The sequence below is a fragment of the Antechinus flavipes genome, chromosome 4, assembly GCF_016432865.1.
Source record: "Antechinus flavipes isolate AdamAnt ecotype Samford, QLD, Australia chromosome 4, AdamAnt_v2, whole genome shotgun sequence".
Classification (NCBI taxonomy): domain Eukaryota; kingdom Metazoa; phylum Chordata; class Mammalia; order Dasyuromorphia; family Dasyuridae; genus Antechinus; species Antechinus flavipes.
The window spans coordinates 391,766,633-391,910,811 of NC_067401.1; the positions used below are offsets into that span (position 1 = coordinate 391,766,633).

Below are 144,179 nucleotides of genomic sequence, written 5' to 3' on the forward strand. Positions count from 1 at the left end.
GGGGAAAAGAGAGTAGAAGTGAAACTAAAGATGATAAAGAATCCAGGAGCAAAATTTGACTTCAGATGTGACTTTGAAAATTGATGGGATAGGACCAGTGAGTAAATTTGGTTATGGAAAGATAGACCTCATTAAAAAAAATGGGAAAGAAGAATATGGATTAGCCTTGGATATTTAAAAAAATTCTCAGGTAAGAAATCGAGATTAAAATATATATTGTGGGAAGCATTTGCATGAAGATTGAACAATTGAATAATTTTGTAAGTACACTTTACAAAAGATACAAATCATCTAGATGGAAGGAGAAATTGAGGAATTTGTGGAAAATATTATATTCCTGTCAGGAGAGCTGCCAATATATTGACAAGAAATTTGAACTCTGTAAATTTACTGCATCTGTCTCTCTTTGTCTCTGTCTGTATGTCTGTCTGGTTCTGCCTCTGTCTCTGTCTTGGTTTCTGTCTCTTTGTCTCTTAGTTTCTGTCCCTGTTTCTGTCTGTCTCTGCTACTCTCTGTCTTTTTCTCTGATTCTCTTTGTCTCTTTCTAGAAAGAACTGATTGCTGATATAGATATGATACCAGATATTTTCTAGTTAAATAAATATTCCTTAAGAGAGTTCATTGAGGAGAGAATTGAGGAGAGATTTCAAAGGGTTCAGAGGAAAAATAGGTAGGATGTCATAGTCTGACATTCTACAGAAAACTTAGAGAGATGAAATTCAGAAGACATGAAAATAAATCTTTCTTAAAAGGGGAAAAAAAGGAATTGCCTAAATATACCTTTGTGATTCTTATAGCAAGATGGCTCAGTAAGGAAAAAAACTATCTTATGAATACAAACATAGGAGATAGGTGCTATTGTTTTCCATTATTCTCCTCATTTTACAGATGAGGAAACTGAAGCAAGGCAAAGGTTAAGTGTCTTACCTAGGGCCACACAATTGGTTAGTATCCGAGATTATTTGAATTCAGGTTTTCCTGATTCCAGGTCCAGTTCTCTATCCATTCTACTACCTAACTACCTTTCATAATGTCAAAATGGCAAGATATGTGCCAAATAAAGTAAAAGAACAACAAAAATAAAAAGAGAAGGAAAAATTTTCACAAGGAAACCCTTACTCAAAATACATAGTGAAATGGCTCATGAAATGAGTAAGCAAAAAGAGACCCTACAACAATCATGTGGACCTAATAGCAATCAAGATTAATCTTTAGAACTGGCATGGTTCCAAAAAGCAATGTTGTTCTTATTCTTATTCAATCCTTATGGTATATTGGTATTATATCTAAATAGAAATATGTGAAATGGAAGGGAAAAAAGAATAATCAGAAGAAAGAATACTATAATAACAACAAAGGACAATTTAGAAATTAGAATGGAATGAACACAAGAATATCCAGTGATATAGCAAAAAAATTACAGTATTGGCTGTGCAGTCACAAAATGAGAGGTTGCTTTTAAGTCTAGCTTTTCTTAGAATGACTAAAAATATATGAGATAAATGAAAACAAAATTAAAAGAAAAAAAAAGGAAATAAATCTCCAGCAGAGAGATTGAAGCAATTAAGACAAATTTAAAATATATACGTACTTTGTTATTATTGTTGTTCAGTTGTTTTTCCATCATGTCCAATTCTCCATGATCCCATTTGGTTTTCTTGTGAGATTTTTTGCATTTTTGTTTGTTTATTTGTTTGTTTAGCAAAGACAACAGAATGGTTTACCATTAACTTCTCCAGTTCATTTTACAAATGAAGAAAATGATCCAGGCCAGATAAACCCATATGAAGTGCAAACACCTCTAGGCTAGTTCCACAGAAACACCAAGTGGGGACCTGTGGGCTTATCTCAGTGTTGTTGGAGTCTTGGCTAGAACCACAGAAATTTCACCTCCTGCACTGTTCATGGAGTCAGGGTCTGAGTCCAAGTAGACTGAGGAAACCTCAGCTGATTAGAAACACCAGGCCCAGCTATGCTACTGAGACTCTGCCTTGGGAAATGGAATCAGCACCTGTGAGGGCAGAGGCAGGGGGGGCAGGGACACTGCTGGCTATGGGCACCTGCAGGAGATGGAAGTTTTTGGTTGGGGATTCCTGGTCAAAGTGGAGAATTGAAGTGAAGCCAGAGGCACCATTCTCCTACCTCATGATTAGAGGTGCTTATATTAATATCTCTTATTTAAAAAAAAAATGAGCAAGCAAAGATGAAAGAACCCCACAATAGAAACATACTATGGGAAGAGAGAAAAGCAGGGTTCATCTTCAGAGGAGGACAATGAAGTTAAAAAAAAAAAAAGCTTCCATCCCAAAGAGTAATGTGAAATGGCTCCCCGCCCAAATAGAATTTATCGAAGAACTCCAAAAAGAATTTAGAACTCAAATAAGAGACACTGAGGAAAGACTAATAAATAAATAAATAAAATCCATCTAAAAAAAACAAGAAGATTATGAAAAAAAGTTAATGAACTAGAAAAGGAGATAGAGTCTCAAAAACAAAAATAACTCTTTGAAAATTAGAATTGGACAAGGGGAAGCCAATAAAGCTATGAGAGACCAAGAAATAACAAAACAGATTATAAAGAATGAAGAAATAGAACAGAATGTGCAACACATGAAAAATGACATCTGGAGAAGAGACTAAGAGAAAATATAAAAATAACTGGACTGCCTGAAAGTTGTTACCAACAAAAGGATTTTGACACAGTAATGCAAGAAATAATACAAGAAAATTGTCCTGGAGTGATAGAATATGAGAGGAAAGTAGAAATAGAAAAAATCCACTGATCACCATCTCAACAAGATGCTTTGTGAAAAATACATAGGAACATTATTGCCAAATTTCAAAGCCACCAGATCAGAGAACATTTTGCAAGAAACAAGAAAAAAAATTCAAATAATGCTGGAACTACAATTAGATTTATATAGGATTTAGCAGCAGCCACAATGAAAGACCACAGATCCTAGAATCGTATCTACTGACAATCAAAAGAACTAGGCCTGCATTAAAAATATTATATCCAGCAAAATTATCTAAAATATTAAATGAGAAAAAAAATGGACATTCAATGAACTTGCAAATTTTCAGGACTTTTTATCAAACCTGAACTTAATAGAAAATTTAACATATAAGAGAAAATTCAAGGAACTAAACGTGGATAATTTTTTTTTAACATGGGAAATTTATAGCATGTGTTTAAGACTGACATCAATAATACAACAGCTCAAAAGAAAGATTGGGGCAGAATTAAGGTATAAATAGTAATTATGTCATACAAATGAGGTACAGAAGAAGAATAGACACAAAGGCATTAGAAGGGGGAGGAGGGATTGTAGTTCTGAAAACCTACTCACATTAGGACTGGGTTAAATAGGCAACACTACATATATACTATGAATGGTATAGCACTTTACAAAAGAAATAAGGGAATGAGGAATGGGCAGACAGGAAAACAAAGTAGGAGGGAAGAAAACAAGGGAGGGATCCATAAGTTGGGGAAGGTTAAGTAATAGCAAGGCAAGTTAGGAGCAAATTAAAGCAAAGGCTCAGCAGGGATAGAAAGGATATACATATATATCTGTGTGTGTATGTCTATGTCTATGTGTGTGTATTTATGTGCATGAATATATCTAGATATATATGTATATATAAATAAATCATTTCTTAACTATGGCTTGCTTGGGGATGATGAGAAAGATGAAAGGGGAAAAACGAATAAAATAAAAAAGATGCATAGCAGAGAACAAAAGAGAACAATTTATAAGAAAAGATGGACCCCAATTTCTTCTACTGATATATATGCATATATGTGTGTATGTATACACACACTCACACTCTTTCTCAAACTGATATTTGTTCTTATATATTTTGAATCCTCCCTAATGTTCTGCTGGGCACAGGACAATATTCTCTTTTGTTTCATTTTGTTTTGTATTCCTTTTCTATTTTTCATTTCTTTTTCTGTTTTTTAAAATAAATTTAGAAAAAATAAATTAAAAAACAAAATAAAATAAAACAAAACACTAGAGTTTTCCATAATATTAGAAAAGCAAAATCAGTGAATAAAAGAAACTAAAGGAAGGTAAGCAGATTTTAAAAGCTTAAAGAACAAGATCATGATATAATATATACCAAAAAGGGAACATAAGACATTATCCGGTAAGGACCCTACTTGGTCTAAAAGTCATTGAGAGATAAAAGAAAGACAAGCTCTGGGCTTGTGTATTCAAAAAGAAATACCTAGAGAAGATAGAAAGGTGGGGATGAAGGGACTCAGTATTTATTAAAAGTTAGGTATCAAGGTAATGTTAAAAACACATAATTATTCAATGGGGATAAGATGGACTCATGTAGCTCATTTACATAGATTGGCCAAAGGAAGATTTTAAAAATGCTAGCAATAGAAGCAGAATAAAATAAGTAGAGAATTGAACTGAAGTGGGAAGGGGAGAAAGGGTTTTCTGAGTCAGAGAAGGAACTGTTTTCTGTACCTCTCTCCCTTATTTATGTTCTCAATAACTTCGTAACTATTCCAGCCTCCTTCCTTGACGTGGATCTATGCTTTCCAAAAGTGCCTGATGCTTCAGAATTATCTATCCCTTGTCTATCCCTTGTATTCATCAAGAGTCCCACTGTGGCCTATGTGCTCAACATGAAGGCATTGAATAAATGTTGGCTGAATTGAATTGAATTCCCTCAGTATGGATGGATCTCACTTAGAAGGAAAACAATTGGGCAAAGTGAAAAGATACCTCTGTTTGGAGATCTGATAACTATTTGTTGTCTCAGAAGCTAGAATGCTGGGCCTGAAGTCAGGAAGGCTCATCTTCCTGAGTTCAAATCTAACCTCAGATATACACTAGCTATATGACCTTGAGTAAATCACTTAAAATCAATTAAGTCACTTAACCCCGATGGTTAATTGTCACAATTCATTCTAATTCATTCAAAAACGAACATATTGTATTAGGACAGCAACCACAGTACTTTATGGTCTTAACTGACACATGATGTTGAAATAACAAATATTAGTTGAGAGAATTAATTTCGAGTTTGTGAAAAATAATGAAGATTGAGTTGTAAAAACTCTAGTAACAGTACTAGTACATGCAATGGGATAATCCCACTGAAAACCTTCCACACAGTTGTTTAAAAATATGAAATGTTTAATACATGAAAAAGTGTCAATCAAAAGACTTTGTGCATGGTTAATTCAAACTCAATCATTTCTTTATATAAAGCATATATACAAGAGCTTCAATATTATAATTTAATTTGAAACATCAGGAAAATTAATACAAAGGTTATGTTTGTCTTCATTTTATTAATATTTGCAGATTTGACTATATTCACAGAAATTTTAAGTCCTCTCAGCCCACCTGCACCCCTACAAAAGATGATCTTCTTATTCTACAAATAAGATTCAAATTATCCTGTTTGAACATTCCTATAGCTTCATCTTTAAATCAATGTTATTGTCCCCATTTCTATCTAGAGCAGCTAGGTAGTGTAATGGGAAACATCACAGGTGTAAAGTCACAAAGACCTGAAGTCAGATCCAACCTCAGATACTAGCTAAGTGATCCTGGGAAAGTCACTTAACCTTGAAGCATCAATTTCCTCATCTGTAAAATGATATGGAGAAGGAAATGATAAAACCACTGCAGTATCTTTGCCAAAGAAAGCCCAAATGGGGGTCTCAAAGAATTGGATATGTCTGAAATAACAACAAATTTCTATTTTATAGACTGACAATGTGTTCACACAACAGCTCTCTCTCAGCTCCATTGATAGTCTTCTCTACTCCACTTTGCCAACAAACCAGAATGGCCACGTCAGCCATTGCCATCTCTGAATTGAATGAACTACCAAACATATAATGTTGAAATAAGTTCTTTAAACTGTTTCTAATGCTACAACTTTTTATTTTCTCTTCCTGTGATTCCTAGTCTCTTTGTTGATCCTTAGTCTCTCAATTAACCAATAAACCTTAAGTTCACTCGCCTTTAAACTTAATCTCGATTTCTCCATATGCTATATTGAATCATTCTTATTGGCCTAGAATCAATTATCTCCTTGTTTATGCAGATAGGATTCTCTACAACAATTTCAGATTAAGTTGAATATTATTTTTAAAAAGTCATAGAATCAAACTTTTGCTACTCAGTACACATTTATGTTACAGAAGCTCAGATGGACTCTTCTTGTTTCTCAATAATTCTTAAGTTCCAATCCTTTGGTCTTCTTATCATATCCCCCAAAATAATTCTTCCAAACCTTTTCTTTAAGTAGCATCAGGACATAGTGTAATGAGCATGAGATTTGGAATCCTGACTTTGCCCTGTTATGTAGCTTAGGCCAAGTTTCTTCTTCTGTCCTCAGTTTACTTATAAATGAGGACATGGGGTGAACGAGATAATTTGTAAGGTTCCTTCCAACTTTAAATCTTATGAGGTTATTTCTTGTCCCCTCTCCTGTAACCAGTTTTTTGCCTTCAAAAGTAAAGTTGATGACCATCTATGCCGTATTCCATAAAGCAACATCTCCACAGAATCATAAAAACTCTCTTCCTTCCCTCTGATCACTTAAAAAAAGATAACCTTACTACTCATACTTTTGTATAAGCTCTTGATTCATTTAAACATTTATTATATACCCATGACAGTAATGAACAGTGAATTGGCCAGTTTCTGGAGAACACCTGAGTTCACTTCACCTCTGACATGGACTAGATGTAAAATCCTGGCAAATCCTTTAATTCTTCAATGTTATAGAGCTTCAGACAACAGCTGACCTACAGTGGTAGACTATTTTCTCATTTAAGAATTCTATATCAATGAAAATACAATCCCAGTCCCTATTTTTATCTCAATCCCTATGTACAGAATACTGTCCTTGGTGTTGGGGAAGATCCAAGGTCTAGCTAAGATTTAGTCCTTTGTCCTCATATATAGGGATAATATACTAATTATAGCTATGTTACATAATGTTACACAAGTGCTATGGGCAGCATAAGGGAACCAAGGAAAGCTTCATAAAAGAGGCAGCATTTGAAATACATAGGAACTCTTAGGTTAGGAATGAGATAAAACTAGAATATTTTAGAAACAGGCTAAAGCATGAGCAAAAGTAAGAAAGCAGGAGATTATAGTGTGTATTTGGGGACAGAAATCTTTCCAGTTTGCCTGGATTTACGAGCTGAATATAAGGCTGAAAAGATAAATTAGTGGTAGATCGAATGGTTGAGAAATTTGACTTTTACTGAAAATGCTTGTTTTTTAATAAAAAGAATGGAATAATCAGATTTCTGCATAAGAAAGATTATTTTGAAAGTAAAATGAATAATGAATTGAAAGAGCATGGACACAGGAAGATATTTCAGGAGGCTAACATAGAAGCTTAATTGAATGGTACAAGGTTGATGAGCATGGGGCTATTTGGTAATTAACTGTGAGAAGCAAGAGTCAAAGATAATATTAAGTTTATGAACACAAGGTGAGTGAATGGTTGTGCTACAGACAGTAATTGAAAATCAGAAAGAGAAATAAGTTTATGAAGAAAAGTAGTAATCTCTATATTGGATGTATTGAGTTTAACATACCAGAGGGGAACTAAGATGGAAATATCCTGTAGGTAGCTAATGTTATGAGTCTGGAGCTAAGAAGAGAGATCAGACCTAGAGATAAATGCAGTATTGGAGAACAAGTTCAATTGGAAAATGGTTCTTCAACATAGATATGTAAAACAAGCATACAATTCAAACATTTACTGATAAACATAACATCTCAGCTTTTTAAATTGTGGTTTGCAACCTCCTATGGAGTCTCATAACATTAAAGCAAAAATGACTTGTTTCCCCCTTCCCTCAAGAAGCTTACATTCCAATGAGGGAAGACAGCACACAAAAACAGAGCAAGGAGAATGAAGGATGCCTGGGCTGGATGTGGGGCTACAGTGGGCTCCTCACATAAATGGAGGCTCCAGGAGAAATTCACTAATGGGAAGGTACTACCATGACAGAGGGATGTTCCAGGGTGAGAAGGTTCCAGGTATTAAGGGAATTTCCTAGTTTTAGGTACATTTTGGGAGACAGAAGCTCAACTGTAAGAAGCCTGAGCAGTGAGAAAGAACATATGTATGTACATGTATGTATATGTGTAAATTAACAGTATAGAGAAGTAATGAGACAATAGCTAAATGAAGTAAAACAATCAAGAAATTTTTTAACAATAACTTTTTATTTTCAAAATATATGAAAAGATAATTTTCAGCATTCACCCTTACAAAACCTCATGTTCCAAATTTTTCTCTCTCCCTCTCCCTCCATCCCCCTCCCCATAGACAGCAAGTAATCCAATATATGTTAAACATGTGTAACTCTTCTATACATATTTCTACATTTATCATATTGCACAAGAAAAATCAGATCAAAAAAGAGGGAGGAGGAGATGAGAAAAAAAAAAAAAACAAGCAAAAAAAGTAACCAAATAAGGTAAAAATACTATGTTGTGATCCATATTCAATCCCCATAGTTCGCTCTCTGGATGTAGATGGCTCTCTCCATCAAATGTCTATTGGAACTGGCCTTTGTTGAAAAGAACCAAATCCATCACACTTGATCATCAAATTATCTTCTTGTTACTGTGGACAAATGATCTCCTGATTCTACTCACTTCACTCAGCATCAGTTCATGTAAGTGTCTCCAAGCATCTCTGAAATCATTGTTGATCATTTCTTCTAGAACAATAATATTTCATAATATTCATATACCATAACTTATCCAGTTCTTATCCAGTCATTTCCCAACTGATGGATATCTACTGTTTTCAGTTCCTTGCCACTACAAAAATACACATATGGATCCTTTTCCCTTTGTTATGATCTCTTTGGAATACAGACCTAATAATGACACTGCTGGATCAAAGGGTGTGCACAGTTTGATAGTCTTTTGGGCATAGTTCCAAATTTCTCTCTAGAATGGTTGGATCAGTTCACAACTTCACCAACATTGTATTAGTGACCCAGTTTAAGGAAATAATTTTTAAGGACAAGGGAGACCTATGTTTGCTGGCAGACAGAAAAGGAAGAAAGGAAGGTAAGATTTAAGTGATGGAGGAAAAGATGAATGCTACAGGGAGATCCTGACGAAACTGTAAGAGAATGAAATGAAGGGCTTGTATCAAGGATTAAATGTAATAAGTGGCAGGATCTCTTCAATGATTGAAAGAGGAGAGGAAACAGAAATTGATAATAGTGTCAACTTTGAAACTAATTGATTAGATGACCTCAATCTTTGCAGTGAACTATGATATACTAGTTGCTGCAAATAGAGGGGGAAGGGGAGGAGGAGGTTTTGAGAAGTGAGGTTGGGAGTCAGTAAGGTAGAGTAGAATTACTGAGCAGTAACATGAGCACCTATGAGGATATATGACAGATTTATAGTGGGTAAAGCATAATAAAAGTACAATCTTTGTGCCTCTCTGGTACTTAATATACAGAGACCACAAACAGAAAAATGTTGTAGGGCAGGACATGAATAAGATTTGTACACAAAAAAGGCTGTGGTCTGTACTGCTGGAAAGAATACTGACATAACTGAGATTTCAGATCTATGGAGTATCAAAGGATCAAAGTTGACTCAATTTCATGATTGTCTCCAGCAAAGTTCAGCAGATCATCCAGTCTCTTGGCTTGAAATGCCATGTTATGGTGATGATCCTCAAATACACATTTCTGCTTTTGATTTTTTATCTTTGTTCTAATCCAGTATTTTAATTGGGTAAAGGGACATTTCCACCTTTCTCTTCCTGTATACATATATAAAGAGAGAGAAAGAGAGAGAGAGAGAGAGAGAGAGAGAGAGAGAGAGAGAGAGAGAGAGAGAGAGAGAGAGAGAAGAGAGAGAGAGAGAGATCTAGATACATATATGTATCGATATTATCTAGATTTATATCTAAATATGTATCTAGATATATCTAGATAGCTATAGATAGATAGATTGTCTTCCCCTGAGGACAGAGACTCTCTTGATACCCTGACTACTTTTATTTGTACCTCTGACACATAGTGTTTAATAAATAAATTCTCCCCTTTTTTCTTTTTCCCCTTCTGTTCCTCCTTCCCTCCATTCCTTCTTCTCTACCTCTCTGTAGGTAAACCAAATACATGATTTAGACAGTTTAGCAAACTGATCAGCAGAAGATTCTATGCAGAAAACATATATCTTTTTGAAGTCTATTCTTTCAGATGGGCTAATTTACTGTTTAGGTAGTGAAGGCATTGTGGTATAATCATAAAAAACTGGCCTTAACACTTTCAACTTAAAAGATTGGCTTTCTATTTAGTTCATAGTGTAGTGGTGTTTAACATGGAAAATTCTGTGTCCAAAATATATTTTTCTCTGTGAAAAATGAAAGAAAAACAAAAAAAAAGTAAAAATAATTGCCAGTAAATTGTATCCTATGAATACCATCAAAGGAAATTTACTAAAAAATCATTATTTCTCCTTATGTTTGGATACATTCTTATGAGATTTTTAATTACTCTGAATCGTCACTGTACTAAATTATCTAACAAATCTTGGTATGATCATATTCCCAACAAAATGAAAGAAAGTTGAACCATGAACTCTGCAGCATAAAGAAACTTTCACTTGATAGGGTAGAAATAAGAAAATGAGTCATTAGGCAGAAATTGCTACTTATTTTCTTCTGTATTCTGTATCCATTATTGTTTCAGTGCATTTTCATTTCCTACAATTATTTGGAAGATTGGCTATAAATGTTTTTAAACAAAAAATAAATATTTCTTTCATGTTTAAAGGGTAAACAGTGAGACTGAAAAGACAAAAAGTTCTTGTTTCCCTTAGTCATGTTTTATAAAGTCACACTGAAAGACAATGTGATATAATGGAAAGCATTCAGGACTTGGCATGAGGAGATCTGAATTACAATCAAGGCTTTGTGGTTGTGTGAATATCAAAGAAAATCACAAAACCACTGACTTTTATCTCACCTATAAAATGGAAATAATACTTGCACTACCAACCTCATAAAACTTGTTAAGATTAATTATTGCTATAAGAAAACCATATAATGACTAAGGTTCTCTTCCACATGCTGATTTTCAGTACACAGGAGTTAGGATTGGTATATAATATAGCTGAACACCATACAATAATACTGAAATTGCTATATATTTTCCCTCATTACTTCCCACTTTCTTTCATTTTATACAAATAACTTTATGTAGGCCTAGAAAAAAGGTTTTGCTTTAAACTACTGTCCAAGTAAATTTTCTACTTGTTGAAAATCTCTAACAATCTGTTAGCTCCAATTAAAATATAATTTTTGAGATCACTAAAATGAAATTGAATTCTGGGCAACTGAAGAACCAATAATGGTTCAGGGAATATCCCATCCTGGCTTTTTTCTCATACAAGTTGAGCAACAAAAAGACAGAATATTGTATACATTATCAGATTAGTCAGTGTATAAGTTGACTTATGTCCACATTCAAATCAATAATAGGGGAATGCTGGTGTTAGTGTCTATCTACTGTACCTATCATTTTGTATGCTTTTTAAATTTTATATTGAACTTTAAGCAAAATGAACTTTTAAGCTAATATTTGGAATTTAATGGATCCATTATTTTATCCCTTTGGTACTCTATTTCCTGCCCATCCATGCTTATAAATCTTCCAAAGAGGGTCTTTGTAAAATTCTCAAGGTTTTTTTTTTTTTTTTTTTAAACTCTCTAGAGTCCAACTTCTTAAACTGTGGTTTGCATTCCATTCTCGGTCAAAAAAGGGAAACTGAATCCACCAAAAAATTGAAAATGGAATGGAAATGGATCCACTAAAAAGTTTTTCTACTTGTAACTCCTTTGAGCCCAAGAAATTTTCACATGACCCTGGGAACATAGATATGTAAAACCAGCATACAATTCAAACATTTACTGATAAATCATAATTTTATGACCCCCACATTCAGTTATGAGACTCCATATGGGGTCACAAACCACAATTTAAGAAGCTGGGAGTACAAGTGTATTACTTGGGGTATCTATTTTTCATCTTGAGTGACCTATTTCCTTTTCTAGTTATCATATACATATATTTCATTGAATTTTGTACTACTTCTCCTGCATGTTTATTATTGATAATTTAGTTACAGGAGAAAGTAATTTAAAAATAAAAATAACCATAAAGTAAATGTTAAAAATATGTAATTAAAATGTAAAAATATCAAAATAGATCTGAAAAGGTTACTTTATTTTCTTCATATAACTAAACTATATTTGATTTTTAAAAATGTTTTATGGATTCTTATTGTTTTGCCATCAGCCATTTTTACATAAACCATTCCTCCAAAGATTTCTTCAGTGGTTACTTGCCATTCCTCTTAAATTTTTTCCCCCATATCTACTAAAGCTAGAAAGAATGACTCAAGTCTTTAATATGGTATTTACCATAAGCTATGAATTCCCATCTGCAGAAAAGAGTTGAATATCTGGGATGCTAAGATAACATACTGTGTATTACTATGCCATTGTCATGGCAGCTATCTTTCCCCTCTCCTTCTATATAGAAAATAAGAAGCAGATTGTGCTATTAAGCTCTCTAGCCTCACAGCTTAGTCCCAGAACTCACTTATCATTTGAGAGAGAAAATGCAAAAGAGCAACTAGAAAAAGACAGAGTACAGTCAATAAACCATTTCCATATGATCAGGATCAGATAAGTGGAATAATGTCTTAACATCTAACAAAGTCTAGGCATTTTTCTAACAAACTGTGGCTCTTCTGCACTTAAATAGGCAAGGATGTGGTGACAAAGTATAATTTGGGAATAAAAACGAATCCTGAAGTTGGTCCCACTTAGTTATCCAATACAAGTACATTACTGAATTTTGGGTTTCAACAATGTACCAAAGTAAATGTGAAAAATCAAAATGTGAAAAATGTATTAAACACTAGAAGAAAAAAAAAAGATGAAAGACTCTTGGAAAAGTAATCAGTACACAATCTTACTATATTACTCTTAATTTTTTGTAGTTTATTTATATTAGAATATTGTATATTTTTCAAGCCACTAAGAATCATTTTAGCATGTGTATTTAAAGCATTAACAAAATAAAAGTATTTCACAAGAAGTCAATGTTACAGTACTACTGAAATGAGGCAAAGAATAATTATACATTTGAAGGTTATAAACATAATACATTCATTTTAAAGAATAAACACTTAATGCAAATAACATTTTGGTTAAAATAAATATCATGGTAAATGTTAACAGCAACACCTACAGTATATGGGTACTAGAAAGGTGTTTTGTAATAGATAATATTTAGAATGTAAGGCATTCATGAAATGGCTTTTAATAATTTTTACTAAATTGACAATCATTACATTCTATTAAGCACTTTATTTAAATAGGGGCATGCTTCATTCACCCTTTATAAACGTTTGTATGTGAAAAAAGTTACACCAAATTTTTTATTCTCTGGGTAACTATTACCACATCTAAGTGTTAGAATCAGATGTACCTTTCATTTTATTGCTTCTGAAATCAATTTAATGGCTTAGTTTAGTCAATATGACAGTTTAATCATGAACTGAAATAAAGAGAACAGTTTGTAGGTGTGTTTAGAAAGTCAACCAATGCATAATCATCTATCTTCATAATTTCTTTGAAATGATCCCTTTAAAAATTAAAATTAGACTTTTAACACAGTGGTTTCTTCAGAAAAATAATATGCACATTTAAAGTTAAAATAATGATACAATCTATGAAACACAGCTTCAACAAAAGTGTGGTGAGGGTCTTCCTCAAGCATTATTTTCTTCCCCCATATGGTCTTCTAGCGTGTATATGTGTGTGTATGTGTGTGCGTGTGTCTGTGCGCGCGAAAGAGAGAGAGACACACACACACATATCTATCACATAGACAAACAGCATATTCTAGTGGCCAAATATTTCTGAACAAGGCACAGTAGATAGTCAAGCTAATGAATTTTAGGCCCATGTGTTTTTAAAAGACTGCAGGAAAGGAAGCGCATCCTTCATCTCAATCACTTTTACTGCAACATTAAAATGAATATGACATCAATGGTCAACTAAAATGATTCAGTTCATAATTCTGCAGATAAATTTCTATGGATGCTTAAAAGTGTAGTCAGGGCAAAAGAAATAAATTACATTTAGTTTCAGGGTAAAGGACAAATAGTTTTTTCACATTAAAATTAATATATCAGAACCCCCAAATGTCAGACTAATTTTTAGAAAGATAAAATCATTTTATATCATGAATACTTTATGAATTTTGAAGTTTAAAAATTGATTGAAAACCTGTCTGTATATTCAAGCTACAGATTTTCACATACTTGTATGGCAAAGCATATTAAAAATGATGGGTAAGATTGTCCTCTAGTGTAGATCTTCACTGCACGGGAAGCTTCTGTGTTAACAATACAACCTACTCCAATGTTTTACAGTAGCACTGTGTCTCTGTAATTATTAAACTTAGCATTCTCTTTTGGCTCAAAATTTCTATTCAAGGCACTGGGTACAACTGTCAAACACACATTAGATCAAAGACATACCAAAAACAGTATTAAACTACAGGGGTTTTATACTCTGGATTTTTTTTAACCTAAAAGAAGCTTTAAATTGTGTTATATTCATATATGAAGGACAGAACACTGGACTTCTCTTGAATCTTCTGAACAAAAATGATGATCTCATAAAAATTTGGGCTGAAGTAATGACCTACTTTTATAGCTTTAAATATATGCTAAAACATTATCTCGATATTCAAATAATTGAAGCTGTTTGTATCAACATCCACAGGTGCATTACAAAACATGTCCTTTCTTCCTCTCCATCAAAAGAAAATAATCATCTATGCATATACAGTGACCAAACTCTTATAAAATCAAAGAATATATACTGAACTTGCTATTCAATTCAAGAAAATTACTGGTAAACTGAATGTACTTAAAAAGGGTATCATCAGCATGTACTCTGCACAATTGAGACATTTATGAATAAAATGAACTTTTTAAAAATATAAATAAGAAAGCAACTGTTGCAGAATATAAAAATATTTCTGAAAGGGATAGATCTTACACATCAGGAAATATAGGAATAAAAACATATGCTTACATTATAGTGCACAGTTATAACTTGTCACTGAGTTTATAGATTAAATGTATTTAAATTGATAAAGGAATTCAAATATAGTACTGCAAAGTCATTCAAAGAAAAATGTTTTAAAATGTACAAACAACAATAAAAACACACAGAAAGCCTTAGGCAACGTGCAAATTTTAAAATGAATATCACACCAGCCAAACAAATCCTTAACCATTTTTTATGGATTCATTTATACCATTTAACGAAAGGAAAAGATAAAATATACATAAACTCATCAGTGTCCAACACATTTTCCCAAAAACCTTTCACACTTTAAAGCTATATTTTAATACATAAGCTGAGAAATTACAAATGTTTAGTTTTGTCTACACTCAGAGAAGTTATTTTTAAAACTGCAATACATTAAAAACTAAATGCACCTCCAACTTTTAAAAATTTGCAATTATTTAAAAGTTCACAATCGTGCTTTTCCATGAATGATGAAACAATAGATGAAATACATGCTTAGAAATTTTTGCCTCAAGTAATAAGTCTAATATGACATGTGCCAAACTCCACCATCAGTATTTTGGCACTTGATATGTATTTGAACACAATTTTATCAGCAAGAAAAATCAAAACTTTTAAAAAGATTTAACCATTCCAAATTGTAAAGTTCTATTGCTTTCCAATTTCTAACATAAAAATCTCCTTATTCCCAAAATGATTTTTGTATAGGCAAGGGAAATTTGAATTGGTACAAAATGAAGCTGATATGAAAACTGGTTAAGGATTCAAAGCACATCAGTCAGCTCTGAAAAACTATACTTAGCACATAGACAACAGAAGGGAGGTATGATCTGCACAAAAATACTTGAACATTTTCTGGTTCTATTCTTCATGATCTGTCATGTGCTTAGCTGCTTGCAGTACATGCATGCATCCGTTTAGCTACATCATAAACATAGGTTATATCTGGTCGCTTCTCTGGATCTGGATTGATGCACATATTTACTAATTGTCGTAGCTGGAAAAAAAAAAAACAAATAAACAATCTTAAAACCATATTAAACACCAATACTATAGTAGTAACATGCTTATTGTGAGAAACTATGTATACTTATGGTTTTATTCTAAAACTGCCTAAGGACAGACATTTGATTAGGTATATAAAAATCTAATGTTTCATTTCATAGCATTTTACATATATACAATAATAAACTTGTAAATACGTAAAGTACATTTTTTCCCCTAAATGTAGGCTAGATACCTCTATTCAAACAGATATTTCTCAATGAAGTTTGATCCTTATGGTATCATCCTTACAAACTTAAGATGTTCAAGTACCATGTTCTTCATAAAACCCTTGCAAACATTTATTCAGCTTAAAAGCTATACAAGATTTATTAGAACATATTACTAAATAGGTGTATAAGATGAGCATGAATAAGCTCAGAGCAAAGAAACCAAATACAATGATTTCAACTATGTAAAAGAAGGTACTATCAAACATTAACAAACCTCAGAAATTCAGTTGACAACTTTGGAATGGCCTTGTTAAATTAATCAAAGATTTTATAATTGGGAGGAACCCCAGAAGCTTGAAGAATACACAAGCCAACAAAGTGGTCATCTGGGCTTTGCCAGAAGTTATCCATTGAGGTCTTAGCCCATATTCCACTTCTGGATAGGCTCCATTGTTAAAAAGTTTTCATGATAAAAAATCTAAATTTGTCTCTTTCTGACTTCTGCACATTAAAAATGACAAATAGTTTCTAATGGTTTTCTTATGGCACTAACTAAAGATCCTTCACTATATAGATTACTCTCCTCTGAATGTTCTTCTTCATATCAATTCTTTTTTTAGAACCCAATGTAATACTGCACATGTGGTCAGATCAAGTCACAGAGTACCACTGAATGAATATCACCTGCTTATTCCTATAAGTAATGAGTCTCTCCATGTAGACCCACTTCAATTTTTTTTTTTTGGCCATCATGGTACAGTGTTGACTCATATTAAGTTTTGAGTCTACTATAATCCTTAGCATTTTTAAATAGTTCTTTAACTGTGAAAAGCTTATTTCTGAACCCAAATATTAAGTGTTATATTCATTCCATTGAAATTTCATAAGAATAGCTTAGTTTATCAAATGCCTTACTAAAATCTTGGTTAAAACTGTAGCTCGTCATTCCCCTGGCTTGCTTGCTTAGGAATTTTTTTTTGTTTGTTTTTTAAGAAATATGATTTGATTGGCATGACCTGCTCTTGATCACCAGTTCCTTTTCTAGATGTTCATTAATCATCTCTTTAATAACCATTCTAGAATTCTATCAAAAATCAAGATCAAGGAAATCAGCATTTGTTTGTAGATTCTAGTTTCTGTCTCTTTCTGGAAGCGCAGCTAGGTGGTGCAGTGGGCAGAATATTGGGGCTGGAGTCGGAAGATCTAAATTGAAATCCAGCCTCAGATATCTGATAGCTATGTGACCCTGGGCAAATCAACTTTTGTTTGCCTCTGTTTCCTCATCTGTAAAACCTATACCTCGCAGAGTTTTTGTGAGGATCAAATTAGATAGTTGGAAAGCACTCTGTAAAAGTTAGCTATTATTATTATCGTTATTATTGTTATTATTACATCAGAGTATTATTTGCCCACCTCTAATCGTCCAACACCATTTTTTTATCATCCATAGATTTTCAAACACAACTTATAGCAGCTCAGCACTCATATCCAATCAATTCTAAGAGTTTATGAGGACAAAGTTCACCTGAACTAGAGGACTTGAATTCACAAGGATCACTAGATATTCTTTTAATTAATTATTTTACATTTACTATTAATTTTCAATTTGCCATTTTTATTCTGCTCTTTTCAGGGCAAATGTTATTTGGTAAAATCTTTGTTTGATAAAGAACAAAAAACATAGGCTAAGCATTGAAAAACAAAGCCATCTTTCTGTTAGTTATAAATAATCCAACCAACACTTTCTTTGACCCTCCTCTTTTTCCTAATATAGCTCAACTCCCCCAACCACCCTTTTTCATTTTTTAACCTTTATATATTCCATGCTAAGCTTTAGCATTTTAGATACCATTTACCTTAAATTATTACATTTTGTATTCATTCTCTCATTTCCAACATTTTGTAAAACTTGAAAAATTTTTTAAAAAACCAGCAACAACAATAAAGTAGTTAAGTAGTTGAGAGATGAGCTCTTTGGTTCTTCATTATCAGAATTATTTATCTTTCTATCATCATAAATTCGTCCTTTTTCACATCTAGGCTGAATGTCAGTGGCCACTCTTCCTCAAGGTAGATAACACTGATACCTAGTTACAACTTCTTAGTGAGAATCAGATTCAGAATTCCCCTTGTTGGTTTCCCACCTTTCAAAAATGAAATTAAAGTCATTAGGGCAGATCAAGAATTTACTAGTTGCTATTCTTTTGGAAGAGTGGGAGCCATAAAGTTGAGTTTTGCTTAGAAGGGAGAAGGATAATTTGGAACATTTTAAACTTGTATATTTATAAATGAGTTTAAAAATGGACTCTGACACTCATTTCCTCTGTGACCCTTGGTAAGTCATTCAATTTGTTTGCCTCAGAAGTAGCGAGGTGATTCAGTGGAAAGGGTACTGGACCTGAAATTAGGAAGATGTAAATTTAAATGTGGCCTCAGAAATTCACTTGCTGTGGGACTTTGGGCAAGCCACTTAACCTCTCTTTGCCTTAATCTACTGCAGAAGGAAATAGTGAGCCATTCCAGTATCTTTACCAAGAACATCCCACAGGGGTGTAATGAAAAATCAGACACTACTGAACAACAAATTGATAACTTTTATAATATTCTAAGGAATAAATATGGGATTTTGGCTGATTTTCAATTTTTATTAACTACAAGATCTGGTGAGTTAGTTAAATCTACAAGTTTCCTAAATTGATATAGGTGTTATGTGAAGTAGGGTATTTTCTTTGGCTATCTCTTATTTCTGGAATTTTCTCCTCCTTGTATTCCTACTGCTGACTTCCTCGGTTTCCTACTGAAATTCCTACCTTCCACAAGAAACCTTTTCTAACATCTCTTCATTCTAGTAGATTGCCCTCTTTTTCCTATTTATGATTTCCTATTTATCTTGTATATGCAGCTTACTTAATATATTTTTGTTTGCATGTTATCTCCAACATTAGATTTTTAAGTTCCTTGAGGGCAAAGACTATATTTTCTCTCTCTCTCCTTCTCTCCCTTCTTCCCTTTATCTCTTTGTCTCTCCCTCTGTCTGTCTCTGTAACTCCAGAGCTTAAGGCATTATTTGGAATATAGTAGGCACATAATAAAATGTTTATTCATTGACTGATATTTGTTAGTTATATTGAAGAAAAAAATAGAAATTATTTAAAAATACTCTTCAGTATCAATTTTAAGATTTCTGTATGCTTCATTGTATCCATATAAAACAAGTATTTTGTTTCAAACATTCAATTTAAACTAATATAAATGAGCATCTCAAAGTACAAGGAACATAAATGTATTCACAAATTTAGTGCAAAACTGATTTTTGTAAATTGAGTTTTATGTTTAAAGAAATACTACAATTTTTTGTAATAAAGTTATTTTTAATTAAATTCCATTTAGCAAACATTAATGATGTGGTGAGGAAGAGAGGGAAAGTATTTATTTATTACTCCCCTCCTAAGATGTAATCACTGAAAGTAAGGGAAGATGATAAAATGTTACTTTTTAATAAAATAAATGGCAAAGTGTCTACATCACCCATTCCTTAAGAAGAATGAGAAAGTTTCCTTGATTGAAATGGAAGGGAGAGGAGCCAATTTGCCAATATTGCCAAAAAATGGCCTCATTCTTAGGAATTCTTTAAAAAATTAGTTTGCCAACTTTGCCATGAATTGAAGTGGGAATTAATAGTCCAGGCAGGAATTAATTTTGTGGAATGGAATCCCTGAACCTGCACCAGACAGTATCAGGAAGAGGTAGGGGAAATCTTCCTCTACTTCTTCCCTACCAACAGTTATAGCACTTTTCAGTAAAGCTAGTCGACCAAAAGGAGAAATTCCTATCCAGTAGGGAGCAGAGGGAAACTGCTGATGCTGTCAGAGCAGAAAAAGTTTCTGGGGGCCTGAACAATGGAAAAAGAGAGCTAAATGCAAATTTAAGAGAAAACTAGCTCTCCTAGAAAACTAGTCAAAAACTGAAATGAGAAAAAGAACTCAGGGATACCAGCTAGGCAATATTACACACATCAGAGATGCTATATACCTACAGAGGGAAAAAGCACAGGTATCACATGTGAAGAGCACAGCCAAAAATAAAAATGCATTTCAGGTCTAATTTTCTTAAAACACTGAAATGAAGTGGGGAAAAAAACCCTAAAAGTATCTGTGATCTGTGGAAGACTGGGCAAAAATGACTTCATAAAAGACTATTTTCCTCTTCAATACAAATTTACTGCTTTTAAGATGTCAATGTGCTTCTTCAAAATAAATGTGCTACAATATCAAATCTGCCAAAAGCAAGTAAAAAAAAAATCACTAGTGTTTTAATGTATCCCTCTTCCAAATATTGTCATATAATGTATACATAATATTTATGTATGTTTTAAAGTTCATTTGTTAAATACAGGGTGACAATGAACTGCATAATACCATTGTATAAACAAATAATCACTGAAATAATCATTATTTGAAGTCTGATAAACTATTTTTCTTTTTCTTTTCTTTTTTTTTCTTTTTTTTTTTTTTTTAAGAGACCAATTGAATAGTTTATTAAATAGAGAGAGATACTGGGACCAGGTGGATCGTTGTCCACAATCCACCTGGTCCAGGGCTGGACGAGACTATCATCTCAAAGAATCCAGCCTAAACTATTTTTCAGTATATTAAATCTGAACAAAAAAGACAGTCAATAAATTCAGAAGAAATTTGGAAATCCAGAAAGGAAACTTTTTTAAAGAGTTTCAAAGGTATGACAAAATAAAACTTTCAATGCTCAGTGTATGGGTTTATTTACATTTAAATTATAAAAGAGTAAGAAAATTTTCTAAGAATTTATCTTTTCAAAGTAGAAGGAAATGTTCACATATTTTTGTTAGGAGACCTCAGCTCTAATAATAATATAACAGTAAATGAAACTGTATTAACTAGACTAAAAGAATGAGAACTCCAGTAAGTCCTTGATAAGGCAATATACCATTATCTAGCAATTTCAGTCTTGTCCAGATAGTGATAACAGAGTTTTTGTGTAATAATGACTTCGGGTCACTATATATTTCTCAATAGAATTCTAAAAAGTAGTGTTATTGGTACTCCCACCTAATCCCTCTGAGACCAATTATGATATGTCGGCCTCTCAGATATTCCCAATTTCCATTTATCCAAGGACAAATAATTTAGTGCTCCAAAGTGAGTATTAACACCCCTTTAGCTTTGTACACACACACACACACACACACACACACACACACAGAAAATAAATAGATATCGCCAACTTATATTGGCAACATACTGAGTGACCAGTAGGAAAATAATTATTATTACAAAAATATAATATTAATATTTCATAAGAATCAGATAATTCCATGTCACCTGAAAACTCTGGAAGACCTGCAGGACAAGTTAGAAGGTTCTGCATGATCCCATATGATATCTAAAACAGGGCACCAATTTGGATTCATTTCTTCAAGAAAAAAAGTCTCCAGGGCCACTTCAGAAGGATATGTGAACAGAGACCCTACTTAACTATGCTTTTTAAAGCAAAAACAGGCCTTTCAGAGATCTTTAGAGATTTAATTCAACATGGCAGATTTCAATAATGCGGTCAATCTATGTTACAAAGGATGAGTTCATATACATAAAAAACAACATTTAAGGAAAATTTTAGAAAATTTTAAATTTATTAAAAAATATAAAATGTTAAAAATGACAATAGGTGAATAAGCACTTGTATAGCAGCTGTAACATTATTATGTATTTTTACTATTCAAGCACTCTAAAAATTCTCATTTTCGGCTAATACTTCCATGTCTAAGCTTAATTATGATAAATATTATAGATATATAGATCTACCTTTAAAAGATGCATAGGCCACAGAATATAATTAACATGCATATTTAAATATTCTACAGAGAATAGCTAGAGAAGAAGTCATAAATGGCAATTAACATGATAGGGTTTAACTGCAATTACTCTTGTGAATACATGCAAATACATGTTGTTAAGCTGTTATTCAGATAAGTGTAATAAAAGGAATACAGAGTCTCCAGATAAAATACAATTTTGTAAATATAGTTTAATTTCATTAAAAATATACAAAACAATATATGTGATTTTTCTTTTCTTTTTTTTCTTCCCTTTCCATAACATAATTCTTTGATATGAGATAAAACAAAGGTCAGGTGGCTTTTTCAATTCTTCAATTTTTCCTGAAAAAACAACAACAAAAACAAAACCCAAACCTATTCACAGCTTGGGAATAGGGGACATACATGCATATCTATATCTCTCTGTCTGTATGTACATACAGCTATATATGTATACAAACACATGTACACTTTGTATAATTAGTCTTGCTTATAAAAACTGGATTGATAAGCATTCTTCATTTTTAAAAACGAATCTGAAGCATATCATACTTTAAGATCTATATATTTTTTTATTACAGTCATTTGGACATGAGTATTAAAAAAATTTTACCTTTAAACACAGTTAATAGGTCTATATTCAAAAGTAACTAGAGATTATTCAGTCCAAATAACTCATTTTATAGATGAGGATCAGAAACCCAGAGAAGTTAAATGAGTTGTCCAGTTTCATTCAGCAAATTAGGGTAAAGAAATAGCCTGATGAAGCAAACAGAGCTGGGCTCAGTGCAGGGTTCATTCCTGCCTTTGATATTTACTCACTTTGTGCTCTAGATAACATTCTATACACTAAATTACAGAGTAGTTGCTAATTTGCATTGAAAAAGAGAAGCTTTCTAGATGGAAGAAATCACAGCCTAAGATTAAAAAATTATTAATGGCCAAGAAACCAAATGCCTAAAGCTATTTTTTTATCTGAAAGGAGGTTTTTAATATTATTCCACAGTGAGAACCAGAAATTTTTGTTATTGTTGTTGTTGTTTAATCATGTCTGATTCTTCATGACCACATTTGAGGTTTTCCTGACAAAGATAGTGGAAATGAGCAAATTGAGGCAAACAGGGTGAAGTGACTTGCCCAGAGTAACACATGTGTGTAATGCCAGATTTAAACTCAGGAAGATGAGTCTTTGAGACTCTAAGGCCAGCACTCAAGCAACTCAATTCAACAAACTTATAGGCATTGCCCTAGATGCTAGGGATACAAAATCAAAACTCACTCCCTGATCTCAAATAGTTTACATCCTATTTCCCTTTCTCTACCATGCTTATTACAATGAAGAAATGTCTTCTATTAAAGAAAACAACACATCATTGTGTATGGATAGTCAGTTGCCTAATTACTTTAATAGGCAATTTCCTTATTCTTTTATTTACTGAAATTCTTGAAAAAAACAAAAACAAAAATTCTTTATGGTAAATTATTCTTTCCCACTTTGAGACTGTGACTATTTTTTCCTTTTGTGATGTACTTGAGGTGAAGTGATCATAAGATCATAGATTTGACTTTGAAACCTTAGAAGTATTCTAATCCAGTCTTTAAATTGTATAAAAGAACTGAGGACCAAGAAAAGTTAAGTAATTTTCCCCAGTTCACACTATGGCAGAGGTAGAATCTGAATTCAGGTGTGACTGTATAACCAGTAGTTCCTTCTTTGTGTAACATTATGTCCCAAAATTATGGCAGCTACTACTTCCCCTATTAAGGTCTATTTAGGTCCACACCAAACAAATTATAAAGGAGCTACTTAAATAAATTTATTACAAAATACAAAATAGTGTATAGAATCTCAAAGGAAATGAAGGAGACCTATCAGATCTTAAATGAGATAAAAACTGATGGACAGTCTTTCTTAAAGATAATTTCAATAAAAGAGATGAGAAAAATAAAAACCTGAAAGCAATTAAACATGGCAACCCAGTGTTTCATAAACTATTACCAGGAAAGGACTTGTTATCTGACAAGAATTTCTGTGAAAAACTAAATGTGGTATGGCAATATATGTATGTGTGTGTGTATATATATCTATCTAAATCTATATCTATATCTATCTATCTAAACAGCATCTGATACATACCACAGTAAACTCCAAATGGATATACAAGCTAAGTTTTTAAAAAAGAAAGAAAAGAAAGAGAACAGCAACTAATAGAGAATTCTTAAACAAGAGAGGAAAAGTATCACAAAATGATAAACTACAGAACTTTGATAGAGGCAGAATAGTGGACACACTTGGTCCTGAAGCCAGAGCTATACTGGTTTAGTGATCTTAAATAAGTCATATAAACAATTCATGCTCCAGTTAACTTTCTAGACCTCTAAGTTACAGAAAAGTTAACCTATTTTGGGAGAGGGAGTACCCTTGTCACTAAAATCACAGATTCAATCTGTATCACTATTCTAAAGAATTTTAATCATATATTTTGCATGAACAAATCAGTGAAGCCAGTTACTAAACTGTTTAAATCTTTTGCTCCACATTGCAATGGCTAAGTATATAGCTCCCAAAAGACAAAAACAAAAGGAAAAAAATCCCACAAACATGAAAACATGCACAGCAGCACTTTTTTATTAGTAGCAAAATCCTGGAAATGAAGTTAAGTACCCAGAAAGAAATGGCTAAAAACCTCCAGCAATATGAACACAGTGAATTTTATTATACCATAAAAATGATGAATGAGAGATTCAGAGATACATAATTTTTTAAAAAGACTTGTATGAACTGATACAGAGCAAAGAAAGCAAAACAAGATAATTTGAGATGTATTTTTTGGTGATTTTTGCTAATATACAGAGTGAGCAGGAACTAAGAAAAGGAAAACTGAGAAATAACAAGGGAGCAAAAGAAGTTTATTTGAAAAATAAGTCTAAGAAATAACTATGGAATATTTGCACTGGTGGAAAGATCACTTGATAGAGACAACTGTATAATCTCTGCAATGACAGAAAAGTTGTCACTATAGGCAATTTGCTTACATATATCCTTCCCAGGATCACATTCTTCATTTGCCAAAAGAGGTTAATACTAACTGCATTTTCATTCAAGTACTGACAGCATGAGATAAGACAAATGCTATGAATAAATAAACAGATAAATGAAAATAAAAAATAAGAGATTTGAAAAGTAAAATGTATTAAATAAATACAAGGTTTAATCATAAGGTAGTTATGAAAAATATTTTTGTTGGCCATGATAAATTGTATCTAGTTATTTCATCAATTTAATTCAGTAATAAAAGTCAGGCCAAAGTTGGCCTGCATTACTACTGCATTTTAAAAAATTGCTGTCAGAAGATTAAAAAAAAACATTTCTTTTGAATGCAAATTAAGTTGTTTTACTTATAATTACTGCTCTTTTATTTTCATTATCTTTAAAGAACATGTTTATTGAAGGCCGCTCTCAGAATTTGTACATACTAATACTTTGCATAAAATTTAGGAAATATGGCCTATATAATCGGAATGTTTTACTCTCTACAATTGAACCATAGAACAGGCGGCTGTTTTACATAATTTGCATTAGGCTAAACATTAGGGGAGTCCAAAGATTTTCACTACATAGCATAAAACTAAAAAGGCTGCTGATTTTACGTACTCACATGGAATTGACTAATCAGGAAAGGCACTATATAAACAAGTCATTTCAACAAAAATATAACACAAATTTTCATTCTTCTAAATCGACTCAAGAAAATACTTAGTTTTGAAGCACTTAGTATGTGCAAAGCCTTTAATATGTCTTCAGGATGCCAAAAAAAAAATGATAAATAGCTCTTGACCCTTAAGGTACTTATAATATGATATGCATAACTTTTAGATTTCCATCTTCCCAAAGATATTTATTGTCACAGAAAACTATTTAATTACTAGAAGGTAGAAGTATATGAAGGCATATCCTTACTAAAAGAAATTTAGTGTGATCACAAAAATATGTTAGATGAAGTATTAGTTATGACACTCTCCATATAAACAATAATGTAAATAGTATAAGTATAATGGAAAGACAGTATGAATTTGCTTAGTTGGGTGCTGGTCTTGAACACAGACAGGGCTGGTAATTATTAATGATATAACTATAGGTAAGTCAATCAATCTCTCTTAGTTTCAATTTACTCATTTACAAAATGGATATAATAAAAACCAGAGTATGTACTTTAAAGGATTTTTGTGAGGTTCAAACAAGGTAATATATGCTTTAGTAACTTTAAAGCATTCTATAAAAATCAGCCATTGTGATGACACTATTGTTATAATAGAATACTAGTATTATTACTTATTCAATATATAGAGAGATGATTAAAATGGTAATAATGTAATTGCAAACAACACTGATCAAAAGAAAAACACTTCCCTAAATTATTGAATATTTATTTTAAGATTAAACTTTTTGAACCCTTATATATTAGCTATTAGAAATAAAATAGAAATAGCCTTTTTATATGTTAATTTATTTGGGGGAAATGAGTATATCTAAATAATTAGAGAATTAATATTATTTTCTTTGTGATTGTGGGACTATGTGGAGTATAAAGCCCAAATGTCTATAGATGACATATTGTGACTGAATACCAAATTCTCAAAGTCTAATCTAAGTAATAATGCTTTGATCTAACTATTAAGTTAAATCACTAAGTTTTACTTTTTTATGAAAAAATAGGACAAATAATTCTGTGCAAATTAGAAGTAATTTTGTAAAGATAAATAATTATAGGAAAAGTATATTATAAATATAAAATTCTACATAAGATGCTTATCTCTGTTTTAATCAATTTAAAGTTACTACAAAAATATAAAACTTCCTCTCAATTAATTTTAATTGTTGAATAATTAATCAATTATTTATTAAGTACTAGACACTGAGTTTGGTGCTAGGATGTAAAGATAAAAAATACTGTTCCTGACATCTTTAGGTACTTACAATTCAATGAATAGAGGAGGAAAATGGATATATTTATGTAAATAAGTATAATAAAGAGCAGAATGAGACGGGGTGAGGGAGAGCCAAATAAAGTACAATAAGAAATTTCGCAGAAGGCAAAAAATGCTTTTGAGTAGTTCAATGAGAAAAGGATTCATGGAGGTGATATCTGAATGGAGATGTAAGACATTTCAAAACAGTCAAATATGAAGAAAGACTATATTCCTCTCATATTACAATATAATCTACTTCTTCAAAAAAGAATGCACTGAAAAATGTTTTGCCAATACTTTCTGAAACAAATTTTAACCTTCCATTAAGTTCTATGGTTTGTTATCATTCCTTTCCATTTACTTTCTTCCAGTTCTCAAACTTTAACCATTCTATTTACTCATACCAAGTTCACCTCCTGATGGGCCCTTTAATTCCAATTTTCCACTTCTTTCCACTTTCACTGGCAACCTCCATACTCTTGAACATATTTCTTCATGCCCCAAGGCTGAAACAGAATTATTAAAGGCAACTAAAGAAAGAAACATATTTGCTTAACCTTTCTTGTATCTTCTCAACAAACCTGATATTAATGAATGCTGAAAAATCAATTCACAAGTATTTACTGAAGCTGTGAATTGTACAGCCTGCACAATGCTTAATATTAAAATGTTAAGATATTAAATTATGCATTTTATATTTGTGAAGTAAAATTAATACATTAGAGGGTCATGCTTTGTTTTTAAATTTGTTGCCAATCTAATTATTCATGTTTTTTAAAAGAGCTATTAATTTAATCAGTCATTTTTTTTGGGGGGGGGAGGACTTGAGAGTAGTTTGCATAATTTTAGTGTTTAAAATAACTTCTAAAAATTTAAAATGTTATTGAGAGAAAAATCAGTTTTTATTTTTTCAATATGTGGACATCAGATGTTTCATGTATGAAGATGCTTCTTAAATGGAGGAGTTAAGAAAATAACTTTATTCCTGTTACCTCTTTACCTTTATTTTCTGCTCTTCATCATTCCTCTCTAGTAATGTCAATTTCAAGATCTTTTGCATAACCAAATTCAAATTAAATTAGGAGATAGCTGAAGTAAAAAAACATTCTCCCTGACCTATCAATAGAATAATTTTTTTAAAAAAGTAGAGCAATTTTCAGTTTCACAAATTAGTTCACCATTCTTAGGAAAAGAAAATTTTATTCTTTAAGAATGAAATTTTAAAGGCATTTATAAAAACTGTAAAGTGTAACTTTTCTAACTTTTTAAATGAGGAATTATAATTTAAAATAATTATATGAGGCTTGTCATCTACATACAACATGAAGAATGTCAGTATTTTTACAACTAAAGATCAGACATATCAGTTAATTATCGATAAAAATGTTCTTTTGTACAACTACATATTTTAAAATGTAATATGGCTAGAAAAAAACCCTAGGGAAACAAACAGGAATTTTATATTTGAGTCTTCAAAACAATGACAAATATGTAAAGTATTTTGGAGCTTCTAACTTTTAAAACTATCTTTCATTAGGCTATTAGTTTAAAATATCCACATTTAATTATTTCCAATTCATATTTAATAAAATATACTTTAATATTTGTTGCTATTTCCTGCCATACTTCAAATATAGATAGCCTACTTTAAATGCAATTTGGGTGGCAGATCTATATTAAAGTCAAGTTTGTAAGCACACGTTATACTACAACTATATTAACTAAGGGGGAAAACATTTATAGAAAATTATTTTGCTCATAAACTATATACTTTTTAATACTACACACTTTTGTTGAGCTTTGGGACCACTTATTTATATAGATTTGTGGTACACAATGCATTTGTTCTTTGAATTCAATATTAAAGATTTGGCCCACTATTAAGTGATGCCTAACTTTGCCATTTACCAACTTAATAGTGCCAAACTACTGCAAACAAAATGCTTAGGATATTACTCTAAAAACTCAGCAGTACTTCTATTTAGATTCTTGTAATCCTGAATGGTTTAAAAAAAAGTTAAAAATTATAACTTCATATTTCAAGAAAGAAAAAAAATTTTCTTTTTATACGAAATACATACATATATAGATATAAATATGTATGTATGTTTTTCAAAGTGCTTCTTCATCTTGGAGATTGATTTACAAATCTAAATGAATTCAAGGAACATAATTAGCCCACAATATTCTATGTATGTCAGTTCTTATATATACTATTTTATATATGTAGCTAGAAATGTTGTAAGTTTTCTTTTAACTAGTTATAAAACTGATTTATCCAATATGGGTGATCACACTGTCATTCTGGAAGAACAAAATATAACATGTTTTGCTTTATATCTTTTTCCCCCCAAACTGGAAAGTATATAGAGTGAAGTAAAAAGTGGAATCTATTTCCCTTTCCTAACTCTAAGACCTTCTATCTGGGCCAGACTTTGATATTTGCCCCTTGGCTGAGAATCCGCATATCCAACTTCACACTTAGCTCCAGTGAAGTAGCCCTGCAGGCAGGCCGACTTCAACGAACCACTAGTGGTATCATCATTAAAATCCTGCTGAAGGTCACCATGGTAACCGCCTGCTGAGGCTTCACTGCTGCACTCGGCATCTCCTAATCAGCTACCATGTGAAATGCAAATTCAGACAGTCTGAAAATTAGTCAAGAAGAATAGGGGATGAGGATGCAGATATGTGAAATATTCATGGGCTTCATGGAAAAAAGAAGACAGCATGAATGACACAACAAAGAACGGCCCCTGACATTCTCGCTATCATTCTGCATTATTGTTCACACTCTACTGTATTTCTAGGCCTACAGTTCTAAAGTTGGTTATGTGAAATGCCATGTTTGTATTCTCCCCCCCCCCAAAAAAAAATAATAATTAAAAGTGGCTAAAATAACATTAGCTGAAAGAAAATTACATATAGATATATTACTTCTAAGCTATTTTTAGATTCATCTGTAAAATTATTAAAACAATCCCTTTTCAATTTTTAAGTATAGGGGAAATTATCACTAATATAATAATAATAGGGGAAACTGAACAACCTTTAAGATAAAATCAAGTGAAGGGGTAGTTAGTGCATAGAAACACAAGGTATATTTCAAGAGCACAAAACTTTAATGACAGTAAAAATATTCTGTAGTTTCTGATGTCTGAGGATACAGACACAATTTCAATTTTTCTGTATCAAAAAAGTACAATAGGCAGCTATTCATTTCTTAATGGAAAAATTATAAGATTATATCATCAATGAGCATTATTATAACTTCAAATTTAAACTTTGCTTTTTTTTAAAAACTATCTTTTGTCAAAGATCTATATTACTAATTGGAATATGCAATAAAACTGTACTGAGTTTTCTAAATGCATCCCATGTACCTATTATTTTGACTGATTCCTCAAAGAATTATTAGCAAACTATACTTTCATCTCTACTCAGAACAATGTTGCTGTTTATTTTGAATAGTGATGCTTAATTGTGTTAAAACATGATGTTGGATAATACCTAAGATAAGTTATTTTGAGGTCTCTACAACAAGAATACTAACATAAGATTTAGCATGAGAGAAATGACTACATGTTTTGATTCTATTCCAACAATCATATGGAGTTAAAATAACATCACTTTTCACAAAAGAAATTTGACTAAGGAGACAGGACAGTGGTAGAACAGTCATCAAAGGAGAATGTAAGAATGTATGGGTGGACCACAATCTTTTTAAAAGGTGGGAAAGAGTACAAGGGGGGAAAAGTATCTTTTTGTTGTTGTTGTTGCAATCTTATACTACTTATTACTATGTCTGAGACAGAGAAGAGGGGTAATAAACCCCTCTTAAAAGGGATTGGTGGACAGCTGTCTATTAAAATATAACAAGGATCTAATATTAATTTTACCTTTGCTACGCATGATGTGATGTAAAGAAAGCTACTGTTCTTGCCATATCTAAAAAGAAGCCAATATATACTATACCACATGCTGAGTTGTACATCACTTTATGAATTGCAGAGTCAACTCTTTAACCAGTGAGTCTGAGAAAGAATGAAAGCAGTGAAAAGTGCTGTTTCTGCCACTTATGCCATTCATTTGTATCTCTAGAGAAAGCATAACTTCTTAATAAAATGTAAAAGTTAGCAAAAGGAACAGCAGGAGAACACGTGGATTTGAAAATGACTTACTTCCTCTGAATAGTGATCTGAAGGAAGAGGTGGGTAGTCACACTGTTCTATCTTCTTACATAGAGAATACAAATTCATTTTGTCTCCATAGAAGGGACTCTGCAATGCAGCCATCTGTGAAATGCCCCCAAAACACTCATATGGTAAGATGGTAATTTAAAGGTATGACAGATTAAAAATAGTGATGGAAAAGTATAACATAGACTCTTAATATATTGACTGTCCCGAGAATTGCTTAAGTACTAAATCTTAATATTTCAAATTTAGGTAATGCAGATATAATTCTCATTTTCCCAACAACTAAATTTATCAGGCATTTTTTCATCTCACAAAAAGTAAATTTTGTAGTTATCAATTAGCAATATTTAGAAAAGTCAAATTACTAACATCATAAAGTACCTCTCTGTGAATATAGTAACACTATAAAATCAATTCATAATTGGAATACTGTAGTATATTTGAGGCATATGTTCAAATTATAAAGTTACAGTAAAAATTAATTACAGACTAAGAAGAAATTAATTTTTATATAAGATAAGAAAGGTCACCCTGCATGAAAAATGAGTTCACATACATCTGGTCTTAAAAATATGTGGTTTAGGAAAGCAAAACAAGAAATGCAGTTGGAAATAATTTCAAAATCTCTCCCATCTCCCCCTTGATAATATCTCCAAAAATACTACACAGAATATGGAAACTCAATTTAGAGGCACAGTGGCAATCTCAGTGACCACCACAGAAAATACAAGTATTCTTTTCAGAAGAAATCTACTCAAAGAATGCCAAATTTAAAGAAGACACTATTGAATATAACATTTATTTTAAAACCATGTTCTAACGTGACATTTAAAGTGCAAACAAGTACTCAAGTAAGTAGGATTACAAACTAAAATTCAATTTAAAATGTTCTTATCCTGTTCAAAACCTTCTAAATCTTTGAACCACAGCAGCATGAATGCAACACAGAGTGCCATGCTGCCCCAAAGTCAGTCACCCTTTTCTACATGTGCTAATAAGTTTGATTTTGGAAGGACAATGTGTACATTCCCCAGACAGGCAGAGTGTGTGTGAAACACGCTAGTCCACGCTGTGCTACTCAGTGAGCTTCAGCAGGGACAGGACAAGCTGAAAATGGCTCTCATCTGTCTTGTGGTCCTCCAGAATCAGTTTTAACTCCTTCAGAACCTCAGTATGAAAGGCTAGGTTGGTCATAAAACATGAAATAAATTAAGAAATATTTCCTGTAACAGGTGTTCCCAGACCTTAATTCATAATGTAATGATGAATAGTTTCATATTAATTTAAGAAAATAGGAAGCCATTGACATGTCCTACAACATACAACATTGAACTCATGAAGAAATTTCTCAAAGCTAATCTATACCAACAGTTATAATTTTTGGTTTATGTGATAGCATGCCTTTCTGTAAAAATAAATTCTAAAAATGACTTCTTAAAGTAAAAGAAAGGTAAAAATTAAAGAATCTATATGAATGTAAAAATTTTAAAGAAAATGTATATATAGTCATTATAATATGCTAGGAGTTCATTATGGAATTTTTGTCTGAATACAGCAGTGTTAAAAAAAAAAAAAAAACACTCTGAATGTCCCCTAAGGAGTTAAAACAGGAATACTATATTTTCATGCATCTCCTGCTTTGACAGATGAAAAATGTCAACTGTCCTGTTTTTATTTTCAAGCTTTTGCACTATTCATCTGGTTCATTAGTGCATCTCGATGCTGCCCCTGACAGCTGCTCGCCCTCTCCTCCCAGCAGCTGAATTTTTCAGGCTAATTTGATCCTCCACACTGAGACGATCGCTAGAATGATTGACTTGCTCCCTGACCTCCAGGGTCTGACTTTCCTGATTAGTATTCTGGGGGTGTCTGAGGGACGAAAGCCCACTGTCTGTCTTCGGGGCTGGTGGCAGCTCTCTTTTTTTTTGAACTGTAAGCCACCAACCTACAACCCTGTAAGGATGCAATTGCTGCGCTGAACAATAAAGGAAATGTGTAAAACCTACTTTTCCATGTAAAGGTCCGTGTAGCAAAAGCACAGCATCTTGATTTTAATTAGTAAAGTCTACTTTGTTGCATATCAATTAAAACTGCACAGCTAGCTTTTTTTGAGGTTTCAGGATTATTTGAAAGTCTAATTTTGAGTTTAAGGTACATTTTTTAAAAAAGGCTTCATAGCTTTAAATTGTTAATAGTCAATCCTTAGTAAGATCTGGTATGAAATGTTATCAACAAGATGCTGTATTCGCTGACTTTTTTTCCAAATTAAATTTCTGGATAATGTTAATTAAAGCCATATTAAAACATATCTGGAGAGAAGGTACCAATGGAAAGGTCAATTAGCTCTTTACTAAAATGCCACAACTATAAACTACTTTTACTTGGAGAACACATAAAAGTCATAAAAAATACAAAAATAAAATAAGCACAATAAATATTTTAGACTGTAAATGATATATACAATACGCAACACTTAGATGGGAGGAGGTAGAAAAACTTGGTTGTCTTAAGGATACCATGCTTTCATTTTGATGAGCGTTTTAATTAGAGCATGCACAAAAAATGGGTCAGTGCCTCAGAAAAACCAAGGCAAAGTATGAAAGGTCTATTTCTGAAGAAGAGGTTCATTGAACTTAAAACAATATATTAATTTCCAAAAAAAATTTTTTTAAAGTTCTATTAACCTTTTTATATTCAATTACACAAAAGAGTGGAATCTAACCTAAGTCAACATCTACTTGAAGGGTAAGAGTAGTTGGTTTAGACATTATAGAGCAATGCTATTTAAATAAAATGTTTTATAATATCATACAATAAGCTTTACAGTATTATTAGTTATCTAAATAATATACTAAATAATTTACTAAGCTCTATAATCTTGAAATAATTGGCTTTTAAAAGTGACTCACTCTGTTAAATTAAATGCCAAAATCATCTAAAAATTAGTACAACTTATCAAGTTTCTTAAAGTAGTATATTTTTTATCCTGTTTCATGATTATTTTTTACTAGAAAAAATTTTAAACATTATCATGGTTCTAGGGGTACTAAATTGTTCTATTTAAACCCTATTAAGATATCTTTGAAGTCATTTTTAATGGACTCAAAATCAAAATTAATAAACTTTTCACATCCCTAAAAATAAAGAGCTCAAAATGGAATTTTTAATCCTTATGATAAAGATAAAACCACACATACTTCTATTTTGTGTTTTGAGTCCAATTTCAAATACCCATTTTAAAGTTATTTCAAAATACTGGTGGGGCAATTTTGAAGGTATCAAATCCATATATTATACTGAGAAAGCTTTATATGAAATAGAATACAACAGACTAAGAAAATCATTTTTAGAAGACATCAAAGTCCATAGGGTTAATAGTTTTTTTTTTTTTTTTTTGGTATTTAAATTGTAAAAGTAAATCTATGTATGTTATTTTCTCATATTTTATCAGAAAAAATTTAAAACTAGATTATCACTTATCTTTTTATTAAATATTTTAATTAAAATGTGTTTAAAATAAAATTATATTTTTGATAAATTTTTAAAAATATTATATGCTGTTTAAAATATAAATGCTTTCAGCTTGCTTTCTCTTCTAATTTCAGATGTTTGACTATATTTGTTTAGGTGACTGCCCCCTATATTTAAAAAAAATCATTTAATAATTATATCTTAGAGTAGATGGGAGAGAACTAGAAATAAAACAGTTCAGCTATTTTTACTAATAAAAAAATCAATAAAATGTCTAAAATGCACTCCTTCTACAGTCTATCCACTTATAATTAAACTCAAATTCAACTGTAAGTAAACAAAAATCAGTAACAGCCAAAACTAAACGTAATTAAATATATATATTTATAATGCTCAAGTGTAAATTCCATGAGGAATGAAATTATAAATGATGATTATCATTTTTATAAGTGAAGTCCTTTATTTTAAAAAAATGCAATTTTCAGAATTCATGTATGCTTTCAACATACTTTAAAGTTAAGGTTTCATAACTAAATAAAGAATAAGGAATAGTAAATTTCATTCTTATGACTATCTGTTTACAAAACTGTTTCTTAATGATTAAATGGCTATATGGTAGATAATATCTATAAACAAAATATTAAGTAAGTATACCATCATAAGGGACTTGTATAAAGTAAAAGCACATCAATATATCAGGTTTATTGGATTTATCAGGGTTACCTCATAGAGCAGACAGCCAAGAGACCAGATGTCAGATTTGAAGTTGTATCCATTTTCATGTATCCTTTCTGGAGACATGTAGTAAGGTGTACCCACTGGAGGAAAAAAATTCCACAAAAAACAAATAAGATTTTAAAATGAAGATGCAAATATATTTTAAGCATATGCACCAACTTATTAACTATAATCTAAACTATTATCTAAAGAAACTCAAGACATTGTTTTGTAAAATTTTCCCTAGTTACTTATTTTTCTTCTTTTCCTTCACATCTCACAAAGGAAACACCATGTGAAAAACTATAGCATATAAAACACATATGTTTCTTTTTTTTTTTTTTTGGTGGCAGTTATTTCAATTTACTTGCTTTTGATTGGTCTAGGCTTAACTCTAGTGAGTAAAACTCTAAAAATGGAGTAAACAAAATGCTGAATAAGGAACTCAGATTCATTTCACATTTGACTTTATTTTTTCACTGAATACACATTTGTTTATGCATCTGGAATAGCCAATAGTAATTTAAATTTAATTTATTAAATTAAAAATAGCAAAATGTACTAAAAGGAGGTGCAAAAAAAATCAATCCTGTTCCTTAATTTTTTATGAAAGACAGATTGTATAAATTTAGTTAGACTTTGCTCTACTGAAAAACTGGGCTAGTAGGCAATTCATTTAAATGGTCTGTGCCTCAGTTGCTCCATTTTAGAAAGTTGAATAAATATACCTTAAAGGAATATGTGATGATATGTGCCAAAGCACTCAAAAGTCTTTGGAGTAAAAAACAAGAAAATACCATTTTTACTAAGACTTATTTGAAAAAAAAAAAAACCAAAAACAAAAACTACAGTTGAATAGTTTCCCCAATTAAATCCCCTATTTCTTTCCCTTGGTATATTTTAGTACTTAGTAAACTTCAGTGCCCAAGCCAAAGGAATACATATCATTAGGTCTCAAAAGAGAATCACTGAAGTAATTTCCAAAGTGAATATTTTAAAGCTCAAACTGAGATGACAATGTATCTCACCCTCACTGGCCTAAGGGTTTGCCAGAAGAAGATCTCAGGGTGAGAACAACTGTGAGACCTTCTTGCTTGGGGCAAAGTCTACTTAAATGTTTGGCATACTTGGCTACTTAGTCAAAGTAGGACATTTTTCTTTTACTTTAGTTTTTAAGAGCATTCTTAGGTATTTACTAAAAATCCTTATAAGAATCTGATCATGTGTAAAAAGGATTTTTCACTGGGAGAGAACGAGAGAATCTTACCCACCATCAAATTCTCTTCCAAGGAACTTCAACTGATTAGCATTCTTTTTTTTTTTTTTCTCAAAAGGAGAAACCAAAAATTTAAGCCTATTAGTTACAAGACATTTGCACTATTCTGAATATCCTAAAAGTACTTACAATTAATATAAAAATGTAATCAGAATACACTTTTCACCAAGATATTCCGTTCTTTATATAAATGAGCAAGGGATGATTATTTTTTACACAAAAAAAAAGAGGATAAAAAAGATGTGGAGACAAGAAAACAAGGGATATATAATTTTTAATATTTTAAGAATACCATTAAAAAGAATAAGTATCAAATTTACAATTTTTATGACATATAGAATATGCTATTTGCAGTTTTAAGATGTCAGGTAAAATTTCCAACTTAAAAAAGCATGACAGAAAGCAAACTTTAAAATACTTTTTTCAATATTAGATTATTCCAAGAAATTAAGACATATCCCATCTTGTGACTTAACAGAGCCTTATTTATATTTCACATGAACTAGAGAGTTTAGTTTTCAGATTGACTTTCTTCTTCCATTTAAAGGAAGGTGGAACAGGTTTAGTAGTAAACTGGCTCCGAACAGGTTACTTGTTTCAAGACATAAAGCTAGTAACTGGCAGTGAGTAATGTGCCAGAAAGAGGCTTCACAGAATCCACAGGGGGCAGCTGAAAACACTGAGGTTTGAAGGTTCATAGTTTACCAAAAGCAAAGGTAATTTTAACCAGTAGCTCTGGGAAACCTGCTGATACATTAGGGGTTTGATATGAGTGTGAAAGATTGATGATAGGGAAAAAGAAGAACAAATGCTAGCATTTTACAGAGTTTAGCCTTAGTATAGCACCTTAACTGCAATACAAACTGAACCCTCCAATGACCCAGAAGTGAAGAAGCAGAGAAAAAATGATTAGAAATTTTGCCTAGCTAAACTAAAAACAAAAACAAAACTCTATCTCCTCTGAAGAGAAGTCTGATGATATTTCAAAACCCTACAAAATATCTTTATTATGTGATTGTGAACATCAATACTGGTCTCTTCTACATATAAATATCATATCTTTTTGTTCAATATATTTGGAATACATTCAAAATGGTATTATAATGAGTAAGCCTGATTAATACTATGAATGTAATTTATATAAGTTACTCTTTACTGAAATAAGTATACTATTGGGGAGGATGCTTGGTTTGGAGGAAAAGATAGGATTAAATGGGGTCAGTGGAAGAATGGAGAGGAATCTAGCCTAAGGAAGGGGTCAGTCTTCTGCCATTTCATTTCCTTTAATTGCTACAAAACTGTACCCCAGGAGTTTTTAGACTATGGAGCTATGGCCAACTGGCACTACAGAAAAGTAGTCCATTATAACAGTTTTGATATTTAACTTCTTTAACTAGTATCCAACTGAATAAGAAAAAAGAGTATTGCTGCATAATATGAATAGAAATTAATGTAATAATGTACATTATTGTATGCTGATTAAACAGGGGGAAAACTGACTAAAAAGAAATCCATTAATATCTAGTTAGAGCTTTGTTTGGCTATTATATGAATTTGCCATTCAGCTACTATCAAATTCTTTTATCCTTTCAATTAATAATATAGATAAGCCTGTACCAATATGAACTAGAAACAAAGCATATGCCCAAACAGGAAAATAGAAAGGAAAGAATGGAAGGAATAGAAAAAATGAGAGGTAAGCAAAAAAGAAAGAAAGGATGGAGAATGTATTAAACAACACATGCTTGGTACTTTATCAAGTATTTACACATGTTATCTCATTTAATCCTCACAATAATATGGGAAGTAGGTGTTATTATCATTACCCACTTTAGATAAGAAAACTGAGGCAGACAGAGGTCAAGTGACTTGCGCAGAGTCATGGAGCTCAGCTGGGAGGTCAGGTTTCAACCTGGGCCTTCCTGACCCTCAGCCCAGCACTCTACATAGGCCCACTCGATTGCCTCCTGCAGAGCAAATGAAGCAGCAGAATCTAGAGCAAGAGAATGCAGCTCTGACCCTCTGAACAATCCATGGAGAGATGATCTATTTAACAGCAACCTGAGGCAGAGCTAACCTGTTTGGGTGGTTACAGAGTGAGACATGTGAGAAGATTCTTCTATAACCTGTCAGCTCTTGTGTTTCCTTGACTATTAAGCAGAAACTATTCAATTATGTTGGGGTATCTACTCTCACTTTTCTACCTTTTGGTCAGAAACAGATAATCAAATCAATATTGTCTTCCTATTTGTTCTGTGATAAGCCTGGCAATCTACTTTTTTATTTAGAATCTCCAACTTTATTTGTCCCTAACATCTAGCAGAATGCAGTCTAGCACAGAATAAATCAATAGGCATGCAACAAATGCTTGTTGAATTGAATCCAATCTACACATCAAGTTTAAAACAAAGAACAAAATGTTGATTGTAAGAATAAAATAAGCACTGAGAAAATGTTTTTCACAGTCTCTTTAAACTAAGTTAGCTGAGAGTACTTGTAAATTTCTAAGCCGATCTATAGGAAAGTAGCTACAGCCAGTTGGTTAGGCTGCTTAGGCTATTTCTATCTTTTTCCTTAGTAAAGAAATCAATGACAGAATTTATCCAATAAAATTTTCTGTTTTAGAATATATTGTACCTGTCAATAAAAAGTTATTTTAAAAAAAGAATATATTGTAAATTTTTTATATCATTGAGAAAAACTATTGTTAAACATCAATGAATAGCAAATACTGTTTCTTTCAGATCATAACTGGAAGGAGATAAAGTATGCAGTTTTGAACTTTCTAGAACTATGCATCATCTTCCCTCTGGCCAATTTTCACTCTAATGCTGTTTCTCCACATACCCTTAATTTACCAGTATCCCTACCCCTATCCTCCACTTTTGGTCTTCTGCTCAGGGTTCAAAAAAATCAGAACAACCCTACCATTACCTCTGCCTGCCTAATGACTACCCTAATATTTCATAACTATCCCAGACAAAATATTCTTTTCTAGTCACTATAATTCTAACACAGTTTCTCCAATTAAATATAAGTTCCTTGAGGGAAGAGTTCAACTTTTTTGTATTTGTATCTTCAGTGGTTAGCAGATTGTATATGCTTAATACATAAAGTTTATTCATTCACTGTTTTATAATTAGGAATCTGGGGGAGGATTCTGAGAAGATGGAAGAGTAGGTCAGAAAATCACAAGTTCTCTAGATCTCCTTCACAAACAAAACAAAGCCAAGTCTCAGGGAAACTGTAGACAAGTAGAAAAAGTAAGACTAGAGACGGAACAGGGGTCCTCCTGGGATAACTCAAGAAAATCAAAAGACAGACCCCAGGATGGGGCTTTAACATGGGTGAAGTATAAACAATCTCCAGGTTAGCTCCACAGAAACAGCAAACGGGTGGGGATTGGAAGAGAACTCTGGGAATAGGTCGATTCTGAGGGAGCCTTAGCCAGAGCCACAGGAACTTTTCCAGGAGTCTTCAAATTTTTTAAATAGGGGGCCAGTTCACTGTCCCTCAGACTGTTGGAGAGCCGGAAAAACAGTAAAAACAATAAAAACAAAAACTTTGTTTTGTGGGTTTTAAATAAAGAAACTTCATAGCCCTGGGTGGGGGGATAATTGTACTCAGCTGCCACATCTGGCCTGCAGGCCGTAATTTGAGGACCCCTGTCCTAGACAGTTAGGGCTCTGAGTCTGGGAAGACTGATGGAACCTCTCCTAATGAGGTATGCCAGGCCCTGCTGGCTGCAGAGAATGCCCTGGGTGAGAAGGAACCAGCATACCTGGCACTTGCAGGAGAGTGGAGTCTTTGGCTTAGGGTCCCAAGTCAGAGGAGAAAGCTAAAATGAAGCTAGAGGCACAAATCCCCCTCCTTCCAGGATCAGAGGTGCTTACACTAAAAACTTCTTAATTTTAAAAATGAACAGGTAAAGGAGAAAAAACCCAAACATAAAAACTTACTAAGGGAACAGGGAACTGGGACCAGGATTCATCCCCAGAGGAAGATGGTGAGGTAAAAGAAAGCCTCTTCTGCCCCCCAAAATAATGTTAAATGTCTATGTGCCAAAAAAAAGAATTTATTAGAATTCAAAATAAGATTACAAAAATCAAATAACAGAATGAGAAAAAAACTAAAAAAAAAAAAAAAAAATCAAGAAAAACAAGATTATAAAGAGACAGTCAACCAACCAGAAGTCTTAAAGAAGAAAAAAATGGGGAAATTAGAATTGGTTAAGGGGAAGCTAGTGAAATTATAAGAAAACAAGAAATAATAAAACAAAATTTAAAGAATGAAAAAATTAAACAGAATATGACATCTTGTAAGAAAAAGAGCAAATTTGGAGAACAGATAAAGAGAAAATATAAAAATAATTGGACTATCTGAAAACTATGACAAAAAAAAAAAAGATTCTGGCACAATCATACAAGAAATAATCAAAGAAAAGTGTCCTGATGTGATAGACCTGAGGGGAGAGTAGAAATAGAAAAAAGTCTACAAATTATTAACTCAAAGAGATCCTACAAGGAAAACACATAGAAACATTATTGCTTAATTTCAAGAACCCCTGATCAAAAAGAAAATTTTACAAAAAGAAACAAACAATTCAAATATGCTGGAATTATAACTATACAGGATTTATCAGCAGCTGCAGTAAAAGACTACAGGTTCTGGAATAGTATATATCAACAATCAAAAGAACTAGGCTTGAGGCCAAAAATATCATATTCAGCAAAATTAAGCATAATATTGAACAAACAAAATAGACATTTAATGAACTCTCAAATTTTCAGGATTTTGTCTCAACCAAACCTGAACTCAATAGAAAATTTAACATGTAACATATACAAACTATCAAAAATTAATTTCAAGGAACTCAACAAGGACAAATTGTTTATGTTTTATTACCTGGAAATATAAACTATTATACTGAAGACTGACATCAATAATTGGGTAGTTCAAAGAAAGATGGGGGAAAAGCTGAGTATAATCTAACTCTAAAAAGCAAACGTGTATGGGAAAAGATAAACTGTAATTATATTATAAAAATGAGGTACAGGGGTAGAACCAAAACAGAGACATTAGACAAGAAAAGAGAGCTGGTAGTATTGAAAAACTACTAATATAGGGAATGGGTTAATAAACAGACAACAATACACACACACATATATACCCATTCTCCAAAAGTTATAAAGAAATAAAAGCAGAGGGAATAGGATAAGGTGGGATATAGAACAGTGTGTAGATTTATAGCAGTGAGACAAGGTAGGTAGATTAATGGGAATGGAATACAGATGGAAGAAAAGGATAGGGAGAGAATATAAGGGAGGGATCCATGTGGGGGGGGGGGGAACTTAAGTAATAGCAAGGCAAGTTAAAAAGTAGAACTAAAATAGAAGAGTTAGCAGGGATAGGAAATAAGAGAAACATACAAACACAATAACAAGTTTAAGAAATAGAAAGTATTAGGAAAAAAATAGGGCTAATAATCAGACAAAATTAAAGATTTAACCAAGAGAGAAATCTACATAGTATGTTAACCATATTGTTTTAGATGCATGACTATATGTGTAAGTGCATATGGATATATGTGTCCATGTATAAATGTAGGTTTATGTATGTTTACATACACACACACACATACATATGAGTGTGAATATTTATGTATGTTTTAAATAAATATATTTTTAAAAATGAAACTTTCTAAATATTACACAGCTGGTCAAAAAGCATAAGGGTACATACAATTCAGTGGAATAAGCAAAATAAATTTATGATAGATTCATTAAGTCATATTATACATATTATATAAGGGATATAATATATAATATAAATGATGAATATAAATATTCTAATATATGTTATGATACAGACTATTTTTATTAAGATGACCCCCAAAAAGTATATATACAATAATGCTTTTAAGGTAAGATTTACACAATTTAAAATGAGAAAAAATCTTGTTCCTAAGGTTAAAAATATACTGCACAATTACACAAGTTGAGAGAAGATAGAAAGGCAAAAATAAATCAGAAGTGGTGAACCAGACACAGTGGGGGTTGATAACAGTGTTGACAGCAAACATATGCTGCCTTTTGAGGCCAAAAAACATATTGAACTATGATGGGGTATAAGCCAAAGGAACATCTATAGAGTAGGAGAAAGGTGCTAGTGAAAGGTGTGGGGAAAACAAGCATGTGACCACAGGTGGCACCTGACACAAAAAATGAAGCTGTTTGATGTCTGCTTCAAGAACAATAATGTTTCAAGCTGCAATCAGATAATATATCACACTTGGAAATAGTGTGGGTACCATAAATTGTACACTCAAGAGAATGCAGTGTGAAAATTCAGATATCTATTTTCAAATGATGCTCATGCATTTACTCTACTGGCAATGTCACAAATTCAGACCAGCATAATAAAAAGACCCATCTGCCAATTGTATGGTCTATTATGGTGACAGGCTCTTCTCACTATCATCATTAATCTTTCATTTTCAAAGTTAAGGATTTAGAGCAATCATGATAATTTTTTTCACAATTAATTTCCAATGATTTACATAATCTGTTAATAGCAAATGATCCTATTCTATTTTTAAAAGGCATGTTTGGGATGCAGTCAATCAATAAGCATTTGTTAAGCACATATTTTAGGCTATGGCTATGTTAATTAAGTCAATTATTTGTGAAATACTCACAATGTGTCAGGCAAATTGCTAAGTGATTGAAGGTTATGGATGAAAGGTAAAACAGTTTTACCCTCAAGGAGATTATATTCTAATGAGGAATAAAACATACAAATAATTAGGAATTTATAAAATATATACAGAGTCCATAGAAGCAATCTGAGAAAAGAAGACATTAGGAAATTGGAGGGACTAGGAAAAACTTCCTGAAGAAGATAGGTTTTGCCACGAGTAGTGAACAAAGTCAGAGAAACTAAAAGCCAAAGAAATGAAAAAGAGAGTCCCTTGCCCCCATGTCATGTCACTAATTGTGTCCTGGTAAGCCTCTGCCTTGTATCATCACTCCTAGAATCTACTGCCTTTGGTCCTACATATTTGCTGTAGAATGAAGAGGCAGTAAATCATGTAACTATTTTGATTGGGCCCATCACATATTTAGGCTAAACAACCTCAGCTGGGCTCTCACTACTATAAAGCAATCCTAGACACCTCTCATTAATTCACTATCCAACTCTCATAGACACTCTTTCATCCCTTTTCAAGGCTTCTGTGGTTTTGCCTTCACTCCTTAATCTTAGCTAAGAAACTTGACTCATATTTTACAGGGAAAATTAGACTATTTTGTTTTATATTGAGTCAAAATTTGTCTTCTGTAACTTCCACCAGATAGTTTTAGTTCCAGTGCTATCCAATCACAGATAACATCACACTAGAAAAAAAGTGTGGAGATCACGAATTGTACACTCAAGAGAATACAGTGTGAAAATTCAGGTCTGTTTTTGAATCTGCATGTGGTCTATTGGCCTGATAGTCCTCTAAACATCTGAGACAACTCTTATGTCTGAGTGAAAGTTCTAGCTTGTTGGATCCTAACTGGAGAAAGTAACTAGAGTCTCTTCTTCCTGGGTGTTTTTGCTTTAGAAGTGGAAAAAGAGCAAAACTTAGAGAATACAATTATGACGTAGAAAAATGTCCAATAGGAGACACTGCTGAGGAGAGTCTGATAATAATATATGGAAATCTTTCCACCAGAGAATATAAGAAATGGGCAGAATCTGCACTTTTGATGTCAGTACTACTCACTGCCTTTCTCTCTGTCACAAACTTTAATCATTTTGTGAAAATATCTGTGTAATAACTTCTTCATTTAATGTGGCTGCAATAGAATTTTAATATTATCAAATGACCTTGGATAATAAAGGTTTCATTCCATAATTTGTATATCCAAGGTAACAGATGGTAGTAAGAGGTACAGGCAAGATAGCTAAACTGACAGAAAGGTAACAAAGGACGAAAACCTACTAATCAGTAGGAATGATGTAAAATGCTTTAAAAGTAGAAGAGTGGTCAGCTAGGTGCTTCAGTGGGTTAGAGTCCAGGCCTAGAGTTGGGAAGATCCGAGCTCAAATACTGTTTTACACTCTTACTAGCTATGTGACGCTGAACAAACCACTTAACCCTATTTTCTTGTTTCCTCCGCTGTAGAATGAGCTAGAGAAAAGAAATGGCAAACTACTCCAGTATCTTTGTCAAGAAAACATTAAATGAGATCATGAAAAGTCAGACATGATTGAAATGACCGAATGATAAAAAGAAAGAAATTTAGAGTTCTATACTGTGGATAGAAGGAAACCAGGGTGACTTACGTCTACTAGGGACAGATCAAATCCCAAAGAAATTAGAAGCCAGTTAGTTGACTAATAAGTGAATAAGAAGTCAGGAATTATTCTCCAAGTAGACCCAACAACAAGAAAGTATGTCCAGAAGTCTTTTAAGATTGACCTGGGAGAAAATCAGACTATTAGAATTTTAAAGGATATGGATATGTCAGTTACAGAGTTCAATACAGATTAAAAGAAGCAAGAGCTTTACTAATAATTTATACCGGCTAGGTTACTAGAAGTTCCTGGAACATATCTTGCCTTTGGTTCATGTTGTTTCATTCTTTAGAATGCTGTTCTCTCTGTATTTCCCATTCAAATTCTACCCCCATTTCAAAACTCAAATCCGAGGTACTTCATGAAAGTTTCTCCAAATCTACTACTCACTAGAGATGATCTCTCCTTTCTCTCAAAACATATTATATTTCTCATCGAGCGTGGAGATGACATAAAGCTGAGAAGATGTCATCTAACACACTGGATGGCAGGATCAGGATCCAGAAGGATTTCATTAGGACAAAGCCCTGAGATAAATCTAATAAAATAAAAATTCAGTAGCAATAAATGTATAGTGTTGCACTTAAGTATGGATACTAGTTATCCTTTAAAGAGAGATTTTAGCATACAGCAAGAATAATACGTTGGGAATACAATATGGCAGCTCTCCCCAAAAAACTGATCCTGTGATAGTTTAAGGGGGACAAAAATTCCAAGAAAGGTCGCATGGCACAGTGAAGATATAATACAATTTAGAGGACTCAGACTTGGAATCAGGATGACTTGGATTCAACTTCTACCTATAAAATTAGCTCTGGACTTGACAAGTCATTTAACTTCTCAGTCCCTCATCTGAAAAATAACAGCATTAGTCTCTAAGGTCCCTTCCAGTTTTAGATCCATAATCCAATGACAATCTTGCTGTGCTCTGCCCTCAGCAACTCTTAACTGTGTACTATGTTCAATTCTGAACTGCTAGAGTTTAAGAAGGATGCTGATAAGCTAGAGAATGTTAAGATAAAGGCTTGTATACAAGGATAGTGAAAGGATTTGAGCCTATGACATGTAGATTGGTTCATGAGATATTTTTAGTGTTGTTGATATTTAGTCATTTCAGTTTGATTCTTCATGATGCAATTTGGGGTTTTCTTGACAAAGATACTGGAGTGGTTAGCCATTCCATTCTCTAGCTACAGGCAAGTTTAGCCTATAGAAAGGAAAATACAGGAAGAAGATAGTATTTGAAAGTCTGTCATGTAGAAGAAGGAATAGACTTGTTCTGTTTGGCTCTAGATAATAACTCAATTTGCCAAAATGCACATTTGGGGATGTCATAAAAAATTTCTTAACAAGTAGAGCTTTACAACAATGGAACTGCCTTAAAGAGAGTACCATCAACAACCAAGTATGTTTTAGATAGGATTCCTATCAGATTAGATTGAACTAGAAGGCTAATAAAAGTCTCTTCCATCTATAAAACTCTATGATTCTGATGGCACTTACAACAGAATATAGATTCAGATTCTGCCTTACGGTTATTTCAGTATCATTCCTTACCACATATCCTTCTCCCCAATTCAATTATAGCTTTCTTAAGAGCAGGAACTTTATTATTATTATTATTTTTATATATCCCTCCCCCAACAAGTGACTATTTTTATATATAGAAGGCACTCAAGAAATATTTGTTGAAAAAACTGAGTAAAACAAAATAACTGGAAAAGGATAAAGGAAAAATCCTATATTTTAAAAAAAATAAACTGCACAATCACAGGATTCTGAAAGAAATTTTATGAAAAAATACCTTGGGTACTTAGTTAGACTTAATATGAGTACTTTCAGACCTGTTCCCTTTACTATAGATGAAGGTCTAGATGGCATGCTCTTAATTTAGGATATGATCCAAAGTTTAAAGGATTAGCTAACATTTCTTCTTCTTTTTTTTTTTAAAAGGAATTATTTTCTTCAGTCAATTTTTTTGCTTCCTTTTCTAAGGTGTTGGTGTCTGGCTCCCCTCTACCTCTAAAATTTTTTTTCATGACTTTCCTACAAAGCTATTATTTCTTTTCCCACAATTTTTTACATGCGTTTTTTAAAACTTTTGAGTTCCATATTCTCTCCCTTATTCCCACCCCCACCCCCATTAAGAAACCAAATGCAAAACATTTCTATAAAAGTCATGTTGTGAAAGAAAACATAGGTCTTTTACCCTAATTAAAAAAAATAACTCTCAAGAAAAATAAAGAGGGGAAGAAGGAAGAAGAGAAGGAAAAGGGGGAGAGAGGGGAGAAGGATGTATCAATCTGTATTCAGACAATCAGTTTCTTCTCTAAGTATGGATAGGATTTTCCATCATAAGTCCTTCAAGAGTGGCAGTACATTATTGTATTGCTGCTGATAATAGTAAAGTCATTCACAGCTGGTCATCCTGGAACAATGCTATTTTTTTGTATACAAGTACATTTCACTTTGCTTGAGTTCATGAAGGACTTTACAGGTATTTTTTTTTTTTTTGAGAGCATCCTGTTCATTTCTCATAGAACAACAATATTCCATGACATCATATACACAATTTATTCAACCATTTTCCAACTGATGGGCATCCCCTCAATTTCCAATTTTTTGCCCTGAGAACTGTTGCAAATAATTTTGTACATGTAGGTCTTTTTCCTTTAAAAATTTTTTTAAAGTTTTCTTTGGTATTCATGCCTACTAGTGGTTTTGTTAGGTCAAAAGATATACAGGAATTTATAGCCCTTTGAGGATAGATCATATCTTTTGATCATTTATTAATTGGGACATAGCTATTATTTTTATAAAATTGACGCAGTTCCCTCTACATTTGAGAAATAAGGCCTCGTCAGAGAAATTTGCTTCTCTTTATACAATTACTATTCTCTCTCTCCTTTCACCTTGTCCATCCTCAAAAGTGTTTTGCTATCGATCACTCCCTTTCCAAATGCCCTCTTTTATCACTCTCTTCTAGTCCCCTCTTATTTTCCCTATCTCTGTTTTAAAATCCTTCTTGAACTCTTCCAAGAGAGCCTTTTGAATTGAAGACCAGTATATATATATATATAATAGCCTGCTTTGAGGTATCACCTGAAGGCACTTTGCCATTACTGACCTCTTCTGGGTTTGTATTCTGATCTTCCCAGTAGACATAGTAGCTCTACATGGTTAGCATAGGGGAGACTATCCTGAGCTTCCTCTGCAGGACAACAGGGGCTTCTCACTGACTGAACTGGGGCCCTCATTGCAGGCTTCTCCACTGCTGCTGAGTGGTCTCTACTTATTATGCTGGGGTTCACGGACTCACAATTTGTCTGAGTAGTTGCACAGGAGGTCTCACAGTAGGTTTGCTGATTTACTGGCCTTCTGAACCAGGACAGAGTAGCCAGTGTTGCTGTATCTTGCCTAAGTGCCTACCGATAGATTCCCCATGCAAGATCTCCCCACAATACCTGCTCTGGGCCAACTTCTCCCTGCCCAACTGAGACTTCCTGAAGTCCTTCCAAGATATCCTAAGTTAAAAAACTATTACACTCCAAATGTTTGTGGGTTCTGTCACTCCAAAAATTGTTCAGAGGCTTGATTTAATGTGAATTCCAAGAGAAGCTGTGGAGAATTTGGACAATATCCTGTCTACTCTCCTCTATCTTGGCTTTGCTCCTGACAGCATTCTAAATGATAGACTCTAAATAAAAAAATCTTAGCAGGCTAAAAAATTTAGTCAAGTTAATTAAAGTGAAACTTAACTGCAACAAATGTGAAGTTCAATTTTGTAAGTTCAGGATAGGAAGAAGTGATTAAATTAAGACTTCCTATAAAGAAGATAAGAGAGTTTTAGTAAATTGAAAACTCATACATGTCAATAGTATGCCATGACAGATGAAAGAGGTGATAATCTGCACTACCATCAAGAAAGGTCCACAGTAAATAAGTTAGTGATATTCCACCATACTTTACTTAGGCCATATCTAAAATACTTTGTTTAATTCTCCATACTGCATATCAGGAAAGATAAAGACAAATTGGAGTTTACCTAAAAAAAGGAAATCAGAATGATAAAATTACTTAAGAACATGTTAAAGGACTCCTCAACTGAAAGAAAAGGGGATTTTTATGTCAGAGAAGACTTCATGACAACAGTTACCAAGTATTTGAAGGGATGGCACATAGAATTCAATACAACAAATATTTATTAACTCCCTCCTGTATATATGGTACTGTGTTTTTTGAAGAGAGATTAGATTTGTTTTGCTTAGCCTCAAGATGCAGGACTAGGAACAAAAAGAGGCTATTAAGGAAAGAGAGTGGATGGACAAAGTAGTAAACCTTATTCTGTTCTATTAAGTATATTATTCCTCAACAATAGGGGTAGGGATTGAGTGGTATAATAATGGTAATAATAGCAAACATTAATTTAACACTTACTATGGTCCAAGCATTATGTTAAAGGCTATAAAGTAATTATCTTGTAAATATTGATCCTCACAATAACTCTGTAATGTAGATGCTATTATTATTCAAAAAACAATCAAGCTCTAGAACTTTTTGTTTGCACATGTCCTTTAAAACGTGAACTATGTAAGCCAGTAATGTGGTATATTAAAGACAGTTATGTCTTGTGGCCAATATAAATTAATGCTAATTTCTGACATATGTTCCTAAATCCTATAAAATGGATCAAATAATTATTACATTACAGTTTTTCACTTATTTGTCCAAATTAGAGTGGAGTACTTTTCCCTGCCACCTCTTTGATACAACATCAATAAGCATTTATTAAACACCTATGTGTCAGACATCATTCTAGGCATTAGGTGATGAAACTCACCTTAAGGTAGTATCAGAGGAAAGAAGGGGGGGAAGGGGAGACAAGATATGTTGAGAAGAAAGAATCTTTTAAGATATGACAACTGATTGGATGGACTGGCAGTAGGAGAAAAATGAAATAGGAGATATTGGAGACCTAAGAAAGATATCTATGTTGTGAGCTTGGATGACTGAGACAATGGGGATGCCTCAATAGTATGTTAGGAAGAGGGGAAGATCTTAAAGGAAAGTTAATGAGTTCAATTTTGAATACACTGAACTTAAATGTCTTTGAGACATTTCTACTCTTCCCCAGCACCTATTCTATTCTACATTTCTATGTAACTGAGAAACAGGAGTTACCAAAGAAAAGAACATAGAATATAACATGACAACTCTTTTCAGAAAGACCTTAAATATTAAATGGAAAATATTCATTTTAAAGAAATTCCAAGAGAATTAAAAAAAAAAGTTTTGCATGTGTTAACTATCAATCAGTAAACTAATATCTAAAACTGGCAAAAAAAAAAAAAAAACCCAAACCATCTCATTCATTTATGTTTTGAGGATAACTCACACTGAAATGGTGTTTTATATTTTAAATATATCATCAAATGGCTTTATAAATGTAATACATTTATTACATTCTTATTGCTTTTTTATTATTATATTTGGGATTAAGTCACTATCCATATTGCTTATGAATGAAGAAACAAAGACAAATTAGCTTCAGGAAAGACTCTACTGTTAATTTGAGTTAACTTCACAGTGTGTAGCCATAGTGGGAATTTCTTTATTTTGCTTACAGAATAAAGAAAAATATCTTTTTCTTGTTTGCTTACCATATAATGTTTTTTCTTAACTGCAAATTAGAATTTGCAAAACTAATAGATAAACATTTTCCTTTGATTAAATCCTAATATGCATGAATATATGATGAAATGTATAGTTATATCTTCTGGAGGGGAAAGAGTGACATAAAGAAAACCATTTTTTTAAAAAAGGTTTTGAAATCTGCTTTAAAAAGTAAAGTATGTATGCCAGTAGTATAATATAGAAAGGATAGTTTTTGTAATAAAAATATCTTATACCCAAAATAAAATAATGCTGAAACTTGTAATGTGTTTCCAAATCTTGTAAAATGAATCAAATAATTATTACATTACAGTTTTTTACAAATTTATCCAAACTATTAATTTCACTTGATAATTTCATTCAGGATTTTTGCTGAATCCAAAGCTTTTAAGTATGTTATAACTTACTGTTTAATGTTCCTTGCTTTTATTTAGAAAAGGATAGCCAGAATAGAGAAGGCTCAACTTGGGAATCTGAAGATCAGACTAGAAACCTGCTTCTGACATTTATTAACTGTGTGAACCTGGGTAATTCACTTAATCTCTGAGTCTAGTTTCTTTAGGTATAAAATGAAAAGTTCAACTCAATAACCTGTCAGGTCCTCCCTGCCAACTGGGAATCTGCAAATAGATGATTTTTCATGTCTTTTCTAGCTTTAAATTCTAGTTTAAAATGACAAAAATTGCGCATTTTTGAAATCTGCAAGTTTTGAAATTTGCCAAATTTTTGAAACATTTGATGGCAGAAAATCCAGTTCTTCCACTTACTACTTAGAACAAGTAACTTTCCTTCCACAGACCTGTTTCTTTACTTGAAGCAATTTAGGCTAGAATAATCTCAAAGGCTTCTCAAAGCTCTAGAATTTGGGACTCCCTTGGCTTTCTTCTTTCCCTTTCTTCCAACCCCACAGATCTCCCACTGAGACTAAGAACCTCTGACTCCTCTTGCTTCTCTGGCTGCTGTAATAGTAGTCTGTTTGCTCAGTAGTACTCTGTCACAACCACTCATCTGGTTCTTCCAATTCCCAGACCTGGCTACATCAAAAAAAAACTGTCCTTAACTCGAAATTAGGAATGTTTTCTTCTGGAATCCTGATGACTTGGTTTAGCAAGTTACACTTTTTTGTAGTCACTTCTCATTGTCCCAGGATGTTTCTGACCACAATAGGAAGCAGCCATTTTTTAGTCCCAAGACTGATCACGTGCAGTTATAATCTCCTCCCTACCCATTCTGAGGCTCTTAGATCAGTTGGTCAGGAGTGCCTTCAGTCTATCACTTCCAAAGAACAACAGCAACCATGCTTCTCATTACAGTTTATATTTCTATAGCACCTTAAGGTTTACAAAGCATTTTCTCCCTACTAAAAAAGTCCTTTGAGAGAGGCAGTACAAGTGGATTTTATAGATGAGTAAACTGAGGTCTGTGGAGGTAATTTGACCCAGGTCACACAACTAAGTTTTGAAATCAGGCCTAAAAACCAACACTTCTCACTCTAACCCCAGTTTTCTCTCTACTATAACATCTTGTCTCTAGGGACACATATAAGTCAGTTTCTACAATTCAGAGATTAGATATACAGAATCACAGAAACAGAATTAGAAGGATTCTCAGAGGCCAATAAGTCTAGCAACTTCATTTTAGAGATATAGACATTTAGACCCTGAAAAAAATTAAGTCACCTGCCCAAGGTCACAAGATCACAGAACCAAACTCCCTCAATATACAAATTCAAAAAAACAAAAAACAACAACAACAACAGAGCCTAGGAAGTCTAGTGACTTGCTCAAGAATCAGAGAAAGGCTTGGAACAAAGGCCTTGGATTTCAGAGTCTGTGTTCTTCCCATAGTATGATACAACTGCCTCTCGAGCCACACTGTTCTGAAACGAGCCAGCACTACAGGGTGGCCACTCTACTGTGAAAGTTCTCTGCACAGCCCAAAATACTGGTGGTTTGATGTTCCAGGTGCCTCAGTGGAGCTGAAACCAAAGATTACAGATTTCCTCTTCTCTCCCTTTCCTTGGCTTCTCTTCCTTTTCCATTTTGACCACCATTTACTTCAGGAAATACTTAGTCATATTAAAGGACTTCATTTCGGGTTCAGGTCTGATCAAAAGACCATAGGAAATCCTGCTACTGCTGAGATTCTCTGAACAGTACAAAGAAAAAATTTACTTCAGTTTTTCTATGTAGAGCTGTTATGAACTTGAGAGAACATCTTGATCATCCCTCTCTTCCTTCTCCAAGCAAGGAAACTAAGGCCTGGAAAGGGGAAATGACATGTCCAAAGTCACCTAAGTACCAAGTGGCAGAGCCAGGATTCAAACCTACATTTTGCATGCAAACTCTACATTCAACCTTCTTTTCATAGTACCATGTTTTACCATCTCCACATGACAAAGATAAAACTGAAGTTGGAAAACTTATTTGGCAGACATGAGGAAAATCTAAAGAGGGAACATAAAGTTCCTAGAGGTGATTCTCAATAAGTACAGCTGTCTCCAAATCCCTGAAGAGCTGTCATAGGAAAGAGGGATCAGACGTGCTCTGCTTGCCTCCAGAGGGGAGAACTAGAAGCAATGGGTAGAAGCTGCAAAAAGGCTGATTTAGGCTTGTATAAGGAGAAATCTGCTAACAATTAGAATTACCTAAAAGTATCATGATAATGAGCCCCCCCTTTTTAAAGGCAGTAACACAAATGCTCTCTATGTATCAGGTACTGTGAAGAAGGAATTCTTTTTCCAATACAAGGGAGATCAAATAGCTTTCGAAAATTCTTTAATTCTGAATATCACCAAGGTGTTTACATTTAAAAAAAAATTGGTATTATATGGATGGTATTAATAAAAGTGACCAATTAAATTCAATTTTTCTTTATTCAACAAATCAAATGTTTATGCAAGGATCACTGCATGTTAAGGAGCAATCTAATGTCCAGGGATCTCCATGAGTCATTTCTCTAAAAAACTGAAAACCTATCTATACACACCCATCCAGTGAGGCTCTCATCCATATCTTTTAATCAACTTATCAGGCATGTCAGTCAGTTGAAGTAACAAGGCACCCTGAGGTGAAATAGTAGGTAGAATAAACCTGATGAATCAAACACCTTCCTTTCAGGTCTTCTGAGATTGGAGATAGTTTAGGACCTGAAGGCTAACAATCCTAGGAATAAGCAGTCTTCCCTTCTTTCTCACTCTTTTTGATCCCTCTTACAACTTACAATTCATGTCCTAAAGTCATCAGAGAGAGAAATTTATCGAGTAGGAGCTAACCATCCTCCTCACCCTAATAACAAATGTCAACTAAATTATATTTATCAGTCAGTAAAGCTCAGATGCCCCCCCCAAACTACTGGCCCTACTTCTAGCCCAAATTCCTTAAAATTGTCAAATAGTGCTATAATTTTAGCAATTCCTGGACTCTTCACTATCACCTCCCATATCCAAACTCTTCCCAAGGCTTGCCAATTTAACCTTTGGAACATTTCTCAAATAAGTCTCTCCTCTTCACACTGCCATCTTTCTAGTGCAGCTCTTCAATGCCTCAATCCTAGACTATTAAAATAGCCTACTGGTGGGTCTGCCTTACATAATTCCTCTTCCAATCCATTCTTTATTCAGCTACCAAAGAGATTTTCTTAAAATACCAGTCTGATCATATCCCTCCCATACTCAATAAATCCCAGTGGCTTCCTATTGTCTCCAGAAGCAAATGAAAATTTCTCCAGAAAACAAAATGCTTTGTTTGGTATTCAAAGTCCTTCATAACCTAGCCCCACCCCTACTTTTCTAACTGTCTTACATCTTTCTCCCTGCCACATCCTCTGATCCAGTGACATCTGCTTTATGACTTCTGCAAACACTCCTATATATAGTTTTTCTCATCCCATTCCCCAATTAGAATGTGAGTTCCTTCTTATCAGAGACAATCTTTTTTTTCTTCAGTGTTTGGGAGGCTCCAAAGGAAAATGTGGGAAAGAATAGATATTGGACTGACTTCTGAAGGTCCACAGAGCCTTTATGATGACCTCTTTGTTGCATGCTTGTGAAACCTGGACAGTAAACCAGCGCCATGTCAGGAAACTGAGGTCCTTTCTTAGATAAAGCTGCCAAGCATTCCAACTCTACTGCAGAGAGCATGATTCCAATTGGGCTGGCCACATTGTTGAAATGCCAAATATACGCTTGCCAAAAAAATTATGTTATGGAGAATTCACATAGGACAAGTGCTCAGTGATACAAGAACACTCTCAAAGTCTCTCTTAAGAACTTTAGAATCGATTGTATGACATGGGAGACATTGGCACAGGACCACCCAACATGGTATGCCCTCATCAGAATAGGTGCTTTGGTCTCTGAGAAAAGCAGAATTAGCTCAGAAAAAATATGAGATGTGCAAAATTAGAGATCACCCCAAATGTTCAAAGGGACTATTCGTCTCTGACCTGTGGCAGAGCATTCTGAGCTCATATTGGTATGTTCAGCCACAGTTGGACACACTATATCTCGACTAACATTGATGTCATTTTGGTTCTCTTCGAGTACATAGGACAACAACCAACCAATCATCAGAGATTCTCTTACTTTTTTTTCCTATTTGTATTCTCAGTACTTAGTACAGTACTTTACACATAATAATGATTTTTCATTTGGGACCACTCAATATACTACTGTTGCATCAACAAGATACTACTGGAGCATGTAGATTGCTTACTGATTATCCCCAACTCTAAATATGTGACCAACCCATGTTCTTTTTCTGTCACACATTTCTTTGATGCCATCTTTTACATAATTTCCAATGTAAAATCTTTTATTTAAAATGTTACAGTTGGCTCATTCCAACAATGAATTTTTCTTCATTGTCCTTTGGGAAATTCTTAACTTCTAGTAGGGTTTTTATTTGGTAATGAATTCTGTGGCGATAATCAGTCCATGGCGAATTCATTAATTCAAAATTGCCCTTAGTACTGTGTGGTCTCTCATTTATATCCAAAGTAACAGTGGCAGCTGTGGCTGCTAATGAAATAATAGCTGCCTTCAAGAAGTTTATATTCTACTGGGGATAGAACAGATTTCCTATAGAATGACATGAACAAATACTTTTCTTGAAATCTCAAGTTGTATATACATAGGTGACTAAAAGTTCTAGTTTTAAAGAACTCTTGTTATAAAATATATTAAGATAAAGTAAGATTAATAATAGTGTCCTAATGACTGTCATGATCTTAAGTACTTTCTTGTTATACTGTCCTTTATCACAACTTACTAACTACCAATGAAAGATAAGAGCAATGTAGTTTATGCATTAATATTTATACAATGTGTTCTTAATATAATATGTGCTATTTACTTGTTTATGATATATAATGTACTTTCTTAATTACATTGTCTTAAAACTTATAGATTTATTAATGTAGCAGATTCTTATTTTGTATTGAACTACAATTTGCTAGAAGGAATAATTCAATTCAGGTCTATACATAAAGCAAAAGAACTATTTCAATTCTAACTATAGTTTAATCTATTAATTATAGAGACAAGGAAATCAAAGAGACTTTGGTGTTATGTTAATTATATAGTTACATGATGAAACTGAAAAACCAATGTGTGGGCAAAACCTCAATTAAAATATTTTTGGCCCATTTGGAGAGCTGAATAAATATTTGTTTTTATATTCTCAGTCCTATTATAGTTCCTGACGCACTAGGAAATGTTTTATAAATGCTTATTCAATGATTGACTGAAGTACAGAAAAACGTTCTAACAATTACAGGTATTCAAAAGTGGAACGAGATGCCTCAGGAGGCCATAGTTTGTATCTCATTGGAAATTTTTCAGGGAAGACTACATTGAACACTTGTTGAGTATGACATAAGAGGGGATTTCTGTTCTTGTAAGGGTTGTGCTGTAGACAGCCTCTGAGGCTCCTTTCCTATCTGGTGTTCTGTGATAACATGTTTGGTGATAGAATCTTGAGTGTTTTTATGACTCCACTAGGAATTTATGTGAATACTTTTGGCAAAACTCAATCTATTAAGAATATTTCCTGAGGAAATATATGTATGCGAAATAGTACATCTTAATACATAGAGAAATATCTAAGAAATAACTCACTGAAATATTTAAATTGTAATTCATAAAACTTTTATATTCTCAACAAATGATATGAATTATTTTTAATAATGATGTAAGGTTGCTATTTAAAATAAAGCATTGGTATTTATCACTTATCAATCAGTCCCAAGATAATTTTTAAAGAAATTGACAAAATCTGACATAATTTAGCACATTACTCAAAAACACAAAGATATATCTTCATATGAATTTGTGCTTTAATCATCTATCTTGAAAAAAGTCTATGTTAATATTTTCAAATGAATAGATTTTCTATATTTCCAATAGCTATCAACAAAATCTGATATTTAGAGGTTGTCAGGATACATGATTATATTGAGAGACTTTTACAAATTACTTTTACAAATGTGTTAGTTATGATGCTTTAGATTAGAATAATTCTTCAAAGGTATTCAGAGATTCAGAAGAAGATGAAAAAAAAGTGAAAATCTGTATTCTTTCCAGAGTTAATAGTTTTAAGATAAGTGCTTTTCCCCCCTAATATGTTTTTACAGAGAAAACATAAAACTTTGCCTTTATCACAAGGTTAAGTATTAAATCCAATTTGCTAGTGAAAAAGGCATATTCTGAAAAAGACATGCTAACATTTTTCTAGAATAAATTAAATAATAATTTTCTTTGAATTTGAAAATTCAAAACACCATGTTACTGAAGAGACATAAGATTATCTACATGGGCTCTTTTGTTTCTTAATCTTTTCATTTTATAATTGAAGTTGTGAGTTTCCAAAAAAAACAAGGATTTATTTTCAGTGTTGTTAAATGTATGTAATTACCTATCTCTAATATTAGATAAACAATGTGAAGTTCTTGCTTGTCTTCCTGTGAACATCCTTATTTAATTCCTTATTAGGGCTTAGAAGTTTTCCAATTTCTCAATTAAAAAAGAGCCATAGTACAAAAATAAGAATATCACCTTACAACTGCATACTGCTTAATACCTTTCAAAAGCACTGTCACCTGTTACTTCATTTGATCCTTACCATATCTCTTTGGAGAGAAAAGGTAATATTTATTACATTGTAAAGGCAATATGGTGTAGTGAAAAGCATGTTTTATTTGAAATCAGAGATACTAGGTTCCAATCGCAACTCTGCTAATTATAGTTGTATACCTCTGGATTTATTAAACATCTCTGAGTCTTAATTTCCTTACTTGTAAAATGAATCTGTGGACTAGGTGAATTCTTGCCAAATTGTAAGTCAATAAGCCTGATTTTTAATTTGATGGGCTAACATGCTTCTTTATTTCTTAGTATTATAAATTTTGGTATTCTAATTTTAAATAATTTTATTTTTAATAAGTTTAAAATTCTTTCAACACAAAAAGATGGAATATCAAGTTTACAATTAAATTTAATCTTTATTTCACATGAAGAAAATAACATAGGGTCCAAGTATGGAGTTAGAAAGTCATGACTAAGTCTGAAAAATAACTTCACTTAGATTCGAATACTTGAATTTTTATCCATTTTCTCTACTAATAACTAATTCTTCAAGCACATAAAGGAAAAAAGGAAAAAATACTTTAAGGACTTTTTAAGACAAAATTTCAAGCTACCAAATTCTGGCTAGTAATTTTTAAAAGGTTTTCGTGTCAAATAGTAATTTCTTCCTATTCTTAACATTTCAAAACCTAAATTCAATTCTATTTTCAATATTAAAGAAGAGAATATGTTTCTGAGATGCTAAAATTATATTATGTATAATTTGTAAGACACATATCTGATTAATGATCCATAATCTTTAACAAATATATTCATCTCCTCAATATACTTAATCCCCTTCACTATACTTTCTCATTAAAAATAAACATTTAAAAACTGCTATGATATTTTTCCAGATAAAGAAAGTATAATCCTCAGCCAGGAAAGCAGCTGATTCATTAGTTCTCATTATACTATTATAAAATGAATACTTTATGCTAATAGGAAAATCATACTTGCTCTTAGCAGACATCATCTACTGAAATGACTGAGGTCAAGGAAACAATATAAACTGTTTTATTGAAACAGATAGTAAATTTCCAACTGATAATTTTTATTATGTTCATGAAATTGATGATTTAATTTTAGTATATGTGCTGCCGAAGCAAGCACAATGATTTAATTTTTTTAAATTATTTTATCTGGCACCTGCAAGGAAACTACATGAAGTATTTATGCATATGATTTTTTTTTTATAGTGATAAAATAGCTACTTGAAATTATTTAATAATTCCTACCTAAAGAATGTGCAGCTGTGGTTTTAGAGCTGAAAAATCGGCCCAGTCCAAGATCTCCAAGTTTTACTACTCCTGTGGCTGTAATGAATACATTAGCTGGTTTTATATCTGTAAAATAAATTTAAAAAATTGTCAAGAAAGAGGTACGGTGAAAAAGGAAAAATTTTGAAAACTTTTTTTTCAGTTAGGAGGGGAGGGGAAAGAATACAATATTCTTATTAAATATAACTTACTACTAGAAAAATACATTTCAGAATTTTAAATCATTTTCTTGTTATAATTCAGCCATTCTTTTAAAATCACACAAACTGACATTTTAAAAATTCTTTCAGAACTTATATGGGCTGATAAAATACAAAATAAGCAAATATTGGAGCAATAAATATAAATGACACAATATTAATATACTACCAGATTTTGTTCAAACTATGGTTCCATTTTTAATACTGAAAAATCAAACCATATAGAATGTTGCCCCATTCTTCTGCTAGCATCTCTTAGCACTACTTAAACAATAATAATATATTTAATTTTACTATATATGATAATTTAAAAATTAAATTTTCGAATACTTTAGAAACCAAAACTCTTAAGAGATTCAAATAAAATGAAAAGGTTTTTTTCTAAAGTCTATTACTTAATCACTCTCTGATAAGGAAAAACCTAAATCTCTGGCTAACCATACAACAATATCAGCAGTTTAAGAACCAATAATCATAGCTAAATATTTAGGCAGCTATAATAAACATTGTTTATTTAATAAAATATTTAACATAATATTTCTTACATGAGTTCCCCATCTCTTATTATTGTTCATTCCTGATTTAACCAATTATTAACAAGATAAAATGCTTTGAAGAATGAAAGATTAGCGAAATTGCTTTTCATTTTTACTTAAACCCAACCTACTTTTGTGAAGAGCAATTACATTCTAAAAAAATTACAGTATCTGGAAAATAATTGCCCACCAAAAATTATTCTCTTTCATTTGAGTTTCACATAATCTATCTTTAAAATGCAAAGCATCTATCTTAAACTACTCCTCCTCAAATATGCAAGATCTTTATATACCTCTATGCATAACTCGCCGGGAATGCATATGTTCCAATGCACTGCAGAGTTGAACAAAGTACTTCCAAACTGTCCTTTCAGGAATCAATCTTTTTTGTTTCTTAAAATGCTATAAAACAAAGAGAATAAAAAAAATAGTCAAAATTTCTTAAAATTCAGGGAATTTAAATCAAAGCAAATCAGACAAAGTAGTATTTTACCCTCTATGCTGAATTTTACTTGCTATGTCAAGTCAGTTTCTTCACTACTTAATTACTAATCTAGATAATATAAAAGTTTACTTTTAGTTGTTGTACAATCAAATGATATCTTGCAGATATTTATATCTTATAAATTTATAGGTCTGCCTCATTTTATAAAAAAATTAAGAAATTAGAAATGATCATTTGCATTATAAACAATTCTCACTAAAAATACAAGATCTCCGAGTTCCAATTTGTTCTTCTAAAATATAATTTTATTTATAAAAATTCAGTTTACATGAAACAATGAATATTTATGCCATAAATGTTAAGAAACTAAAAACAAATACCTACAATTTGAATTTCACTAAATCATACCTCATGTCTTATATATTCAGTGATAAACTTCATTCCAAAGTCAGGTCAAGCAAATCTTAAAATATCATCATATGCTATTATCATATTATAAACATTTTTAAATCAGGAAGGATTCTGTGATTTTACAAAATGGAATTATCTAGACTATTTTTCAATTGCTGTACAAGAGAAAAAAATAATAATTGTGAAACTGAGGCGAGATTTATAATTTATTAAAACTGATTATATAGAGAAATTATTTTAAAAATAAAAACCATTGACCCCCACTTATTAAAATGCTTTCATATAGATTTAACTAATGCCCATTTTTGTCCCTTAAAAAATCATTCATTCATCAAAAGGATTATAATATTTAAAGGTAAATTCAGCAATAGCTATGTATTCCCTAGATATTCCATAGTTTATAAAACCTGAAATACTATGTAGTTGTTTGTTTGTTATTAATATTGATATGCTAAATATCAGTCAGGGATTTTCAGAATTAATAAATTTTGTCAGGTTTTTTGCAATGTTACCAGATGAGGGCAGGATGAAATGAAAACTATTACTGAGTTATGTACAGGTTATCTATCTTTATTTTATGGAAAAATATAGTATTATTTCTGACTGAAGACTCAGAGAAACCAAAGCATTTTTAAAAATCTTTATTAGCTATTTTAAGCAAAATTCACTTGTATCAAATGATCAAATAACCTGCTATATCACTAAATTGTTATAATGACTAATAATATTATTGTTAGTTGATAAATACAATAATAATACAGATGAAAAAAATTCCAGAATCAAAAAGCAATATAAATTATTTCTAGGCAACATAAAGTATTATTAAAATAATAGAAAATATATGCCAGGTTTTCTATTCAGACTACTTTTAATTCCAGAATATTTTAACATCAGTTTTCATTCAAATGAGGTAATACTGCAAAATCAGTTCTTTACATATTATTTTCACTCAGACTTGGAATGAATCCAAATAAATCCTATGTATGGGTTCTCCCCATAGCAAGATTAGCATATCAGAGACTGTTTGATGTCAACAGGAAGATGGAGACCAGGTTTCTTTTCATTTAAAAATAAATACACAATATCATGTAAGTATAAGGACATGAAAGCATACTTTTATGCTTTAATACAGATTTTTAAATTATCATAATTATACTAACTTTTCAGTTTATAGAAACCTTCAATGTTGTAAATAATATGAATTACAAATGATAATAAAAACTGTCCACAAAATATTTGAAGCAGGCATTTTTTCTGCGTCTATTTCTTGCAAATCTTAAAAAGAATAATGCATAATATTCTGGCATGTTTCTTTAGTGTTTTCATTTCTTCCCAATATAACATGTGAAAACAAAGAGTTGAAATAATTTCAGCAAATTTCCACAACGCTGACATTTTGAAATCAGAAATTCATGGAATTTTTTTTTATAAAAGTATAATTTTTATATTAATGTTAGGGAGAGAGAAGGGGAGATAAAAAAAATCTAAAATTACTGGAAACGTGAAACCTGTACACACGGACATTTAAACATTCATGAAGTTGTCAAAGACATTAAAATTATTTTTAAAAATCAAGTTAAGATAACAAATAACAGTTTAAAGTCATTTAGCAAATAAATGTTAAATTTTGAATAGGGACACACAATGACATTTTATTTAGGAAACTCATAGGTGATGGGCACCTATCAAAATGGTATCAGTTCACTAAGTTTTTGTTTCTTTTCTTTTTGGTCACTACTCCTTGTGAAAATACATAAATAAGATAAAACAAAATAACCGTTGACATAAAGTTAGTATAATCCATGTCAAGGAAGAATAATTCAGAAAGGATTGTTTATACAAATTAGAAATCAGCTCTTATGTAATAATATTATAGGAACTTGATTACTCAAAAATTTAAGGAGAAAAAGCACTTTATACTTAGCTTCCCAGGTAAAACATTTTAAAATTTAATTTCATTATAGCATCATTATTATCATATTAAATAGACAATATTTAATGTTGCTATTTACATAAAGAATCAAATATTATATTAAAAGTCACAATATGAGATTTTCCTTTTAGGACTTTTATTTATGAGAATACCTAACACGACAAGAAAGCCTAACTGTTTCTGATGGTGGCACTGTTGGCTATCTCTTAGGAAGAGGGCAAAGAATATATAATAAGAGAAAGAAAAAAATAATAATATGTTTGCTTATAAATTTATTTACTTATTTTTATTTACTTAAAATTACTTATAAATTTATAGTAAGCCTGATAAAATATCAACTTTTATATATTAAAATGTAGGGAAAAGTTTCCATAACATATTTTGACAATATATGCATGCTAAGACAATTTTTCTAGTAAAATGATTCAAATTAAAATGACTCCTATTCTATGTTATATTCACATACATAATTAACTATTAGAAGACAGAAACACAAAAATATTATAATACAACAGTTAGAATAGTTGAATCTTTATACTGATAAAAGTGTTATCTAGTGAATGCAGAATTAAGTCAGATGTATTCAATTTAGATACTCAAATTTGCATGTCAAAATACTTGATATTTGTTTTGAGACCCTCTGAATAAGATAGATAATGGTAAGAACATCCATTACAATATTAAAACTAAAAATAGCATTATTTCACCTGAATAATGTTTCATTCTTTGTTTTTGTATAATTTGGACCTGTCATAATGGCTAGCAATTAGGTATTTTAAAAAATACAGGCTGTTTGGTATACTTTTTAAAAGTCATGTTTTGATCATCAAAAAAAGTGGGTCATGTGAATGCAAAGATGTCTTTCCCTATATATTTTCTATGCTACTGAGACTATTTTACCCAAAAAAAGTAGCATAACAAAAAGACTGCATTATTTTAGCTAATTTGAAATACATTATGATAGCAGATTTCATTCTATAAGTAGTATTTAAAGTTTTACAAAATACCAGAGTACATTATATATAATACAGACATCACCTAAGTAAATCGTCTTAATAAAAGTTAACTGTTACAAATTTCATCCATTCAAAACTTTTTGGGGAAAATGAACTTTTCTTTTAAGTTTCCAAATACACTCACACAATTAAAATACTCACTATATTATCTGCCTGGATAACAAATTTCTAAACTCTAAATAGCACTACCAATTCAGTTCTATCAATTTTAGTCCCTCAGTCACTTACATAACACACCAATTGTAAGATGTAATCCCATTTTCCCACATTTTTGTGCCCATATGCAATTTTAGCATTCATTTCATGGAATGGAATTTTTATACGAAGTGATGACTTTATTACTCAGGAAAATAATAAATCCAAGGGACAATTACTGTCAAACTTTTAATTGTAATCAATATTCATGGCATTATCACTGAGTAATCTTAGTTGGAAGGTAATATTTCTACTACTCTAAGAAGAGATCAGATCTTTAGTATAGTATTTACTCAGTTTATGTGTGCCAAGATAAAGAAAAGTGAAGAGAAGTTTTAGAAATTTAAGGGAAAAACTAACCCAATAATTAGAAATACAGTGCTATGTACAGCTTACATTAGCATCTTTTTGGCATTTTATTCCTTGTAACTCTTAAAACGAACACTAAAAAATATTTTTGTATTAGAATTTTAAATTCATTCCAATATAACAAATATGATAAATGCCTATACTAATTAATATCTGCAACATGAAAAAGAGGTTGAAAAGACTTTATAAGATACAAATCTTTCTCATACACTGAATGATTACTGTTAGACATTGTCATTGAGGTATTATAACAAAAATAGTTTGAGATTAAAAATAAGAAATCAATTGGAATGGGATATCACAATATACATACATATACATACACATACACACACACACACACACACACACACACACACATATATATATATATGTATATGTATATGTATCTGTGTTTATGTTTTCCCTCAATGTTTTTAAAGAACTTCCCAGAGAGACTGGGTTCTCTAGTTCTGTTTTTGTTTTTAATTAACTGCTAGGCCTTGTTGACTAAGAAGTCTCAGTTTCCTCATTACCATGAAAGAATTAAGAGATTAAAATATCTTCCAACTCTAAAAATGGGTGACTGTATGATGCTATACTTATAGGAAGAAGAATTCAGTTCACTTGCTTCCTTGGAAACATTATCATGAATTCAACAATACATGGACAGAACATTGTTGACTCAAAGGAGACACCACATGTTCTTCTGAGATACTTACTAGGTAACTAGAATCTTTTCAATACAAGTTAAACATTTGCTGATAAAAATCCTAAGCTCTTTAAAGTCAAACTGGAAACTTTCATCCTTAAATATATATCTTAATATATATCTTTGCTGAAAAAACAAACAAACAAATCCAGCCTACTTCAGTAGTGAATTCTAGTTGGAAAGCATTCTCATGAGGCTAATTCAGCTAGTGAACTAAATTCAAATCAGGATTGATTAAAACTATATTATAGGCAAATCTACAGTGTTAGAAACTGATTTAAAAAAAAAAAAAACCCTCTGTAGTATCCCTGACAAATGACTACCCAACCTTCATTTAGGGATCTCCAGTGATGAGGAATTCTTAGAAGTCATTCCTGCCACTTCAGGAGGGTTCTAATTTTTAAGAAGCTTTTCCTCACATTTAAAATCTACCTCTCCAAATGCTACCCAGAACTCCCTAGAGTCAGGCAAAACAAACCTAATCTTTCTTCTACATAAAAATTGCCTATCAAATACCTAAATGTCGCTAGCATTCCCTAAGCTTCCCCCCCCCTCAGGCTAAATCTTCTCATTTTCTAAAAATTATCCTCATTCGGTATGATTTCCAAAAGTTTTTCAGCACTCAGAATGTCCTCCTCAAGTTAATACTTTGCAGTTTGCCAACACAAAAACATTGGCCTCTAAAAGTCTAAAAGTCTCTCTAGTATGAGAGAGAAAACAAATACACAAATATACCACAAATAACAACAACAGTATGTAATAAGTATATAGAAATGAAATGTGCTTAATATTTTTTGTTATTGACTACTGACAGACTTCAAAGTAATAGGCATTTCCTTTTAAAAGATATTTGCTACATATTACTACAATTACTATATATTCTTTATTGTGTTTCATTAGAATAACCACTTTTAAAAACAGCATGATACACCAAAAGAATTACAACATATATTTAGGGAGGAGTTCTTGGGGCAGGACCAAGATGGTGGAATGAAGCCAATAATTTCCCAGTTTCCCTCAAAAACCACATGAAACCAAGCTTCTGAACAGAGTTTAACAGAATGAAACCACTCACCAGCTCAAGACAGTCTAGAAGGACTTCAAGAAAGATCAGTCTCACCAGGCTGAAATGGGTGCTCAGACCAGCTCAGAATACCCAGAAAAGCTAGTGAGATCACAGCAGATCAGCAACTGAGACCCCTGGTTCTGGCTTAGCAGTGGAGCAGATTAATGGGGCAGCCTCCAGTTCCAGCTTGGAAGGCAAATTGCTAGTTCAGGAAAATGGATTGTTGCCTGGACAGACCAGTAGAGCTACCCGCTGCTGTGAACAAGACACTAAACATAAGGGGCCCTTGTGCCCAAGGCCAAGGCTCAGAGCAGTACAAAAAGTTTGAGATCAGACCTTTCTGTATCCCAGGAGCAGAGCTCGACCATAAAAGTAACAAAATAAATAAAAGAAAGAAAATGAGCAAGAAACAGAGAAGAACCTTAGCCACAGAAAGCTGCTATGGTGACAGAGGAGACCAAAACACAAACTCAGACAAGATAAAATGCCCACATGGGAAATCTCAAAGAGTGATATGAACTGGTCTCAAGCTCCAAAAGCCTTCTTGGAAGTGATCATAAAAGATTTTAAAAGGCAAATAAGAGAGGTAGAAGAAAAACTTGGAAAAGAAATTAGAGGTATACAAGAGAGAATCAACAGCTTGGAAAAAGAAAACAAGGGGTCAAATGCAAAAAAAAAAAAAAATCCACTAAAGAAATCAATTCCTTTAAAAAAAAAAAACAACAACAACACTGAAGAAAACAACACTTGGAAAGTAAAATTAATCAAATATTAAAAACTAGAACCAGGAAAATGGAAGCTATTGACTCCATGAGAATTCAGGAATCAATCAAAATAAAAAGCATGAAAAAAGTGGAAAAAAAGGTAAAACAACTCATTGGAAAAATAACTGACCTGGAAAATAAATCCTGTGGAGAGAATTTTAAAATTACTGGTCTACATGAAAGCCATGACCAAAAAAAGGAATTTACACAGCATTCTTCAAGAGATCAACAAGGAAAACTGCCTGGCTATACTAGAACCAGATGTCAAAACAATCATTGAAACAATCCAATCACCTCCAAAAAGAGATTCCCACAAAGGAAAATTTTTTAAGAAACATCATTGAAAAATTCCAGAACTGTAATCTCAAGGGAAAAAAAATACTATAAACTGCTAGAAAACAAACAAAATTCAATTCAAATTATCAAGGAGTAATAGGTCAGGTTTACCCAGGATCTGGCAGCTTCTACAATAAAGGATCAATAAAGAATACCACATTCTGGAAGACAAAGGACCTGAGATTACAACCAAGAATCAACTACCCAGTGAGATTGAGAATCATATTTCAGAGAAGGAATCAAATCTTCAAATGAAGTAAGAGAGTTTCAATCATTTTTACTGAAAAAAACAAACAAACAAACAAACAAAACCTTTTGGTTTTCTGACACAGAACTTAAAAGAAATATATAAGCGGGGGGAAGAGGGGAAGGGGGAATCAAACAAAAATATTATTTAAAAGTTAAACTGTTTACATCCCTATTGGAAAAAAGGAAACTTATAACTTTTGAGAACTATATTCTTTTACTGGGGCAGTTAGAAGGACATACATGGATGGAAGGTATGAATATGAATTGACTCTGATGTGATGATGTCAAAGAAAAAGACTTTAAGGAATTGTTCTGGAAGAAGAGGAAAGGAGGAGTAAAATGGGATTAATTAGATCATATGAAGAGGCAAAAAGACTTATTATAATAGAGGGAAAGAAGGGAGAGAAATGAGCATTGTCTAAAGTTTAACCTCAACAGTTTAGGCTCTAAGAGGGAATAACATTCACTCAGTTTAGTACAGAAATTTATCTTACCCTATAAGAAAATAGGAGGAGAAAGAGGAAACAAAAAGGAAGGGCCATTTTTTACAGAAGGGAAGGCAGAAACACTAGAAGAAAGGGGTATGAGAAAAAAAATGGGTGCTAGAAGGGAAGGCAGATTGACAGCTCAGTGGATTAAAAACAAAAGACTACTAAGGAATGACAAAATGGAAAGAGACAACAAAAGTATATACAGGGGAGACAATAGAATGGAGGGAAATATATAATTGGTAATCATAACTGTGAATATAAATGGGATGAACTCCCATAAAACAAAAGTGAACAGTAGAGTGGATTAAAAAACAGAATCCTACAATACGTTGTTTATAAGAAACACATTTGAAACAAAGAGGTAACATATAAAGTTAGGGTAAAAGGCTGGAACAGAACTTATTATTTAGTATTCAGAACTAGGGAGGTTAATAGAATCTTAGAAAACTTAGATATGATAGATGCAGAGAAAACTGAATAGGAATAGAAAGGAATATACCTTTTTTTAAGCAGTACGTGACACCTTCACAAAAACTGACCACACATTAGGACATAAAAACATCAAATTCAAATGCAGAAAGACAGAAATAGTAAACTTCCTTTTTAGATGATGATACAATAAAAATTACATTTAATAAAAGACCAGGAAAAGACAGACTAAAAACCAATCAGAAATTAAATGAGTGGGTCAAACAACAAATCATAAAAACAATCAATAAATACATCCAAGAAAACAACAACAATGAGACAACATACCAAAACCTATAGAATGCCGCCAAAGCAGCTCTTAGTGGAAATTTTATATCTCTAAATAGTTACATGAATACAATAAAGAGGAGGATCAGTGGACTGGGCATGAAATTACAAAAGCTAGAAAAAGAACAAATTAAAAAACCCTAATTAAATACCAAATTTGAAATTCTAAAACTCAAAGATTATTAAAATTGAAAGTAAGAAAATTATTGAACTAATTAACAAAACTAGGAGTTGATTTTATGAAAAAAAATTAAAAAATAAAATAGTTTAAACTGCTTAACTTGATTAGGAGGAAAAACACACCACCAAATTACCAGCATCAAAAATGAAAAGGATTAATTTACCATAAGTGTAGAAGAAATTAAAGCAATAATTAGGGGTTCTTTTACCCAACTGTATGCCATCAGATCTGATATTCTAATTGAACTGGATGAATATTTACAAAAACATAAATTGCTCAGATTAACATAAAGGAAATAAATTACTTAAATAGTCCCATTTTAGAAAAATAAATTGAATAAGGCATCAATAAACTCCCGAAGGAAAAACTCTCCAAGCCTAGATGTACAAGTGAATTCCACCAAACATTTAAAGAACAATTAATTTCAATATTATGTAAACTTTTCAGAAAAAAGGAGTCTTGCTAAATACTGACACAAATAGGGTACTGACACCTAAACCATGAATAGCCAAAATGGAGAAAGACAATTACAAACCAATCTCCCTAAGGAATACTGATGCAAAAAAAAAAAAATTAATTAATAAAATATTAGCTAAGAGATTATAATAACTTATTAACAGGATAATACACTATAACCAACTGGGATTTATACTAGGAATGCTTGGCTGGTTCAATATCAGGAAAACTACTGACAAAATTGACCAAATCAATAACAAAAGTAATGGAATCATATGATAATCTCAATAGATGCAGAAAAAGGTTTTGACAAATACAACATCTATTTCTATTAAAAACACTAGACAGCACTGGAATAAAGAGAGTTTTCCATAAAATAAGTAGCATCTATTTAAACCCTTCAGCAGCAAGAGAAAGAGAAATTCCACTTAAAATAAATGTAACAAAATAAAATATTTGGGTGTCTATTTGCCAAAACAAACCCAGGAACGTGAACACAATTATAAAATACTTTTCATACAAATACAGTCATATCTAAACAACTGGAAAAATATCAATTGTTCATGGATAGGTTGAACTAATCTAAATAGCAATTCTACCTAACATGGTCTACTTGTTCAGTGCCATACCAATCAAACTGGTGAAAATTATTTTATAGAGCTAAAAATAATAACAAAATAATCAATTACTGTAATAATCTAGTTTTTAATAAACCCCCAAATTCTAACTTCTAGGATAAGAACTCACTATTCCACAGAATTGCTGGGAAAACTGGAAAATAGTGTTAGAAACTTGGCATAGGCCTACATCTCACATTCTATCCCAAAATAAGGTCAAAATGGGTACGTGATTTAGCCATAAAGAGTGATGCTATAAACAAACTCGGAGAATACAGGATAATTTATCCATTACACTTTTGGAAAAGGGAAGAATTTATGATCAAAGAAGAATTAGAGAAGATTATGAAATACAAAACAGACAACTTTGATTACATTAAATTAAAAAGGTTTTGCACAAACAAAACCAACACAGACAAAATTAGAAGAAAAGCACAAAGCTGGGAGAAAAAAATTAATAGCCAGTGTTTCTGATAAAGGCCTCATTTCTGAAGTACATAAATAATGCATGAAATTTATGAAAATACAAATAGCTCCAACTGATAAGTGGTCATAGTATATAAATAGACAATTTTTAGATGAAAAAATTAAAGCCACCTATAGGAAAAGATAATAAATATTGGAGGGGACATGGAAAAACTGGGACACTAATGCATTATTGGTAGAGTTATGAAATGATCCAATCATTCTGGAGAGCAATTTAGAACTATGCCCAAAGGGCTATAAAACTAAATGTACCCTTTGACCCATCAGTGTCACTACTGGGTCTTTGTCCCAAAGAAATCATAAAAAAGGAGAAAGGACTCATCATCTGCAAAAATGTTTGAAGTAGCTCTTCTTATGGTGGCAAAGAAGTGGAAAACAAGTAGATACCCATAGTATATGCAAGAAATGGAGTATTATTGTTCTATATAAAAAATGATGAAAAAGCTGATTTTAGAAAGGCATGGAAAGATTTATATGAACTGATGCTGAGCAAAAAAAGCAGAAGCAGGAATACACTGTACATTATAACAGCAAAATTTTGCAAGGATCAACTATGACGGACTTGGTAAGTCTTAGTGGTTCAGTGATCCAAGACAATCCTTAATAAACTTTAGCTAGAAAACATCATCTGTATCCAGAGAGAGAACTACAAAGACTGAATGTAAATCCATACGTGCTATGTTCACTTTTTGTTCCCTTTTTCTTCTTCTTTTTTTAATTTTTCCCCCTCTTGTGGTTTCTCCATTTTATTCTGATTTTTCTCTCCCAATATGATTCATAAGGAAAAATGTAAAAAAAAATTAATGCCTATGTATAACCAAATATACATCTCTCTAGAATCTGATTCTATTTCATACTTCAAATTTTGACTTTGCATTATAAATGGTTTTAAAAATGTATTATCCTAAATAACTTTAGAATTTGTATGTTTTTTCTTTATTATATCAATAAATTTTGGTAATGAACCTATCAAGAAGTCATGTCAAGATATTATGCTAATTTGAAAACAAACAAAAAAAAAAAAGACAATAAATAGATCTAAGATGGAAAAGTAAAATCAGCTGGAGTCAGGAATTCAGGTTAAGGGGAAAATCTTCAATCTTTATTCTCAGTAGAGGTGAGGGGGGATTGCGATAGCAATATGGGCAGCTACAACAGGAAGCCAGCTAGCAGAGGGGGATTGGAGATGAAGGGCCATCGCGATAGCAATGCGAGCAGCTGTGTCAAGACGCCAGCCAGCAGTCTCTCCTTCTGCTTCCCTTTCCACTCCCCTGCCTCCATCCACCAAAAACGTCATTTCCTATACAATACATCAGGACTTGCACAATGAGTGGGCCGGGGCCATTCTTTCTCCAAGCACATATATTAATAGAGTATGGTCCAATTACTATTTAGCCTCACATGCTTGGGACCTCAGTGCATCAACTCAAGCCTCAGCCCATTACAGAAAAAATCTTAAAGATTTGTTGGTAGCATTATAAATTAGTTCAACTGTTCTAAAAAATATTTTCTAAGGAAAAAAAAAAGTCACTAACATTCATATCTTTTGACATAAAGAGGATAATATACCTAAAGAAGGTTGAAGGAAAAAAGCTCCTGTACTCATACATACATACACATATATATATATACACATATATATATACACACACACACACACACACACATATACAGATATACATAATATATGCATACACACACATATGACAACACATTTTGTAGCAGCAAAAATTAAGGAATTAAGTAGGTGCCCATTATGGAGGAATAACAAAAGTAGGACATATTAAGAATATCAAAAATATGAGGTATTCAGAGACATTTGATTAGATTTGTATTGTATGAACAGATGAAGACCAAAGTAATAAAAATGATTTATACAATAACTATGGCAATGTAAACAAAAACTATATTAAAAGGTAATCAAACTAATTAACTACAACTAATTTCAATTCTAGAAAAATTGACAACAAAATGTTCTTCTCTTTTAATGAAAAGGGAGGAATTTATAGAATATGGTATAAGCTGTCAGATAATCACTATACATCTTGCTTTTGCTTAAATATTATAAGGTAAGGTTCAACTGCAAGGGAATTAAGAGGAAATGACCAGTATAAAATCAAAAGAAAGAAAGAAAAAAAAAAAAAAAGGAAAAGAACATAAAATCTTTTTAAAAAATTATGCATAGTTTTTAGCTATGTCAATTCCAAATTGCAATGAAATTAAGAGTATACTCCTCTTAATAATTAGTAATTATTAAGAGGTATATACTTGAAACAAAGACTTTCAACAAGGTGTTAACTCAGTAGAACTGATGAGATGATGGTTCTCTAATATACATATACTTAGTACTTAGCATGGTGATGTAATAGTTTTCTATTTCATACATAATCAGTATGCTGTAATGATGTAATTGTAATAGTGTATTTAAGGGCTGAGAAGAACTGGAAAGAGACTTTCCATTTTTGACCATCCTCCTGGTGGCTCTCCTGTCTCCTGCATTCCTCCACTAAGATCAAGACTGAGCCAGATTAAAGACTCTTAACTACTCCTGACCATTCTCTTGGTATCTGTCCTGCTGAGACTAAGGCCTTTCAGAAGGACCTCCAGAAAGGTAGCCCAAACATTACATTTTGGCGCCCAAATGTGGACTTAAGGACCTACACTCAGCAGTTCGACTGATGAGATCGATCGTAAGTTCAGTGGAGAAGTCCCTGTGACCTGGAAATAGGGTAAGTAAACTAGTCACTTTTGTTTTTCAACTAAAATAGGGCAAATACTTAAAAAAAAAAAAAAAAAAGAGCCTCTCCGCCCCAAGGGAAGTTTGTAGCAAGCAAAGTTAGGTTAATAAAGGAACAGTTTGTTGATAACTTAGGAGCAGATCATTGGACTCTTAGATACATTAGAATACACATCTCCTTGGTTCTCTAAGGAAGAAAAATTAGAGTCAGATAAGTGGAAACTAGTGGGAGAGCAACTATTTGAATATTATGATGATAATGGTCCTAATTCGATTCCTAAGAAAACATTCTATAAATACAACATAATACAATTGAGTAAAAGGAATTACTTAAGTTCTAAAACAAGGAAAAAGGAGAAAGAGCAGGATGGGGATGATACTGACAAAGCAGCTGAAAAGCATGAAGAATTGGACAAGAAAGGAGTTAAGTACAGTGCTGATGAAATTCAGGAGTTTGGTGCTTCTCAGTCAGCACCACACATACAGCAGCTTTGTTCACCCTCTATGACACGATTACAAAAGGCATTAATTAAAAATTAAAGCTAAAAATGAAGGACAAGATATATCTGATTTAAAAATAGAAGCATACACTGTGATTGAAGAGTTTGACTCTTCAGGTCAAGAAAAAAAAATACAATCCGATTCATCTAGAAATTATCAAAGATCTGAAAAAGGGCTGCATTCTTTATGGGTCTACATAATCTTATGTTAAGATGTTATTATAGAATTTGGCTTTTGAAGTTGTAACTCCTAATGAGTGGAAATCTATAGCAAGGACATGTTTAGAACCTGGACAAAACTTCTTGTGGCTTTCTAAGTATAGTGAACTCTGTAGAATACCAGCCCAATGAAATATATAACATGGAATTAATATACCAGTCACCTTTGACCAACTAGCAAATTTAGATCTTTATGCAAACACTTTAGCATAGATTAATTATACTATAGCAGCACATGAGCAAATTGCTGCTGGAATGAATTCTTTGCTAATTTTGTGGGACTTCTGCAGACAGCTGTCATACAAACTATTGGTGAAACTATAGCAATAGAAATTATGTTAAGACAACTTGCTAGAGAAAATGCTAATGAGATTTGTAGAAGAATTATATTACTACACAAGGATACTCCTGTAGAGGAGATCATAAATCATTGTGCCACAGTGGGCACAAATGCCTTTTATACCCAGGCTATGATGCAAACTTTTCAAGATAGGAACATGGGAAGACAGGGTTCCTTTTGGCAAGAAACTTCCAGAGAGACATGTCAATGCTTTTAATGTGATAAAGCAGGGCATCTGAAAGTGCAATGTTGGCAGCGAAGACAGGGTGGGAGAACAAGACCCAAAACCCTATGTCCAAAATGTAACAGAGGATTCCATTGGACATCAGAATGTGCACTGATTCAGGCAAACAGGAGTGGGGGCTTAGGTCCTGGGCCTCAAGCAAAAAATATTTGGGGCATGATGGCAACTGATGCTATACCCAGAAAGTCTTTAGAAGTTCAGTAATCCGACATAATCAATCAGTCAAGAAGCAACCTGATGGGAGAAAGGCATTACAATTGCAGAGAATAGAGTTGTATGCAGCTGGGTAAAATCTGTCCCTGTCCGGCCTATGGATCCCTTGCCTCCACACACAGTAGGCTTGACCATTTCACCTCCTGAGAGTGCTTACAAAATAGTGTCCACCCACATACTTGTGAAGTATGGATTAGCTCCCTGGAGGCCTCAGGATCAGTCACAGTCAGGATACATAAAAGTCTTTGGTCTTCAGGGGGAAAAGTGAAAGAAGTAGGTAAATTGACATGAGGCTTGCCAAAGATATATCCTAGATTCTCAAGTCCAAAGTCACCAACTTCTCTCCTCCTCGTACTGCCACAAAGTGACTTTGGCCTCTGTTCCCCTGCCCTCTAATCCTTGTCTAAAATTATCTTAACACCAAACACTCAGCCAGCATCAACTGTGAGAAGAGCCATTTATCCAAACATATGCTAATAGTCATTGCCTCATATCAAATAGATAATTAGCCTTAAGTGCTCAGTTGTCTGATTCAAGCATACCTTTTTGAAGTTTCAGCCCTCTACATACACTGATGTGGAAAACTAGGGAATGTGTAGATAATATCCCAGTCACTAATACATGTAGACAATGTGTGACTTATCAACTAGGAGAAGTAGTAGCCTCAGGTTTACTGATACACACTCCTAACAGCCAATCTGGTGATATTTACTCAGGAATAGTCTGGACTGCAGCTGTTACAGCTGACTGATCTATGCTCACTATCGATGGAAATGGCATACCACTGAAAGGGTTGGTAGACACAGGTGCAGATCGTGCTGTCATTACAAGTGACAATTGGGCCAGTCATTGGCCAAAGAATAAGGTAGACACCTACTTATATGTCTGGCATAGAAGGATCAATAGCAGCTGAAGTTAGTGCTACCCCTTTGAGATAGACATTTGAAGGTGAAACAGGAGTTTTTACTCCTTTTATAGTTGAAAAATCCCCATCAATATGTGGGGAAGAGACATCTTACAACAGTTAGGATTACAAATGAGTACTTCGGTTTTTTTTTTTTTTGTTTTAGGCAGGGCTGCTGTTGAACATCTGCCAACACTCTCACCTGTTCCTATTCAATGGAAAACTGATATATCAATGTAGGTAGAAGAGTGGCCCTTAGCAAGTGAAAAAATTCAGGCCTTATTGGATATAGTACAGGAGGAACTTGACCAAGGAAACTTACAACTTTCTCTAAGTCCTTAGAATTCCCCTGTATTTGTTGTTTAAAAAAAAAAAAAGAAAGAAAGAAAGAAATCTGGAAAATGGAGAATGTTGACTGATTTAAGAAAAGTAAATAAACAGATAGAAACTATGGGAACTCTTCAGCCTGGACTTCCATCTCCTCAATTGCCTAAAAAATGACCTCTTTGGGTTATAGACATTAAGGATTGTTTCTATTCTATTCCTCCAGATAAGGAGAAAACAAAAAGATTTACCTTTTCATTACAGAGCATTAATTTAGCTGAGCCTTATAAAAGCTATGAATGTACAGTTTTGCCACAGGAAATGAAAAATAGCCCTAGTATATGTCAAATGTATATTGCTGCTGCTCTTATTCCAGTAAAAATAGCATTACCAAAAGTTATGTTGTTACGTTACATGGATGATATCTTGGGGGATGCACCTAAGGAGCAAATGTTAGAAGCATGTCTACAAAAGACCATAGAAACACTAAAGAACTACAAATTGCATATAACTCCAGAAAAAAATTCAAAGACACACTCCTTTTCAATATTTAGATTATGAAATACAAAAATTTTCTTTAAGAAGAGAGAAGTTGAACAGCTTAAATGACTTTCAGAAACTGGTAAGAGATATCCAATGGATGTGTCCAATGTTAAGCTTTAACTTCCTATCAATTACAACCATTATATGACATTTTAAGGGAAGATGCTGCTTTAACATCAGCACACCTGCTTACAAAAGAAGCCCATCCAATGTGGTTGAAAGAGTTACTAAAAATCCTTGGAAATAGCAGTTTTTCATTTTTACAATCAAAGGTTCTGATAAAGGCCTCATTTCCAAAATATATAGAGAACTGACTCTAATTTATAAGAATCAAACCATTCTCCAATTGATAAATGGTCAAAGGATATGAACAGACAATTCTCAGATGAAGAAATTGAAACTATTTATAGACATATGAAAATATGCTCCAAATCATTATTAATCAGAGAAATGCAAATTAACACAACTCTGAGATACCACTACACACCTGTCAGATTGGCTAGAATGACAGGGAAAGATAATGGGGAATGTTGGAGGGGATGAGGGAAAACAGGGACACTGATAAATTGTTGGTGGAATTGTGAACACATCCAGCCATTCTGGAGAGCAATTTGGAACTATGCTCAAAAAGTTATCAAACTGTGCGTATCCTTTGATCCAGCAGTGTTTCTACTGGGCTTATACCCCAAAGAGATACTAAAGAAAAGAAAGGGACCTGTATGTGCCAAAATGTTTGTGGCAGCCCTATTTGTAGTGGCCAGAAACTGGAAACTGAGTAGATATCCATCAATTGGAGAATGGTTGAGTAAATTGTGGTATATGAATGTTATGGAATATTATTGTTCTGTAAGGAATGACCAGCAGGATGAATACAGAGAGGACTGGCGAGACTTACATGAACTGATGCTAAGTGAAATGAGCAGAACCAGGAGATCATTACATACCTCAACAACAATACTGTTTGAGGATGTATTCTGATGGAAGGGGATCTCTTCGATAAAGAGAGCTTTAATTGATCAAGGATGGACAGAAACAGCTACACCCAAGGACAGAACACTGGGAAATGAATATAAACTGCTTGCATTTTTGTTTTTCTTCCCGGGTTATTTATACCTTCTGAATTCAATTCTCCCTGTGCAACAAGAAAAGTGTTCGGTTCTGCACACATATATTGTATCTAGGATATACTGTAACCTTTTCAACATGTAAAGGACTGCTTGCCATCTGGGAGAGAGGGTGGAGGGAGGGAGGGGAAAAATCGGAACAGAAGTGACTGCAAGGGATAATGCTGTAAAAAATTACCCTGGCATGGGTTCTATCAATAAAAAAGTTATTAAAAAAAAAGGAAATAGTTTTTGCTACAAAAGAGGCACCCACAGCAGTCCATCATCAAGAACACAGTGTGATAGAGTAGGTAAACCTCCCAGCACAATCAGAACAAAGTCTTATTCCTTTCTCAGTGATTGTGGCTAGAATATTATTAAAGGCCATTAAGAGAGTAGTACAATTATCTGGGATAAGACCTGACAAGATATACACTTTTTATACCAATGCACAAATTAATGTATGCTGTGAAACCATCCCAGAGTGGCAAGTTTTATTGGCCACAGCTCCAAATTTTACACACGGGTCTCCTTTAAAGATAACCCGGATATTACATAATTGGCAATGGATTTTTGAAGAATCAATTTCTAAGGTTCCTCTTAAAGGACGAACTATCTTTACAGATGCATTCAAACGTTACATTCATGCTGTATAATCTCATGACTTAACTATAAAGAGAGTAGTAAGAACTCTTTTCAATTCACTCAGTAGAATGAATTGTATGCAATCATGCTAGTTCTTATTATCCAGGAGATGTGTATATATAACATCTGTTTCAGCCTATTCAGTAGGTATGGTACAAAGAATTGCCACAGCCCAAGATTAAATATATATTTCAATATATGTCAGCTCTTTAAAGAACTTCAAGAGCAAGTGAGAAAGCATCCAGGTAAGATTTATATCTTGCATTCCACTCACATAGTGGACTTCCAGGTCCTATTTTTGATGGTAATTCAAAGGCAGACAAGCCTTCTAACCATGTTAGCCAATACTCCTTTATTTCAGGTAGCCCAAGAATCTCATTCTAAATATCAGCAGGCTGCTCAAACTTTACGTTTGCAATTTGAGATAACAAGAGGAAGCTAAGAGCATAGTAAAACCCTGTACAGCTTGCCTTCCTTTCCACACTCCTACACTGCCTCCAGGGAAGAACCCTTGTGGTTTGAGACCCAGTGAAATTTAGCAAATGGATGTGGCCCATTATAAATCTTTTGGTCGTCTTTTATCCATGTTGTAGTAGACACCTTTTCAGGATTTACTTTTGCAATACCAGGAGCAAAAGACAGTCCAAGTAGTCACTTAATTCCTTATACAAGCATTTGCAATTATGGATGTGCCATAAGTAATAAAAACAGACAACGGACCTGCATATACTTCTAAACATTTTGCACACTTTTGTAGACAGTATCAAATTTTATACACTACTGGCATACCTTTGAATTCTTAAGGACAGGCAATAATAGAGAAGAGAAACAGAGACATTAAGACAGTCCTCCAAAAACTAAAGAAAAGGGGAGCCACAGGTAACCCTAGAGAACTTCTAAAATCAGCTCTTTACACAATTAATTTTTTTATTTTTTTATAAAGATGCACTGGCTCCAGCAGACAGGTTTTATAACCCACCAGAAGGGCAGTATCCAGTGCAAGCAGCTCCATTATCTTTAGATAATCGCCAGGTGATTTGGAGTGATCAGAAAGTAGTGAGTGGAAGGGACAAGATAGGTTAACTGCTTGGGGGAGAGGGTTTGCTTGTATCTCCACAGGTGGAGAAGAAATGAGATGGGTACCAACAAGCCGTATTTGCCTTATCCATTGGAGAGACAGAGCAGACCCTTGAAACGAAGGAGAAGACCCAAGAAACACCAGATGGTTCCATCTCTGACTACATGTGCCACAGAAAAAGCATGGCTGTTGGCAGCACTTTTTGTAGTAGCTAGAAACTGGAAAATGAATGGATGCCCATCAATTGGAGAATGGTTGGGTAAATTGTGGTATATGAATGTTATGGAATATTATGGTTCTGTAAGAAATGATCAGCAGGATGAATACAGAGAGGCTTGGAGAGACTTACATGAACTGATGCTAAGTGAAATGAGCAGAACCAGGAGATCATTATATATACTTCAAAAACAATACTGTATGAGGATGTATTCTGATGGAAATGGCTATGTTCGACAAAGAGAAGATCTAATTCAGTTTCAATTGATCAATGATGGAAAGAAGCAGCTGCACCCAGAGAAGGAACACTAGAAAACGAGTGTAAACTATTTGCATTTTTGTTTTTCTTCCCAGGTTATTTTTACCTTCTGAATCCAATTCATCCTGTGCAACAAAAGAACTGTTCAGTTCTGCACACATATATTGTATCTAGGATATATTATAACATATTTAACATGTATAAGACTGTTTGCCATCTAGGGGAGAGGGTGGAGGAAGAGAAGGGAAAAATCAGAACAGAAGTAAGTGCAAGGGGTAATGTTGTAAAAAATTACCCATGCATATGTACTGTCAATAAAAAGTTATAATTATTAAAAAAACAAAGAATGTAGTAGAGCTAAATTTTTTTAAAAATACATTAAAAAATACATGAAAAAGCATGGCTGTTAACCCAATGTGTCTGATAATCGAGTCATGAATATCAAAAATTGTTAATAAGACTAATGCAGGACTTCAAAGCCTGCAGGAATCATTGATTCCCTGAGATATGAAGTAATAGACAATAGCTTGATTTTAGACTATCTCTAGGACTAATGAACATATATAATTCCTCACGTTGATTCATATTGTTTATTACATCACTACTAGCCTGTGCTAAATTACTATGGGCTTGTGTAATACCTCCCATGCTGTATTTATGTATACCTATTTCAAGTATTACCCTTCAATCCAGAAGAAACCTGCTAACAATATCTAGTTTGGTGTTCTCACCTTCCTGAGAAGTCAGGGAGAGTGCGATCACCTCTTTTTTGGTGTTTTCACCTCTCTTTCTGAGAAGTCACCTGTTCTAAAACAAAAGAAAGCCAGAAATGTAGAAGGCTATAACTTTGGAGAAGTATACTTGAAACAAGGATACTTACAAAAACGTATTAAGTCAGTGGAATTGATGAGATGATGATTCTCTAGTACACATATACTTAATACTTAGCATGGTGATACAATGGTCCTCTAGTTCACACATAATCTATATGCTGTAATAATGTAATTATAATAGGGTATTTAAGGGCTGAGAAGGACTGGAAATGAGACTGTTTTTGACCATCTTCCTGGTAGCTCTACCTCCTGGACTGCTCTACTAAGATCAAGACTGGGAGAGAATAAAGATTCTAGAATCTATTCCTGACCATTTTTGACAGTAGTTTGTCTAATTAGGAAGAAATAAGATTTCATATACTGACTGTCTTCACATTTAGTTAATACTCAAAAATATATATTTAGAATGGCTTTTTCTTAAAAAAAAAAAAAAATCACGTATCTGTAAAACTGCCTGATAATAACTTGTCTTCTATGAAGAAGTAACTGATAAGTCCTCTTAGTCTGGGTCTTGAAGTTTTAGACAGAACATTAATGCATTAAACTTTCTTCATTTCAATAGTTAATTGTTTTGGGCAGTGATGGGAAGTCCCTAAAACAGAAATCAGATAATTGAGGTGACTCACTTTCTGTGGGACTTGTAATGTAATGGCAATGAAAATTCCTCATCATATTCAGATCATGATTCACATATGTTGAGACTCAACAGTTCCTAAAAAGGAACTGGAAAAAAATTATTGGCAAGAACAACAGATGGCCAAAGATCTCACATCAATGAAGTATGGAGAGCAAAAAAATTTTTGAAGGGAAGAAAGTCTATTAGTCTTAGTCTGCCCAGGGAACCATAATGTTAGCTAAGCATCCTAGCTATGAAGTCCCCAGCCCCAGAACCAACAGGCTGCTGGGAAAGTCTGACAGGGCCAGAGCAAGTGCAAATAGGCCAGACAACACTAGAATACCAGGCAAGCCATCAGTTGCAGAGTTCCAATGCAGCCAGCAAGTGACCAAGCTCCTGCACCTAATGCTAAAAGAAAGGGACATTGTTCCCTGTGCTCCAGGAGCAAAGTTCAACTTAAAAGTTATGAAACAGGAAATGGGGGGGGGGGGGGTAATGAAGAGGAAAGGAAAACAAGCAACAAACAAACAAAAAAGCCCTGACCAAAGAAAGATACTATGGGAAGAGGGAAGATCAAAACAAACTTGGAAGAGGTCAACAACATCAAAAAAGCCTATATGTGAAGCATCAAAGAGAAATAAGAACTGGCCCAAAAGTCATCCAGGAAGAGCTCAAAAAAAATTTTTTTTAAATCAAATAAAAAAGATAGAAGAAAAAAGGGGAAAAGAAATGAGAGTTACACAAGAGAATTATAGGGGGAAAAGATGAACAAAAAATTCACTGGAGAAAACAATTTCCCAAAAATTAGAAATGGTCAAATGGAAACAGAAATCGACTGAAGAAAATAACTATTGAAAAATTAAAATTGGCCGATTAGAAAAAGAGATACAAAAGCAGACTGAAGAACATTATTCCTTGAAAATTAGAAAATTTATTTTTGCAAGTAAAAGTCTGTATCTATGAGATCACAAATAAATTAAACAAAATAAAAAGAATGAAAAAAATAGAAGTAAATGTAAAAAATCTAATTAGAAAAAGAACAGACCTGAAAAACAGATCCAGAAGAGATAATTTAAGAATTAATGATGAGAAAGCCAGGATTAAAAAAAGAGTCTAGATAGCATTTTTCAAGAAATTATCAAAGAAAACTGCCCTGATATTCTAGAACCAAAAAGGAAAATGGTAATTTAGAGAATCCACCAATCATGTCCTGAAAGATCTCAGGAAAAAACTCCCAGGAATATTATAGCCAAATTCCAAAACTCTCAGGTCAAGAAGAAAATATTGCAGGCAGCCAGAAAGAAAGAATTCAAATATCAAGGAGTCACAGTAAGAATTATAAAAGGTTTAGCAGCTTCTATGTTAAAGAATTGGAGGGCTTGAAATATATTATAGAAAACAAAAGAACTTGTACTACATCCAAGAATCTATTACTCAGAAAAACTGAGCATAATTTTTCAATGCATGAGAGGAAGAAAGGGAAATAAAGGAAAACTTTCAAATATTCCCGATGAAAACCAGAAGTGAGTAGGAAATGAAGCCTTACCAGAAACATCAGGGGTGAAACAAGAATGCCCATTTTCACCAATTTCATTATTGAATACTGTACTAGAAATGTTAACTTTAGCAATAAGAGAAGAAAAAATTTGAAGAAATTACAACAAGCAGTCAAGAAACAAAACCAATACTACTATTAAAAATGTTTCTCAGCTTTCTGTTCTGCTTCTAACTTTGGTTGCGATCATTTGTTTGTGCAAAATCATTTTAATGTAATCAAATTATCTTAAATCAAATTTATTTTACATCATGTAATGATTTATATGGATTTATTTTATATCCTGCAATTTTGCTCAAGTTGTTCATTATTTCAGATAGCTTTTTAGTTGATTCTCTACGATTCTCTTAACTATTTTATCATATCATATCTGGTTACTGTGTATGTTCTTGATGATGCATTGCTGTAATCTTCTTGCTGATATTTTCTTTAAAATATTTGCATCTATATTCATTAGGGAAACTGGGCTAAGTTTCATTTCTGTTTTGACTCTTACCAAATACTGACATATTCATGTCATTAAAGGATTTTCATAGGACTCCCTTTTCACTTATTTTCTTTTTTTAAAATTTAATTTAATTTTTTTTTAATTTTATAATAACTTTTTACTGACAGAACCCATGCCAGGGTAATTTTTTTACAACATTAATCCCTGCACTCGCTTCTGTTCTGATTTTTCCCCTCCCTCCCTCCACCCCCTCCCTTAGATGGCAAGCAGTCCTATATATGTTAAATATGTTGCGGTATATCCTAAATACAACATATGTTTGCAGAACCAAACAGTTCACTTGTTACACAGGGAGAATTGGATTTAGAAGGTAAAAATAAGCCAGGAAGAAAAACAAAAATGCAAATAGTTTACATTCATTTCCCATTGTTCTTTCTTTGGATGTAGCTGCTTCTGTCCATCATTTATCAATTGAAATGGAGTTAGGTCTCTTTGTCAAAGAAATCCATTTCCATCAAAATACATCCTCATACAATATCATGGTTGAAGTGTATAATGATCTCCTGGTTCTGCTCATTTCACTTAGCATCAGTTCAGGTAAGTCTCTCCAAGCTTCTCTGTATTCATCCTGCTGGTCATTTCTTACAGAACAATAATATTCCATAACATTCATATACCACAATTTACCCAGCCATTCTCCAATTGATGGGCATCCATTCAATTTCCAGTTTCTAGCCACTACAAACAGGGCTACCACAAACATTTTGGCACATACAGGTCCCTTTCCCTTCTTTAGTATTTCTTTGGGATATAAGCCCAGAAATAACACTGCTGGATCAAAGGGTATGCACAGTTTGATAACTTTATGGGCATAATTCCAGATTGCTCTCCAGAATGGTTGGATTCGTTCACAACTCAACCAACAATGCATCAGTGTCCCAGTTTTCCCGCATCCCCTACAACATTCATCATTTTTTCCTGTCATCTTAGCCAATCTGACAGGTATGTAGTGGTATCTCAGAGTTGTCTTAATTTGCATTTCTCTGATTAACAGTGATTTGGAACACTTTAATATGAGTGGTAATAGCTTCAATTTCATCTGAAAATTGTCTGTTCATATCCTTTGACCATTTATCAATTGGAAAATGGCTTGATTTCTTATAAATGTGAGTCAATTCTCTATATATTTTGGAAATGAGGCCTTTATCAGAACCTTTAACTGTGAAGATGTTTTCCCAGTTTGTTGCTTGCCTTCTAATCTTGTTTGCATTAGTTTTGTTTGTACAAAGGCTTTTTAGTTTGATATAATCAAAATTTTATATTTTGTGATCAGTTATGGTCTCTAGTTCATCTTTGGTCATAAATTTCTTTCTCCTCCACAAGTCTGAGAGATAAACTATCCTATGTTCCTCTAATTTATTTATAATCTCGTTCTTTATACCTAGATCATAGACCCATTTTGATCTTATCTAGGAATATGGTGTTAAGTATGGGTCCATGCATAATTTCTGCCATACTAATTTCCAATTATCCCAGCAGTTTTTATCAAATAATGAATTCTTATCCCAAAAGTTAGGATCTTTGGGGTTTGTCAAACACTAGATAGCTATAATTGATTATTCTGTCTTGTGAACCTAACCTATTCCACTGATCCACTAATCTATTTCTTAGCCAATACCAAATGGTTTTGGTGACTGCTGCTTTATAATATAATTTTAGATCAGGTACAGCTAGGCCACCTTCATTTGATTTTTTTTTCATTAATTCCCTTGTGATTCTCGACTTTTTATTGTTCCATATGAATTTTGTTATTTTTTCTAGAGCATTAAAATATTTTCTTGGAAGTCTTATTGGTATAGCACTAAATAAATAGATTAGTTTAGGGAGTATTGTCATCTTTATTATACTCGCTTGGGCTATCCAAAAGCACTTAATATTTTTCCAATTATTTAAGTCTGACTTTATTTGTGTGAAAAGTTTTTTGTAATTTTGCTCATATAATTCCTGACTTTCCTTTGATAGATAGATTCCCAAATATTTTATGCTGTCAACAGTTATTTTGAATGGAATTTCTCTTTGGATCTCTTGCTGTTGGATTTTGTTGGTGATATATACAAATGTTGAGGATTTATGGGGATTTATTTTGTATCCTGCTACTTTGCTAAAGTTATGAATTATTTCTAATAGCTTTTTAGTAAAATCTCTGGGGTTCTCTAGGTATACTATCATATCATCTGCAAAGAGTGATAGTTTGGTTTCCTCATTGCCTACTCTAATTCCTTTAATCTCTTTCTAGACTATTATTGCAGAGGCTAGTGTTTCTAATACAATATTAAATAATAATGGTGATAGTGGGCAACTTTGCTTCACTCCAGATCTTACTGGGAAAGGTTCCAGTTTTTCCCCATTGCATATGATACTTACTGATAGTTTTAAATATATGCTCCTGACTATTTTAAGGAAAAGTTCCTTTATTCCTATGCTCTCAAGTGTTTTTATTAGGAATGGATGTTGGATTTTACAAATGCTTTTTCTGCATCTATTGAGATGATATGGTTTTTGTTTGGTTAGTTATTGATATAGTCGATTATGCTAATAGTTTTCCTAATATTGAACCAGCCCTGCATTCCTGGTATAAATCCTACTTGGTCATAGTGTATTATCCTGGTGATGATTTTCTGCAATCTTTTTGCTAATATTTTATTTAAGCTAAGCATCATTAGGGAGATTGGTCTATAATTTTCTTTCTGTTTTCAGCCTACCTGGTTTAGGTATCAGTACCATGTCTGTGTCATAAAAGGAGTTTGGTAGGACTCCTTCAATCCCTATTTTTTCAAATAGTTTATTTAGCATTGGAGTTAATTGTTCTTTAAATGTTTGGTAGAATTCACATGTAAATCCATGGTCCTGGGGATTTTTTCTTAGGGAGTTGATTGATAGTTTGTTCTATTTCTTTTTCTGAGAAGGGATTATTTAGGATATTTACTTCTTCCTCTGTTAGTTTGGGCAAGCTATATTTTTGGAGGTATTCTTCTATTTCATTTAAGTTGTCGAATTTATTGGCATAAAGTTGGGCAAAGTAACTCCTAATTACTGCTCTAATTTCCTCTTCCTTAGTGGTAAGTTCTCTCTTTTCATTTTTAAGACTAACAATTTGATTTTCCTCTTTCCTTTTTTTAATCAGATTTACTAAGGGTTTGTCTATTTTGTTGGTTTTTTCATAGAACCAACTCTTAGTTTTACTAATTAATTCAAAGTTTTTTTACTTTCAAATTTATTGATCTCTCCTTTTATTTTTAGAATTTCAAGTTTAGTGTTTGACTAGGGGTTTTTAATTTGTTCCTTTTCTAGCATTTTTAGTTGCAAGCCCAATTCATTGATCTTCTCTTTCTCTATTTTATGCAAATAGGCCTCTAGAGATATGAAATTTCCCCTTATTACCTCTTTGACTGCATCCCATACATTTTGGTATGATGTCTCATTATTATCGTTTTCTTGGGTGAAGTTATTAATTATGTCTATGATTTGCTGTTTCACCCAATCATTCTTTAGTATGAGATTATTTAGTTTCCAATTATTTTTTGGTCTACTTTCTCCTGGCTTTTTGTTGAATGTAATTTTCATTGTATCGCGGTCTGAAAAGGATGCATTTACTATTTCTGCCTTACTGCATTTGAGTTTGAGGTTTTTATGTCCTAATATATGGTCAATTTTTGTATAGGTTCCATGAACTGCTGAAAAGAAAGTGTACTCCTTTCTGTCTCCATTACATTTTCTCCAGAGATCTATCATATCTAATTTTTCTAGTATTCTATTCTTTGACTTCTTTCTTATTTATTTTGTGGTTTGATTTATCTAATTCTGAGAGTGCAAGGTTGAGATCTCCCCCTATTATAGTTTTGCTGTCTATTTCTTCTTGCAGCTCTCTTAGTTTCTCTTTTAAGAATTTAGATGCTATACCATTTGGTGCATATATGTTTAATATTGATATTGCTTCATTATGTATGCTCCCCTTTAGCAAGATATAGTGCCCTTCCTTATCTCTTTTAATTAGATCAATTTTTGCTTTAGCTTGATCTCAGATCAGGATGGCTACCCCTGTTTTTTGATTTCACCTGAAGCATAGTAGATTTTGCTCCAATCTTTTACCTTTAACCTGCATGTATCTCCCTGCTTCAGGTGTATTTCCTGTAAACAACATATTGTAGGATTCTGGCTTTTAATCCATTCTGCTAACCACTTCCTCTTTATGGGGGAGTTTACCCCGTTCACATTTATGGTTAAAATTACCAATTCTATTTAACTTGCCATCTTGTTAACCCCTGTTTATGCTTTTCTCCCTTCTTTCCCCCTTACTTGCCTTCCCAGTATTAAGTTTGTGAGCACCACTTGCTTCTTATAACCCTCCCTTTTTAGTATCCCTCCCCCCCATCTTAGAGTTCCTCCTCCATCTTACCCCTTTCCCTCACATATTCTCTTCCTTGGCTTATTCCTTCCCTTTTCACTTTTCCCTTCTCACTTTTCAATGAGGCGGGAGAAATTTCACCATAAATTGAATATGTCTAAAATTTTTCTCTTAAAGCCAATTCTGAAGGCAGTAAGATACCCACTATATTCATCCCCCTCCATTCTTTCTCTCAGATATAATAGGTTTCCTTTGCCTCTTCATGAGATGTAGTACCCCCACTTTACCCTTTTCGTGGTACAATGTCCTTTCCACATCTAGATTCTAGAACAAGGTATACATGTATTCTTTATACATCTTTATAGCCGAAAAATAGTTCCCAAGATTTATTTTTACCTTTTTAGGTTTCTCTTGAGTTCTATATTTGTAGATCAAACTTTTTGTTAAGTTCTGGTTTTTTCATCAAAAATAGGTGAAATTCGCTTATTTCGTTGCATGTCCATCTTCTTCCCTGGAAAAAGATGCTCATTCTGGCTGGGTAAGTTATTTTAGGTTGCATACCAAGTTCCTTAGCCTTTCAGAATATCATATTCCAGGCCCTTCGATCCTTTAAATGTGGATGCTGCTAGATCCTGGGTGATCCTTATTGTGGCTCCTCGATACTTGAATTGGGTTTTTCTAGCCGCTTGCAGTATTTTTTCCTTTATCTGAGGATTCTGGCATTTGGCCACTATATTTCTTGGTGTTTTGAATTTAGGATCTCTTTCAGTAGGTGTAATGGGCTGAGGCTTGAGTTGATGCACTGAGGTCCCAAGCACATGAGGCTAGATAATAATTGGACCATACTCTATTAATATATAAGCTTGGAGAAAAAATGGCCCCCGCCCACTCTTTGTGCAAGTCCTGATGTGTTGTATAGGAAATGACGATTTTGGTGGGTGGAGGCAGGGGAGTGGAAAAGGAAGGGGAAGGAGAGACTTTGGGGATTGCTTTTGCGACGGTTGGCTCAGCTCAGATCGCTCTCTGTTAGCTGGCTTCCTGTCGCAGCTGCCCATACTGCTATCGCAATCTTTATTCACCTCTTCACTTTAATAAATATTGAAGATTTTCCCCTTAACCTGAATTCCTGACTCCAGCTGATTTTAAATACGCGGTCATTACAAGTAGGTGATCAATGAATTCTTTCAATGTCTATTTTACCCTCTGTTTCTATGACTTCTGGGCAGTTCTCTTTGATAATTTCCTGGAAAATAGTGTCCAGGCTCTTTTTTTCATACTTTTCTGGGAGTCCAATAATTCTCAGATTGTCTCTCCTGGATCTATTTTCCAGGTCTACTGTTTTCCCAAGAAGGTATTTCACATTCTTTTCCTTTGTTTGATTTTTTTGGTTTTGCTTGACTGATTCTTCTTGTCTCCTTGAGTCATTCAATTCCATTTGTTCGATTCTGATTTTCAATGAAGTATTTTATTCACTCACTTTTTAAATATCTTTTTCTAATTGTCCAAATGAGTTCTTTTGTTCTATGGAATTTTTTTCCATTTCGCCAATTTTATTTTTTAGAGAGCTATTTTTTGTTTCCATTTCACTAATCCTATTTTTCAAAAGATTTTATTTCTTTATCCACTCTCTCTTTAAATGAACGAGATGACTTCTCTAGACTCTCTTGCCAAGCCTCCCTCTCCTTTTCCCATTTTGCTTCTAGCTGTCTTGTGAGAGCCTTTTTAATTTCTTCTATGAGATTCATCTGTGCTGAAGAACAGATGATCTCTTCCTTTGGGGATTCACCTGGAGACAGTCTGTTTTTAGTCTCCTCAGGGTTTAAAGTCTGCTCTCTATCCGTATAGAAGCTGTCAAGGGTTAAGGTCCTTTTCAATTTTTTGCTCATTTTGTCAGAGAAGAATCAAAGACAAAATAGCAAAGAAAAAAAAGAAAAAACTCCTAAATGGAGTCTGCTTTTTTGGGGGAGGGGCTGGGTAGTGTTACCGAACTTCCTCTACAGACTGTGGGGGCAGCGGCGAGGCAGTAGCAGGACTGTGCTATACCTGCACTCTGAGATTCCTAGAGAGTGCTGAGACACTGTGGGGGAGGGGTGGCCAGGTCCCAAGAGACTCCAGCTATTTGGGGTTGTACTCTATACGCCCCCCCCTCCCCACGCCCCCCCTGGTGTTTTTAGATTCTCTGCTGGGCTACTGAGTTGCTGCCAGAGCAAAGTATCCAATCCTGTAGCAAAGCCCCCTCCCCCCCCTGCAGCCAGCAGAGATCACCCCCCCACCCTGCTTTGGTCTGCTCAGCTGTGCTCTTGCTGTGGCTGACTGCCCTCAACCTGTGCCCGATCTAAAACTGTCCCTGCCCTCGAGCAAAAACAGACCTTTCCTGGTGAATTTCAAGGATGTCTTCTCTTGGTAAATTTTTGTGAGGTTTTTTTTTTTTTTTTTCAGTCAAGCATTAATTCAGAGACTTGTAATGAAATGAATTCTGAGAGAAAACGTGGAGCTTACACATCTGTGTGCCTCCTCTCCGCCATCTTGGCCGGAAGTCCACTTATTTTCCCAAATATATTATATAGTTTTGGAATGAATTGTTCTTTAAATGTTTGGTAGAATTCACTTGTAATACATCTGGCCCTGGGGATTTTTTCTTCAGGGAGTTCATTGATGGCTTTTTGCTTCCTTTCTTCCTCCCTCCCTCTTTTTTTCTTTCTTTTCCTACTTCCCTCTCTCCCTACTTTCCTTTCTCCCTTCCTTTCTTTGTGACTGGGGTAAGTGGCTTGCCCAGGATCACATAGCTAAGAAGTGTTAAGTATCTGAAATCATGTCTGAAGTCAGATCCTCCTGACTTTAGGGTCAATGCTCTATCCACTGCACCATCTAGCTACCCCTCAATTGCTTTTTATAGGTTATTTAAGTACTCTATTTCTTTGTCTGTAAACCTGGATAATTTATATTTTTTTATAAATACTCATCTATTCCAAAGAGACTGTCAGACTTGGGGGCATATGGTTGGACAAAACAGCTTCTAATTATTACTTTAGTTTCCTCTTCACTAGTAGTTAATTCACCTTTTGATTTTCAAATACAAGGCTCAAAAGAAGCATAAAAAGGTAAATAAAAAACAAAACATGAGTTATTCAAAAAGCTAAACTGTTCACATATGTACACGGGAAGATAATTGTAACTCTTAAGGACTGTATCTATATTAGGGCAGTTAGAAGAAGTATACATTGAGAGTACATATAAGTGGATTTTAATAGAATTATATAGAAAAAAATTAATGGGTGAGAAAGAGGTTTGTACTGGAAGAAGATGAAAGGGGAAAGGCAGAATGCATGAAATATTTCATGAAGAATAAAAGAAGGGATAAATGTTGTTCAAAATTTACTCTCACTAGTAAAGAGAAAAATAACATACATACTTAATTGAGTCAAGACTGTGTACAGACATCTATCCTACCTATAAAGAAGTAGAAGGAAAGAAAGACTAGAAAAGGAAAAGAATGCTAAAAGAAGGAAGAGCAGGAGGGTATATGGATGTAATGGAATACTTATTGTGTTATAAAAAATGCTAAGAAAGTGGTATGACTTACATGAACTGATAGAAAGTAAAGTGAGACAAACCCAAAGACCCCAGTTTCTGGGATGAGAATGCACTATTTGAAAAAAATTGCTGGGAAAATTGGAAATTAGTATGGCAGAAACTAGGCATTGACCCACACTTAACACCGTACACCAAGATAAGGTCAAAATGGGTTCATGACTTAGGTATAAAGAATGAGATTATAAATAAATTGGAAGAGCATAGGATAGTTTACTTCTCAGACCTGTGGAAGAGGGAGGAATTTATGACCAAAGAAGAACTAGAGATCACTATTGACCATAAAATAGAAAATTTTGATTATATCAAATTGAAAAGTTTTTGTACAAACAAAACAAATGCAGACAAGATTAGAAGGGAAATAATAAACTGGGAAAACATTTTTACAATCAAAGGTTCTGATAAAGGCCTCATTTCCAAAATATATAGAGAATTGACTCTAATTTATAAGAAATCAAACCATCCTCCAATTGATAAATGGTCAAAGGATATGAACAGACAATTCTCAGATGAAGAAATTGAAACTATTTATAGACATATGAAAATATGCTCCAAATCATTATTAATCAGAGAAATGCAAATTAAGACAACTCTGAGATACCACTACACACCTGTCAGATTGGCTAGAGTGACAGGGAAAGATAATGTGTAATGTTGGAGGGGATGTGGGAAAACAGGGACACTGATACATTGTTGATGGAATTGTGAACACATCCAGACATTCTGGAGAGCGATTTGGAACTATGCTCAAAAAGTTATCAAACTGTGCATACCCTTTGATCCAGCAGTGTCTCTACTGGGCTTATACCCCAAAGAGATACTAAAGAAGGGAAAGGGATCTGTATGTGCCAAAATGTTTGTGGCAGCCCTGTTTGTAGTATCTAGAAGCTGGAAAATGAATGGATGCCCATCAATTGGAGAATGGTTGAGTAAATTGTGGTATATGAACATTATGGAATATTATTGTTCTGTAAGGAATGACCAGCAGGATGAATACAGAGAGGACTGGCGAGACTTACATGAACTGATGCTAAGTGAAATGAGCAGAACCAGGAGATCATTATATACCTCAACAACAATACTGTTTGAGGATGTTTTCTGATGGAAGTGGATCTCTTCGATAAAGAGAGCTAATTCAGTTTCAATTGATCAAAGATGGACAGAAGCAGCTACACCCAAAGAAAGAACACTGGGAAATGAATATAAACTGCTAGCATTTTTGTTTTTCTTCCCGGATTATTTATACCTTCTGAATTCAATTCTCCCTGTGCAACAAGAAAACTGCTCGGTTCTGCACACATATATTGTATCTAGGATGTACTGTAACCTATTCAACATGTAAAGGACTTCTTGCCATCTGGGGGAGGGGAGGAAGGGAAGGAGGGGAAAAATTGGAACAGAAGTGAATGCAAGGGATAATGCTGTAAAAAATTACCCTGGCATGAGTTCTATCAATAAAAAGTTATTTAAAAAAAAATTTTAATAGAAAGTAAAGTGAGTAGATCCAAGAGGACACTGTATACAGTAACAGTAGTTATGATGAATAACTATGATTGACTTAGCTCTTTCCGTAATTCAATTATTCAAGACAGTTCCAACAGCCTTGTGATAAAAAATTTTATCCATAAGGAGAGAAAGAACTGATGAAGTCCAAATGTACAGAGAAGCATATTTTCACTTTATTCTTTCATTTTGTTCCATTTATCTTTAATAACATAACGTGGAATTATGTCTTTTAAAATGTCCTTTCCTTAAGTTAGTCCCACATTTTGTAATGACACATACCCTAAGAGGAATTAGATGTCATGTAATATTCCTTCCTTATTTCACAAATTATAACCCTGGGAGATAAAAGTTATTATTTATAGATAAGGAAATAGAGATAGAGATCAAGTGTTTTGTCCAGCATCATAGATAGTAATTGTTTGAAATTAAATATAAACCCAGGTCTCCCTGACTCACCATCCACAACTCCCAGTATCCTATCCACTATACTAACATGCTGCTACCATTCAGAGTCTATCATCTTAGGGGCAAGAATCTGATTATGAGGATCATAAATGTAAACTCAAGAGACTTACCCAAGGCCATACAGGTCAAAAGTGACAAAAGTGAGTTTCCAAACCAGATCTTGTGAAACTGATGAGGAGAGTCCTGAAACTCTTTCACACTCTCTCTCTCAGACTTTGGGGAGAAAGCTTGGGAACTCCCTCAGAGAAGCTCTCCCCTGAGAGACCTGACCCAGGGAATCAAGATAAAGTAATTTTCATTCTATTATCTAGGTGGGGCTAAGTTGAGCCTGGAACTGAAGATTTCAACCCTATTAAATTGGAAATTAGTCCAGAGACACTCATTCAATTTCAAGATTTTCTCTGATTCCAGCTTAAACTGCACCCAGCCCCTATCAAGAGCTGCTAGCCTAGGCTTCTATTATAAAATGAGTCAACTTGGGGCTCAGTCCTTGCAGAGAACCTAACATGCCATGCCATGCTATGCCAACGAACCTCTTTCTCTCTCACTCTCCCTGGCATAGCAGCAACCCTCTGCCACTGAAATGATATTCTCTTTCAATGTTACTCCCTTTTTATCTTTCTCACCTATTTCCTTAATAAGACTTTATACCTCTCTGTCAGGATTTCTCTGCTAGAAACTTTACTTCTCTGTAAGGATCTTGCCATCAAGGAATTCATTCTTTCTATTCCTGCATAGCAAATGCTGACTTCCCAGTGCTAATAATAAACTTCTTTAACCAGTCTAGCTTTTCGGGTTTGTAAATTCCTTTAAGAAGGACCTCTGTACTGCCATAAGGGGTTCCCACAACTCCCTGCCCTGCGCCGAATCCTAGGGGAATCAAGGGGACACTGCGCCGAACTTCATCATTTGGGACACAACCCTTAACCTCTTCATTTAACTCCCTGACCTCCAGGAACCCTAAACTTCTTCATTTGGTTCCCTGAACCCAGGACCTGCCACTAACCTAATCAAAACCAAATCCAGCAATCTTTGTATTGTATCCCACACTAGTGCCATCCTGCATTTGACACTTTCAGAGGGGAGATACAACTAGAAGAGTATTTTTCCCATTGGACCTAAACAATCTACATACCTAACATAGTATAGATATTCTAATGAATATCACAACCTGTGTACATGTGTTTAACAGTTTAATTTACAGATATGCTCCTCCACATTGTGCATCTTTCTTTTGTATCACATCTGGTGTTATGAAGTCACTGATCTCCAGGTTACATTAACTTGGACATCTCTGATAGGTCTGGAAGTTATTGCCACTCTATGGTTATCATCAAAGCTGTTGTTTTGGGGGGGCAATGTCACTGCCCCCTTTTCTAGTTAGCCAATGGTTCCCCACATCCTTTCCATGGATGCCATTTTCTGGCACCTATGCCAAGGCTTTATAAATAGGTAGACCCCCTTCTTTTCCAGATACTCAAATATACTTTTTGTCCGTAATCAATTCTCTACATCTCTCCGAAGAATGTCAAATCTGTCTTCACCCTTTTAAAAACCAGAATAACAGATTTAAGATCAGTTCTAAAATAGTACTAATATAATCAAATCATTCAAGACATTCATTATCCAAGAATTGTGAATAGTCCAATAAGTACTTTGGCCCAAAATGATCAACTACATTAAATCATGAACTCCAATCTTAAATGAAGTATTAGCACAAAAGTCCACTGCTGTCAGAAATGTAATAAAAGTCCCTTCTTTCCTTAGCCTCACCCAAAAGACTCATCATTTGTCCAGATTTATTCCTGGGCAATTTCTTTAATTTTTATTTATATACTCATTAGACAGAAATCACTAAAAGTTGATATTTGATTTATGAACAAAATCAAAGAGTAATGGCAAAATAGCATTTTATGTTGAATAAAAGAAAAGCATATATTAAGTGTTTACTATGGGCTAAATAAAAAGATACTGTAATATGAAGAAGTCAAGGAATGGAAAGAGAATGAGGAAGAGGAGAAAAGCATTTTAATGTGGTACAATGGACAAAGTTCTGGGCCTGGGGTCAGGAAGCCAAGATCAAAGTCAGCCCCTGACATTCTCATCAATGGACATCCCTTTTCAAATACAGATCATGCTAAATAACCTCCCCCAAGATCCTTTGCTATCCTAAAATTTTATTAAATATAAACTATAAGCAAATTAAGATGAAAGAATATTCTGTAAGTGATTCTAAATCACTTCTAATAAGAGAAATGTGGATTAAAACAACTGAGGTTTTACCTTGAGCATAATAAATTATTCAGTGATAAAGAACAGAAAAATGGGTACCTACTGATTGAGAAATGGTTCAATAAAATATAATATATATTATTTCTCTGTGAGAAACTTTGCATATTAAAATTGGTTGAACAGATGCAGAAGCAAGCAGAACCTAGAGAACAATATATGCAACAACCACAATAACATAAAGGAAAACCTCTAAAATATATTAAAATTCAGATCAATGCAATGACCAACCACCTATAGATGATTGATGAAAAATATCTTCCTGCTCCAGTAGTAGTTGTTAAAGGATATGAATAACCTTAAGGTTGTTCTAAATCACTAATTATAAAAGAAATGATTTCACATTTTATCCCACCCATAAAATTAGTGAAGACAAAAAAGATGGAAATGGGAAATACTAGATGGATTGAGGAAAGATAAGCACATCAATTTATTCTTTGTGGGAACTATTCATTTGTTTCAACAATTCTGGAAAACAATATCAAATGATGGGAAAGTAAGAGTTCTTACCATGGAGTACATACCCCAAGAAAGTCAGTAACAAAGAGAAGGATTTGCTATAAATTAAAATAGTTGGTCATTCAGTTAACAAGCATTTATTATTTTTTATATAAGGCATCTCTAGCCTCTGGCAAGAAGGGGAGACTTCTCTGACTGAGAGCCTCCCATCTGCTGTGGGTCCCCTGAGAGAAAGCAACAAGGGGACCAAACAAAGAGCGACTCTCAGCTGCCTCAAAATGACCTCTCTCTTTGCTCAGAGATTGTTATTACCGCCTTCTCTTATCTGATATCCAGCCTCAAGTATGAAAAGATTGAAGACCTTTCTCTCAATATGCCTTCTGATTTCTTGTTGCGTATCCCCTAAAGGAAGGCTGATGAAGGTTGACAAAATGACTTCTCTCGGCTGCTAACCCCCTGATCTCCCAATCATGATATGGACAACCTCTTCTTTTACTCTAGTGCCAGCTATAGCTTTACTCATTCCCCGTGGCTCTCTGATCAAGTTAAGGGAATGGGAATATTCCTTGCTCCCCAGTGACACTTCAAGGTTCTCTCTCAACTTTCATCACTCAGTAACTTCTCTTCCTTTGAGGATCATACAATTTAACTACCATTCAATCAAAATCCTGGCAACACTCCAATTCACTCCTCCTCTTCCTTCCTTAATATCTCACAATTTTTCTCTCTTCGTATTTGCCCTTTTCATTGACCTACTCCTCCACTCCACCTTACTCTTGCAAATACCCACACATACACCACTTCTGTGTTCAAGAATTCCAAATGTCCCTTAACCAATCACAATAGTTTCCACCTCATCCTTGGAATTCTCTTACCAAACTCTAATCCTTATCCACAATATGGCCACCAAGCCTTCAATCTTCCTTCCTGTTCTGTTTACTCTCTCTCCATTTTCCCTTTTGGTAGGTTGGCAATCCAGTTAAATGATACACTATCCTTTTCTAGTAAGTCTCTAATCCCTCTATCATTTCACTGTGCTCTGCAAAGTCCCTACTTGGATTCCTTACCATCTGCCACTTTCGCAGATATACAAGTACTGCTGAACAAAGATGGAAAAATCATGAAACCATTTTGATTGGGTCTACTACAAATGTATGTTATACAACCTCAACTAGGTCCTCACCACTTTTAGTCAATCTTTCTATATCTTCCCTTTCAATTTGTTATTCTATTCTCTCTGGTGGCTTTTCTGAATTCTTTCATCCTCAAACTTTCCATGGTTTCTCCTCCTCCTCTCCCACTTCTTTCCCATCTTCCCCAGCTTATATTCTTGCCTCATATTTTACAGAAGAAAAAAAAAATTGAGGTCATTTGTTTTGAGCTCCCTCTTCTTTAACTTATATTACTTCTGTGTCTTCTACAACTATTTTCTCCTTCACCTGTCTCAAATGAAAAGCTGGTCTTCTCCTTTACCACAGTTAACTTTTCTACCTGTTCAAGTGATCCTATTCCATTTCACACACTGACCCTTCTATATCCCTATTTTATGACTTATTTTTAGTCTTTTTTGCATTTAATGGCTCCTTCCCCATTGCCCAGAAACATGATCATCTTTCCCACCCTCAAAAACCATCAATTAATCCTTCCATCTTCACTCTAAGTGCAGGAATTTGTGGCTAAACTACTTGAACCAGCCACAAAGTAGATGTCTCTACTTTCTCTCTTCCCATTCTCTTAATTTCTTGTAATTTATTTAGCTTGTGATCTCAACATTTTACTAAAATTCTTCACTCCAAAGTTACTAATGATTTGTCAAATTTCTCATTCCTCAATGTTCTCAATTTTTAGTAGCTTTTAACACTGTTGATCAGCTTCTTCACCTTGATACCATTCTTTCTTTCTGGGGCATAATTCTCTCCTGGTTTTTCTCTTCTCTATCTGACTACTTCTTTATAGTCTCTGTTGGTGGATCCTTATTCAGATCATAACCTCTTACCCTAAGTGTCCAACCACCTTGTTATGTCCTGGGATGACCTTCTCTTATCTTTGTATCCTACTTTATTACTTAACCTATTTTAACCTCTCTGCTCATGAAATTCACATCTCCAAGTGCTTTTCAGATCCCTCAAACTGAATATCCAGGAGATATCTAAAACTCAACATTCCAAAACTGAACCCATCACCTTTCCTCCTTAAATCTTTCCCATCTCCCAAATTCCCTTTCTATGGAAGATAACATCCTCCTCTAGTCTTCCAGGCTCATAATCTAGGTATCCTCCTGGATTTCTCACTATAACTAGCCCCCATATCCACATTGTTGCTAAGACCTTTGCAATATCTCTCAAATATACCTTCTCCTCTCCTCTAACATTGCCACCACTCTAAAGGCCTTTATCACCTCGTATCTGCACTACTACATCAGCCTCCTGGTGAATCTGACTACTTACTTTAATTTTTCCCCCATTCCAATCTATCTTCCAGTCAGCTACCAAAGTGATTTTCCTAAAATTCTCCTATCACACATGACTCTACATTAAACTGATCCAGGTCAATAAACACCAATGGCTCCCTATAGCTCACACAATCCAATACAAAATGTTCTGTTTGTTATTCAAAATCCTTCATAACCTATAACCTGCCTTCAAGAGTTCTCATACTTCACCATGTAGCACTTTTAGAGAAAACTTTAGAAAAGGAGAATAAGAAAGAGGAGTTAAATAAGAAAATAAGGAAAAAAGAGCAATGTCACAAAATTGGTAGAGAAAAGAGTATTAAAAAGGGAAAGGGTAATCAATGATGTCAATGGTTGAAGAGGATCAGAAAGGCTGAGGTTTAGAAAAAATTGTTAGATTTGGCAATTAAGAGATTGCTGGTAACTTTGGAGAGAGCAGTTTCAAGTTGAATGATGAGGTCAAAAGGCAAATTGCAAAGGGTAAGAAGTGACTAAGAAGAAAAGAGGCAGAGAAACATTTACTATAGATAAACCTTCTCAAGAATTTAGTCTCCCCCCCCCCAAAAAAAAAAAGGAGAGACATGATGAGATGACAACTAACAAGGATGGGTGGATTAAGTGAGGAAGTGGTTTTTGTCTGTTTTTCTAAGGACCAAGGAGAGACAAGACATGTTTAAAGGCTGCAGGATAGTGGTTGGTAGACTGGAAGATTAGAGATAAATGAGATAGGGATGATAGAAGGAGTATTTTGCTGAGGTAGACTGGATGGAATGGGATCACTTCTCCATGTGGAAGATTTTACTTTAGCAAAGAAAAGGTTCAACTTTTTATGCAAGACAGGTATGGAAAGATAGTACTGAAAGAAATATGAATGATATAAGGAGAAGGGAGAAGAGGGAGCTCTTCCAAATGATCTGAATTTTTTCAATGAAAAATAAAGCAAAGTTCTCAACTCACAGGTAGAAAGATATTTGAGAAAGGATGAAAAGGTTTAGAAAAGCCACTGTGCTAAGTGTACATACAGAGTTAGAGAAATGCCAAAGAATAATATAACAATAGGGAAAGCCCACTTGAGATTATTGTAACATATCTGAAGTAATCCTCATCAGTATGGCTTTGTGATTTTCTCCAGTTTCATGCATCAACACATGAGCAGGCAAAGGCAGTGCATGGTAAGAGTAATCCAAGGCTGAGGTTTAGCAGTGCAATAACTTCAATATTATACAGGAGCAGGGATCTCAAGAGAAGAGTATAGAACTGAACTAATTAACTATGGCAAGACGGGAAAAGGGATAGAGTCTAGCCAATATAGGAGTGATAAACTGAGAAAGAAGTAAGGAACAAAGAGAGTAGAGGAAATGGTGAGGACAAATAACAAGATTTAGAGTTGTAGGGAGTGGTGGAATGAGAACAGTTTATAATCACATAAAGGAATGTCAGAGTTCACATACAGAGTTTGCATTCTTTATAAAAACAGAGAAGTAGAAGCAAAGTAGATGTCCATTAAATAAGGAATAGTTTAAAAAATTGTTATACATTAATGTGATGAAATATTAATGCATTTTTTAGAATGATGAAATTAAAGAATACAGAGAGGCATAAGAAGACATAAAATGTTGGAAAGTAAAAACTAAGAAATAAATAGTAAAGCAGAAAAATAACAACAAAAAATAGTTGAAACTGTAAATTATTTATAACCAAGGCTAGTTCAATGAAGATATAAGAGTGTATCTCCTCTCTCTCTCTCTCTCTCTCTCTCTCTCTCTCTCTCTCTCTCTCTCTCTTTTCTTTTTACAGACATGAGGGAATATAAAGGTGTACATATACTTCTACATATATTTAGTGTGTCATACTAGATAGAGTGATGAAACTGGAATCAAGAAGAAGTCGGTTCAAATCCTACGTCATCCTACATCATACACACTTACTGGTTGATTCAACCTTTTTCAGTCTCAGTTTCCTCAACTGAAAATGTGAATAACACCTGCTTCACAGAGCTGTTGCAAGAATCAAATGACAAAACAGTGCTTTATAAATCTCAAATCACTATACATGTATATTATGAGATGATATAAATATACAAAATTATATAAATCATTATATAATTTTATTATTATTAGATTGGTATGTTCATTAGTTTAAGCTGCTTTTTCTCTCTCATCTTGTTTTATTTTTTGTTAAAAGTATGGTTCTGGGAGGGGAGAGGAGATAGATACATTGCAGAAAAAAGGTGATGTTAAAACATAAAAATGTCTCCTCCAAACATTGTTTTAAATGAGGAAGTTCTAATGTGGGAGAAAAGGGAAACTTGTCTAAAAAAGACCAATGTGGATATTTGGGGAATTCATCAATCAACTTAGATCCAGGAGTGAAGAGGACATAGAAAGACTTCAAGACCACATGGGGATTCATGAAGAAATTGGACATTTTTTAACCTGATAGGGCAAAAAAAGACATGAAAAACATCCTTCAACAATCTGAAGTGTTAATATGGTCACAGACAAATTAGATATTGGGTCCCCAGAAGGCAGAGGTAGGAACAATGGGTAGATGCAGAGGGGCAGACAGATGTGTAGTAACTACAGCTACAGAAAAGTGGAATTAATTGCTTTCTGAATGAATTTCACTTGAAATTTTCATTCCAGCAAATGTGAGATAATCAACTGTTAAGGATGTTTTAGGCAGGATTCTTTTCCACAAATACATTAGATTAGATAGTTTCTGGAATGCCTTCCAACTCTGAGATTCTATGATGTGGGAAGTAATTGTTTCAATAACATATTTCATAACAGGGTAGCAGTCACCTTCATAGCTTTCTGTAGTAATGTATTATCATCTTCATCTTCATCATTATCATCATCATCAGATCAGGACTAGAACTTTACAGGATGATGAGGAAATCTAAACTTCTTACTATGGAGTACATACCCCAAGAAAGTCAATAACAAACAGAAAAATGGAACTAAACTAAAAAACTTCCTCAGAGTTGAAAGACCATAAATAGCAAGGATAACATTTAAACAAAGTTCTACCTCATCCAAGTGTCCTTGCAGCGATGTTACATGAATAAAAATTGTGGGATAAAATAATCTTTTGAGGAATCAAAATGTCAGCTGAATGAGAGGACAATGCAAAGATACATGGTGGATGAAGGTAGGCTGCAGCATATTAATAATGATGAGCTGTATGTGATAAATGTTACAACGATGTCATCATAGGTAACCAGAGTATAAAAAATAACAGGTGGATAATCTGTCATCACAAAACATGAAATTATCTAGAGTAAGGTATCCAGAACATTGCATGGACTCTTTATGTAGTATTTATGGAATGAAACAGATAAAAACTATATAGGATGAGAAAATTTGGATAGATTATTATGTGCACTATTGGAAGGTATACACATATAAGTGATATCATACAGTAAGCTCCTCACTCCATTGTCACCTACGTATAACTTTGAATAGGGATGATGAAAGTATTAATTAAAGCAGAATCACTAAGAACACTTCTTTTCTCTTTCTGAAATCTATATTTCCTGCCAATATTAACTATAAATGAATAATGATTATATAACAAATAAAACAAATAACAAATAAGGATAATCTGATGTCACACAGCCTTAATACTCTGAAATTGTATTATGGCAGAGACTGGTACAAAATACCTTTTAAAACAAAAGCTGGCAGTTCCAACATCATGTATTCTGAAATCAATAGTTCCTCTGACTCTCTATTCAAGAATATCTAGGACAGCAATGCCTCCTCTTCCAAATTATTCCTAGCTATATTTTAGGGTTCTTTGCCTGAAAAGAGACAGGCTAGTTTCATTCTTTTTCATTATTCTCATCTATAAAATGAATCTTTGTTGTCCTTCTCCTCTCATTGCTTAGGGGCAACAACCAAAAAAAATCAAACGATAACAAGATCAGAATGAGTTAGTTCCTTCAGTTTTTGCTCTGAAAGAATTTTATGCTAATACTGGAGTTATGGTTTACCTCTTTGTAGCAAGGCCCTTGGGATTTCACCTGCTACTTAACACTGAAACCTAACATATTTTGACTTTTAAAGACACAAATTGTTCCAGATTTCCATATTAACTTAAAATGTTTATATTACATTCAACATATACTTATAAAAATACAAGTTGAAGATCAGTAATTAAAAAATCCTACCTTTATCATTCTAGAGAGATCGCCAGCATCTGCTAACTCCAGAACTATGTTTAGTTCATTGTCTTCAATGAAAGAAGCATAATATTTAATTACATTTGGATGGTTCAGTTGCTAAGAAAAAAATAAGAGAAAAATTAATATTTCCTTACTCTGCAAAGTTAAAACTTTAATTTCCCAACTTAAGAAAGCCTACATTACACAAATATATAGTTATTTTGATTTCTAAATACACATTACTACTTTACAACTCAAATATTTTTTTAGCTGTATTTCTTCATGTCGGGTAATGTGGGTAAAATGATGGCAAGTAAAATAGAATTTCTTCTTTCAAGGAATTCATAACTTAGTAATTAGATTAAAATAATGTAGAAACAATAACAACATTTACAGAGTGATTCATGGTTCATAAAAGCAAGAATTCTCTCTCTCCTTTTATAGATGAGGCAACTGAGACAGATAACTTTTTCAAGATCTCACAAATTAGTAAGATTAACATTCAGGTCTCTTCTACTTCTAAGTCTATTACTATTTAAACTATACATTGCTGATTAAATGTTCAATGAGAAATACAAAGTGTTAGGAGGTTAGAGAGAAATCAGAAAAATTATTCCTCACCTAAGATATCTATCTCCCAAATTTTCATTTTCACTAGTTCTATGCCTGAAATTCTATCCATTCCTATTTTCATCTCCTGGCTTCCCTGGCTTCCTTTGACCCTCAGCTAAAACTTCACCTTCTACAAGAATCTTTTTCTGATCCTTTTTACAACTAGGGCCTTCTTTCTCTGATTATCTCTCATTCAATCTGGTTATATCCTGTCTTTATGAATTAGACTTACTCCTTGAAAGCAAGGACTGATTTTTGTTTTTTGCCTTTCTTTGAATCTTCATGTTTACAATGTCTACTAGTCTGTCAAAAAGTATATATGACACAGAAAATGTTAACAACTTCAGCACTAGAAAATAAAAGTTTTTGAAAACTCAAGTGGCAAAATTTAGAAAGTTTAATTTGACAACATTATGTAGGCAGACTGAAAGAAAGATAGAGATGAAGCGACAAATTAAGAGAACATCTCAGGCAAAAGTTAATTATAACCTAAACTAGAGTAGTGGCAATAAAAATGGCAAGAAGACAGAATCAAGAGAAAGATGAGTTAGACTCTCCAGAACTCTGTGATCTATTGGAATGGAGAATAATAAGGAAAAGTCAATGTTGACTCCAATGTTTTGAAGCAGGGTTACTGAGAGAAGAGAAATACAGCAACAAATAAAATGGGAACTCAGAGAAAGAACTCTAATTCAGGGTAAGAGAACAGTGAGAACAGGAAAGATAATGGTATTGGTTTTTGATATACTGGTTCTGTATTCTGAAAGAGTGAAAGTTGAGAAGGTAGGATTAGAACTTGACAGAGAAAATGAGATTAAAGATATAAATCTTGGGAGATTTTTTTATAAAGACAACAATTAAATTCTTGGGTGAGGGCAAGATTACTTAAGAAGAATCCTAGAGAAATAAAAAGAGAACACATTATTGAAAAATTCCCAAATTAATGAAGTAACATTAGGAAGACAATCCAGGAAATAGAAAGAAAAAAAAAGAAAAAAAGAATGGTCAAAGAGTTAATAAAGAACAGAAAATTTTCACATAAACAAAGGTAGAAAAAAATTAAAGGGAAGTGGGCATAAATAGTGCCAAATGACACAATGAGATCCAGGAATAAAACTTAGAAAAATAATTTTGAATTTGACCATTAGGAAGTTACTTTCTAGAGCCTCCAAGTAGAGGTCTGGAAATTTGAATAGGGGAAAATATGATTTCTTTTCATAAACTTTGATTGCTTATGCAATCCTATGTTTTTAGAAATTCTAAGTAAGGATCTATATGCTTTAGAAGACTGCCAAAAAGGTCTGTGTAAGAGGGGTAAAAATCAGATTACAAATGCTTAACTTTTTTTTTCAATTAACAAAAATTTATTCATTTTTCTTTCCTCCTATCATCATATATCCACTGGAGGAAAAATGAAAAACAAACCTTTGTAACAAACATGCACAATCAAAAAAAATTCCCATAACTTATGGCTACGTACAAAAATGTATGTCTCATTTTAAATGTTCAGTCCCCCCTCAAATTTCTGTCACTTGGTGGGTCACATACTTTATCACTGGTCTTTGGGAAACATAGCTGATCACTGTCAGTTATTTTTATAATGTTACTATTATAATGAAAGTTGTTTTACTTCAACTCAACTTTCTTGCAGTTCTCAATACTACAAAGATTCTTCCCTATAATCTACCTCTCCATAATTTCCAAGCTGTGGTTCTAGAGTTCAACAATCCAAAGCTAAACATAATTATGATAAACATTTAAGCTTAGAAGATTATAGATACAGAATTATCAATGGAACTTGGAGACCACTGAGTATAACCACCACTGAATAATGAGGCACAAAGTGATCAGATATCTTACCTACAGTCACAGAACCAGATTTGAAACCAGGTCTTCCTTATCCAAGTACACTGTGCTCTATTCACTATGCCACTTAGCTGCAATGTTACTTTTCTTTATGTGTATCACTATTAATTTAGCAAACACTTGGGTGTCTAATAATTAGAATACATCATGATGGCTAATACACTAAGATAAGAAATCCTATCATCAAAGAGTTTACGATCTAATATATATAAAGGATAGTCATAACTTCCACCTTTATAAATCTTCTCTTTTCCCAATTACATATCCTCACTTCTTTTCCTTGTTTCTCATATTTTTAAGGCTTCTAACTTAGAAGCCTTATCATCCTGGTCAGACATCTGGGCTTGCTTCAATTTATTTCTTTTAAAGTACAATGCTTGCAGTTGAACAGTTTTCAAGATGTGATCTAATATTGGGCCTATTACTTCATTTGATAGCATATTTCTACTGATACTAGTAAAGTTTATATTATTTCTCTTAGCAACTACTTCTATATTCCTAAGTCACATTAAAGTTGCAGCTAAATTATAATTGTTAAATATTTATAGACACAAGTGGTCAGTTCAGGATGTATATTTAAATACAAGGAAACGCTGTTCATAGGACAGGGTTGAGGAACATTTTTTTTCTGCCAAGGGCCCTTTGGATATTTATAACATCATTCACAGGCCATATAATGTAAAGTTCTTTTCTCAAAAATATAATCATTTTCTGGCAGCCTTCATTTCAGTTCAGAGTAATAATCACCTCGAATGCAGCCAGGGCTTAGAGTCCAGATCCTTTATTGTCTCCTTCAAAATAACCCGTTGGCTTTCTTAGAGGCCTATCTCTCTCCTTGGTTCCAAGAGCTCCTCCTGAATGAGCTTCTAGTAGGCTTCTGTCTTGTGAATCTCCCTAAGTCTCTAGTGGACTCGTCCTTATATATGTTTTCTTAAAGGTGTGAATTCTAATGTGTGAACTCTTAAAGGTGTGAACTCTCTTAAAGGTGTGAACTCTCAAGGTGTGAACTAAATATATAAGTATTGTCTCTATCAATTTCAGTGACTTAGCACCTTATTTCAAGTTCTAGCCCATAATATCACAAAATTATCAACTTAAAAATGCAAGCTGTAGGAAGTTGTTGTACATAGTTTTCAGCTCATCATCACCTGCAGTTGCCTTGCAGGCCAGACCAAATAATTTTGAGGGCCTTATATATCTACAGACTTGATATTCACTATCCTTGTCATAGGAGATAAGATACCTTCAAAATGACTGATTCAATTATTTTTTTAATATATATCACTTCATTCAATTTAATTTTAGCTAGCATTAAAATATTAAGCATAACATACAAGCAAGTACAGATATACATATACATATATATATATTTTAAAATTTTAACCTAGTTTCCTTCTAAATTGATTCTTAATAAAGTTAATTGTAAATATACATTATAGCATCTTAAATTTTGAACCTGAACCCTGTAACTCCTTTTTCCCCCTTATGATCCTATGAAGATAGTTGATAATGGTTCAAAAATCAAATCCATTAGTTCTTTCAGTATCCAAGGATAGTGTCTTTCTGGGCCTAGTAACATAAACTAAAATTGTATTATCTTTCAATTAATCTTTTAGTAAGGATATTTCAACTCCCTATTATCCTTATGCTATTATCTGTCTAAAGATAATTCTCTTGAATGAAAAAAGCAGAAGTTAAATAAAGGTTTAGGAATTTTTCCTTTCACAGTGGTTGTCTTACCAACCCACTTGCCCAAGTTGTAGCCCTATTACATTTTTTATCTCTTCTTTCCCCTAACATAAGATAAAAGAAAAATAAGTTTTTTCTGCTGCCCTAAACATTTTCTACCTATTTCAGCTTACTCTAAAATGTAATGTTTCAATCACTATTTTTAAAAATATTTTACCTTAATTTCTGAATAGATTCCTTCTCCCATCCCTATCCAGCAAGTCATTCTTTAGAAAATAAATAAATACCAGTTCAGCAAAACTAATCATCATACCAAATGTGCACTATATGCAATGTCTCATAACCATAGTACTGTATCTCTGCAAAGAAAGAAGAGAGGCATATTTTCTTGATTTTGGTCTTGACACTTTTCTTAAAGAATCTGAAATGCTTTAGTTTTATTTGTCTTCCATTACCTATTTTTAAGTAATGAAGATAAAGGTATTTTCTACATATAGAAAATATAAGTACAATAAGTTTTTTAATCTAATTATATTATCTATTAATTATATAATCTAATGGTATTTATTAGAGGCTCCCCCTTTTTTTATTCATCAGAATTATTTCTCTCTTTATTCAGAATTTCAGACGATGATATCTGACCTTCCTTTTCTTTGAACTCTTAGAACTCTGTTCTCCAAAAATCTGTGATACATGTCAAAACTATGCCTGACACTTCCCTCATCAATCACAAACTGTATGATGGAATGCCACTTCCATATAGAGTTCCCATTGTTTCCATTTCAACAACCAGCTTCTTCTTGTTGGTGATAATCAGACCTAGAATGGTAGCTATTCTGGGCTTCTCTCACTATTTGAATGTTTCCCCACATTAAAACTTCTCAGAGATGTATATTTTTTTCCATAGCAAAGTATATAATTTTTTCTAGAAAATGGATATTTCCCATTTTCTGAAACAAATTCTAAATAATCACCAGGATAAGAGTTCATGGAATAAGTATCTATTTTTGTGTCTACTACCAAAAAACTTTCCTTCATTTTACATGCAGAGAAGAACAAAGGAATAGACAGACAGTAATCAGGATAATTTTTTCCCAAAAAATAAAGTCTAATCAGAAAAAAGCACAGGCTATTTTGTTATCTGTCTTTTTTTCTTTCATTTTCAATAGTATTTTATTTTTCCAAATACAAGTAAATAAAGTTCTCAACATTCATTTTTGTATGATTTTATGATCCAAATTTTTCTCTCTCTCTATCATATTACCTCCCACGATATATGTTAAGGCTATATATGTAATTAGGAGTAGAGGATGGAATCAGTTACAGGCTGAAAAGCCTAAGTATATATCTAAGATTACCTGGCATACATCTAAAGACAATACTGCTAATCTAGAACTTCAGAACTATCACTATATTTAAGAACGTGACTTTTAAGAGTTAGCTGCTGCACTAAAGAGTGCTAAGCTGGTCATCAGGAAGACCTAAGTTCAAATCCAATCTGATACACTTATAAGTCATGTTATCTTGGGCAAAACTTTTTTTTAATTACATTTTTTTATTTATTTACAAATTTACATTTATTTACATATTTACATTTATTTACAAGTTATATGCATGGCTAATTTTACAGCATTGACAATTGCCAAACCTTTTGTTCCAATTTTTCCCCTCCTTCCCCCATCCCCGCCCCTCAATGACAGTTTGACCAATACATGTTAAATATGTTAAAGTATAAATTAAATATAATATAAATATACATGTCCTAACAGTTATTTTGCTGTACAAAATGAATCGGCTTTGAAATTGTGTACTATTAGTTGGGCAAAACATTTAACTTAGGTGGGGTAGACTATGTTAGACACAATGTAGAGACAATTTTAAATATTACACACATAAAAACAATCTCCCTTAATATGCAACATAAATTTTTTTTAAATATCAATATACAGTTTTAAAAACTGATCTTGAGTATACAAATATTCCTAGTGCCTAGCACTTCTCACCTTGATCTATTTCCACATGTTCAATTTTGTACAACTTTTATAGTATGTTATTTTTAGTATATATTATAGCTTTACTAATATACTCATCCTAATAAAAAAATAAGACAGATAATAACAACTGAAGTCTAAAGTACATAATCTTAGTAGGTAGAAAACGGAGAAAATGAATTTTTATGTGCTTTCTTCATCTATTCTGCACATACTTAGAAACTAGTTTCAAAGGAATGAAAACACAAGCACACACAAAAAACCTTGTGTCATTTGAATCTTATTCAACTCTAGTTTTCCCTAAGCATATGTTTTTTCCAATCATAATTACTCAGATGATAGTCTAATAGCAATACTACTTTTACATTAAAATGAATCTGTCAATCTGTAAAATTAAGATTATAAATTCCTCAAGGGCAAAAGCTGTCTTTTGCTTCTTTTTGTATCTCTAACATTTAGCACTGTGTCTGACACACAGCAGCACTTCATAAATGTTCAGTGATTAGTTGGTAAGATACTTCATAGTGAACATAAGACACCAACATTTTTCTACTGAGATTCTACTGCATCAAATACTGTTTGAAACAATTTTTGTTGGTCAATCATTTCAACTGTGTCTGATTCTTTATGATTCATTGGGGTTTTCATGGCAAAGATATTGTAGTGCTCTGCCACTTTCTTTTCTAATTAATTTTACAGATGAAGAAACTGAGACACAATGGGTAAATGGCCTGCACAGAGTCACACAACTAGTGTCTGAGGCCAGACGATTAGTATTCCCAACTCCAGGCCCTACAGCTAGATGTCCTTGAAACAATTAGACTATTAATTATTTCTTAAAATTCTTTTCATTATATAAAAATGGAACTGGAATGGAAGAGAATGGGAGAATGGAGGAAGGATCTGGGTTCAAATATCAGCTCCACTATTTGTTCCAATTTTTAAGGCTTTATTTTCTTCATTTATAAAATAAAGGAAGTGGACTAGAAAAATCTCTTTTTATATCTCTCAACCAATTATCACCATAATTATATTTAACATACTTGGATTTTTTTTCCCAAATTTTGTCTTAAATATATGTTATAATTAACCCCAGATGTCAATATTGTAAAACATTTTCAAATTCTTATCTAGTACTTACTTTAAGGAGATCTATTTCTTTGATGCAGTCAGCACGAGCCTTGGCATCCATTAAATCAAATATCTATTTTAAAAAAATCCACAAAAACATTTTTAAATGAATACCAACCAAACACGGATCAAGATGACATGAATAAGCAGTTATAGTTTATATATAATTCTGATTGTTGCAGCATACACTCCTTAACTTAGTATTTAGTCTTCTCCACAATCTAGTTCTAAACTATCTTTCTAATTTTATCTCAGAAAACTTTTTCATAGAAACTACATTTCAGCCCAGCTAGGCTAATTGCTTTATTATTATCCTATGTTGCCCTTACAGGCCACTTACCAAGCCTGCAAAGTACATTTTTGCCTAAAAATTTCCCAATCCCTCAGGCAAAAAAAAAAAAAAAAAAGTTTTTCTTTCAAATTTCTTTCAAATTTTCTCAGAAGAACCTATCATATTCTATCTGGTAATATATTTATTTGCATGTATGTAAAAAAATTATCAAGACTTCCTCAGCAACAAGGATTGTATAATTTTTATCTTAATGCTTTACCTAGTAACTTACAATAATGTCTGTTGGGTTGAATATGCAATAAGATCTTCTACCACTAATTGTTTAGATTAATAGATCATTTTAAGACAGAAGACAAATTCAAATTCCAGCTCTGTTACCACCTATGTCACTTTGGGTAAATCATTAAGCTCTAATACCTTTATCTATAAAAATGAGAGGTGTAAACAAGATGACTTCTACTAAGGAAGCACTTTGCCCTTCCAGTCCTAGATTGCTTAACTCCAAAGAATTTCAACTACTACTTCAAGTAGTTGGAAGTTTTTCTTTATTTGGGTCTTAAATTCCGAAGATTTACATTGAGTTCCTCAAAATACATATAGTATAGATGGAAGGTAACTTTGATAAAGATAGTGAGCATTTCACACACAGGGCAAAGTCAGTATAAAGACATGAAGATAGGAGATAGAAAGTGGAGTATATTGTGTGAAGAATAAGTAGACAAGTATGGCTATATCACAGAATTTTTGGAGGGGAATTAAGTACAAGACAAATGGAAAAAATGGGAAGGAAATAGGTTATAAAGCGCTTTAGATAACAGAGGATTTTATACTGCTTCTGGGGCAATGGGAAAACATTAGAATTTACTGGAATAGTGGGATAACACAATCAAAGTTATGCTTTAGCTTACAGCTAAGCATAAACTGGAGCAAGGAGAGACTTGAAGCAAGGAAATCAATTAGAAAACTATTGCAATAACAGCCAATGACAAGGTGATGAAGGTCTGAACTGGATTGGAAGTCATGTGGATGAACAGAAAGATATATTTAAAGCAGTAAAAGTAAGATAATTTCAGATTCAGAAATCATTTGAATTCCAAGTGATGATGAGATGTAAGGTATAATACCATCCGTGGATGAATAAAATAGAAACTGAGGTCAGAGAATTGAAATGGATATAGAATTCTCTAAAAATGATTACAAGGGGCTGAATGGGAAGGCTGAAAGATGCCAAATTCATTGAAGGAAGGTGAAAGAAAAATCAAGAAATGACAGAATCAGGAAAAGGTGGTATAGTAAAATGTCATGAAATTATAAGTGCATGTGTTTAGAAATATAAGGGTTGTAACAGTTCCCCAATTCAGTCATTTTCAGTTGCAGAAAGTGAAGGCCAAAATAAGCTCAGTGACTTGCCCAAGATCACACAATGGGAAAGTCATCTCTCTGCCTACTGATATGTTTCCCTTTTTCCTTAAAGGCTCAAACTGCTCTATGCAAGTGAAAATAACCTCTTCTCCATAGTTTTGTTGCACCATGCTGGCTGGTCACTTTGTCTTTTTTTACACTTCACCTTGTTCACTTTGTGTACCTAATTATCTTGTTCCATTAGATTAAGCAACTTCATGGCATCATCTTTGTGCTTCTATCACAAAGCACACCACTTTGTATATAGTAGGAGCTTAAACTCTATTTGTTGAATGGAATTGAGTTCTTTAATAGAGATGACAAAATAAGGGTCTGGAAATGGGAACTGATATGAATGATTATGTGAACTAGATAACCTAAAACTTCCTTCTAGGTTTATAGCTACATGATCTAAAACAGAGGAAAAGTGGCAATAGCATTAACTATTTTAATATTCCAAATATTCATTCATCTCAACAATTATAAATACAAACACAAGGAGACCAGAGTTGGTTTTTTTCCATAGACAGATAGATAGATAAATAGATAGATGAAGATATAGATATCTAGATATATGTCAAGGACCTCTTAGGCAGTTTGGTGAAGTCCATGGATCCCCTTCCCAGAACAATGTTTTTAAATACATAATAATAAAAACAACAATGATAAAAATTTATATAGAACTTACTATGACATGTGTTATTTTATTCCTTTTACAATTATCTCACTTGATCCTCAACAACAATTCTAAGAGGTAGGTATTATTGTTATCCCCATTTTACAAATGAAGAAACTGAAATGTTAAATGATTTGTTAAAGGTTACAAAACCAATAAGTTCTGAGGCTGTATTTCAACTCAGATCTTTCTGACTGTAGGACCAATGCTATATTCTCTGTGCCACCCAGCTATATACAATGCAAAATACACAGGGTTATAAAGTAAACCAATTACACTGAAATTACAATTACTAAAATTTCAAAAGCAAAAACAAAACAAATTCACAAACCACAAGTTGAGAACTCCCAAGATGAAAAAAAAATTTTTTCAGGGTAGCATATAATAGTCACAAAGCCCAGGAAATTTATTCCAAAACAAAAGTAAACTCACTATTACACGTACAGGATAATTCATTTTTCTTGAAATATGATAACAGATTAGAATAACAGATATACCAAAAAAAAAGGGGAAAGTCACAACTACCAGGACAAAAAAAGAGCTAAATGTCAGTAGAAAAATCTGGTGACATGTAATATGTAGAGAAATAATCCTATATACCTCAACACCTACAAGGGAATCATAATTATAAAGCACAGCAGAGTAACTTTTCAAAGGAATGTTCCTAATATAGTAAGAAAAACAATTATATGTAATATCAGGAAGCAGTAACCTATCTTGGAAATATTTCTTCCAAAACAGAATACATTTTTGTATTTTAAAGGGGAAAAGTTTTAGTTATCTGGAAAATCAATATGAAATAATTCATTTCTCAATGATGCAAAATTATTACTGAATTAACACTTCTTTAGAAAATATTAAAGGCAAAGAAAACTGACAAAAATATAGAATACTTTAGAACATTAAAATTACCATCCATTCTGGAAGCAAAAAATATTTAAGAAATAACATATATGAAGATTTTTTTCTGATTTTTTTTATTTTAAATTTTATTTTTTATTATAACTTTTTATATACAAAACATAAGTATAGCTAATTTTTCAACACTGACTCTTGCAAAATCTTCTGTTCCAACCTTTCCCTTTCTTCCTCCCACACCCTCCCCTAGATGGCAGGTAGTCCCATACATACTAAATATGTTAAAGTATATGTCAAATACAATATATGAATATATATTTATATAGTTTTCTTTTTGTACAGGAAAGATCGGATTTACAAAAAAGATAAAAATAACCTGAGAAGAAAAAAACAAGAATGCAAACAAACATTAACAGAAAGAATGGAAGTATTATGTTGTGGTCCATATTCATTTCCCAGTGTTCTTTCTCTGAGGGTAGCTGGTAATTGATATGAAGATTAATAAACTGATTCACCATTAAATAAGCAGAAACAGAAGAGGAAAAAGCATGATTAAAATAAAGTAAATGGAAAAGAACAAAAAGCCCACAAGAAACCCAAATTCTATGACAACAAAAATTCTAGATAGTTAGGTCTTTTACAATGTCACTACCATGTTCTCCTTTAAAAAAAAAAAAGTGTACTATCTTTTATTCTTATATTTTTAAAATTTCCTCCTATGATCCTCTCATTCTTCCAGATTCATCCTTTATAACAAAGATTTTTTTTTTAAGAGTGAGAAAAAAATCAGTAAAACTGATCAAGATAGAAAAAATTATAACATATATGCAACATCACTTGTGTGGACCCCTTCACCCAGGCCAAAAAATAGAGGGAGATGGCTTCTCATATCTCTTATTTGGAGCCAAGGTAGTTCTTTGTAATTCTGCAACATTTACTTTCATTGTTTTTTGGTCCTTTCCATTTACAATACTGTATTCATTATGTGTAGATTATTTTCTTAGCTCTGCTTACATCATTTTCCAACAATTTTTCTAAGTCCATGTTTCACTGTATTCATCAAATTTCCTTTTTATAACATGACAATATTATATTACATTCAGGTATCACAATTTGTTTTGTCCTTCCCTACCCAGTGGACTCTACTTTGTTGTTGTTGTTGTTATTGTTGTTGTTTTTTGGCAAAACAAGAAAGCTGCTATAATGTTATTGTATATAGAGCCTTTGTTTTTAACCTTTTCTTGGGGATGCTTTGGTGTATATGCCAGGCAGAAGAATCTCTGGGTCAAAAGGTAAGGGTGTTTTAATCATCTTATTTTCATGATTCCAAATTACTTTGCAGAATTTTTTTTTTTAATCCTTATTTCCTTCAATAGTACAGTAATCTTTACAATATCAGTCCAATGTTGACTATCCCCACCTTTTGTGGGGGAGTAAGTGTGAGGTAAATTCTTGATTTGTTCTTTGATTTATCATTTTCTTTTTAGTTACTAGAACAAAATTTCACATAATTAATAGTTTACAATTCTTTTGATAATTTGTTCATATCTTTTAACCATAACCAGGTTCTATTTTTTTTTTAAGTTGCAGGACTTAATTTACAAATTTTGTTCAGAAAAGCAGGGAAGTAGATGCAGTTGGAGCAATGATGCTTTGTCATGATGACTTTGCAGTAAAAACACATTTTGAATCTCAGCTCCTCTATTTAATACCTCTGTGAGCTGAGTAAATTACTTTCTGAGATTTGTTTTTTTAATATATAAAATCAAAGTGTTGAACTAGATGATTTAAAAGTCCTTTCCAAGCTGACCTCTATATTCAAAAATATTTGTTCATAAGTAGAATCAAACTAAAATCTGATTGATTCTCATTTGAACTCCACATTATAGCTTTTCTTTACCTCTTTTGACCAAGTAATCAGGTCAAAAAAAAAAAAAAAAAAGTACCGAATCTTTAGGTCATGTCATTCCTAAGCATAAATTAAAGATTCAAAGCTAATTTCTTTCCAAATAAGTAAAAGTCTCATTTTGCCAATTCTTGGGATTTTGTGATCTATAAAATTTGGAGCATTTCCCAAGTGAGAACATCATAAAACAATCTCTCACAAAAGTTACCTGATTTAAACCAATTTGGTTGCTTGGGATCTTCTAATTTTTTTCACAATTGGTGACTCACAGTACTTTGATTTTTCTTGTAATGCATTTATCACACTTCACTTACAGCTTTATAGTAACCCTTCAGTCTTTACAAATAAGAGCTACATCTTGATTTTATCTTAATGAAACTATTATTGATATTTAATGATTGATGACTTGTAATATTAACATTAATAATTCTCTAACAATATTAGCTAAAGAGTACATGTCAAATCAAGTCAAATCCATAAGCATTTATTTAGCACTTATAAAGTACCAAATACTATGCTAAGGGACACACACACACACACACACACACATACACACACAACACACACACACACACACACACAAAATTGGATGAAAGGTATAAACATTTATATAGTGACTAAATTAAATAACCTGGAAAAGGCTTCTAAAATAAAGTAGAATTTTAGCTGAGACTTGAAAGAAGCTAGAGAAGGCAGGAGGCAGAGACAAGGAGGAAGAGCACTTCAAGCAAGGGGAAAAAGCCTGTGAAAATGCACAGACTAGGGAGATGAATTGTTTTGTGAAAACAGAATAATGTCACTAGGTTACAGAGGGAGGGAACTTAAAATGCACAAAATAATTATAATAGTATTCATATAAAGTTACAAGATAACCATGGAATAATTTTCTAATAATAAAATGAAGTCTCAGAAAGAGTAAATGACTTAAGTTTCAGAGATAGAATTCAAATTCAGGTCTCCTGATTCCCAAGCCTAGTGTTTTCCCATTATATCAGTAAGTCATAACACTGATTTACATGGTAATTCTCTATTTATTAGAAAAATCCAACCCTTTGTCCATTTGGAATAAAGAATTAAATTAACTAATTTACTATGATTGTAGACACTCAGAAATTACTAAAAAAAAACTAATTAGCACACACAAAAAAAGAATTAGATCAGGAGGTTTTAAAAAACTTTTCAGACAAAACCTATCTTGTTAAAATGATGCAAAGACCTTTCAGAGTTTGTTATACTCTAATAGCTGAATTCAACTTTTCTCACTAATATTATGCCATATATGAATTACTGTTAAAAAAAATTCCTAATTTTCAGGTCCTTAAAATAACAACAGGTTGTTCCAAAGGAAGTCAATAAGAATTCAATGATGAAACTCATAAAAACTATGAACTACATGATAATTGCTACAAACTTTTTAAGTAAATGAAGCTTTGGCTTTGCAGTTTATGATCAAATTAAAATACTACTATGAATCATACATGAAATTAACACCCATAAATTCCTTCTTTTTAATCACATGTGAAAATATGCAGAAATGAGATTCTACTAAACATAATATACAACTTTATCATAATTTATTATCTCTAACTTTCTCAAATTCAAGTAAACTTTAATAAATATCAAAGACATATATTCTCTCTCCCTTTTTCCCCCACCCCCTCCTCACATTAGCTGTGTCACCCTGGGTAAGTCACTTAACCCCTGTTTGCCTCAGTTTCCTCAGCTGTAAAATGTGGATAATAGCATATCCCTCAGAGTATTGCTGTGAGAACCTAATGTGAAAATTATTATAACGAGCTTAGTGCAATACCTGGTGCATTGTAAGCACTGATTATTATTAGTTATTATTATGTACACATATAAGATATCTATATCTATTTATCTCTTTTGTTTGTACATACTTTTTTTGCATGTTATCTCTATTAGACAATGAGCTTCATGAGGGCAAAAACTATTTTCTTTTCCCTAGTCCTTAGTTTATGCTTAATAAATGTTCATTCACTAAAGAGTGAATAATTCACTAAAGAATTCACTAAAGAAGCCCTATTATATCTTAAGGTAGCATAGGTTAAGAGAGAGAAAGCTAGACATTGTTGATCTTTGAAACCCTTTGTAGTTCCTTATGCATGATCCTATATTCAGGAAGAAACTTCTCTCTTCAAATCCTGACACTGATTTTAAGTATCTAGGTAGTATTGGAAAAATCACTTTTTTTTTAAATTTAAATTTAAATTAAAAACTCTGAGCCTGTGTTTCCCCATCTACCAAATGGGGATATCGATGGTGTCAAGTCACAAAAATGCTATTACAATCAAATAAGGTCATAGGATCACAGATGTAAAGTTTCCAGATATTATGGAGATCTTCAATGTCTTCATTTCACTACAAGGAAACTGAAGCACAGAAAAATTATTTGCTTAAGATCATAGAGGTGGTCAATGTCAGAGTCAAGAGTAAAATCCAAGTTTTCTGATCAAAGAGCCAGAGCTAGATATAAAAAGAGAACTTTGTCAATTTTAAGGTAATCTATAAAAGACAATTTGAGACAACTAGGAGACAGAGTAAATGCCAGATCTCAAAATCAGGAAAACTTGAGTTCAAATTTAATCTCAAACAAATTACTAACTGTATGACTCTAGGAAAATCATTCAATCTCATTTGCTTTACTGTCCTACTCTGTAAAATAGAATGGTGAAAGCAAGGCAAACCAGTTCAGTACTTTTATCAACAAAGCCCTAAATGAGGTCCTGAAAAGTAGAACACAACTGAACAACAACCACACAAATGTCAATTATTATTTATTATTATTCTGGATCATGATGCAATCAGCACAATATGATCCACAAACAGAAACATCGCCAATGCCTCGTCATTTCTAAGGAATTCCTCTTTTGTTTGGATCTTACCAAAAGAAATTTTGCAGAACAATGATAATTCATGGAATCATAAATCTTATTTCTATAAAGGGAAGGGATGTACAGATATCATTCTGTCCAATTTTCTCATTTTATAGAAAGAAATTGAAGCCTAAGAAGAATAAGAAGTCAAGGTGACATAATAAATGTTCAATCCAAGAGTCAAGCCTAGAACTTCTGATGCCAAAGATGCTATTTTTTCCACTACATGATGCTACATTTAACTCCACTTCTTCATTCCTCACTTGACAATACTCAGAGGGTTCCTGAAAGTAATTATCCTTGTCGTTAAATTTACCAAGGAATGATGCATGACCCTATTATATGCACAAAATACTAGTTGTAACATGTAAACCATAAAGTTGTAGTTGGTTCTCACAAATCAAAGGTTTAATATTTATAATTAACAAATAAGTAAGTGAAATCTTAGTGTGTATACTTTTCAGTCAATTGTATTGCTATGGATATACTGTGACATATTTAACATGTATAGGACTGCTTGCCATCTGGAGGAGGGGATGGAGGGAGGGAGGGGAAAAATCAGAAAAGAAGTGAGTGCAAGGGATAATGTTGTAAAAAAATTACCCAGGATAGGTTCTGTCAATAAAAAGTTGTAATTATGAAAAAAATTTTAAAAATTGTATTGCTATGTAATGTGGTCTGCTATAGCAAATCCTTTGTGGAAGTATTTAAAAAGCATTTGTTTGTTTTTTTTTTTCTTTAATTTATGGATTAGCTACTGTTTTTCAATGGAAAAATATTCTGATCTGGGATATTTATAATATTCTCTCTTTGGAAGCAGAAATAAAAGGCAATAAGCTTTTAAAATCAGTAGAAGCCTAGGATATGAGAACAACCAATAACTTCCCTATAAAATGAGCATCTTTCTTCTCAAAACATTTCCTAAATAAGTTTCTTAAGAAACACCTGATACAACATTCATTAAAAAACAAAACAAAAACAAAAAAAAAAAAACCTCTTGCTATCTAAAACATTCTCCTAATCTACTAGTTTAATAACTGTCTCAAAAAAGAGAGAAGTAGAAATGACCAGCAGAATGATTTCAGCAAAGCCTGGAGAGACTTACATTAAATGAGGCTAAGTGAAATGACAGAACCAGAAGATCATTATAAACGGCAACAAGACTATATGATAATCAAATCTGATGGTCGTGGCTCTCTTCAACAAAGAGATGACTCAAACCAGTTCCAATTGTTCAGTGATGAAAAGAGCCATCTACACCCATGGAGAGGACTGTGGAAAATAAATATAGACCACAACAGAGCATTTTATATATTTTAACATATTTAATATGTATGGGATTACCTGCCATCTAGGAGAAGGAGGTAAGAGGTAAAAGAGGAAAAGTTGGAACAGAAGTTTTTGCAAGGGTCAATGTTGAAAAATTACCCATGTATATGTTTTGTCAATAAAAAGCTATAATAAAAAAAAGTCAGTGATCATTAAAAGATCATGAATCTGTTAGAATGATTTAAATTGTTGCAGAGTGGATTAAACTGAACTAGGAAAACAATATAAACAAAGACTAACAATATTAAAATGAAAGCAATCATTAAAAAATAAGACTGAATTCTGTGTAATTATAATAATAAATCTTGGCACCAAAGAGACAAGAAAAATGAATTTTACTTCTTCCCCTTTTTTTTAAAATAAAATTATTTATCATTAGTATTCTTTTTTTAAAATTTTGAGTTCTGAATTCCTCCCTACCCCTCTTCCACCCACTGAGAAGACAAGAAATAGAACATAAATTATATATATATAAAATCATGGAAAAGATTTTACCATATTAGCCACATCTAAAAATAAAGTAAGAAAGAAACAAAGAATTTGAGAAAATCATACTTCAAATCACATTGTTTTTCAGTTCTATCACTGGAGATGAACAGCATTTTTCTTCATGAGTATTTTGAAATTGTCTTAAAATTATTGTGTTGATAAGAGAAACTAAATCTTTCATAGTTAATCATTACTACAATATTGCTGTTACTATATAATGATCTCCTGGTTTTACTCATTTCACCTCGCATCAGTTCACATAAGTATTCCCATATTTCTCTAAAATTATTCCCAGTTATTTTCATCTAGCATGAAAGTATTCCATCGTAATCAAATCACAAATTCTTTAACCACTCTCCAGTTGATGGGTATCCCCTCAATTTTTAATTTTTTCTCACCAAAAAAAAGAAAAAAAGAATTGTTATAAATATTTTGGTAGATACATTTTTTTTTTCCATTTTCTTTGATCTCTGACTCCCTTTTTTTTTTCTCTTTTTGCAGAAGGGAAATGTGTGTGTGTGTATGTTTATGTATGTGTATGTGTGTGTGTGTGTGTGTGTGTGTGTGTGTGTGTGTATAACACTGTATGCACTGTCAGTGATATACTGGTTAGTTTTGATGAACTTTTTTCTCGTCTTTAAATTCTTTATAACAAGCTATGGTTTGTTAGGATAGGAAAATGCATTCAGAAATTAAGGAAATGTAAAAACAAAAGCTGCGTGGTAAGTCACTTATTCTCTCTGTAGCCCAATTTTTTCATCTGGAAAAGAAAGGCTTGAACTCAGTAACTTCTAAAATAATTTCCAGTTCTGATTTTATGATTCTTGACCATTTTCTAAAGAACTTCAGCCAATGTAAAATGTCACCATAGCAAAGAACAAAAAAGCCCAGAAATTGCCTTACTCAGAAATTGTCTAACCTAAGCAGAAAAACATTACAGGCAAGGGTAAAACTGGTATTGAGTACATACTTATTGGCAAAATAATGGAAAATAATGGGGGAAGATAGGAAGCCTCACAAAGTAACCAAAGCAAATAAGGAGAAATTAATCTATTCTGGGCTTAGATTTCAATTCATTTAAGCATAAATGATCCCCAGACCATTTTTAGATGAAACATAGAGGAAGACACTAACCATTCTTTAAAGGCACTTGCCATATGCTAATAAGTTCGGTGCATTCAAAAAAACCCCAACCATTTAAACATATAAAATTATAGGATATGATAACGGATCTATCAAAATTTTCTAACTGTTCTGCTTTCATAATCCTAATATTAAAACAACGTCCAGAAATCTCATTACTCAATGTGCTATGTGACGCTAAAAGGAAGAATTAGGAAAGTAAAGTAAAAAAAAAACACAAATAGTACATAGACTTAAGGATATAGAAAAGAAATCTGTATTGCGGTCAATACCAATAGAAAAAGCAAATATCTCTTGAAATATCCTTGTATTTCAAAATGGGGATATATTCCAAAAGAATAGGTTTTAGTGATATCCCAAGAAAACATCAGCAACTTTACATACATGATTGTTTTCCTTACTTTTATTAAATAATCATGAATAATAATTAATCTTCATAATGCTAGTACTTTAAGTTTTGTAAAGTGTTATCTAAATGTTATCTGATTTTATCTTCATAACAACACTGGGAGGTAGGTGTTAGCATTACTCCCATTTTACAGATGAGTAGCCTGAGTAGATCAAGGAAAAGTGATTTGCCCAGAATCAAGTAAGTAGGATATGAACTCAGGTTTTCCTGACACTATGTATAGCACTTTATCTACCATAGCCCCTAGCTTCCTCAACAGAAATATTAAGACTTTCACAATTTATTTTCTGCATTTTATGACAGAATTACAAACTACACAATTGATTATAAATTAGAAAAAAAAATTGGGTTCACTGTAGCCACTGACTCAAAATAATGTACAGCTATGGAGGCTCTCCTCAAAGATCAAATCATAAAATTCATAAAAAGACTATATATCAATGACAATTTTAGTACTAGTTTCACACAGAAAACTCTTAAAGTACAGATATCAATGAGCTATTAAAAAGGGAAACATATTTACATCAGATAAATTAAATTCACAGAAGAAACACAGTCTAAGTCAAGCAACATTTAAATTCTTATGATGTGACAGACCCTTTGCCAAGTACAAATCCCAGTCTTCAAGGAGTTCATATTCTAAAGTAATAAACTTGTAATAAAAAATACATGTATGTGTGTGTGTATATATATATATATATATAATATATATATATATATATACACACACACACACACACACACAAGATATCCATAATATAAATGAAAGATAATCTCAGAAAGAAGGAACTAATATCTAGATGAACTGGGAAAGACATCCTGAAAAAGGCAAAATTTACAGTCTTGAAGAAGGTAAAAGGGAGAATATTAGAGGCATGACAATAGCCAGTGCAAACACACTGAATATCTTCTGTGAAGAACATCAAGTAAGCAATGTCACTAGATCATTGGCTACGTGTAAGGCTAGAAAGGTAGGAAGAGTTTAGATTGGGAGTGTTTTAAATGCCCGAAAAATATTTTATATTTTATCTTAGAGGCAAAAGACAGCCACCTTACTGAGTTTTTGGAATAGGGAAATGATAAGGTTAATGTACTATGCAGCATGAATATCACTTTAGCAGCTCAACAGAGAATGGCCTGGATATGGGAGAGATCTAAGAAAGAGAAATCAACAAGAATGTTATTGCAATAGTTCAAGCAAGAACCTATATTCTAAGGTAGTAGCTGAGTGAGTGAAGATAAAAGAATATAAGAAATGTTGTGAAGGTAGAAATGCCATGATTTGGCAATGGATTGGGAATGTGGATTGAGTTAAAGTCAGACAAAGAACAAGGTTGAGATTTGAGGTCAAGAATCAGCAAAATACACCTTATAACCAAACATGATGTGCTGCCTCCTTCCACAGGACTTGCAAGCTAAGGATGGCTTCTGCTTGCTTTTGTATGATCTGCAAGTTAAGAATAGTTTATACATTTTTATTATGCATATTAAAAATGTACAAACAATCCCCAGCTTGCAGACTACACACACACACACACACACACCCCAAAATAAATAAATAAAAGATTTGACTTAAAAGACATGGTTTGCTTTTTAAGAGTCAGATCATATTCAGCTCTGCCCCAGTCTATCTTCTGAGCTACCCAATTACTGATGTCAATCTTAAAAATATGTTATATATTTCCATGTAAGAAACATAAATAATTTGTCCTTGTTTAAGTCCCATGAAATTACTCTTTATTGTTGATTCTTATATGTTGAATTTTCTATTAAGTGCGAGTTTGGTTGAGACAATGTCCTGAAAATCTAGAAGTTAGTTAAATGTCCTTTTTTTCATTCAATATTAGTTTTACTGGATACCATGGTTTTTGGCTGCAGATCCAGTTTTTTTTAGATTTTATATGTGTATGTATGTGTGTGTGTGTGTGTGTGTGTGTGTGTGTGTGTATTATTCCAGGACCTGATATCTTTTATTATGCTTACTGATAAATCCTATAGAATTCTAATTCTAATATTTGAATTTTTTTTTGATTGTTGTTATTGTTGTTTCTTGTAGAATCTCTTTGATCTGGAGGTTTTGAAATTTAATAATAAAATTCCTATGTATTTTCCTTGTGGAATCTCTTTGAGGTGATGATCAGTGAATTTTTTCTATTTCTACTTCCCCTTCATGTTCTATTATTGCAGAACAATTTTCTTTGATTACGTCTTGCATTATTGTGTAAAGGTTCTTTTTTTTTTATCAGAGTCCAATTATTCTTATATTTTTCTCTTTTTGATCTGCTCGCCAGATAACACTGTTTTTATTAAAATGTGTTTCGCAATCTGTTCTATTTTTTCATTCTTTATATTTTGTTTTGCTATTTCTTTGTCTCATAACTTCATTGGCTTCCCATTGTCCTAGACTAATTTTCTAATCTCACTCATTTGATTTTTGAAGTCTTTTTTTGAGTTCTATAAATTCTTTCTGGGAAGATAGCCATTTAATGTTACTCTTTGGAATAAAGGAGACTTTTTATTATCTCATTATTATCTCTCTGAAAATAAACCCTGGTCTTCCCCATTCCCATGGTAAGTTTCTATGGTTGAGTTCTTTCTCCTTTGTCTGTTCACTTTTTTTTTTTTTTTAAATGAGAAATGTTAGTGTAAGTACCACTTGTTGTGAGGTGGGGGGATGGTGCCTCTAGCTTCACTTCAGCTGTTTCCTCTGACTTGGAATCCCAAACCAAAAGCTCCACTCTTCTGCAAGTGGCCATAGCTAGCACTTTCCCTGCCCACTGCTTTTGCACTCACTGGATAAGCTGGTTTCTTCTAACTGTGGGCAGTATCATAAAAGCATAGCTGAGCCTAATGTTACTAATCAGCAGAAGCTATCTCAAGTCTTCCTAGGTATAGATCCTTCTCCCCCTCCCATTCTCCAAGATGTCTAGGAAGTGAAAGTTCCTTTGAGTCTGGCAGAGGCTCTTAGAGCCCATTTAACCCTAGGACTTTCTGCTTGCTGTTTCTGTGAAACTGGCCTAGAGATATTTATACTTAACATTAGCTAAACTTCAGTCCAGGGATCTTTCTTTGGGTCTTCTCCAGCTGTCTCGAGAGGACCTTTGTTCTGCCCCAAGCCCCATTTATTTTTTAACTAAACTTCTCTAAGGAACAATTCTATTTGTGGGAGAAAATAGTTCTGACCTACTCTTCCACCTTCCCAAAATCCTCTGCTGGCCTCAATTCCTTAAAGCAAAGTTAAAAACAGAGGGAACAGATACCATGGAAGACTTGGTGTAGAATGAAAAGTTGCTATTGGATAGCATATCAATTTCCTTGTTGTTAAGAAAGACCAGTTGAGATTATACATTATAATTCTGTAGAAGAATGTTCTTTTTCACTGATATCATAAAAATTGCATGAAATCCTAAAATACTACATTGAAATTCTCAATGTCAGAGATAAATTATCCACACTTGAAAAACAAACTGGATTTTTAAAAAAATGTTTTTTATCCTTAGATTGGACTATAATATTCAGCTGGTTGAGAAGTCCATAAAATTAGACTCAAATTGTGTGTGGTGGTTGTGTGTGTGTATGTGCGCTGCACTACATATAACTAATAAATTAAGTCCAGGAATTGAGGAAATGACAGTAGAAAAACTGTAAAGTAATATCAATGATTCCAAAGAGTTTGTTAAACTAAAGCTTATATTCTTAATAGCAATATTTTCTCTGTAGTCCTCTTTCCATTTTTACCTGTGAATTCCCTTGGAATGACTTTGATTAGTTGGATAAGTTCAAATCAATTCAAAAAACATTTATTAAGAGCATACTATGTGCCAAGCACTGTGCTAAGCACTAGGTATTCAAAAAGTGGCCAAAGGATAGTCCTTGCCTTCAAGGGGCTTACAATCCCCAATGAAGTAAGACAACAAATTATACAAAGTAAGCTATATATAAGATTTTTTAAAAATGATTAACAGAAATAAGGCATTGGAATTAAGAGGGATCACAGAAGGCTTTCTATAGGAGATAGGATTTTAGATGGGTATTAAAAGAAGCCAGGGAGGTAAGTAGTCAGAATGGAGAAGGGGAGAATTCTAGGCACTAGAGAAAATGCCTGAGCTGAAACAGAATATCTTGTTCAAGGAATAGCCAGGAATAGCATCAATATTAACTATGTGACTCTAGATAAGTTACTTAGCCCCTGTTTGCCTCAATTCCTTATGTGTAAAACAAAAACAGTGACACACTGGAGAAGGAAATGGCAAACCATTCCAGAATTTTTTATTTTATTTTAAATAACTTGTTAAAATAATCCAGTCAAATCATTTTAAGTGCATATTAGATCTTTTTCTCTCATATTCTTTTTTTTTCTTGTTTTGCACAAATTCTGGTCTGCTGTGATGATCTGACTATATATCAGTAGCTTATATATGGATCTCATGTCAATAAGTTAAAATGCAATCAATTTTTCGTTCTTGAAATTATTGCTTGGCACTTGTCATAATTGATTCCTACTAAATTTTTGGGGGAGAGGAGAAAGGCATTTATGCTATAAAACCATATGTCTGGGGTCTTTCCAATTTCCTTTTTGCCACCATTACTTTTATCATCAAGTATCAAACAGTATATGTTCATGTTATTTGGAAAGTATTATCAGGTTCTTCACAAACATTCGCTACTACTTCAAGCTCACCCACCAAAATTAGTGCATAACTGCAATTATTTTTATGTTAGTCTTTTTGCAAATGCTTATCATTAGCTATGTAATGTGTGTGATTCTTCTTTAAATTTTACTGAAATCTGATTCCTTATAAAGTCTAGTCAGTAATCCTCTTTCTACAGTTTAGGAAGTACAATACATAATTCCAATTCCTCTTCAAGGGGAATGCTCTCTAATTTTCTCTTTAACAGAATAAATACACCTCCCCACTCTGCTTTTTTTCCTCAACCATATTATATATTATCTCATTTCCAAACCTTTAATTATCCTAATCACACTTCTCTGAATATCATCAAGTTTTGCAGTGTCTTTCCTAAAATGTCACTTTGAGAACTAAACACAATATAAAAGGTGATCTGATTAGTGCATACAATATTTGGACTTTTCCTTCTCTTAATATAGACATTAACACTCCACTAATGTACCCTATGGCATTTATTACTTAAGTTTTCAGTCAACTGAAATTCCTAGGTCTTTTTTCATATTCTAACATAAATTTGAAAAAGGGTAAGAGTTTACATTTGTCCTCATTAAATTGTTTCTTTTTAATTTTGGATCTATTGTATCCAACTTAACGAAATATTCAAGAGGAGGAGGAAGATTTCAAATCCAATACAAATATCAAGAATATAAGACAAAGGTAATTATTATTTATTATCTATTTAATGTTTTTCTTCTTTTGAGATTTCAAAGTTTGGAGAAAACTATAAACTTTTTCTTGAAAATTGATATAAATACAAAAACAAAACTGAAAAATATAACTAGGTATCTAATAATATTAATTCAAATCTATATCAACAAAATCAGGTTACCATTAAAAAGGGGTTAAATTGTAGAATTTTAATCTCAAAACCAGTATTTTGTTGCATCTTATTGTTGTTTAGTCATTCAATTGTGTCCCACTCTTTGTAAACCCGTGGACTATAGGATGTCAACACTGTCCATGGGGTTTTCTTGGCAAGGATACTAAAGTGATTTGCTATTTTCTTCTACACAGACTGAGGTTATATGATTCACCCAGAGACATCTAGCAAGTAAGTGTTTGAGGATGAATTTCAACTCAGGTCTTTTTGATTCCAAACCTATCCCCATTGAACCACTATTAAGTATATAGCTGCTCCTTAATACTTGTTGAATTTAACCGTTGTCATAAGAAAAGGGCTATGTTATGTAATTTCATTTGACACCAGGTATATATAAATCTGATGCCTTCTAACTATTTTTTTTTGCTGAGGCAATTGGGGTTAAGTGACTTGCCCAGGGTCACACAAAACACTTAATCACACTCTTTATTTTCACAGAGTTAAGGAATAGCTCTAAGGAACTCCCTCGGCTAATATAAATTACTGCTTTCTTTGTATGTTTTAGTCTTTTAAGAGTTACCTAGGCTATTGAGCAGTTAAGTGATTTTTACTGGTTCACAGACTATATATGTCAGAGGCAAGATTTGAACACAAGTCTCACTGAATCAGAGGCTAGTTCTCTACCTATTGTTTCCCTATACTGCCTTATGAGATTTTCAAATAGATTTAATCTTATATGTCACACTGTATAACTTGGCAGAAAATAATGCTAATATAAAATATAATTAGCATAAAATCGTTGTATTACAAATGTCTTTTGTTAAAATGGACTTACAGATTAATGTCTGTAGCAATCAGTAGATTGCTAATGAATTCCACCACAACAAACCAGAATATATTTAAGAAGAGGAATCCATAAAAAACAACATGTCAGATACAATATTTTCTACATGTGTTTTCACAACAATTACTCATGCTTCTTTTAAAAACTTTTTTAAAAGTTTACAGTAAATGATTAAATAAACAGAAAATTAAGTATTATAAATTTGGTAGACTGGGTTGATAGCTTCAGAGAGCACATTTTATTCAACAAGATAAACACATAAGCAATGATATCCTTTCACATATCAAGTACTCAGACAAAGCCATTCTTTTAATTGTGACTTGTCAATCTAAAAAATAAAATGCAGTTCCCTCAAATAATCTATACATTACAAGTTCCATATATTTTCAATATGAATTGGGAATTATCTTCTGTCTGTGCAATAACTTGACAAATATTAGCGTGAACTACTAAAACAGTGTGACAACCACATGCTGAGAGCAAAGTCTCACTAATGTGTTTTGGCATTCAGGTTTGTAATCACACATTTACATATGCAATGACCTACATTTGCATGTCAGATCACACACTGTCTTGGTTTATTAAGACTGGGCACCTCCCTGTGTTTGGCGGCCAGAGTGGCCAGAGAGGGCCAGAAGGCGGTATTTTTTGGCAGTTGAGGGATGAACTGCCACCAAGGATTAGGTTGATATGGCCTGAGCATTAGACACTTCATTAGACATAATCTGTTTAACAGTGGGCAGTGTATGTAAACTTCACAGCCCATTTGCAGCACCTTTCCCCCCCCATAGCCTTTCTTCAAGGGGCAGTATGGATGAGTGACAGCTTGTCTCATCTGCTCCCTTGTTCTGTCACACAATTTAGATGTGGAGAGATGACATGAGAAGTAACATAGCTGCACATATCCAACTACTACAGGGCCTATCTACCATACTGTTTAAAAAAAAAAAAAAGAACAGAAAAGAAAAGAAAAAAGAAAGAATGGTATAGATAGGGTGAGAGTCTCCCTGGATTTGAAATCATCAAAGACAGATAACAAACATTTTAATGACTGCATTAAGCTTTAAAGCTGATAAAGATAAATTAGATCCCTAATCAATTTAGAACTCAGCAAGAAACTACAAGAGTAATTTTCTATTTATAAATAATTTCATGTTTCACATGTTTTTAAGTTTTTCACAAGCAACATTTTGCTTTAAATTCAAACTCAAAAGGTGTCAAATATAAACCAAATAAAATCACTAAATTTGAATTCTTCCTTTTGTCAATGTGACTTATGCCTAGCCTATCCTCTTAAATAAAAAGATGTATTAGGAAATTTGTTCTTTTGCTAAAATAAATGATTTTTCTTAGTTTGGATTTGCATTTACTTTTGCTCTTATAGCTGAAGATTGCCTGTGGTAAGAAATGACAGGCTAGGCATGACCTGAGTTGAGTTTTACTTTTGACTAGCTATGTGACCACAGGCCAGTCCCTAAATATCTCTGAGCCTCAGCTTCCACAACTATAAGATATAAATAATACTACCTGAATAAGATACTCTACAGGATTGTTGTGAAACAACATGAAATAACAAATGAAATAACATGAATGCGCGTTGCAAAATTTAAAGGAAAATATGAGGGATGTGAGCTTCCCAATGGTGAGCTTTTAACTGGGAATGAAGATCCATGGCTTTCTACTTTACTTCTTGGAGATCACTTAGACAATGAGGTCTACAAACCAGGAAATGAGTTTGATAAAAATGGTCTTTAAAGGCAATATCAGCACCATCATACAATGTAGAATGGGTATTGCTATTGCTCACAAGATAAAACCTAGTTCTATGTATAGTCCAAAATGACCTTTAAGGTGGTGGTTTTCTGCTTCCAAGGACACATCATCTTGATGACCTCAGTGCAGATATGTCACTGGCTTGGTCTTATCACAACTCAGAAATTCTGACCTCAATGTTCCAACTTTAGTCTCCCCTAGTGAAAGAATTCATTTCTGATCACCAACTTTATGCATACTCTCTCCCTTTATAGGGTCAATGCTGAGGGATTCACTGCCTTTCCTTACAGTATCAATAGCCAGGACTGTCACTACTACATTGTATTTGACAGAAGCATAAAAAAGATCAGCAGTGACAGGTAGTATTTTCTGGCATATTTTTCCAGATTTTCTTCCAGTCAGTTGCCAATATTTATTGAATACCCTAAGGATGCAGGACACTGTCAAATTGTGGGGAGGGAGAAAAAAAAGGATTTTTTTTTCTCATTTCATTATGATTAGATACATAAGGAAGCTATGTAATTGGTCTATTACACAGAAAAGAAAGTTCTGCTTCTTAGAATATTTATTTCTGAAAGAAATCCTGGTAAATAGCAAAAAGGAAAACATAATATTCTAAATATTTACAAAGTAAGGTTTTGAGTTCTGCTAATAAATTCCAACCTACTAATTGTAGATCATTACCAAAGGATGTTGAAGATGTTCTTTCAGAGATCCAACATGACACTAAAACAAATCTCTCAATTTTGCCCCAACCAGGTCAATTCCTCATATATAGCAAGCCAGGGATTGCTTTCTTAGTGTTTAACTTCACTGCCCAGTTTTCTTTTTTTTGTTAAATTTTGTTTTTGTTTTTGTTTTTGTTTACTGGGCTTTAAAAAAAAGCTTAAAAAAAAAAAAGAAAATGGGCTTTTAAAAAAATGTCATGACTAAAAAAATGAAAAAAATAATTAAAAGCTGGATAAATTAAGTTGTTTATTTGAAGAAGGTGCTGGTTAACTATAAAAACAACAATAGTTTCTTAAAAGAGATAAATCTGACTTATGCATTGTCTTAAATGCATTGTAAAACTCTTGCTCTAATCCAATTTGGCTGGAACACAGAGTGAAAAAGAAGTCATTGAAATAAGATTGGAAAAGGAGGACAAAGCCAGACTACAGAAAGTTTAAAACTTCAAGTTGAGAAGATTATATCCAATCCTATAGATTTTGGAGGTTTGGAGAAAACCACTAATGTGTTCAGAGCAGTGTATTAGGAAAATGATTTGTGCAGTTCAGTAGACAGAATGAAGTGGGAGAAAAGATGGAAGAAGGGAGACTCAGGAGAGGTTTTTCAAGTTGTCCAAATGAGGTAAATGAAGATTTTAACTAAGGTGATGGCTATGTAATAGAAGGGAAGAGATGCATTTAAAGGAGGGAATAGAAGTATAATCAACAATCAAATGTCAGAGATGGAAAAGCTGAGTTCATCAAGGTTATAACCAGGGTTTTAAAGGATTCCTAATATTCCTAATGTAACTACTATCCCCCCAAATCATCAAGGTTATAAATCTAGGTGACTAGAAAGGATAGTTCCCTGATCCCAAGGTAACATGTCTTCCCTCTATGTATATTTTCAAGCTTATTCACATTATCTTTGAAAAAAAAGCTTTAATAAATATGACAAAGATTTTACTACAGGCTTAAAATGCATCCCTTCTTCATTTCTACATTTCAAAATCTTTATGTTCTCCTTCAAGACTCACTTCAGATGCTAACTCCTCTATGAAGTCTTAATTGATCTCCCTCCATTGCTAGTCCATTTTCTCTCCTAAAGTGTCTTTGAGAACTCTGTGCGATCTCCCCCTTTTCCTGCCTCTCTCTCTTTTTAATCTTTTTACCTAGAGGCAGCTAGGTGGTACAGTGGATAAAGCATTGAGTCAGGATTCAGGAAGAATTGAGCTCAAATTTAGTCTCATATATTTAGTAGGGATATAATCTTGTACAGGAAACAACAATCTTTATTTGCCTCAGTTTCATCAACAGTAAAGCAGAGTCATCACTTTGAAGGATTGTAGTGAGGATTAAATGAGATAATATTTGTAAAGTGCTTGACACATAATAGACATTACTTAAATGTTTATTTCCTTCCTCCAATCCCACATCAAACACATTAATTTCTCTGGCAAAATATAAATTCCTTGATTATAGGTGTGTGTGTGTGTGTGTGTGTGTGTGTGTGTGTGTGTGTGTTTCTTTTTGTCCTATCATCACGTTTCAGCCAAAGACTTGTATTTAGTAGGTGCTTAATAAGAGCTTTTAAATTGAACTGAATTATGGACATGACACATTGAAAAATCAAATTCTAGCAACTTAAGTCTTTCATATGTGACATCATAAGGATGATAATTGATTGATTACAATTAACTTCTACAGATCATCCATTTTTCTTATTCTATCAATCCTAAATTGCTTTTGAAAACTAGATTAAAATTTCATTATAATTTTAATGTTCTGTGTATTCTTATAACTGAAAATTTCGGACTTCCGGTTAAGATGGCGGAGAGGAGGCTCACAGCTGCATAAGCTCCGCGCTTTCTCTCACTATCCACTTCATTACAAGCCTCTGAATCAATGCTTGACTGAAAAAAACCCATATATAGTTACCAAGAGAAGCCATCCTTGAGATTCCCCAAGAAAGGTCTGTCTTTACTGGAGGGCTGGGACGGTTTTAGATCGGGCGCAGGCGGCAGTGGCAGTGAGAGCACGGGAGCAGACTGGAGAGGGGGTGGGGAGTGATCGCAGCCATCTCTGCGGGGAGAGCTTCGCTACAGGTTTGGATACTTTGCTCTAGCAGCAAGTCAGCAGCCCCGCAGAGAAGCTAAAAACACCGGGGCTGAAGAATACAACCCCAAACAGCTGGAGTATCTCAGGACCTGGCCGCCCCCCCCCCCCCCCCACAGTGACTCAGCATGCTCTGGGATCTCAGAGCGCAGGCGCAACACAGTCCTGCTAGTGCCTCACTGCTGCACCCCCGCAGTCTGGAGAGGAAGCTCGGTAACACACCCAGCCCCTCCCCCAAAGAAAGACTCCAGTTTTTTTCTGTTTTTCTTTGCTAGTTTGTCTCTGATTATTAGACAGAATGAGCAAGAAGCTGAAGAGGACTTTAATCCTTGACAGCTTCTACACAGATAGAGAGCAGACTCTAAATCCTGAGGAGACTAAAAACAGACAGTCCCCAGGTGAATCCCCAAAGGAGGAGATCATCTGTTCCTCAGCACAGATGAACCTCATAGAAGTGATTAAAAAGGCTCTCACAAGGGAGCTAGAAGAAAAATGGGGAAAGCAGAGTGAGACTTGGCAAAAGAGCCTGGAGAAGTCAGTTAAAGAGAGAGTGGATAAAGAAGTAAAATCCTTGAAAAATAGGATTGGTGAACTGGAAACAGCAAATAGCTCTCTAAAAAACAAAATTGGCGAAATGGAAAAAAATTCCACAGAACAAAAGAACTCAATTGGACAATTAGAAAAAGATCTTAAAAAAGTGAGCGAAGAAAATACTTCACTGAAAATCAGGGTCGAACAAATGGAATTGAATGACTCGAGGAGACAAGAAGAATCAGTCAAGCAAATCCAAAAAAATCAAACAATGGAAAAGAATGTGAAATACCTTCTGGGAAAGACAACAGACCTGGAAAACAGATCCAGGAGAGACAATCTATGAATCATTGGACTCCCAGAAAAACATGATGAAAAAAAGAGCCTGGACACTATTTTCCAGGAAATTATCAAAGAGAACTGCCCAGAAGTCATAGGAACAGAGGAAAAAATAAACATTGAAAGGATTCATCGATCACCCACTGAAAGGGATCCTAAAATCAAAACACCAAGGAATATAGTGGCCAAATGCCAGAACCCTCAGATGAAGGAAAAAATATTGCAAGCGGCTAGAAAAACCCAATTCAAGTATCAAGGAGCCACAATAAGGATCACCCAGGATCTGGCAGCATCCACATTAAAAGATCGAAGGGCCTGCAATATGATATTCCGAAAGGGTAAGGAACTTGGTATGCAACCAAAAATAACTTACCCAGCGAGAATGAGCATCTTTTTCCAGGGAAGAAGATGGACATTCAACGAAGTAAGCGAATTTCATCTATTTCTGATGAAAAAGCAAGAACTTAATAAAAAGTTTGATCTACAAATATAGAACTCAAGAAAAATCTAAAAAGGTAAAGATTAATCTTGGGAACTATATTTTGACTATATAGATGTATAAAGAATACCTTGTTCTAGAAATTGATGTGGAAAGGACATTGTACCAGAAAAAGGGTAAAGTGGGGATAGTACATCTCATGAAGAGGCATAGGAAACCTATTATATCTGAGAGAAAGAATGGAGGGGGATGAATATAGTGGGTATCTTACTGCCTTCAGAATTGGCTTTAAGTGAAAAATCTTAAAGACATATTCAATCTATGGTGAAACTTCTCCCACCTCATTGAAAAGTGAGAAGGGAAAAGTGAAAAGGGAAGGAATAAGCTAAGCGGAAGGGAATACGGGAACTGGGAGGGAAAGGGGTAAGATAGGGGGAGGAACTCTAAGGCGGGGGGAGGGATACTAAAAAGGGAAGGCTGTGAGAAGCAAGTGGTGCTCACAGGCTTAATACTGGGAAGGGGGGGAAAGGGGAAAGAAGGGAGAAAAGCATAAACCGGGGTTAACAAGATGGCAAGCAATACAGAATTGGTCATTCTAACCATAAATGTGAACGAGGTAAACTCCCCCATAAAGAGGAAGCGGTTAGCAGAATGGATTAAAAGCCAGAATCCTACAATATGTTGTTTACAGGAAACACACCTGAAGCGGGGAGATACATGCAGGTTTAAGGTAAAAGGTTGGAGCAAAATCTACTATGCTTCAGGTGAAGTCAAAAAAGCAGGGGTAGCCATCCTGATCTCAGATCAAGCTAAAGCAAAAATTGATCTAATTAAAAGAGATAAGGAAGGGCACTATATCTTGCTAAAGGGCAGCATGGATAATGAAGCACTATCTATATTAAACATATATGCACCAAGTGGGGTAGCATCTAAATTCTTAAAAGAGAAACTAAGAGAGCTGCAAGAAGAAATAGACAATAAAACTATAATAGTGGGAGATCTTAACCTTGCACTCTCAGAATTAGATAACTCAAACCACAAAATAAATAAGAAAGAAGTCAAAGAGGTAAACAGAATACTAGAAAAGTTAGATATGATAGATCTCTGGAGAAAATGTAATGGAGACAGAAAGGAATACACTTTCTTTTCAGCAGTTCATGGAACCTATACAAAAATTGACCATATATTAGGACATAAAAACCTCAAACTCAAATGCAGTAAGGCAGAAATAGTAAATGCATCCTTTTCAGACCACGATGCAATGAAAATTACATTAAACAAAAAACCAGGGGGAAGTAGACCAAAAAATAATTGGAAACTAAATAATCTCATACTAAAGAATGATTGGGTGAAACAGCAAATCATAGACATAATTAATAACTTCACACAAGAAAACGATAATAATGAGACATCATACCAAAATGTATGGGATGCAGCCAAAGCGGTAATAAGGGGAAATTTCATATCTCTAGAGGCCTATTTGTATAAAATAGAGAAAGAGAAGATCAATGAATTGGGTTTGCAACTAAAAATGCTAGAAAAGGAACAAATTAAAAACCCCCAGTCAAACACTAAACTTGAAATTCTAAAAATAAAAGGAGAGATCAATAAAATTGAAAGTAAAAAAACTACTGAATTGATTAATAAAACTAAGAGTTGGTTCTATGAAAAAAACAACAAAATAGACAAACCCTTAGTAAATCTGATTAAAAAAAGGAAAGAGGAAAATCAAATTGTTAGTCTTAAAAATGAAAAGGGAGAACTCACCAGTAACGAAGAGGAAATTAGAGCAATAATTAGGAGTTACTTTGCTCAACTTTATGCCAATAAATACGACAACTTAAATGAAATAGAAAAATACCTCCAAAAATATAGCTTGCCCAAACTAACAGAGGAAGAAGTAAATATCCTAAACAGTCCCATCTCAGAAAAAGAAATAGAACAAACTATCAATCAACTCCCTAAGAAAAAATCCCCAGGACCAGATGGATTTACATGTGAATTCTACCAAACATTTAAAGAACAATTAACTCCAATGCTAAATAAACTATTTCAAAAAATAGGGATTGAAGGAGTCCTACCAAACTCCTTTTATGACACAGACATGGTACTGATACCTAAACCAGGTAGGCTGAAAACAGAGAAAGAAAATTATAGATCAATCTCCCTAATGAATATTGATGCTAAAATCTTAAAGAAAATATTAGCAAAAAGATTACAGAAAATCATCCCCAGGATAATACACTATGACCAAGTAGGATTTATACCAGGAATGCAGGGCTGGTTCAATATTAGGAAAACTATTAGCATAATTGACTATATCAATAACCAAACAAACAAAAACCATATGATCATCTCAATAGATGCAGAAAAAGCATTTGATAAAATCCAACATCCATTCCTAATAAAAAACACTTGAGAGCATAGGAATAAATGGACTTTTCCTTAAAATAGTCAGGAGCATATATTTAAAACCATCAGTAAGCATCATATGCAATGGAGAAAAACTGGAACATTTCCCAGTAAGATCTGGAGTGAAGCAAGGTTGCCCTCTATCACCATTATTATTTAATATCGTATTAGAAACACTAGCCTCGGCAATAAGAGTCGAGAAAGATATTAAAGGAATTAGAGTAGGCAATGAAGAAACCAAACTATCACTCTTTGCAGATGATATGATGGTATACCTAGAGAACCCCAGAGATTCTACTAAAAAGCTATTAGAAATAATTCATAATTTTAGCAAAGTAGCTGGCTACAAAATAAATCCCCATAAATCCTCAGCATTTTTATACATCTCCAACAAAACTCAACAGCAAGAGATACAAAGAGAAATTCCATTCAGAATAACTGTTGATACCATAAAATATTTGGGAATCTATCTACCAAAGGAAAGTCAGGAATTATATGAGCAAAATTATAAAAAAGTCTCCACACAAATAAAGTCAGACTAAAATAATTGGAAAAATATTAAGTGCTCTTGGATCGGCCGAGCGAACATAATAAAGATGACAATACTCCTTAAACTAATCTATTTATTTAGTGCTATACCAATCAGACTTCCAAGAAAATATTTTAATGATCTAGAAAAAATAACAACAAAATTCATATGGAACAATAAAAAGTCGAGAATCTCAAGGGAATTAATGAAAAAAAAATCAAATGAAGGTGGCCTAGCTGTACCTGATCTAAAATTATATTATAAAGCAGCAGTCACCAAAACCATTTGGTATTGGCTAAGAAATAGATTAGTGGATCAGTGGAAAAGGCTAGGTTCACAAAACAGAATAGTCAACTATAGCAATCTAGTGTTTGACAAACCCAAAGCCCCTAACTTCTGGGAAAAGAATTCATTATTTGATAAAAACTGCTGGGATAATTGGAAATTAGTATGGCAGAAATTAGGCATGGACCCACACTTAACACCATATACCAAGATAAGATCAAAATGGGTCCATGACCTAGGCATAAAGAACGAGATTATAAATAAATTAGAGGAACATAGAATAGTTTATCTCTCAGACTGGTGGAGGAGAAAGAAATTTGTGACCAAAGATGAACTAGAGACCATTACTGATCACAAAATAGTAAATTTTGATTACATCAAATTAAAAAGCCTTTGTACAAATAAAACTAATGCAAACAAGATTAGAAGGGAAGCAACAAACTGGGAAAACATCTTCACAGTTAAAGGTTCTGATAAAGGCCTCATTTCTAAAATATATAAAGAACTGACTCAAATTTATAAGAAATCAAGCCATTCTCCAATTGATAAATGGTCAAAGGATATGAACAGACAATATTCAGAGGATGAAATTGAAACTATTACCACTCATATGAAAGAGTGTTCCAAATCATTATTGATCAGAGAAATGCAAATTAAGACAACTCTGAGATACCACTACACACCTGTCAGATTGGCTAAGATGACAGGAAAAAATAATGATGAATGTTGGAGGGGATGCGGGAAAACTGGGACACTAATGCATTGTTGGTGGAGTTGTGAACGAATCCAACCATTCTGGAGAGCAATCTGGAATTATGCCCAAAAAATTATCAAATTGTGCATACCCTTTGATCCAGCAGTGTTTCTATTGGGCTTATATCCCAAAGAAATACTACAGAAGGGAAAGGGACCTGTATGTGCCAAAATGTTTGTAGCAGCCCTATTTCTAGTGGCTAGAAACTGGAAAATGAATGGATGCCCATCAATTGGAGAATGGCTGGGTAAATTGTGGTATATGAATGTTATGGAATATTATTGTTCTGTAAGAAATGACCAGCAGGATGAATACAGAGAGGACTGATGAGACTTACATGAACTGATGCTAAGTGAAATGAGCAGAACCAGGAGATCATTATACACTTCGACAACGATATTGTATGAGGACATATTTTGATGGAAGTGGATTTCTTTGACAAAGAGACCTAACTAAGTTTTAATTGATAAATGACGGACATAAGCAGCTACACCCAAAGAACGTACACTGGGAAACGAATGTGAACTATCTGCATTTTAGTTTTTCTTCCCGGGTTATTTATACCTTCTGAATCCAATTCTCCCTATGCAACAAGAGAACTGTTCGGTTCTGCAAACATATATTGTATCTAGGATATACTGCAACATATCCAACATATAAAGGACTGCTTGCCATCTAGGGGAGGGGGTGGAGGGAGGGAGGGGGAAAAAAAATCGGAAAAGAAAGGAATGCAAGGAATAATGTTGTCAATATAAAGTAATCATTAAATAAAAAATAAAAATTTAAAAAAAAATAACTGAAAATTTCTTAAAATGATTTCCCATAACTAAATTAAATAACGTTTTAAATTTGAATGTTAAGAACATTTATGGAGCAATAAAGTACTTCAGAGTAAATATTGATATAATGAAAATTCTCTGTGGAAAATTTATAAGAAAGTCTTAACACTAAATCAACAGGATATCCACAGATAAAATTCTGTCCTGATAATTCCTAAATATATTATCAATAGTAAATTGTATTACTTCCTAGAATACTTTGACTCTAAGACTAATATTAAAAGATTTTTAATTATTTTACTAACCTATTTAATTATAATTTTCATGTTACCTATTCTTTTCATTCACAAAAAAATTTTAAACTGATATTAATTTGGGCAACTCTTGATCCCATCTGCCTCTCCAAAATATTATATATATATATATGTTTGGTGAATTTCACCATGCATTTTTTCAAGTCTCCAGTGTTTTCTGCAAATTCTCTAGCAATTAAACAAAAAAGGTGATTTGCTTTAAACATAATACGATGTGATTCAAAAACTATACCAAATAAAATTTGTGGCAATATCCAGTATCATACTCTCTTGGATTTAATTGTTGCATCAGTTTTCCTTAGGATCTCCAAGATCATCAAATTTTCCATGAAGACCTAATGGTTAATGTTGGTTTTGAACATAATCATCTTGAAATCTCTTCCTCAATCTCACTGTCAAGAACTATTTTAAATCATCCTATGACTAAAAGCTCATTAGTTTAAACAAGCTGTAGTAAGAAAAATCATTAATAAAATTGTAACAAGAGAAGCCTTATAACAACCTGAGGATGAAATTCAGTACAAGAGGTGTATGACCACACAACCAACCACAAGATCCAAGGAAAAGGAAACAATGTAACAGGAAATAGTTAACAGTATCAAAGGCAAAAAAGGTCAAGAACCAAGACAACTAATAAAAGATGAAGAAACTTGTTCCTAAGAACAACTTGTTCCTAACAATGTCACAGAATAGTTTCAGCAAAGTGGTAAGAGATCTAATTACTGAGGGAAGTTTTTTTTTCTTTCTTTTTTTTTTTAAAGACCTAGGTATATACTTGTGTATATCCTTATATAAAAAAGCTTATAGAGAGAAATAACAATTTGAATAAAAAGACTTTAAAAGTCACATTTATGCAGTATGTTGTTGTTTATAAATAGTTAAGTGGACAAGTTCAAAAACTCAGGAGGGTGGAAATAATCCCTTTGCTGGAGTTCATTGCTACCTGCTAAGGATAAACTAGCCCCAACCCTATCCCATTCTAATTACTTATCCCTTTAATTGTTCCCTCTCCAATGTCTATTCCAAACTTGCCTATCTATATTCTGAACCTAATCCTCTAATATTCCTTCCATCTACTTATATTTCACCCCTTTTCATGTCTCTTTATGTACTGGTTCTTTACTGTCTTCAAACATGTACAAGGCTTCCCCATCCTTTCAAAACCTTCATAAACTCACCAATCCCTCAAGGTATTATTCTTTATTCCTTTTTCTTTCTCAACCAGATTGCTAAGAAAAAAATATGTCTAGTTCCTTTCCTCTCAATACTTACTCTCTGTAATCTGGTTTCCTATTTCATCACTCAACTTAAATTGCTTTCTCCAAAGATATAACAGGTAAATTTGCTGGTCTCTTCTTAATCATCATTCTTCTTAAACTCTCAGTGCATTTTATACATTGACCATCTTCTCCTCCTGGGGAACATCTCCACTCTCAGTTTTAGTGATAATGGTCTCTTTGGTTCTCCTGTTTAAAGCACTCCTCCTCAGTCTCTTTTGCTGGATCATCATCTCTATCATGGTTCCTAAATGAAAGTATTCCCTGAGACTCTGCCCTTTATCTAGTCTTCTCTTCTCAATATTCTTTCTCTTGGTGATTTTGTTAGTTCCCCATATCTTGATGCTAATGAATCAAACATTTAATATAATAACTTCAATCAAGAGCTTCAATTCTATATGGCCAACTACCTCTTCAATATGCCAAACTAAATGTCCTGGAAACACTTTGAAATAAATTTGTCCAAACAGAACTCATATCCCATGTTACCTTACCTCAACCAACTTCCAAACTTCCCTATTTTTGTTCAAAGTTTCCATTATAATTTCAGCCTCCCAGGTTTCTAATTTTTATATTATTCTCAACTCTTCACTCTCCCTCACCACATATATCAACCATTTGCCAATTCTGGCTAGTTCTAACTCCAAAACAACTCTTATATTCAACCTTTTGTACCTATTCACATCAATTAAGAACAAATCATTTTAACTGCTTGTCTAGCACATTGCAATAGTCCTCTAACTGGTTTCTTCCCACATTAGTCCATCTTTCCTAAAGCTGGCAAGATGATTTATCTATAAGGCAGATCTCCCCACATGATTCTTTCTTCAATAACCATTAGTGGATTTCTACTACTTGAATCTGAGATAAAATGTACACCTTCTTTATTTCATTTTTAAAGCCTTTCATAAGGTACATTTTTTTTTTATTTGTAGAAGTAATATGCTATGGTTATAGAATGGTGCACATATAATATCAGGCTTTTTCCTCCTTATATCACTTAGTCTTACTTAGCTTTTTTTCTCTTTTTCCCCCTTTTTAGTTTTCATGATAAGGGATATTTCTCATTGGGGAAAGAGTGTAGATGATATATAAAAAAGATATTAATAAATAATGCTAAATATACTAGTCAAATCACATTCTACTTCATAAAGTCCTTCAGTTGATTTCCCACTATAAACAGATTTTTTTTTTTAAATGCCTTACTAGAGCAACAGCCCTGAAGTCAGGAGAACCTGAATTCAAATCTGATCTCAAACACTTAAACTTACCAGCTGTGTGACCCTGAGCAAGTCACCAACTGTCCTTGACATACACATTTTAAAAAAAAGGGGGGGGGGGAAGAAAAAGAAATCTTATTTGAGAAAGAAAGGAATACAATGGAGGTATCTTTTTTTTTTTTCCATAAAAATACAACTGAAACATTGAAACAGAGAAACACCAAAGAGTTAAATAGGAGGGAATGGAGTAGAAGCTACAATGCTTTAGTTGAGGGGAAGGAGGGAACAGGGGGAGCAATCGATGAACAAAGCAAAAGCAAAAATCAGATTTAATTAAAAGAGATAAGCAGGGAAACTACATTTTGCTAAAAGGTATCAGGGATAATGAGGTAATAACAATACTATACATATATGCATCAAGAGGCACAGCATATATAAATAGAGACATAGATATAATTCCCTTATAGCTGGCAGATTCTTATAACACTCCTCCACCAAAATAAAAACCTGTAATGTACATTCTAAGGTGTTGAAAAGGTAATAGGAATAGTAATAAATAACAAAAGAATAAGGTGATAATGCTGATAATACAGAATAAAGTGACAAAAGCAAGCTGCTTCAAAAAAATAAAAAGATAGCACAGGAGGTTGATATGGGAGAAAAGAAAGTTCAGTCAGTAAATTATTGCTACCTGTTCTCTGAATTACATGCTTTGTCTTATATGATCAGTACTTCTACTTAGCTATATAGATGTATTCACAACAATTCAATTGATAATTAAATTTGGGGAAAAGGAAGTGAGAAACATAATGTATGTACATAGAATATATCACAAAAAATTGTAGTATCCCATTCACTAGTTATGACAATCAAAATTAAATGAGTCTAACTACAGAAGCACCAAAGTACCCTTCCTTCCCAATCTGATACTCTTATTATATTATCTGAGGCAAGATGGTATAATACATAGGGCAATGGTCTTGGAGTCAAGAAAATCAGAATTCAAATCTTGCATCAGACATTTATTAATTGTATAAGCATGTCACTCAACCTTAATGAATCTCAGTTTCTTCTTCTGTAAAATAAGGGAGTTGTACTTTATAGCTACTTAATTCACTTATACTGTAAAGCTATAATTTTGGGGTCCTGAATCACTATGATTAGGTATTAAGAAGCTGGAAAGAGAATATTTATAATTATGAAGCAATAAATTATGAAAATGCTAAAATTCAAAATACTATGTTAGAAGAGACATCAGTCTACTTATACAAGAATCTCTTCTAATAGAAATCCAAAAAAGTAGTCACTGAGACTGTAAGATCTCTATAAGGGAGTCCATAACTAATTATTAGTAAATTTGTATCTTTGAAATCTTTACCTATTGCTCCTATTTCTTCCATTTGGGGACAAAAAGAACAAGTTTATTCTCTCTTTCACATGACAACCCTTCTGAAAATATCTGAAAATAGCTATTATAATTGTATATACCTAAGTGTGGGTGTATGCATCTATATATACCATATACATACATACCTGTATAGATATAGATAGATAGATAGATATATCATTCTATACACCACCCCAAAATCACTTGATAATGAGGTTCAAATTCAATCCACTGATTCTCTTATGGCATGCCCATTCATCATCATCATTGCCTTCAATCTGGGTAATTGCCTTCCTAAAACATGGTGTATGAAATTGAAGACAATATTTTTATATGACTAGAAAAAGATAAATGACTTAAAAGACTATCACCTCCCTAATTACTGTACATCATGCCTTTCTTAGTACAATCTAAAATTTCCTTTTTTTTTTTTTTTGGCTACCACAGTGTATTCACCATGCACTAAAATTTCTACATCTTTTACAGAATACACAGATAGTCATTATTTCCTCTTCTTGTACATGTAGATTTTTTTTTGATCAAATATAGGATTTTATATTTAACGATAATAAATGATTCCCACTATTCTTTCTTGTCAATAATTTTTTGGGGGTTCTGACTCTGGGTCAACAAACCTGAATACATGACTAAAATACAAGATGAGAAAGGAGAGAGGAGGAAAGAGTAATCCATTTTGGCTGGAGTATTAAAAAAAAAAAACATGAAAGGGATTAGTATAAAATGAAGTTGGCTAGGTACATTGGTATTAGATTGTGGAGGGATATAAACACACACACACACACACACACACACACACACACACACACACACAAAGCCAGTGAAGGTTTATGAACAGAAAAATGGAGTAGCCAGAATATTAAGTAAATCAGCATGAACATGAAAGCAGGCATAGAAACGGGAAAAGACTAGAGATAGGAAGCTAAAATAATCTAACTGGGAAAAGAAGAGCATATGAACCGGCACAGTTGCAGGAATAGAAAAGAGGAGGCTTGTATATAAGACATATTATATTTCCATAGTTGAAACACTAGGACTCAGCAACTGGTTACAAATATGAGAAAGAGAAGGGAAGCAATATAAATGACTCCAACCAAGATTATTAATTTAGGTGAATGGGAAGATGATGATGTTTTTAACAAATACAGATGCAGGAGTAGGTTTCTGGATGGGAGTAGTATAATAGATTAAATTTTAAATATGCTGAACCGAGGTATTGAGACATCTAAGATGTCTAGGAAGTTGTGAGAAATATGGGACTGAGTGCTCTGGAGAAGTACAATCAGATATAGGGTGAGACCAGGCTGAAAGAAGTTCATCATCAGAAATGTTAATTCCACATTATTGACAGTGTTATATTTGGTCAGCAAGCTCAATAATGAGCAAATAAGCAGAGAAGTAGAAAGGAATGTCAGCAGTCTTTCCAGTAGCCTGGAAGCCTTTCACATATAAGAGGTTATATTTTCTAACTCTCTCTGGGAAGTATATGTATTAAACTGATTTCTGACCAGCTGCAGTTTTGCCTCAGGTATCCTGGTACATAAGAGATCAACTTTGGTCTTAAAAGATTTACAGTAGAATTTTCAGTTTCCTTTCCTTAAGAGGACAGTTTCAGGGCATAGTTCCCCAGGCTATAGGGACATGATATTATCTTTATTACTGA

At 33.2% G+C, this 144,179-nt stretch overlaps 1 protein-coding gene across 1 annotated transcript; it reads right to left on the reverse strand.

Moving 5' to 3' along the window:
- Positions 1-13,032: 13,032 nt before the first annotated feature.
- NEK7 (NIMA related kinase 7) lies at positions 13,033-110,240 on the reverse strand. The gene is made up of 8 exons (XM_051996768.1): positions 110,223-110,240; positions 109,893-109,955; positions 102,600-102,710; positions 60,313-60,421; positions 59,242-59,349; positions 35,595-35,689; positions 31,383-31,496; positions 13,033-16,159 (listed from the first exon to the last, which is right to left on the reverse strand). The coding sequence occupies exons 1-8, from the start codon at positions 110,238-110,240 to the stop codon at positions 16,049-16,051; spliced, it is 729 nt and encodes a 242-aa protein (XP_051852728.1). The 3' UTR covers positions 13,033-16,048.
- Positions 110,241-144,179: the final 33,939 nt, after the last annotated feature.

What these genes read in the sequence shown, in the direction of transcription:
- NEK7 (XM_051996768.1), bottom strand. An exon ending in TTGGCTGTCTGCTCTATGAG is followed by an intron (nt 31,497 to 35,594) that starts GTAACCCTGATA and finishes GGCATTTCACAG; the next exon opens with ATGGCTGCATTGCAGAGTCC. An exon ending in CAGATCACTATTCAGAGGAA is followed by an intron (nt 16,160 to 31,382) that starts GTAAGTCATTTT and finishes TTTTTTTTCCAG; the next exon opens with CTACGACAATTAGTAAATAT.